The sequence below is a fragment of the Ambystoma mexicanum genome, chromosome 8 (assembly GCF_040938575.1).
Source record: "Ambystoma mexicanum isolate Mex_15411 chromosome 8, UKY_AmexF1_1, whole genome shotgun sequence".
NCBI lineage: Eukaryota > Metazoa > Chordata > Amphibia > Caudata > Ambystomatidae > Ambystoma > Ambystoma mexicanum.
In genome coordinates, this window is record NC_090929.1 from 873,695,871 (window position 1) to 873,840,049 (window position 144,179).

The 144,179-nt window shown below is 46.1% G+C and overlaps 1 long non-coding RNA gene across 1 annotated transcript; it reads left to right on the forward strand.

The window, feature by feature from the left end:
- The first annotated feature begins 14,938 nt into the window (after window positions 1-14,938).
- Window positions 14,939-82,831, forward strand: LOC138472525 (uncharacterized). The gene is made up of 3 exons (XR_011268623.1): window positions 14,939-15,026; window positions 15,362-15,495; window positions 82,459-82,831. It is a non-coding gene; the product is annotated as an uncharacterized lncRNA (long non-coding RNA).
- The last annotated feature ends 61,348 nt before the right edge of the window (window positions 82,832-144,179 follow it).

Below are 144,179 nucleotides of genomic sequence, written 5' to 3' on the forward strand. Positions count from 1 at the left end.
TCACTCTATCTAGATGACTTTGCAGGGTGGCTACCTGCTCCGTGCATGCCCTGTTAAAGTCTAATTGTTGCTCCAGCTTTTTCTGGCTCTGCAGTAAGGAGTCCAAACTGTCTTGGTGCTCCTTCTGCAGGGCCAGAAATCTGGTATCCTGGTCAGCCTTTTCCTGTTGCAGTATATCCATATCCTCCTTTATTTTAGTGATGTACCGTCTGCTGTCATTTTCTGACTCCTGGCTCCTCTGCAGCCTCTGCTCAGAAGAGTCCAGATCAGATTGGGCCTTCTGTAATGCCATCTGTTGCCTATTTGCCAGATTTTGGCTTTCAGCACATCTATCCTGCATGTCTCCCATGTATAGGTACAGGTATGCTGCTATCCTGGCAATCTTATTGTGTTCCTCTTTGGCTTTAGGAGCCATATATAGTTCACTCAGGGCCACATGTAAGGGACCCTGATCTCTATATATATCTGACCCTGTTTCAGTGACCTGTTGTGTGATGGCCTGCAACCACGCATCCTGGGCCTGTTCGGTCCATTCACCTCTCACAAATAGCTTATGCAAGAGGTGCTCTCTGGCTATTTTCATGTCTACTAAGGTCGTCATTCTAGAGATTGGTCTCTGTCCTGACTTACAGAAGTTTGTATTTTATTTTTTTGCAGAACAGAACTTTTCTTGGAGCGTTCCTTTGAGAAGTGCTTTACAGCGTAACACAGCGTGTGCTCCGACCGGATATGTGTATCTCGTCAGCTGGCACACTGTATTAATCTGCACAAGTGATAGATCTAACCCAAACGTCCCGGACGAGCCCCCAATTTGTAAGAGTATTCAATTCAGCACTACAGCTAAGTTAACGCCTAGTCTAGAATACTGAATGAAAACCCTTATTGATATATCTTTATGTCCAGTTCATGCGTTCTGGATGACTACCCCTATATAACACCCCTCTCTTGGAATCCCCCTGACCCCACTGAGCCAAGAAGTAGTTCTGTTTTGCAAGTTTAAAAGGTTTATTTGATAATTTAAAATATATATATCACACTTTATAATAAATTAATAATTGAATAGCACACTTAATCTGATATCATAAAGATCAACAACGGAGAATCTGGCACTAGCACACTTCTTATAATCACTAATGAGTTGACATGAAATGGATAAGGTAGCACACAGGTGAATAGGAACAAAAGAAGAAGGTGGTACAAAATGCTTTATAGAGTTCAAATGGATGCAAGGTTGAATGAATGAAATGCAGTATAGAAATACTCAATATGATTTCAACAAAACAATGTAATCACTTTTCTCTGGCAATCCCCTCCCCCCCTTGATGCAAGGCAAGGAAATGGAAGGAAAACACACAGTTCTCAGAAATGCAATCAAATGTGATTCAGTTCACCCCAGCAAGCTTAGACTACAGAAGTTTGAAAACACAGGCCCAAATTGCTTTGATATGTGCTGGCAATGAATTAAAAAATATGCTAAAAATGCTTTTCATTCCCTTTCAGAGGTTCAGGGTGAGTGATATCTAGTTAATATTAGCTCAGGCTCACTCTTGCAATGATTCAGGGATAGTTTTTATGAGGCAAACGATTTTCTGGCAAATGGAAGGCAAGCAGCAGCTGATTTTACATGTGGAGAAATTTGCAAATCGCGGCAAAATTTGCGGATGCGCTGAGCGCTATTACAGAGGAATCACAAGGACTATCTCTATCGTTTTGGGGTCCTAGGAAAGCCTAGGATCTCAGCTTCAAAATGAAAGTTACTGCAAGTATCTAGCACAAACGGTTGCGGAGATATGAGCGATTTTGTGAAGGTCGTTTTTCAGATTTTAAATTTTAAAAGCTCAAAAAGACAAGTGCAGCTTGCAACTAGAAAATGACAAGTGACAGCTTTACAAATGACAGGTGACAGTTAGGAGACAGTTCTACTTAGATTAAAATAGGATTGAATTATATTATTTTAACTAGGAGATTGGTTCTGCACAGTTTTCTAGGTACTCACACTATATTCTTGAGTGAAATGGGCCTCATCACGGATCTGGTCAGGGTTTTAGACTCGCCTCTGGTCTCTGCACTTCACAGTGATCTGGGTCAGCTCTCTCTGGTTCTCTGGTCTGGGTCTCTAGTTCTGGATAGATTGAAGTCTCTAGTTTGGCTCTCTGGAGGTTTGATGGAGGTAAAGTAGGGATTTTTCCGGCAGAGCTTCCAGCGGCAGATGGATTTGAAAGTCTTCTATCTGTCCTGTCTCTCTGCTTTTATGTGTTTAGAATGTGGGTGTGTGTGTCAGCGTGATGTCATTTTATGGCTTGCAGATAGGACACTCCTCTGTCATCTTGCACACATTCTATATTGATAATAAAAGACATATTTCACAGTTACACAGTTGCTTGAAATTACATATACATGGTGTGGCTGAATTTAGCCATGTCTCTGTCCAAATCTGCTGTTTCTAAGAGCTTGCATTCAGAAATGGCACATAATTGACTTTTTAACTGATTTTTCAATTTCTGACATTGACCCAACTTTACATACATGTGCGCAGGGAGTATGGACATTAACTGATGAAGTTTCAGATTTTTAACATGCATACATTTAGAGTAATATCCTCTTTTCCGCTAAAACGCCCCTGAACACGCCACCGGGTCGAAAAACCTCTTAAAATGTGGGCAGAAAAATCACAAGAATTATGGTATCATTTATAAAATTTTCACATGTCCGCTCTATGAATGATCCATCTTTTTAAAGTTATGTTCTGGCTCCAAAGGGGTGTGGTTTCCTCTCAGCACAAGGTAGAAATACTGGTTTATCCAGTTCTGCCAAGCCAGCTTGCTCTCACAGGCAGTGCCCCTCCCCTTTCCTCAGGAGGAAGCCACTTTTTACGACCATTTACGACTCCTGCCAATAAAACCTTTGCCTGAGCCAGGACAGGGCTTTGTTCAGAGCTCCTGTAGAGCACAGGTAATTCAATTATCAGATAGATGGCATATCCTTAGTGTGAGCAGCAAAAAGGCAGATGGGCCTGGGAACACAGTTGTGACTCAAGTTTCACTCCTGATGGGGGTAGTTGCCAGGCAGAATCAAGTTCCTTAAGCCAGACTTTCAGCTAACTGTCATGTTTTTTGTTGCTTTTTAAATTAACTTGCAATTTTACACATGCAGCTAGAATGCTGATTCTAAGTTTAAACTATGACATTTAAACAATTGCAAAGGCATGTGACACCAAACATAGGTCACTCATTTAATCTAAACATTTTCGATTTTAGTGTCTTTAAATCCAGTGCAACTTAAACTGCTGACTCCATAGCTCAGCCAGTTTTGTTATAAGCATTGTTCTGGGCTCTTCATTTCCCAGATTTTGTAGGCACACAACACTCCATTCTACCAAATGTCTGCTGGGGTCCAGTGAGTTTTTAGATGTGTTGCAATGTTTAAAATAGACAGTTTGAGCCTGCCTTCAGAGAAACACAGGGTGGTTTTAAACTGCCGGCTTTTGGATAGTGGTGAGTACTGGTACTGCACCCATTTTTGGGATTTAAGAAAATGAATTCCCAACAATTCTAGGTTGCATTTGGCAATCAGCATTGCCAATCCCAATGGTTTCAGACTACTGTGCGGGTAGTCCAATGGTGATTTTAAAGCGCTTTGAAGCTAACCGGCGCTACTGTTTTTCCTTTGGCAACCCATTTCCCTCATGGCAACCCGGCCTTTCATTCTCGCACTGGTGGGTGACAAGTGAGGCAACCATTTTGGTGTGCGCACAAACTGCGCAGCTTTCCTGGATTTCGGCGCACATGTGGGTTTTCTGCCATCTTGAATTTTCTAAGCCCACAGCACCAAATGTTGTAGCATGATAGCTTAAACATGGGTCAGGACACCCAACAGTTACATGTTCTGGGAGACAGTAGTCAGTCCCAGAAAATGGAGTCTGAGTTGGGAAGTCTAAAAGACAACCTGTGTCATTGCACTGAAGGTGCTGTGTAACACGCAGTAAAAAGATGATGCCTATGGGGTAGGTGAGGCTCCACAGTCTATGAACACAAGAATGTTAAAACACACACAGCAAAACACATGTAAGACTGGGAAAAAAGGCTCACACTCTTACCAGGTGAAAAAAATAAATCCTAGAAATCCAGCAAAGCTGCTGAGGGACTCAGTCGGTAAGGGGAATTAGCCATTTTGGAGGATTCTCCCTAACAAAGGGGCCCATAGGCACACAGGAAACATACAATGAGTTCACTGGCATTACGATTGCACTCAGAGACACACAAGACCTTATGAAACAGGTATGGCACAACAGGTGAAAATAATAAGCTGGAACATCCGTGGTCTGGGTTATTCTCTAATCAATCCAGGGGTGTCAGGGTGATTATCCGCAAATCCTTGAAATTTGTAATGAAACACACACATGTGGATCCAGAGGGGAGGTTTCTGGTTGTTCAAGGAGTCCTGGAAGGTCTGGAAATTGTTCTAGTAAACACTTACTGTCCCAATACTGACTCACCAGGTTTCTTTGGTCACCTGGGAGACATCCTCGCCGTCTACAACGGGATGCCTCTGATATGGGGAGGGGACATGAACCTCATTCTTGACTACACCCTCGACAGGTCCAACCTCACCCACCCAACCCCCAGACAAAGGCTGCTCATCAACTTCTGTCCCTTATGCAGGGGCTCAAACTCAGAGACGTGGTGCACCACACATACTCTATCCAGGGAGTACAATTTTTTCCCCTCCCCGCACGACATGTCTTCCCACATAGACCTCTGTCTCATCTCTAGTTCATTAATGGAGAAAGACATAGAGGCAGACATTGGACCCCAGACCCTGTCTGACCACTCCCTGGTCTCGCTAACCCTGAAATTTAGAACAATTACATCGACTGCTCCTGGACATTTTAATCTTCGGCATTATTAGACATGGTATTCAGGGCAGACATTCATTCCGACATTGATACCTACTTTGACACTAATAACCCAGGTGATACCTCTCACAGCATCAGGTGGCAATCCTTCAATGTGTATATTAGGGGGATGGCAATGTGGAGGGAATCTGGGGTCCTCAAATGCATCCGCAGAGACCTAGAAAACACAGAGACAGTGTTCAAAGATCTCGAACAAGAACGCTCTAGAACCTCCGATCCCACACTGCTCACTAAAATCTGCATTGAACTAAAGAAGTTCGAAAGTCTCGCCCTGAGAGAAACCCAATACTTCTCTCGCCCGATTGCAGCTAAGAAATATAGGGAAGGCGATAGACCGGGTAGAACACTGGCAAGGACGGTCCGCACTGAACACGGCAAAGACCATGTGGACTCTATTCTGGATACTAATGGGAATAGTAGATGGTCAGATGCGGTGGTGGTGCAGGTATTTTATACCTTTTACTACACATTATATACTGCCCCGAAACCCTTCGATGAACAAACTACCCGCACCTTCCTCCAATCTGTCCTGCTATCCTGTCTCAGCACTCAAACTAGGGATGAATTGGAACTCCCGATCACCCTCGGGGAAATCGTGGCCGTCATTTCCGCCCTTCCCAAATGCAAGGCTCCGGGTCCACATTGTTTAACAGCCAAATATTACCAGGAGTTTGGTGTGACTCTCGCTCCAATGCTCTTGCATGTCTGGGAAGAATTTCTCTGCCTCTGTACCCTCCCAGAATCTTTAAGGGAAGCACTAATCACAGTCATGCTTAAACCTGACAAACCCAGCAATGACTGTGGCTCATATAGACCCCATTCCCTCATAATCTGCAACACCAAAATACTAGAGAAGGTGCTAACTAATCGTCTACTCCCTCTAATGCCACACCTGGTCCACCCTGACCAGGCTGGCTTGATCCCAGGAAGGTCCACCACCCTCAATATTAGGTGGTTATTTAACTTAATGCCAAGAATAGACACAAGGACAAGCAGAGGCGATAACTATAGATGCCCAAAAGGCATTCGATATCGTCACCTGGGACTACCTTTTCATGACTCTTGAGAGGATGGAATTTGGCCCTAACATCCTGAGTTATAACAAACTCCTGTACACATGTCCACTTGCCTAGGTTCTCGTTAATGTATGCACATCCACCTCCTTCCAAATCGAGAAGGGAACCCGACAATGCTGCCCTTTTTTACCATCTTCTTTGCCTTGGCTATTGAACCGATGGTGGAATTTGTCAGGATACACTATGCACACCGTGGGATCCGCTTCATCAGCCCCCCGAGATCATCTCCCTATATGCGGATGATGGGATACTGTACATCAAGTCGAGAACTGTACTGGCTAAGCATAATTCGCTACGTTCTGGTAGCCCATGTCTTCGCCCCCACCATGCATGAAATTGGAGGCACTAGCAGCAACAGAATCAGACTTAATTTCACTTATACTAGATCAAAACTATAAGTACGACTGCCCCTTTGACTTGCTTACCTCCATGCTCCGAGCATGGCGCCTGCTATTTGCTCAGGCCAGCACTGATAGACCCTACTACAAATGGCTTCCCCTGTGGAAATTCCCAGAATTTACACCCACATGGGACAAATCAATTCAGATAAACTGGGAACGGCTGGGCTACAGGGCTTTAGAAGACATATTCCCCGAGGGTCGATTCATCATCCCCTCCACATGGAAGAGGGGCCATGGGAATAATGGGAGGATCATATCCAATTCTACAGGCTACGAGCAGCAGTGTCCGCCAGATGGCCCTCTTATCCAAATTAACCCCCTGAGTCCGCTCCCTGGCCTACACTGCAAATTTGGGAGACTGCAGACATATACTCTCCACATCATATAAAATCCTAATAGACACAGACCCTCCCTTGTCCGTGCGTGCCCACAAGGGATGGTCCCGGGAACTAGGCTCCAAACTCAGGGATGTCCAATGGGCCCGCATGTGCAGGCATACTCAGAGAGTGTCAATACATTTTAGATTTAAATTGATGCAGTCAAACTTCTGAACTGGCTTTATTTCACTCTGGCTACGCTGTCCAAGATGTCCCACTCGCAACCCCAGGGATGTCCGAGGTGCCAACACTCTCCCGCAGATCACCTGCATATGTTCTGGTCATGCCTGCACATAAGTAACTACTTTGATCAAATTACAAACGCTATTTCCAAGGTACTGGCCACTGCATTGGAGCGTAACCCCTTGGGAATACTCTTTGGCATCTGGCCAGACATACATAGCAAAGCTCACCATGCCTTTGTGTCCATAGCATGCATGATTGCTAAGAGAGCCATTCTATTAAGGTGGAAGGACAAAAATCCCCCAAACGCAAAAGGATGGCTGGTGACACTAACATGGGCTCAGGAATGCGACGATCTATATAGCTCCACATTACCCTTACACTCTAGGCCCCGGGAGGCCTGGTCAGCCTTTCGTTCCTACCTCTGTGACCCGGATGTGCCCAAGCCAACCTGAGGTGCGTTATGCCTATGCCAAGGTGTTGGATGATTATCTGCTTAGCTGTGTGTTGTTCATTGTTGCCTGTAATGCCTATGTTTATCCGTCTCATGTAAGCTGTATTCCTGATGTCCTGTATCCTCTTTGCCAGTAATAAATGAAGGTTTTTAAAAAAAAGTCATTACAACATGATTTCAGAGAACATTTTCAATTTGCAGATACAACCCATTGTTTAAGGTGTACCTGTTAGGATACTGGCCAGTCATGCACTAATTTCAACATGGATGTACATTAATTTGATGAATCCTCATTTATTGTGTCCACTAATCATGAATTACATGTTATTGTTTCCTCATCTTCAATTTATGTTACTCATAGTGATTATGGTTCCTTGTCTCAATTTCTTTGGGTAAATGTATGATTCTTGTTATGTGTTAATATATATTTTGGGGATTTCATTTTTGTTACATTTTAATTAATGTTTTTGCTTCTATATTTCTGAATATAAAATGTTTTGCTGGTCATATTTTAAAGTTCTAAACAGGGGTTTAGGGCAGATATAGATAGTAGCGAATGTTTATATCTGTGTAGACATTTGAGATAGTATGCATGCATTTTACAGTACCAGATCTTTTGCAAGAACTAGTGATTCCTGTTTTAGCACACAGTTAAATATAAATCAAAAACCCTCGTAGACAAATAGGATTTACAAGGGGATCCTATTGAATCTGAATGATTTTGCAGTCATAGAAGGGAATCAGAGTCAATAGGAATCAATTCCATTATTGTCAGACTGAAAAAGAGCTCCTACTAATAAAGTAACCAAATTTGCATGTGTAGATGGAAGAACTATAGCACGTATAAAGTGTGTTCTGTTCTGCAACTTCACCTGAACTGTTAAAACAAAGTCCAAAGTTTGGTTGAACTAGTAAGCTAATGTAAAGTGAATTTCGCTGCTGTTTTAACAATGTTTCAAGAAATATAATATTAGATTTTATATATGTATAGTGTGTATGTACAGTTTCTGCTATTTTTAGTCCATAAAAGGTGATCGTGAAAATTGCAAATGGTTTTATTTTGCTATAATTCTCGGATTGGGAAAAAAGGGAAAATGTGAGGAGGGCGTGCAAAAATAGGGAATAGCTTTAAGAGTAAGCAAAATAGAAACAATGCTGGGGCAGTCATGTTCGTGTTATTTGATAGAAGTGTCAGAATCACATGCATTCTTCTCCCCTTTGTAAATAAGGGAATTGCTGTAGCTGCATAGGAGATTGGTCCTTGACTGGAGGGATTGCTGACACTGGACCAATCTGCAAAAGTGGGATTTTTGGAAAGGGCATAGGTGGTGAAGGAGGAGTGGGTATAGGAAGTGGCTGGGTTCACAGTGTAGGGGAAGGCATTTCATAATGCCCCTTAATGACAGGTATGGATGTGGTGGGATAGTCAGTGCTATGCATTTTGGAGAACATTTGAGAGATATGTAGAAGTGAAGAGAAGAAGGAGGAGTTTCCCTTGGACGAGTGCAGTCTATGAACAGATATAGGGCCTCTTTACGATCCTGCTGGTCCGGTATCAACGGTGCCGGTAAACTTACTGGCATAGTTGTTACTGGACCGCAGAGTACAAGTTTGCGGGCCGGATGCCCTCCTGCTCCACCAGGTCTGACCTGGTGGGCGGAACGGCACACGCTCGCAGACTTTGACAGTAGCACCGGCACCATTATTAATGGTGCTGGTGCTACCATCTTCCCCATTCCCATTGAGTTGTATGGGACTAGAATGGGAATGAAGAATACAATTTGTCCTGCGCCTGACTGCCCGGAACGCCGGGGTTGTAATACCCTGGTAATTCCGGGAAGCCAGGCACCGGAAAAATCACGAGCCCGATGGCCAGCCTACCGATTTCACCAGCACGCTACTGCAGGATTGGCAATGAGGCCGATAGTTTCTATGGATTTCAGAAATTGGAGAAAAAACCCATAAAAGTTAAAAACCGAAACAAATAGTTTTGGAATGGATTTGACACCTATAGGGGAAGGACATAGCATGTATGAACTGGTAGTAAGGAAGTTGAAATGGTACAGTACTGTATTTGTTCAAAGAGCACTGTCAGTGGTGAGCTGCCATCTACAATCAGGTCATGATGTGCTTGTAGATACGCGCAACCATGATGTCTGTATCAAACTGGTTTGGAATCCTACAGCTCCCCATGGCTTTACCGTTTGTCTGAGAATATCTGAAGAGTGATATATGGTGCAGTAGACATTGGTACCAAGATTAACCGCCTCGGCATGAACATACCCATTGTGTGCTGATAAACATTTGCTACGTCACCCTAATTAAACCTATGAAATTCAGTGAAGCAACTTTGTTAGATCAACATTATGGTTAAGGTACCATAATAAGAATTCAGGTCAAGATCTTGGATGTGATCTTATGATTGTGTTGCCCTAATTAAAACATTAAGGTTGCTGCCCAAAATCTAAAACAGAAAGATGTGTGCCAATGCTTTTAAGCTATTGAACCATAACTCACAACCTCACCATGTGTGAATCATATTACATCACAGATGGCATCCGAAATGCCCATTAATGATATCACTGATAACATCACATATGACATCAACAAATATATCATGGATATATGGACACACTTTAAGAATACTACCCAAAGAGGTTATTTAAAACATGTTGCCCACACAATTTCTTTGCAACTAGCATCCTGTGGGTGCCCGGGACGGCAGATTAGACGCCCTGCAAGTGACCCAATGGGCATTTGAGGTCATAATAGACGATGTTAGGTGTCCTTTTCCAGCTTCACACCACACAGCTTGGGTTCGCTTTGACTCCAAGTCAAATATAGTGATCAAAACACTTAAAGAAGTACTCTGAAACTGAAAGTAAAATATAAAAGATGTTTGCATTTCTTTGTTGCAGGAAAGTCGAGAGAAGTAGATTAATGGTATGATGTACCCTCTGGCATATTCATACATCAGCACTCAGGCAGCATACATATCAATTAACTACTAGAACTCTTACACGAAATTCACTGTCAGCCTCCCAATGACATCTTTCAATCATCAATGTAGCAATGTCTAGGCAATGTATAATATAGAAATCACAAGAACAAGATTCCTTCGTGCAAGATCTACATTTGACTGAGCACATTATTTTACGGACTGATTTGGGTAATCAAAGTACATTCCAATATAAAAACGAAGAAATTAAACATCTGGTAAAAACAAGTTCCCCTTTTAAAGTTATGTTCCTTCGTTTATAAAATGACCTCTTCAGTAGTATAAGACTGTTATGATTAATCGATCATTTCTAAACTGAGAATTTAATTTTAACCAAAAACACCTATAGAGTGATGTCTTACTTTATTATTTTCTGAGTATGTTATCATCATGGTTGAGTAGGGTGAAAGATAGCTAGAAATCTCACGTTAGTATCTCTTCATTCTCATGCCACACAATGTGCATTCTGCAACTGAATATATGCTACTTAATATATGGAACATTAAATGGTAAATCTTCAAAGTCAGATTTATAAACAGTTTGATTTTTCCTCATCGTAGTTTCATTATGAGGTCATCAAAGCTAACACGCTTTAATTGCAAAGAGTTAACAAGTCGAAGGCTGACCACAGCGGCAGGTCAAAGGCAATGGAAAAATGTTAGCTAGCAGGCAGAGGTGAGGAGGCAGTCTTTTAGTTTAGTTTTGAACAATTGTGGGGACTGTTTCTCAGATGTCCGGGGGAAGAGAATTCAATTCAAGTGAAGCAAGAAGAGAGAAATAGTGAAAGCCAGAGGAAGCACAGGGAGGATTAGGAGCCATAAGGGTAGTCAAGGAGACAGAGCAGAGATTAAGGGAAGGTTTGAGATCGAGGAGGATAGATACAGTGGTGCATTACCGTAGCCAGATTTGTGAACCAGGAGAAGAAATGTAAATCTGGCCCTGTTTTGCATCATCAGCCATCCAGCATACTGATGGTATGAGGAAGTAGGTGTGAAGTGAGGGAGTTCAAAGAGAGTCCTGGTGGTGAAGTTAATGATCGTGTTGAGAGGAGAGCAAGCATAGTTCGGGAGACCAAAGAGGTTCAGCAAAATGACAAACAAATGACTAAACTTTGTTGAAGGAATACAGTAAAGTTGCTTAGCGAGAAAAGCAGCTTATATCAAATTGCTATTTATACGTGAAAAAGAACCTTTTTAGAAGAATTATAGATGAGCATCTATGAATACCTGCTTTAGGCTGTCATTCCATTTCAAAGTTTTTGGAAATACCATAAATTATTTGATTTCAGTGTGAGTGGTTTGTTATGGTCGGTTCAGCAAAATGACAAACAAATGACTAAACTTTGTTGAAGGAATACAGTAAAGTTGCTGAGCGAGAAAAGCAGCTTATATCAAATTGCTATTTATACGTGAAAAAGAACCTTTTTAGAAGAATTATAGATGAGCATCTATGAATACCTGCTTTAGGCTGTCATTCCATTTCAAAGTTTTTGGAAATACCATAAATTATTTGATTTCAGTTTGAGTGGTTTGTTATGTCACTAGTAGTCCAATATAACTTAGCAGTGTTGTTGGCAGAGTTGACCTCATTTAATTTTATATCATACTGTAAATGAGTTCCACATTTCTACCATATACACTGTCAGATATGCTGCCTGCCCTGCTCTTCACTCTTTCCTTGTCGTTCATTTATTTATATCTTCCTTCCACCTGGCGAATACCTGCAATTGCATTTGCCTTTTTAACGCATTAAATAATACAGTATAACCTCTACAAGTAACTGCCTCCTCCGTTCTCTTTTGCCATGGGTCTTGTATTTCTTTCACTTGTTCTGTGGCCTTCACCTCTTACACAGTCCTACTTTACAGAGACTTCATTATTGTCACAGCCAGCACTGAGCAGTGTAAAAGGAGTGTGATATATAAAGGAAATTTAATTTAAATCCAGCAGCGTAATTTTCAGCGAGAAGTCACACAACGCGTTGTGAACCAAAAAATGTTGTCAGCATTAAAAATGCTACAACCATATAAAAACACCAATACAATCCAAGATGTATTATACTATCAGTGAACATTGATTTTGTATGTATGTATTTATGTGTATATACAGGAGCAACAATGCATAAGAAATCAGATTTGACAGGAACCAGTGAGCTTCTTACAATGGGGTGAGTTTGAGGGACATTCTCACCAGGTTGTGGATGGAATTATATAGAACAGTCACCGTAGACAATACATAAGTGGCCATACATAGATTAAGGTCAACCAACATTGGACATGTATAAGTGCAGGTAGGCAGTACGGCCAGCTGTGTTCAGGACGTGACCATGATGAGTGAAGTGCTAGAGTGGAGGCAGAGAAAGTCAGGGACAGCGGCAGGTCAAAGGCAATGGAAAAATGTTAGCTAGCAGGCAGAGGTGAGGAGGCAGTCTTTTAGTTTAGTTTTGAACAATTGTGGGGACCGTTTCTCAGATGTCCGGGGGAAGAGAATTCAATTCAAGTGAAGCAAGAAGAGAGAAATAGTGAAAGCCAGAGGAAGCACAGGGAGGATTAGGAGCCATAAGGGTAGTCAAGGAGACAGAGCAGAGATTAAGGGAAGGTTTGAGATCGAGGAGGTTAGATACAGTGGTGCATTACCGTAGCTAGATTTGTGAACCAGGAGAAGAAATGTAAATCTGGCACTGTTTTGCATCATCAGCCATCCAGCGTACTGATGGTATGAGGAAGTAGGTGTGAAGTGAGGGAGTTCAAAGAGTGTCCTGGTGGTGAAGTTAATGATCGTGTTGAGAGGATAGCAAGCATAGTTCGGGAGACCAAAGAGGATGCTTGCACAGGCCAGTTTAAAGAAGACAAAAGTGGTTAAGTGTTGCTTGGCACTGTTGAAAGGAAGGAGGTACCTGACTTTCCTAATATTTAGTAGGTTGAGTCAAGCTGCTGTTCTAGTTTTGGAGATCAAAGTAGAGAAGGTGTGAGAAGGGTCATAGATGACGCCAAAGTTTCTAGCAAAAGAAGAATAGGGCAGAATGTCAGGTGGGAACTGGATCAGCAGAGGAAGAGATGAGATAGAATGTTTGGCAGGGAAGAAGAGCACCTCTGATTTGGTAGAGTTTAACATGACAGAGTGACAGCCATTCAATTTTTAATGGCAGAGAGACACTTGAACAGTTTGATAGGGAGATCAGAGGAGAGTTCAGAAAAAGAGAAGAAGATTTGGGTGTCGTCTATGAAGAGTTGGTACGAGAACATTTCTGGCCCAAGGGCAGAGGTGTAGAGTGGAAAGAGGAGCAGACCCAAGATGCAGCCTTGTGGAACACCAACAGGTAGCAGAGTGAGTTGAGAGGTGGTGTTGCTCCAGGAAACAAAGAATTGGCAGGGTGCAAGGTAAAATTCAATCCAGGCAAGGATTTGACAGAGAATCCCAAGAAGAAAGAGAGTATTAAGGGGGTCAGAGTGATCGGCAGTGTCAAAGAAGGAGATAGGTCAAGCAGAGTACGATAGAGTATAGGTGGGATATACACTTGCGGCACATGCAGCTGTTGTGCCAGCACTAAACGCACCAAAGAAGTTGACCTGAGCCTGAAGAAACCGTGGCTCCAACGTCAATTTCCAAACTGTAATTCGAAAATGATCATCTATGTCATCTGGTGCTCTTGCTGGAAAATCTATATTGGCATGACAGAAAGAAAAGTCAAGCAAAGAATTACAGAGCATAAAAGTTGTATACAGAATCGGAATTTAACCGTGCCAATGGTAGGCCATTTTTTAGCTGTGTACCATACACCAGAGTCACTCACGTGGAGTGTGCTCTTACAGCTGAACTCATTAAAAGACACGTCAGTCAATAAGAAGAAACTACTCAACCAAGAACAAAGACTAATTTATCTTTGTGACTTGGTAGAGACAGGTTTAAATGAATCATTAGACTGGAGATATTTGTAAGCTAGCATAAGCAATGTTTTTGTATTCCACAAGCCAATATTATAAACATCAATTGATACAGTGATATCGACCTTTAAGCAATGTTGAAAAATAAATCTCTCTCAACACACTGCTGTTTTTTTTAAAGATCCTCAATGGACAACAAAGTGACTCAGTGTGAGGCTATGCAACTTATATGAGCGCTCGAGTATGCACCTCCTGACAATCCAGTACAGGACCGAGAGAGAACCAGCATAAAAGCCGAATGAATTTGACACAACGCAGAAATGTTACACAATGTAAGCATGTAAAAACTAGCTCACTTTAGCAATATTGGATATAAATCAGCCGAATGAATTTGACACAACGCAGAAATGTTACACAATGTAAGCATGTAAAAACTAGCTCACTTTAGCAATATTGGATATAAATCGAAGTACTGAACACCCCCGTCTGAGATAGTTGTTCAATACTTCAAGATTTATTTTCATTTTTTTCATTCCTCTAATGGAGGCACGTAAGGCACAAATCACGCATTGTGAAGAGCATTCTAGTTCATTAGCCGAGCAGCTGGTAAGAGAGTTCTACTTCCAGCGTAGATCCTAACGTGTCTCGAAACAGGAAGGTAACAGAGCAGACTTGACTGCGAGTAAAGGAATACACAGTGGACGCCAGAAGTTCGAGTGGACTGCTTCTTGCTGTAAAGGTAAGAAATCGTTTTACATTAACACTCACACAGACTCGATCGGGGTACCCTCAACACAAACAACAGTGCGAGGAAATATAACTTTCCCCGATGTCAGTAAGCTGTAAGAGTGCTAAACTTGTCCGTGCACGCGTGTGTTGTGCTATTCCATCCACATTACATTGGAGCACACGTGTCGGCCGTATTGATTACTTATATGAATAAGCGTGTCATAATTATAGGGGTAAGACACTAACAACACAATTGTGTTAAAAGATCATATGAGTCGACATGGGAAGCCTTTATTAAAACAAAGAGATGGCTCAAACACGTGCTCTTTTGTTTTTATGAAACAGCTACTTTAAAGAAGCTCTACAAGCGTGACATCCCAGAAGAATAAAACAGAAGCTTAATCCCGCCGATCGCGGGACTGGTAGTAAGGCCATGCCAAGGCAGGGGCTTCAATAATCAACAACTGGGCATGATTACGGTAAGAACTTGGGTATGTGAGAAATTACATGTACTATTTTAACTTGCGCTAAAGATGTGCACTGGTTGTTAGTGCATCAAAAAACCAAAGTTAAAAGAGAATGGGCCTCATTACGACCCAGGCGCTAAGTGGTTAACGGCGCCGTAAAAGGCTGCAGTGCCGTTAACCACTTAGCGCCTTACTACGCGGTCCCTTTGCAGGACCCGACCTGAAAGGCTGGTCTGGACCAGCCGTTAAAGTAGGCACCCGCAAAGGGACCTCGCAGGCAATTACGGTACCGCAATTTGCGGTACCATAATTGCCGCCTTCCCCATTCCCATTGAGCCCTATGGGGCAAAAATGGGAATGGGGAAGGGCCATGGTGAAATGGGGAACTACTGCCCCGCCAACCTTGGAATGGGGCGGTATTCCTCCATTTCACCATGGTGGACTCTTTACAACACCGGCACCAACCATGGTGCTAATAGCGCCATGGTTTAGCGCCGCTGCTGTAATGAGGGCCAATGAAAACAGGGTGATAATTAGCTTTCACTCAGATGTCAGGTTCACAAATAACTATGTTAAATCCAATCTCATGTATCCCTTGATTTCCAAATAAAATGCCACCATTGACCTGGGTCTTTGGAACGCCAGGTCTCTACGCAACAAATCTACTGTGGTACTGGACATATTTCTAAGACTAAACTTTCATTTTTATGTATTACTGAAACTTTGATTTTGCCTCATAACACAACTGTTGTTGCCTCTCTGACTACATCCGTGACTTCTTTTGCCCACGTCCCTCGTGCCATCAGTCGTGGCAGGGGTTCTGGTATATTTTATCATCCTTATTGCTCTTCCATTCCTCTCTCTGTTGCTATTCCATCCTATTCTTCCTATGAATATATCTATAAAATCTTGACTATACCTCTGTCTATTTCATTCATCATTGGCTATCGTCCTCCTGGTCCTGTCGGCTCTTTTTCGAAGACATTGACCATCTCTTGTTTCACATCTTACCTAGCCCCAAACCTGTCGTACTGCTAGGCGACTTTAATCTTCACTTATCTTCTATTCATTCCACTACTCCTTTCTCTCTGTTCTTGACTACCCCTTCACACATATCTGGTTCCTCTGTTGATTTAATTTTCCTCTCAACTTTCACTGCATCCTCGGTACTAGCTTTACCTGTCTACCTCTCGGATCATTATCTACTCTCAGTGTCACTAATGTTTTCAATCTCTCAGAACCCCCCTGTTCTTTCTCTCCCAAAACATTTTTTCCAGTGTGCTCTACGAAGCTTTAATCCCACACTTTTTAATACCACCTATACATCTGCTCTCCCTCCTTCTTCACTCTTTTCCACCCTCAATGCTGATGAGGTGGCATCTGCTATTTCCTTATCTCTTTCCTTTTGTCTTGACAAACTCTATTGTTTGTTTGCTTTCCACCCCACCCGGAAACCATCTCAACCTTGGCTATCCCCTCACCTTCACTCCATGCAGCGTCTTCACCGACTTGAAAGGTGTTGGCTTAAATCTAAATCAACACCTGATCATTCTTCCTACTTTTCCTATCACTCTCTCTCTATGATGACTGTTTTCTTTCTGTAAAGCGGGCTTATTTCTCTGTTCTTCTCCATACTCAGTCCACCCATCCTAGGAGTCTTTTTCAAACTCTTGCACAACTTCTTTCTCCTCCCACCCTTCACTACTCTCTTAACTCCATTTTGTCTGCTTCTGACTTTGCTCATTTCTTTTCTTCAAAATTTCTCTCTCTTCATCAAGTTATTGAAGCCTCTCTTCCTCTAGGCACATCACCTCCTCCAGAACAAATATATAAGGGACGCCTGCTTTTAAGTCTGTGGTCTATCAGGCAAAACGATAAAGCTAATGAAAAATTAGACCATCCAGACCAGAGATGACTTTTTCAGTTTGTAATCCTGAACTATTTATTTTTGTGACAACCTATATGTCAAATTACACAATAACAAAATATATTTATATAAAATATGGCTCTTTGAACTTAGAAAACAAACACATCCCTCCAGGCAAACTTCATTCACAACTTCTTCATACATTCATCACATTCACAAACAATAGAAAAAAAAAAATGATATTTTGTTCATATCACAATAGAAAGCATTTTTTCGTTTCACACTCGATTGATTTACAATGTGTCCATCTGTCAACATTCAGAGGATAGAAAAACTGTTTGTCGACATGTTTCGGTTGAGTTCTTGAAGTGGGCAATAACTTCCCTTTGTGTATTATGTTCAACCTTCTTCAGGACAAGAGACGATCGCCAATTCCGCGTGGTCTCATAGACGAGTGGGGGTGTGTGTAAGGCAAAGAGGCCTAGGTCTCCTCTGATTTTTTCAGTGGCTGGCGTGTCGGTTCAATGGAGTAAATCCCGGCGTGAGAGATCTCTTTTAATGAGTTCCACGTCGTGCGTCTCAGTTGAGGGGCTCGCAAAATAGTCAATTCGTCCGAGCTGGGGGTTCGGTAAGATTCTAGGTTCTCTGGAGTGAATCCCTTGGGAGAGTGTGCACGTTGCTGGTCAATCGCAAGTCACGGAGTCACGAAATTGGCGCTATTCGGAACGTACGCCGGATCGCCGCGATCAGTTGCAAAGGAGCGTCAACAGATGCATACACCGACGGATAGAGCTGAGGTCACACCGATTTCGTGACTCCGTGACTTGCGATTGACCAGCAACGTGCACACTCTCCCAAGGGATTCACTCCAGAGAACCTAGAATCTTACCGAACCCCCAGCTCGGACGAATTGACTATTTTGCGAGCCCCTTAACTGAGACACACGACGTGGAACTCATTAAAAGAGATCTCTCACGCCGGGATTTACTCCATTGAACCGACACGCCAGCCACTGAAAAAATCAGAGGAGACCTAGGCCTCTTTGCCTTACACACACCCCCACTCGTCTATGAGACCACGCGGAATTGGCGATCGTCTCTTGTCCTGAAGAAGGTTGAACATAATACACAAAGGGAAGTTATTGCCCACTTCAAGAACTCAACCGAAACATGTCGACAAACAGTTTTTCTATCCTCTGAATGTTGACAGATGGACACATTGTAAATCAATCGAGTGTGAAACGAAGAAATGCTTTCTATTGTGATATGAACAAAATATCATTTTTTTTTTTCTATTGTTTGTGAATGTGATGAATGTATGAAGAAGTTGTGAATGAAGTTTGCCTGGAGGGATGTGTTTGTTTTCTAAGTTCAAAGAGCCATATTTTATATAAATATATTTTGTTATTGTGTAATTTGACATATAGGTTGTCACAAAAATAAATAGTTCAGGATTACAAAATGAAAAAGTCATCTCTGGTCTGGATGGTCTAATTTTTCATTAGCTACATCACCTCCTCCTACATCTACTCCTTCTGCTTTCCTTTCTCATGTTGTTCCTGTTTCCAATACTAATGTTCATCTTCTACTAGCCAAAGCACACCCTACTGCTTCTCCCACTGATCTGATTCCTTCAGCCCTCATTCCCAAGGCCTATCCTTTTCTTGTACCATATCTTGTCTCTTTAACATGTGTCTTTCTACATCTATTTTTCCTGCATCCTTGAATACTGCATCTATTATTCCTATCTTAAAAAAATCAACAGCTAATCCCTTGATTGTTTCTAATTTCCATTCTATTTCTCTTCTATTCTATCTTTCTAAACTTTTAAAACATCTTGTTTATTCCCAGATCTCCTCATGTATCACTGATTCTTTGCTTCTTCCTCGATTTCAGTCTGGTTTTCGTCACCTCTACTCTACAGAAACTGCCTTGATCTCTGTGCTAAATTCTCTTCTTTCAGCTCATTATTCTAAACACTCCTCCTTTCTTATTCTTCTTGATTTGTCTGCTGCATTCGACACTGTAGATCAGTCTCTGCTCCTGGCGTCGCTTTCTTCATTTGGTCTCAAGGGCTCGGTTCTTTCTTGGTTTCATTCTTATTTGGCTAACCAAACTTTCTCTGTCTCTTGAGCGAGCAAGACCTCTACGTCTTTCTCGCTTGGCCATGGGGTACCGTAAGGGTCAGTCCTAGGCCCCTTTCTCTTTTCTTTATACTCATTTCCTCATTTGGCTTATCACATAATTTCTACGCGGATGACACTCAACTATTTCGATCCTTTTCTTCTTTCTCCCCGGATATTCACCACACTCTCACAGCTTGTCTTGTTGCTATAAAATATTGTCATTTTCTCACACTTAATGCAGGGAAGACGGAGAAACTGTTCTTCCGTGCAAACTCTCTCCCTCCTCATCTTCCACCTGCATTCATATCTTTCCCACCCTCTACGCTCCCAATCTCAACCACAGCTCGTAATCTTGGTCTTCACTTTGACTCAAATCTTTCCTTTTCTCCTCATATCTCTCTTACCTCTTGCTCCTGTCATTTTCCTCTTCACAATATCTGCAAAGATCATCCCTTTCTCACCTTCCAAGCATCTAACATTTTAATGTCCTCATTAATATTTTCCTGACTCTTCTTCTCACAAATTGTTGAATAAACTGTTTCAAAGCCTTTGTCACCCGCCTCCTCCTCCTCCTCACCTGTAGTTCCGTCGTCGGATGATTCTTAAGTGGAAATGTCTCTTCTCTCTCTCCAAGCAGAGTCTGGCTTTTTATTGAGGCTTTTAGGATGAGCTCCTCTGGAGGCCACCTTACCTTATCGCTATTGCCCGGCAGTGGGACCTCCAGGGAGACCACCCCACAATCAGGAAAAAGCTTTGCCGAAAAACCCTGAGGATGTGTCTGTGGGGTGTTGGTGCTGAAGTCCTGGGCTCCAGATAAGAATGATGATAATCAGAAGAATTCGTAGTTATTGTACTGAAGAGTTGAGAACTACAATTCCCGACAGGCACTGGTGAGGTAGCAGATCAGCTACAGTATTCCGTGCAGAAAGTGCCTGCAAGGAGGATCCGTATTGGGGGTGGATGGTGACCAAGTTCTGTGCGTAAGGACACAGCCTGGCCTGCGATAGCCCAGTAATGTGGAAACCAAGATGCTCCCGGAGGAACGCGACTTCCGGGTCACTCTGAGGGCCGGAGCGAACATCCCCGCAGAAAATGCGGTAACCGCTAGGAACGCGGTACAGGACTCGGAATCCTGAGTACAGCTCAAAGTGTTCCGGAAGGAACAAGGCAAGCTAAAGCATTCCCGAAAAATGGAACGTACAAGACGAAAGAGGAACAGGGAGAGGTAAGCGAGGAGGAAACAGGTAAGGAAAACAGCAGGAGGATGAGAGGAACACTCGCACAGCGTGGATACCCAGTGGAAGGTAGGGTTGCAACGCATCAAGGAATCCTTCTGACGCGTCTATATACACGTCATGAACACAAAGTGAAAACACTAGAATGCTGCGCACGCTTCCCCTCAGAAGTGAAGCAGCTCAGCCTCTCCTCCATTGATTCCACAACTTCCAAGGTCGGCGAATCAGGACAGTATGACCCTTCTTCAAAGGTACCCCTCCCGGTTTCCCAGGATGACACCTATGGAATTGGCGCAGGAGTCTAGGTGCATTAAGGTTCCTTACTGGTTCCCATGTTCTCTCTGTCCATGGAAACCCCTTCCATAGTATGAGATATTGTACCACTCCATGTCTGTACCTAGAGTTGAGTATACAGGATTCTTCATACTCCTTAGTTGGTTTAGGCTGGGGTTTTTCTTCTTGATCCGTCTGTTGTGTGGATCTGGTTTGTATTCCTAAAGTAGGGAAGAATGGAACAATGGATGCATCTTTCTTAAAGAATGCGGTAAAGATATATTGAATGCCACTGGATTAACTTTCCGATCTGTAGAAAAAGGTGCAATGTATCATGGAGCAAACTTTCCAGAATGTACACACCTGGGTAGATATTTAGTTGATAGCCAAACCTTTTCTCGAGCTTGCCATCCAGGATTCTGCCTTCTTCCCTTGTCTGCCCATCTCTTGTAGTTTTGACAACTAGATAACAGGATCTCTTGGGCCTTTTTGTGATTGTCCTTTAGATTGTTCAATACCTGATTGATAGTTGCCAGTTTATTGGATAGTTTCGCAGAAAAGGGCAGGTGCCTGGGATCATATCCATAAGTACATTTGAAGGGACTCATAACAATCGCTGAGTGAGTGGTGTTATTGTAGGAAAACTCGGCTATTGGTAAGAGATGGTACCAATTGTCTTGCGCCTGATTGCAGAAACATCTGAGATATTGCTCTAGGGTCGCGTAAAGGCATTCTGTCTGCCCGTTGCTCTCTGGGTGAAAATCTGATGATATAGCTCTTTGGATCGGCCACAGTTTACATCGGGAGCCCAGAATTTGGATGTGAATTGCGTTCCTCTGTCTGATACAATGGTGAGAGGTAGACCGTGAAGACGCACTACATCCTTGAGGAATACCTCTGCAGTAACAGAAGCTGTAGGAGTACCTCTCAAAGAGGAAACATGGGCCAACTTGCTGAATGAGTCAACTACTACCATAATAGCAGTGTACCCTTGGGAGTTAGGAAGTTCAACTATAAAATCCATTGATAAATGCTGCCAAGGACCTGCAGGAGGTTGTTCTTGCTGGAGTAATCCCAGAGGATTTTGGCTGTGCTGTATTTATGTAGGGCAAGTGTAAACATACTCCTTGGAATCCTTAGCCATTGTTGGCCACCAAAGGTGGCGTCTTGTCAACTCCAGTGTGACTGTCTGACCTTTGTGTCCGGCTGTTGGAAGGTCATGGCACCATGATAGAGCTCTTGTTTGAAGTGCCTGTGTTGGTAAGTATAACCGGTCTCCCTTGAACCAATACCTCCCCTTCTTGATTATGGATGGATCTTGGAACAAAGCTGTCTTCTGGGCCTCAAATACTCTTTGTAAAAAGGTGGTAACCAATCCTATGAATCTTTTCCCAGTTAACAATAGCTCATGTCCCGTATATCTTCCTGATTCTTCACCATAGCTTCTAGAGAGGGCGTCTGCTAGTTGGTTTTTCTTTCCAGGCAAATAAGTGAGTTCAAAGTCAAACTGAGAAAAGAAATATGCCCACCTGGCGTGACAGGAATTCCGACATTCTATCTGTTGTAAAATACTGGGATTTCTATGGTCGGTGTGAGCCAGAAAGGATGCCTGAACCCCTGTAGTAGATGTCTCCATTCCTCACAGGCTTGTCTAATGGCTAGGAGCTCCTTTTCTAAAACTGAATTATACTTTTCACTTGAGGTGAGAGTCCGGGAGTAATAGGCAATTGGATGTTCCAGCTAATCTTCTTTCTTTTGTAAAAGTGCTGCTCCTATAGCCCCATAAGAGGCATCAGTTTCCACAATAAAGGGTAACGTTTGGTCTGGTTGTCTCAGGATCAGAGCTTTTACAAAAGCTTCTTTGAGCTGTATGAATGCTTTGTCGGCTTCTTGGTTCCTAACACATTTTATCCCCTTCTTAAGCAGAGCAGTAATGGGTAAGACTATGTCAGAAAAATGTGTGATAAATTTACGATAAATGTTTGCTATGCCTAGGAATCTCTGTATATCCTTGACCGAGCCTCGAGTGGGCCATTTAGTGATAGCGTCTGTCTTGTGTGAATCCATTTCCATTTCCAGAATGTTTTTGGAAAGTATAAAGCCCAAATAGGGAACAGTGGAGAAGTCAAATAAGCATTTTTCAGGTTTAGCTAAAAGATGGTGTTTGCGGAGTCTCTGTAGCCCTTCCTTTATGTTCTGACGATGTACTTCAAGCGTGCCTGAATAAATCAAAATATCGTCCAAGTAAACCACCACTGAAGAAAAAAGCAGATCAGCAAATACTTTGTCCATAAACCACTGGAAATCAGCATGAGCATTTACCAAACCAAAGGGCATCACTCGGTACTCATAATGACCCAAGTGAGTTCTGAACACAGTTTTCCATTCGTCCCCTTCTTGTATCCTTAGTAAATGGAACGCTCCTCGGAGGTCGAGTTTGGTAAACCATTGCACTCCCTGCACTGCCTCCATAATGTCCTTGTTAGGGGCATGCGGTATCTATCTCTGAGTGTCAAACTGCTGAGACCTCGGAAATCAATGCAGGGTCTGAGTTCTGTTGTCCCCTTTTTAGAGATGAAGAATAGTGAGGCTCCGGCTGGGGAGGTCGATTCCCGAATAAGGCAGTTTTGAAGATTGGTGGATAGATATTGCTGTAAGGCTTCTTTCTCAGGGAGAGACAACAGAAACATCCTTCCAAACGGAACCACTGCTCCTGGTAACAGCTCAATCTTGCAATCTTCTGGTTGGTGAGGTGGTAGAGGTCGGGCTGAGCATCAATAAACACGTCTTCAAATTCCTGGTCGGCTAGAGGTATAGTATTGACACTTCTTATCTGTACTGAATCATCTTGGTGGGTTTGTTCCCTTTCGAGACCAAGACAAGACTGAAAAGAATATTTAGAATGAAACTCCACCATGTTAGTCTCCCAGTCAATGTTTGGATTATGTTTCCCGAGCCAGGGAATTCCTAGGATAACCGGGAAATGGGCTGCTCGTATCAAATCGAAAACTAGACTTTCTTGGTGTGAATTCATTGTGACAGTAACCTCTTGGGTTTCCTGAGTTATAGGGCCGGAAGTTAAAGGCATACCATCTGTGCCTTCTACTGGTATCGCTTGGTGTTTTTCTCTTCTGGGTATGATTTGCTGTTTTGCCCATTGACCATCCATGAAGTTGCCAGCAGCACCGCAATCTAGCATAGCAAGACATTCGACCGCACAGTCTTTCTTCCATTCTAACACTACCCTAAACACCATCAAATGATGAGAGGTGTCCAGGTTCACCGGTGTAGCGGTCACACAGGGATTAATAGTGGAAACCCCTCCCTTGTTCCTATTCAGGGTCGGGGTTGATCATTTCCCGATCTCCTGGGAGGCACCTCAGGACAGTCGCGTAGAAGGTGCTTTTCTGACCCACAATACATACATAGGTTCAAGTCCTTGCCACGTTTTCTTTCTGGGGGAGTCAAGGGTCCTCTGGCTGTACCGATTCGCATAGGTTTGTCAGTCTGGGATACTGGTGAGCACTTCTCTGAGGTGAATGGGAGGCTAGGAGGTAACAGTGTGAAAGGCCTAGGTCTTCTTCTTTCAGCTTGCCTTTCCGATAGCCTGTATTCAATTTGTAAGGCTAAGGAAACCAAGTCCTGGAATGTAGTAGGTCTGTCAATCCTGGCCAGCTCGTCCTTTATTTCTTTGCGCAGACCTCTCCTGAATAGTGTCCGTTTGGCTGAAACAGACAATCCGGTTTCCAGTGTGATTCTTTAGAAATTGGATATGTAAGTCTGCACGTCTGAAGATCCTTGTATGGTGTCCAAAAGGTTCTCATATGAAGTGTATAACACTTTGGGTCTTTCAAACCAGGCACAAAACTGTTGTACGAAGAATCCATAGTCATTAAGGGCCGGATCTGAATTAGTTACCAATGGAGTAGCCCAAGCCAAAGCATTTCCTATGAGACTAGAAATTAGGAATCCTACTCTAGTCCTGTCTAACTCATAGGTCTTGGGGCGGAATGTGTAATAGACCATGCAGGCATCCAAAACTCCTTTATGCTCTTGGGGTTGCCATCAAACTTGCCACAAGGCAAATACAATGGGGGAAGGTCTCCTCGACACTCTTCTCTCTGGTGAACCTTTTGCCTTAGTGCTGTGTTGTCTGCTTTCAAGGCAGTGTTGTCTGCTTTCAAAGTTTGTACTTCTAAAATTGATTCCTTGTATGGCATTGTCAAGCTCTTGGTATTGTTCTAGGCTGGCCATCTTTGGGTTTTGCAAGCTCTCACAAACTGTTGAATAAACTGCTTCAAAGCCTTTGTCACCCGCCTCCTCGTCCTCCTCACCTGTAGTTCCGTCGTCGGATGATTCTTCCGTGGAAATGTCTCTTCTCTCTCTCCTAGCAGAGTCTGGCTTTTTATTGAGGCTTTTAGGGTGAGCTCCTCTGAAGGCCATCTTGCCTTATCGCTATTGCCCGGCAGTGGGACCTCCAGGGAGACCACCCCACAATCAGGGAAAAGCTTTGCCGAAAAACCATGAGGATGTGTCTGCAGTGTGTTGGTGTTGAAGCCCTCGGCTCCAGATAAGAATGATGATAAACAGAAAGAATTCATAGTTATGAGACTGAAGAGTTGAGAACTACAATTCCCGACAGGCACTGGTGAGGTAGCAAATCAGGTACAGTATTCCATGCACAAAGTGCCTGCAAGGAGGATCCGTATTGAGGCTGGATGGTGACCAAGCTCCGTATGTAAGGACACAGCCTGGCCTGTGATAGCCCAGTAATGTGGAAACCAAGGTGCTCTTGGAGGAACATGACTTCCGGGTCACTCCGAGGGCTGGAGCGAACAATCCCACAGCAAATGCGGTAACCGCTAGGAAAGCAGTACAGGACTCAGAAACCCGACTACAGCTCAAAGAGTTCCGGAAAGGAACAAGGCAAGGAAAAGCGTTCTGAAAAACAGAACGTACAAAAAGAAAGAGGAACAGGTGGAGGTAAGCGAGGAGGAAACAGGTAAGGAAAACAGCAGGAGGATGAGAGGAACACTCTCAGAGTGTGGATACCCAGTGGAACGTAGGGTGGCAACGCGTCGAGGAATCCTTTCGATGCGTCTATATACACGTCATGAACAAGAAGTGAAAACACTAGAATGCTGCGTACGCTTCCCCTCGGAAGTGAAGCGGCTCAGCCCCTCCTCCATTGATTCCACAACTTCCAAGGTTGGTGAATCATGACAGTATGACCCTTCTTCAAAGGTACCCCTCCCGGTTTCCCAGGATGACACCTATGGAATTGGAGCAGGAGTCTAGGTGCATTAAGGTTCCTTACTGGTTCCCATGTTCTGTCCGTCCATGGAAACCCCGTCCATAGTATGAGATATTGTACCACTCCATGTCTGTACCTAGAGTCGAGTATACAGGATACTTCATACTCCTAAGTGTGGTTTAGGCTGGGGTTTTTCTTCTTGATCCATCTGTTGTGTGGATCTGGTTTGTATTCCTTAAGTAGGGAAGAATGGAACACTGGATGTATCTTTCTTAAAGAATGTGGTAAAGATAACTTGAATGCAACTGGATCAACTTGCCGGTCTACAGAAAAAGGTGCAATGTATCGTGGAGCAAACTTTCCAGGATGTGCACACCTGGGTAGATATTTAGTTGATAGCCAAACCTTTTCTCCAGCTTGCCATCCAGGATTCTGCCTTCTTCCCTTGTCTGCCCATCTCTTGTAGTTTTGACGACTAGATAACAGGATCTCTTGGGCCTTTTTGTGATTGTCCTTTAGATTGTTTAATACCTGATCGATAGTTGGCAGCTTAGTGGTTTGTATCGCAGAAAAGGGCAGGTGCCTGGGATCAAATCCATAAGTACATTTGAAGGGACTCATTCCAATCGCTGAGTGAGTGGTGTTATTGTAGGAATACTCGGCTATTGTTAAGAGATGGTAACAATTGTCTTGTGCCTGATTGCAGAAACATCTGAGCCATTGGTCTAGGGTCATGTTAAGGCGTTCTGTCTGCCCGTTGCTCTCTTTGTGAAAACCTGATGACATAGCTCTTTGGATCTGCAACTGTTTACATAGGGAGGCCCGGAATTTTGGTGTGAATTGCGCTCCTCTGTCTGATACAATGGTGAGAAGTAGACCGTGAAGACGCACCACATCCTTGAGGAATACCTCTGCAGTAGCAGAAGCTGTAGGAGTACCTCTCAAAGAGGAAAAATGGGCCAACTTGCTGAATGAGGCAACTACTACCATAATAGCAGTGTACCTTTGGGAGTTAGGAAGTTCAACTATAAAATCCATTGATAAATGCTGCCAAGGACCTGCCGGAGTTGCTTCTTGCTGGAGTAATCCCAGAGGTTTAGCTGTGCTGTATTTACTCCGGGCACATGTAGGGCAAGTGGAAACATACTTCTTGGAATCATTAGCCATTGTTGGCCACCAAACGTGGTGTCTTGTCAACTCCAGTGTGGCTGTCTGAACTTTGTGTCCGGCTGTTGGAAGGTCATGGCACCATGTTAGAGCTCTTGTTTGAAGTGCCTGTGTTGGTAAGTATAACCGGTCTTCCTTGAACCAATACCTCCCCTTCTTGATTATGGATGGATCTTGAAATGAAGCTGTCTTCTGGGCCTCTAATACTCTTTGTAAAAAGGTGTTAACCACTCCTATGAATCTTTTCCCGGTTAACAATAGCGCATGTCCCGTATATCTTCCTGATTCTTCACCATAGCTTCTAGAGAGGGCGTCTGCTAGTTGGTTATCGTTATCAGTCAAATAAGTGAGTTCAAAGTCAAACTGAGAAAAGAAATATGTCCACCGGCGTGACGGGAATTCTGACATCCCATCTGTTGTAAAATACTGAGATTTCTATGGTCGGTGTGAACCAGGAAAGGATGCCTGGCCCCCTGTAGTAGATGTCTCCATTCCTCACAGGCTTGTCTGATGGCTAGGAGCTCCTTTTCTAAAACTGAGTAATTCTTTTCACTTGAGATGAGAGTCCGGGAGTAATAGGCAATTGGATGTTCCATCTGATCTTCTTTCTTTTGTAAAAGTGCTGCTCTAACTCATTGGTCTTGGGGCAGAATGTGCAATAGACCATGCAGGCATCTAAAAACTAATTTATTCTCTTGGGGTTGCCGTCAAACTTGCTACAAGGCAAAGACAATGGGGGAAGGTCTCCAAAACCCTCTTCTCTGGGGGAAGGTCTCCAAAACCCTCGTCTCTCTGGTGAACCTTTTGCCTTAGTGTTGTGTTGTCTGCTTAGGCAGTGTTGTCTGCTTTCAAAGTTTGTACTTCTACATTGATTTCTTGTATGGCATTGACAAGCTCTTGGTATTGTTCTAGGCTCGCCATCTTTGGGCATTGCAAGGTCTCACAAACAGTTGAATAAACTGTTTCAAAGCCTTCGTCACCCACCTCGTCCTCCTCCCCACCTGTAGTTCCGTCGTCGGATGATTCTTCTGTGGAAATGTCTCTTCTCTCTCTCCAAGCAGAGTCTGGCTTTTTATTGAGGCTTTTAGGATGAGGTCCTCTGGAGGCCACCTTGCCTTATCGCTATTGCCCGGCAGTGGGACCTCCAGGGAGACCACCCCACAATCAGGGAAAAGCTTTGGAAAAAACCCTGAGGATATGTCTGCAGGGTGTTGGTGTTGAAGTCCTGGGCTTCAGATAAGAAGGATGATAATCAGAAGAATTTGTAGTTATTGGACTGAAGAGTTGAGAATTACAATTCCCGACAGGCACTGGTGAGGTAGCAGATCAGGTACAGTATTCCGTGCAGAAAGTGCCTGCAAGGAGTATCCATATTGAGGGTGGATGTTGACCAAGCTCTGTGTGTAAGGACACAGCGTGGCCTGCGATAGCCCAGTAATGTGGAACTCAAGGCACTCCCGGAGGAACGCGACTACCGGGTCGCTCCGAGGGCCAGAGCGAACAATCCCGCAGCAAATGCGGTAACCACTTGGAACGCGGGACAGGACTCGAAACCCGAGTACAGCTCAAAGAGTTCCAGAAGGAACAAGGCAAGCCAAAGCATACCGAAAAACGGTACATACAAAAAGAAAGAGGAACAGGGGGAGGTAAGCGAGGAGGAAACAGGTAAGGAAAACAGCAGGAGGATGAGTGGAACACTCGCACAGCGTGGACACCCAGTGGAACGTAGGGTTGCAACGCATTGAGGAATCCTTCCGACGCGTCTATATACACGTCATAAACAAAAAGTGAAAACACTAGAATGCTGCGCACGCTTCCCCTCGGAAGTGAAGCAGCTCAGCCTCTCCTCTATTGATTCCACAACTTCCATGGTCGGCGAATCATAACACTTCTTTTGTTCTACTACTCTGTTTGGACTTCCAAGTTCCCATCCTGCCCCTTTAAGATCAGTCTTTAACTCTTCCATCTGTCTATTTTGCCTTCTTCCCTATCGGGATTCTATTTCCTCTTCTCTTGCTAAACTCGGCTTCCTGCCTTTCCACTCTCAAATCAAATTTCACTTTCTTTGTCTCGTTTTCAAATCCCTCTATGGTCTTGCCCCCTACTTTGCTTTACTCTTATCTTTCTATATTCCTTCTCTTCCCACTTTAGGCTTGTGGTTCCTCATTCCCATGTGGTCAGTCTCGTTTCTGATCTTTTGAGCTTCTTGCTCCTCTCAACTTGCACGCTCTCCCACTTTCTCTTCATTCCATTAGTGTCTATTCTCTTTTCCGTGCTTCTCTAAAAACGTACCAACTTCAACATCCCTGATTGATTGTTATCTGATCTGACTGCCTATTCAATTTTATTGCACCGTGTTTCATTTTAAATGTATAGCGCTTTGACTTAAGGCGCTCTACAAAATAGAAATAAATTACAAATACGAATACAATCCTCTACAGAACCCATAAAACTTGGGTCTAGTTGAAGAAGACCTGTGACACCATAGGAAATGATACACCAGAGCAGAGAGAATATGCACATTTACTGTGGTAAAAAGAATATTATATTGGGAACTGTATGGCCAATCTCCAGAGAAACAACAAAGCCCATCCATGAATGGATAAACCAGAACATACACTCTTTGTACATTGAGTCCCCTGAAGGCCAGCCTAAACTATACCTGTGAATATTGTTTAGTGGTACCGGGTGAACCTAGACTGAATACAGTAGCCATGTTTGACTTGGGAGTAGCAAGTAGATTTAAGGATAATACCTATGCTGTGCTATTGAGGATTGGTATTCTGAATAAAGAATACCCAGAGGAAGTTCACACAGTTGATAGTTCCTGAGTCACATCAGGTACTAACCTCTATCAGATCATTCTTCTGGAAAGTAAACAACATCAAGACAAAGGGCCTCATTACTCGGACGGCGGTGGACCAAGGTGCTACAAGCACCTTGGTCCATGCTGGTAAAATACCGGCACCGCCTTGGTGGAAAGGGGAATTACCGCCCTATTCCAAGGTTGGTGGGGCGGTAATTCCCCCTTCCCCCATTGCCCTTCCCCATTGCCATTTTTGCCCCATAGGGCATAATGGGAATGGGGAAGGTGCTAATTACGGCACAGCAAATTGCTGTACCGTAATTAGCTCCCTGGTCCCTTTGCGGGTTGGTTTTTAACGCTTGCAAAAAGCAGGCGTTAAATTCTCCAACCCGCAAAGGGACCTCGTAGTAAGGCAGTAAGGGTTTACCGGTACCAGTAAAATACCAGTACCGGTAAACCCTTACCGGCCAACCGTGTAATGAGGCCCAACATCTTATTGAATGTGATTACATAACCTCAGTTAAAGGTTATAATGGCCTCAAGTGGCTTGTACGCCATAATATGCAGACCAATCTGGGCCAAACTGATTATTCATTTTTCCTTCATATCGTGAGCATGGCACTTTCGTCCTGACCCGGTTTCTTTATCTACGACACATTTTGCAGTTGTGGCCCGGCCTCCCACAACTGCTATAGTGGAATTACCTGCTGAATACCAGGATGTTCTGGTGGTGTATAGCAAAAAAAGAGTCTGAGACTCTACCACTACATAAGGATTATGATTGTTCCATAGGCTTGCACCTCAGACTTGCACTGATCCCTGGGAAGATATGCACACTTTCTAGTAAGGAAAACGAAACACTGTTGGAATATATCAAGGACAGCTTTCACAAGGGGTTCATCTGGCTATTGCCCTCATCTGTAGGAGCTCAATTGTTCTTTATCAACAGGAAGGGTGAAGACAAAGGCCCTCTGTAAATTACAGAGATCTGAACACCAACATTATCCACAATCCTTACACTATACAATTGCACTTCCTTGCAAGACCAAGTCAAGGAAGAACATGTCTATAGTAAACTTGAACTAATCAGAGCATATAAAATGTTGCGGGTCAAAGTGAGAGACAAGTGGAAGATGTCCTTCAACACTCAATTGGGTGATTTTGAATCACTGGCGATACCTTTCAGTCCCTTCGGTGCACCGGCCACATTTCAGAAGTTTTTCAATGACATCTTTCATGACTACTCTGACTTATTTGTGATCATATACATGGATGACAACCTTACTTAATCCAGTCTCCTAACCAATCTTCTCCAGCATGGGGTCTGGCATGGATTCACATGCTCATGAATATTCTCCGTCGTCAAGCTGGGAATCCTTGGTAAAAGAAAAAATCAATTTCAGTTTCATTTCTGAACTGTCTTTCTCCTAACAACCAATCACTGAGCACTGGGTCATACTGCCCCTAGCCAATGACTGCCCTTAACCTAAGCCCCTCCTCTGGCAGCCATGTTCAGATTTTTACCGCACCTTCAAGTGTTGGGAGTCCTCGTGCTTAGCTCTCGAGCTTCTACTGCATTGTTTTGCTTTTTAGAAAGAGTTTACTCTATTTTTCGGTCAATCGAGCCTTGTGCTCCATCGATCAACCTTCCAATTCCAGCCATTTTTTCGATTCTTCAGCGCCCCTCAACGGCAGATTTCATCAAGTTTCTTCATGTAGGCTTCCAGAAGATTCTTCAGGCCTACACCGCGTGCACAATGTCGGAGGAGAAGAAGGATTCCACCCCCCTGTTCAAGCTTTGCTCTGAAAGTGGCTTACAGAATGTTTTCTCGGATGTCAAACATTCACAGTGGCTTTACTGCCTGTACGCTACGCACAACGAGGAAGATTGTGCGTTTTTCCACGTTGAATTATCGGCGTAAGAAGCTGAACGAGTGGCTACAGGCTAAGGCCTCTGCACCGGGTGGTTCCCAGCGGTATGACTCTCCCGGATCCAGGAAAGCTGAGCGGGCTTCTAAGTCCTTTGATGGTGCCCCTCCCGTGGGGTCCCAACATAAGGCTAAGCACTGTGAGTCCACTGCTAACAGGAGCGCCATTGCGGTGGTCTCCCCAGTGGCCAGGACACATCGAATGTCTCCAGCGACTTCAGTCTCCAGTCAGCACTCAGGATCATCGTCCAAGAGAAAGTCGGAGCATCCGTGCAAACTCAAGGAGGCCCCGGAGACAGCCAAGGAGAAGTCCAAGAACGAAATGCCGGAGAAGGCCAAGGGGGGTTCAGGGCTCTGAACCTCCCCCTAAGGAGAAGGCCAAGCAGGACAAGGAACCGGTCCTGACCGTGAAGGCCCAGGTACACCTGACGAAGGCCCTGCCTTCCATCGAGGTGGTGGTGGCATCCCTCTCGAAGGCCATGGAGGCAAATCCGCAGGGCGCACCCCCGAAGGCAAGAGTGTCCCTCCATGCTAGGAGGGAGTCTTAATTCCAGCCCACAGAGAAGAGCCTGGAGAAGAAGATGCCAGTCATCTCCCCATGACCGTACCCAGTGGATGCAAAGATGGGGGGGTGCAGAGATCCTCCACGGTATGGATATCACCTCGGAGGAGGAGCTTGTCTACCTTCAGACCATCCAGGAGGAGCAGGCCCTATGACAAGGGTGCTGACGGAGGCGATGATGAAGACGACGAGGATACCATTGAGGAAGGCGACGGAGAGCCACATGTCATCAAGGGCCTGGGCTGTCTACCTATGCCCCAGCTTCCTATTCCACCATTGCTGCAGCTGCCTCCTCCGCTTGAGCTGCCACCTAGAGACGTCTCTGTGGACATTCTATCTACGCTACATACTCTGGTATTCGAGATACAGATGAGAATGCCTATTGCGGTGCTGGTGATGGCCGACCTCCTGGCAACAGGGGAACCCCCGGCCAAAAAGAGGAAGAGGCACCCACTGCCTCCTTGCCACCCCTCACCGCCCTCTCCCACCCCGGGGGGTGAGACAGACCCTGACACGGCGACAACAACAATGAGCACGGACGACAGCGATGGGCTGGGGGACCTCCTGTCACTACCTCCCAGATCCTCCCCACCGGATAAGATAGCCTTGTTTCAAGTGATGATCTCCAGAGCTTTGGAGCTCTTCCAGCTCGCTCCAGAGGAGAAGAAGAAGGAGGGCTTCTTGTACCAGTGCCATGAGGCGAAGTGAAAGACCATTGTTTCGGTCTCACTCCTGGATGACATTTGGGACAAAGGCTTATCTCTCATGAAGAACCCTTCTACAGTCCCGGTGAAGAGGGATCGCCTTTAGAAGAAGTACAGAGTGCCGGACTCTGCGCCCAAGTACTTGCGGGCCAACCATCGCCGGACTCGGTGGTCTCGGCAGCGGTCAAGAAGAAGTCGTGGGGCGCTTCTTCCTCAGCAGTGTCCACCCCTCCAGACAGCGAGGGGAAGAAGTTAGATGCCATGGGACAATGTGTGATCTACTCTGCGGCGACGACCATCGAGGCCGCCAAAGCCCTCGCTATCGTAGCGCGATACGACCAGGAGCTGTGGTTCAGGATCGCTCCCATCCTGGACTTAGTCCCCGACGACAAGAGGTTGGAGGCGTTGGAAATTCTGCAAGAAGGTGAGTTGGCTTTGGACCACGCCTTCACGGTGGCCATGGACATCGCTGATGCAGGGTTCTGGCAGATGGGCAACAGGGTTTGCCTTCGTCATCGTGGCTGGCTCAAGGTCACCAACTTTCGACAGGATGTACAGACAAGGGTTTTGGACATGCCCTTTGACAGACAAAATCTCTTCGGGAAGACTGTAGATGAGTCCCTACAGGCTATCAAGACAGACACAGAGATGGCACATGCCCTGGGCATGCTACAGCAGTGACGGCCGTCCTTTCGATCCCCAGGAGGCAAGTCTTCTCGTTCTTCCAAGGGTTATGGCGGGAGTTCCTCTTCGTACCACCAGCCCTCCCGCTCCTCACCACAGGAGACCAACAGGGGCCGTTCCAATGCTTTCGGAGGAGGACTTTGTCGTCGCCAGGGTCCCCAAGGAGGCCCTTCGAGGTACAAGCAAGAATTAACTGGCTGTGATGTCAGGCCCCCACCCGTGCACCCCTGCACCCCTGTGGGAGACCGGCTGTCAAACTTCATTAGCTTGTTGAAGACCATCTCCACCGACCGTCGGGTGCTGGACACTCTCGCCCACAGACACACCCTGGAGTTTCAATAGAAGTTTCCCCGAATACCACCTGTGGCAAGTCAGGAAAACTACGTCCCTCAGCTGCTGCTGGAGGTTAGGGCCATGCTAAAAAAAGGGGCCATAGAGCTTGTACCAAAGCGGCTCCTGGGCTCCGGAGTGTACTCAAGGTACTTCCTGTGAGAAAGAAGACAGGGGGCTGGAGGCCCATTCTCGACATCCGACGACTGAACAATTACATCAAGTCCCAGAAGTTTTGAATGGTCACTCTTCAGCATGTGCTCGGACAGCTGGAAGAGGGAGACTTTCTGTCGTTGTTGGAACTGAAGGATGAGTACTTCCACATCCCAATTCACAAGGGACACTGCAAGTTTCTGCCCTTCGTCATCCAGGGGAAGCATTACCAATTCAAGGCCCTTCCCTTCGGATTGAAGTCGGCACCAACGGTCTTTCCCAAGTACCTGGTGCTGGTGGCGGCACATCTGCGACTGCAAGGGATCCATGTCTACCCTTACTTGGATAACTGGCTCATCAGTGCTAGCTCAAGAAGCAACATTGTTGACCACACAGCGAGGACCGTCCATCTACTGATGGATCTGGGGTTCTCAGTGAATTATGCAAAGCACTGCTTCACTCCATCGCAGGACGCGCTGTTCCTGAGATCCCGGCTCAACACAGTGTCATGCCTGGCGTGACCGTCAGAGGAGAGAGTGGCGGCCCTCATGGGCAAGGTGCAACGGCTGCTCGCTCTGAAGATCGCCATGGTGAGGGCCATCAAGTCTCTGCTCGGCATGATGTCGTCATGCATTTAACTCATCCGACTCTGCAGGCTATGGATGCGGCCACTGCAGGAGTTCATTAACGCCCATTGGATCCAAGTGTCTGGAAGCTTCTAGAACAAGATGGCGCGCAACGTGGGGTTCCGTCAGGTGATATGATGGTGGGGTGTGCGCTCTAATCTGACCAGCAGTGTGGATTTCCAGGCCCCAGCACATCAGGAGACTATGATGACAGACGCCTCCCTGGAGGGATGGGGAGGCCACACCGGAAGTCTTCACGCCAGAGGCCTGTGACTCCCAGAGGAAAAGGCACTGCACATCAACGTGCTGTAGCTACGAGCTGTGTTTTGGGGACTCAAATCTTTCCTGCCGTCCCTCACGGGCAAGGCGGTGCGGGTCTTCACCAGCAATACCACCATGATGTTTTCCATCGGAAAGCAGGGGGGCACCAGGTCCCCAGTGCTCTCCAAAGAAGTGCAGGATTTATGGCACTGGGTCGTCACTCAGGGGATGTTCCTCATTCCGTTTCATCTGGCAGGAGTCAAGAACACGGTCGCTGACTATCTGAGCAGGGAACTTCGCTCGTGCCACGAGTGGGAGTTTTGATAGGACCTAGTGGAGAATCTGTTCCGCAAATGGGGCAGATCGACTTGCTTGCGATGGCGATGAACAACAAGTGCCAGAGGTTTGCCAGCAGGTTTCCCCAGCAGGGGATCATGTGGGACTCATTCTCATTCCCTTGAGAAGGCCTCTTTCTGTATGGGTTCCCTACATTGCCGTTGTTACTATGAGTCATCAATCTACTCAAACAGTGTCGGTGCTGGATGATCCTCATTGCACCGGTATGGCCGAGGCAGATCTGGTACTCGTACCTTCTCAGCATGTCAGCAGCACCACCAGTCAAGCTGCCAGTGGCCACAGATCTTCTCACCCGGGAAGGAGGCACCATTCTTCACCATGATCCAGGGTCTCTGAACCTGAAGGCCTGGCTCCTGCAGAGCTAGAATTCGGTGACTACGATATCCCAGTGGACTGCAAGGAAGTTCTCACCAAGGCTAGAGCATCGTCTCTGTTGAAATACTACGGACTCAAGTGGAAGAGATTTGCCATTTGGTCTCGTTTCCAGAAGATCGACCCAATGAGCGTCAAGGCTTCTCAGGTGCTTCCATATTTGCTGCTGTTGGCCATATCGTGACTGGCCCACGCCTCCATCAAGGTTCATCAGGTGGTTATCTCCTTCTAGATCAGATTCCCAGGACGACCATCCTTGTGGTCGCAACGATTGATCATAGTGTTCATCAAGGGACTATTCTGCTTGTTCCTGCCGGTGAAGGCTCTGGTCCCGGCGTGGGAGCTCAATGTGGTGCTTACTAGGCTCATGGGTCCTCCATTTGAGCCTATGCATTCTGCGCACCTCAAGTTTTTGTTGTGGAAAACAATTTTTTTTGTGCCCATCACCTCTGCACGATAAGTGGGGGAGATTCAGACCCTCTCCTGTAAACCACCGTACTTGACTCTTTCCATGAGACAAGGGTGGTGCTGAGGATGCACCCCTTCTTCATGCCCGAGGTGCCGTCGGAATTTAATCCAAACAAGCCCTGCCCAAGGCTTCTATTTCCAGGTGGATTTCTGACTGTATCACCCACTGTCGGGCAAACCGACTGCTGCCTGGCCGTCCGAGAACCCACTCTACCAGAGCGATCGCTGCTTAAATGACGTGTCATCTGGTGTGTGTCATGATGCATACCCCCGGGCATCTAGACCACGTCCATCAGCCCCGGAGCAGCCATCATGTTGCCTTGAGAAAACCCAGCAACCCCTGTTAGGGGCTGTCTGGGTTCAGTCCTGGCGCCTATGGCGCCAGGCTCATATGGGACATCAGACCTGGCGCCATAGGCGCCAGGCTCATAGGTACACACTTACCTGATGCAGACCATGCTGCAAGAAGATCCAAACCCATGTGAGGCCTAGAAGGGACTACTTTACCTTAGGGACTATTTTGTTACTCAGGTGTGGTCAGGGAGGAATACCTACCTGGGACTACTTTGGAGGCTATTTAAACCACGCCCGAAGAGCAGCACACGCTTCGCGTTATTCTGCATCCAGCAGCGTAACATTCATCGTGCCAGCAGCAGCATCCAGCCTTCTGCCACGCCCGCCTCGAACCTGGAGCACCTAGAAAGAAGGAAAGAAGCAAAGGTTAGAAAAGAGTATTACCTGATTTCTTACCTGATTCCGGATTCATCGCATCTTCAAAACCAGAGGAAAGACTTTGTTTTAAACGCATCGCATCGCAGCAGCAGCGCCGCACCATACTCACCGTTCGACGCAGCATTTCTTCGATCCGGCGCTGTCTCCATCTTTACATCGCCGAATCCCGGCACCTAAGGGGAACAAGAAACAAAAAGGTGAGCAGTGAGAACAGACAGAGACAGTGGGCCTCATTACAACCCTGGCGTTAAGGGGTTAACGGCGCCGTAAAAGGCTGCAGCGCCGTTAAACCCTTAAGACCAGATTCCCACTTTAACGCCTGCTTTTTGCAGGCGTTAAAGTCCAAGGAGCTAAGCGACCTTGGTGCTAATTACGGAACCTTAATTTACGGTGCCGTAATTAGCGCCTTCCCCATTCCCATTGTGCCCTATGGGCCAAAAATAGGAATGGGGAAGGGGCCATGGTGAATGGGGAATTACCGTCCCGCCAACCTTGTAATGGGGCGGTAATTCCACCATCCACCATGACGGAATCCGGCATGGACCATGGTGCTAATAGCACCATGGTCCTACGCCAGGGTTGTAATGAGGCTGTATCTCTTTAGCCGCCATATGCTTACCTGATTTTACCGCCGGAGGTATTATTCATCAGCACGCCACATCTTCTTATGCCGCACCTGTAAGAAAAGGAGAAAGCAGCAAGTTTAACCCTTGCCATTATTTACCGGACAGTGTTGGGTAACACAGACTTTTACCGGAGCGCTTTCAGCAGTCAATCTTCTTATTGGGTCAAAGTTGCAAGATAAAAGAGGAATTGGGAAGGAGTAAATTCCAAACATTTCGAACTCTTTCGAAATATATACTTACGGATCTTCCCCAGGACCTTTTGGAGTCAGGATTCATCTACAACTCTTCCAATATCTTCAGGCCAGTGAAGTAGTGAAGTAACTGGTCATCAACGCGTCCCTGCGTGCTTCGCAGGATGGAGGGCTCATCCTTCAAGAATATAAGATGAGATTGCTGAGAGGGCACAGAGGTGATTAGTGGGGAGGACAGTGGGGGAGCTATCACTTGAATATACAAGTGGCTAAATCCAACTCTCCACTTAAAGGAGAATATTTCTACGGGTCAAGCAGACAAGATTAGGAGGGCAGATCCAGTCAGTCATCGCTGCACTACGCATCACGTGGGTGGAGGCCGCAGCAGTCCGGGTCTGACCGACGCCCCTGTGGGAGCCAGGTGAGCATAACAGAACGTGAAGCCTACCAAAAAAAAAACACCCGGGCGTTATGGAAACCTCTGAAACCGATCAACTAGCCCGACTGTTAGGGGAACTTAGGGCAGAGGTGCACTCTGCACGCCAAGAGACTAATGCCCTCAGGAGAGAACTTATTTTGTCAAAGGAACGCACTGATTATCTTGCTAGACAACTGCTGCAAAGCCAAGCCGGCCAAACACCACTACCTGGACTCGGAGGGAATCCAATCCTGTCTCTTCGAGCAATCCTGTGCAAGTGGTTCTACCAGGGAGCATTCCTTTAGCTCCACCCGAACGTTTTGCTGGGGACCCGAAAAGGTTTGCCGTGTTCATGAACCAGTGCCGCTTGCACTTTCTATGCAGACCAGGAGCTTTCCCAAACGACCAAGCCAAAGTAGCCTTTGTACTATCGTACCTTAGTGAAAGCGCAGCAGATTGGTCAATCCCACTGGTCAACCACGATGACCCTCTTCTGCGGGATTTTCAAGGTTTTCAATTGAGCATGGAAAAACTATTTGCCAGACATTCACAGGGTCAGGCCCTGGATAACGAACTTTTTATCCGTACGACAAGGCACTCAGGATCTGCTAACCTATGTCGCAACCTTCAACAGGTTAGTGGTGGAAACCGGCTAGCCAGAGGAGAAAATAATTACTTTATTTCATCGTGGGCTTCGTGGGTGAACTCAAAGATGTTTTGGCCCAAGTGGTGAACCCACCCCAGGATTGCACAGAATATATAGACTTAGTAGTCCAGTTAGACCACCGACTCCAGAATTGAAAGGCTGATCGAGCTAAATTCGAGAATCGCGTACTGGTCAAACCACATGTTACCTCCAAAGGAACTGACACATCAGAACACATGCAGATCGGGGGGGTTAAGGGATCCTTAACGCAAAAACAGAGAGAAAGAAGACGACAAATGCAATTGTGCCTTTATTGTGGGGCTTCAGGACATTTTCTAAGGGATTGCCTTATTAAACCATCCAAGAAAGTAGCCGGAGTAGCTGTTAGAAATCAAACAGAGCCTGCATCGGGAAACGACCACGCCCGACAAGCGTAGAGTTCCGCTTGCCGAGCTTGAAGAAGGACACTCAGACCTTACATCTAATCATACCAATGGTCCTCATTGATCCAAGACTCCCATCGCGTATGCACACAGCAAGGGCATATATCGATAGCGGGGCCGTAGGAAACTATATGGACCATAAATTGGCTTCTAGGATGAATCTATCTCTCTGCAAAAAGACTGCTCCGGATGTCGTCACCACAGTCGATGGAAATGAAATTGCCTCAGGGCCTGTAACTCATTCCACTACAGAGATGACATTGCTGGGTCAGGACGGGCATCGAGAGACTATAGTGTTTGACTTAATCAAAGCCCCACAGTTCCAAATAATACTGGGGATACCTTGGTTAGAAACACATAATCCTTGTATTGATTGGTGAGAGAAGAGAATAACCTTCCCGGATTGTGCACACACCTGCTACCCGGAAAAACCCTTGAACAAAGGCCTGGCCACAGTCACTACTCCAGTCGTGCAGTTACCTCAGGAATACCAAGAATTCCAGGACGTTTTCCAAAAAGAACAGGCAAATACCTTACCGCCACACAGATCATACGATTGTCAAATCAACCTCATCCCCGGTGCACAACACCCATGTAGCAGAATCTATGCCCTCACGGAACCCGAAAACCTGCACCTACGACAATATTTAGACCAATACCTTGCTAATGGTTTCATTCGTCCATCCAAGTCCACCGTTTCCTCAGCTTTGTTCTTCGTGCCAAAAAAGGAAGGTGACCTTAGAACGTGCATAGACTACCGCGCACTAAATCAGATTACGGTAAAAAACCGGTACCCATTGCCTCTGATCCCCGAATTACTAGACCAAGTAAAGGATGCTTGTATCTACGCTAAGTTAAATCTCCGAGGGGCATATCATCTGGTACGTGTAAAGAAAGGCGACAAATGGAAGACGGCCTTTCGCACTAAGCATGGATTATTCGAGTATCAGGTGATGCCTTTCGGGTTGTGCAATGCACCAGCAGCCTTCCAGTATTTTATGAACAATGTCTTTCGTGAACTCATTGACGTCTGTGTTGTCGTATACATAGACGATATCCTTGTGTACTCCTCCTCAGAATCAGACCATGTTAAGCACGTACGTGCAGTTCTTGAGAAACTACGCCAGCACAAGTTATATGCAAAATTGAAAAAATGTGTTTTTCATGTTACAGAAGTTGAATTCCTTGGATTTATCTTGACTCCAAAAGGAGTCCGAATGGACTCACGAAAAGTGGACGCAATTCTCAAGTGGCCATCACCTAGTTCAGTTGAAGGGGTACAAAGCATGCTCGGATTTGCCAATTTCTACCGCAGATTCATTCCGGAATTCTCACATGTTGTACATCTCATCACAGCACTTTTGTGAAGAACAAACGTTTCTTGTGGACCGAAGAGGCTGAAAAGGCCTTCCAAGAGCTGAAAGTGAAATTCACATCTGCGCCTGTCTTAAAGCATGCACGCCCAGAGCTTCCATACATAGTGGAAACTGATGCATCCAGTTTAGCCATGGGAGCTGTCCTGTCCCAGAAGGATCCTGAAACTGGTCAACTTCACCCTGTGGCATTTTGGTCCAGAAAGTTCTCGGCACTCGAGTTAAACTATGCGGTTACCGATAAAGAGTTATTAGCCATCAAATCTGCCTTTAAAGCTTGGCTACACTATCTTCTCGGTGCCAGGCATACCATTACGGTAATCACTGATCACCGGAACTTGCAGTATCTAAAAACAGCAAAGCCCAGTCATCGCAGCAACTTCGATGGGCATTGTTCTTTGCCGAATTCGATTTTGTGATTACTTATCGACCAGGCTGTAAAAATGGCAAGGCAGATGCCTTATCCTGAATAGGAATGGAAGAAGCATATGCGAACCCGGAGCCGGTGCCTATAATTTCTGAAAAAAGAATTCTTGGCATAACTACTTCACAGACACTAGAAGAAATTCATTTAAAAATCCAACATCTCTTCGATCCAGCAGCCCTGCAGGACTGGGTAAAGAAAGGCCCGGATTACTCAGTCATCAATGATCTGACGACTATTTTTACCACACAAGGAATTACAGGAACTTGTCATCTCCAATTATCATGATACCCTGATGGAAGTTCACCCAGGTATAGCAAAAACCAAAGCTAACATTAAAAGACAATTCTGGTGGCCCACCTGGCGAAATGATATAAAGTCATTTGTGATGTCTTGCGGCATTTGCGCCCAAAACAAAAGTCAGAAGAAAAAAACAGCTGGCCTTTTACAACCTTTGGATATTCCACCTACACCATGGCACACCTTATCTTTAGACTTTATTACTGATCTGCCTGCATGTAATGGATTTAACACCATTCTAGTTATCGTGGATCTTTTTTCCAAGATGGCCCACTTTATTCCTTTGAAGGGATTACCTTCTGCTACAATTCTGGCAAAGGAGTTCCTCGAAAACATCGTTCGAATACACGGGTTTCCTTCCGTATTGGTCTCTGACCGAGGTAGTCAATTCATTTCACATTTTGGGAAGAAATGTTGCCAATTGGCGCAAATCGACGTAAGGTTATCAACCAGTCACCACCCCCAGACCGATGGTCAGACGGAAAGGACCAACCAGACCCTTGAACAGTACCTACGTTGCATGCTTCACCAGACCGAAAGTAATTGGAAAGATATTTTATGGATATCCGAATATGCATACAATAACTATGTACATTCAGGAACCGGACAAAGCCCCTTTTACACCATATATGGATACCACCCTCGAACCTCAGAACTCGATTCGCCTCAGCACTTAGAAATGCCTGCAGTTAGTCATTTACATTCTACTATTACACAAGCCTTCAAGAAAGCAACAGAACATTTAAAGCATGCAAAAGAGAAATACAAGAAAAATGCTGATCTACATAGAAATGAAACTCCACAGTACCAAATTGGAGATCAGGTTTGGCTAGCTACAAAACACATACCTCTGAAAGAAACTCAGACTTTTAATCCTAGATATTTGGGACCTTACACCATTAAGGCCATTATCAACCCGGTGGCCGTCAAACTGGATTTACCCTCCAATATGCAAATTCATCCTGTCTTTCATGTTTCACTTTTAAAACCAGTTCAACCAGGAACAAGATTAACCAAACCACCAGATCCTATCTTGATAGATGGAGAACCTGAATTTGAGGTGAAAAACATCCTGGACTCCAAGGTGGTTAAATCAAAACCTTTTTACTTAATCGATTGGAAAGGTTACGGGCCACAGGAAAGGTCATGGGAGCCTAGTGACCACGTTCATGCACCACGATTAGTCAAGAGATTCCACCAGGACTTCCCAGACAAACCAGGACCAAGTGAGGAACGACTTTAGGAGGGGCCTTGAGGGGGAGTGCTGTTATGATGCATACCCCCGGGCATCCAGACCACGTCCATCAGCCCCGGGAGCAGGCATCATGTTGCCTTGAGAAAACCCAGCAACCCCTGTTAGGGGCTGTCTGGGTTCAATCCTGGCGCCTATGGCGCCAGGCTCATATGGGACATCAGTCCTGGCGCCATAGGCGCCAGGCTCATAGGTGCACACTTACCTGATGCAGACCATGCTGCAAGAAGATCCAAACCCATGTAAGGCCTAGAAGGGACAACTTTACCTTAGGGACTATTTTGTTACTCGGGTGTGGTCGTGGAGGAATACCTACCTGGGACTACTTTGGAGGCTATTTAAACCACGCCCGAAGAACAGCACACGCTTTGCGTTATTCTGCATCCAGCAGCGTAACGTTCACCGTGCCAGCAGCAGCATCCAGCCTTCTGCCACGTCCGCCTCGAACCTGGAGCACCTAGAAAGAAGGAAAGAAGCAAAGGTTAGAACAAGAGTATTACCTGATTTCTTACCTGATTCCGGATTCATCGCATCTTCAAAACCAAAGGAAAGACTTTGTTTTAAACGCGTCGCATCGCAGCAGCAGCAGCACCGCGCCATACTCACCGTTCCACGCAGCATTTCTTCGATCCGGCGCTGTCTCTATCTTTACATCGCCGAATCCCGGCACCTAAGGGGGACAAGAAACAACAAGGTGAACAGAGAGAACAGAGACAATCTCTTTAGCCGCCATATGCTTATCTGATTTTACCGGCGGAGGTATTATTCATCAGCACGCCACATCTTCTTATGCCGCACCTGTAAGAAAAGGAGAAAGCAGCAACGTTTAACCCTTGGCATTATTTACCGGACAGTGTTGGGTAACACAGACTTTTACCGGAGCGCTTTCAGCAGTCAATCTTCTTATTGGGTCAAAGTTGCAAGATAGAAGAGGAATTGGGAAGGAGTGAATTCCAGACATTTTGAACTCTTACGAACTTTATACTTACGGATCTTCCCCAGGACCTTTTGGAGTCAGGATTCATCTACAACTCTTCCAATATCTTCAGGCCAGTGAAGTAACTGGTCATCAACGCTCCCCTGCGTGCTTCGCAGGATGGAGGGCTTATCCTTCAAGAATATAAGGTGAGATTGCTGAGAGGGCACAGAGGTGATTAGTGGGGAGGACAGTGGGGGAGCTATCACTTGAATCCACAAGTGGCTAAATCCATCTCTCCACTTGTAGGAGAATATTTCTACGGGTCAAGCAGACAAGATTAGGAGGGCAGATCCAGTCAGTCATCGCTGCACTACGCCGCAGCAGTCTGGGTCCGACCGATGCCCCTGTGGGAGCCAAGTGAGCATAACAGAGTGCCCCTGCTGGGCATCTGCAGGGCTGCGACATGGAGGTTGCTGCACACCTTGACAAAGTTCTACTGCATCGACAGGGATTCCAGGGAGGAGTCCAGAGTCAGCCACGCAATGCTGCGCAACCTGTTCGCTTGAAGGTGAGCCTGTTGAGGAGGTTAGAGATGCTTATGTTGACCCTTGCCACCTCCCGTGGTTGTGCATCTGTGTACTGCTATGTATTCTTTATTCATGAGCATATGAATCCATGCCAGACCCCATGCTGGAGAAGGAACAAGTTACTTACCTGTAATTCTTGCTCTCCAGCATGGGTCTGGCATGGATTTACATGTGCACCCTCCCGCCCGCCCCTATGCGGCTCTTCAATTGGTCCTACTGCCACTTTACCTGCTACCAAATCTGAGGATGGCTGCCAGAAGAGGCGCTTAGGTAGAGGGCAGTCATTGGCTAGGGGCAGAGCTCAGTGATAGGTTGTTAGGAGAAAGACAGTTCAGAAATGAAACTGAAACTTATCTTTTTCTTTTACTGAGGATTCCCAGCCTGACGACGGGGAATATTCATGAGCATGTGAATCCATCCCAGACACATGCTGCAGAAAACAGTTACTGGTAAATAATTAGTTCCTTCTTTTTGTTTGCTAAAGCATGGGAAGTTAACTTGCTGTTATAAACTTTTAAATGGGATGCTTTGCCTGCTTTGCCTGGGAAAATGCAAGACTTAGTGGGCCTGATTCACAAAGCATTTTCCTATGGGATAGCGCCATTGTAAAACACTTCTGTGAATCAGGCACAGTGTATCACCAAGCACGCTAAATAGTGCCACCGACATTTCAGATACATCAGACTCCACACTCTATATATCACAAAATCAACAGACCACACAATAACAGACCACAAATGGATTTCACAATAACGCTCTCTGGCATTGTATCTTCATCTAGCAAAATAGATTAAAATAAATATAGAGAAAGCATCAGCATTGCATCTCATTACATGTGCCAGAAATACAAAGAAATTTATAAATGCAGCTTAGAAAAATGCAGTTTTCATAATCTGTCAGCACGTTTATATTTGTAATGCATTAACCTCCCCAACCAAGACAATTAATCCTCTTTTGCGCCCAGCAAAACTGGCTTCTCTTTTAGCAAACCTGGCAGAGCACAAACATTTTAAATATACTTTAGCAGGACTGCAAACTCCCACTTTCCAAAAGTGACTAACTGCTCACTGGAATAAAACACATCTTTTCTCTGGTGCATGAAGAAATATGGGTTTTCCCTCTTCAGGCATATTTTGACACTTCACTAAAGATGGTAATGTTATCTCTAATTAGATATTTCTCTTTTATTTTGTCACTTATGCCTACCAAGATTTCTGTGACACTTTGTCTGCATGGCTGGCAGAGATATGTCTTCTATGAAACAGGCATCTCTCTCCCGCTCTCATCTCCCTGCCAGAGCTCAGCAAAGATCCCCCGGCTCCTTCCTTCTGCAGCCTAGCCAAGCACAGTTAGGGTGTCCCTCTCACTGCACAGCACAGCCAGACCCAAACTTGTTAAATTGCCTTTCCCTTCTCTCTTCCTCCTTCTTTCACGCAATCTTTCTCTGCCCCACCCCTTTCTTTCTTCCTTGTCTGGCTTATAACCTTTTCTCCTTCCATCTTCCCCTGCCTATACATAAAGAAAGCATATGGTTTCACCACCCACTTTCATACATTCTGTCATGAGGTCATCAATCACTCATCATCTCCCCTTCTAAATTATCACCTCCCCTTCTAGTCGCACCCCAATAATTTTCCAAAACCCTTTCTGCTTCCATACATTAACCTGTATGCAACACTCTTTCTCCACCCCGTATGAAAGTGCAACATTGCATATCCTGACATCTTGAACAAACAAATGAGTTGTTCTTGCAAAATGCATTCTGCTGTCTCATTGCCCTGAACTCCATGTTCATCACACTCCACAAAACATTTTAATTTGTGCATTTATTAGCTAACATCACAGTGTGAATGCACCTGAATCCCCAGTTTACAGCTGGGATATGGTCTAATCAAGCCACAGTCTAATTACTAATAGTCACTAGTATTAGTTGTGTTAAGGTTAGTCATTAGATTAGTAATGTTAATTGGTAGTAGCCTACACTACATGGCACTGAGCTAACTCCGAAATCATGCCTCACATCTGCACTAAGTCATACACCTAGCATGACACTAGCACCATTTTTGTATAGTGCACCTTACCTCAACTGAAGTCTGTGGCACTATTAAAATTAGTACATGGTTGAAATGCGTGCCATAATTATCCGTACATTGCCCCCCCACCCTTGTTTCTTTAAGGACTTGAATAAACAAAGGCCTCTATCAAAACATGAATCCTAGCTATACCACATTACCCATGTGATCCCCATGTGCAATGTGCGAACTTAAACGTTTCACACTTTGCAAATTAATAATCAGAAGTAACTGACAAATAGACCTGACCATTCACAATGTTCATGTCAATAAACCTGTAAGTACATGTTTTGCACATGTGTTTTGTGAATATGTTTGGGGTTTTCTTTTTTATCAAGCTTAATAATCCAAGAATAAACCATTAATTCATAAATAAGATTATGTGGTATCTTGTGCTTGTTTTTTAAAAACAAATACAAATAATGAAAGTGGGCAATGTTTGGCCATGCAGTCAGAGATAAATGACATTACATGTTTAAACCTAGGGATAGGTGTCAGTAAATGTCTATACCTAGGAATATATTGTTCATATCTCAACCATTGTTCATGAGTCAAGAATAGACAGAGTTTAAAGAAATTGGTAGAAATACAATGAAAGAATGGAAACTGCAAACTCATTCAGACCGGTGGTTGCATTTCCATCACAGGGCCTAATGCTGGTCCAGACAGTTTTGCAAATTGCGCCTGTTTGCCGTATAGACTTGTGTCCATGCCACGTATTTCAGCATAACATGGGTGCAGGTTTACACTTCCTACATCTGGGGTCCCTCCTTTACGCTTGCCAGTTTCTCTATTTCTTGTCCTCTTTTCAATCTAAGGGCCTTCGGTCCAGGGCACTCATGTCCAGGGGCCGCCTCCGTTGATACTCGGTTCCAGGGGTGCTGGTGAGGGAAATGAGTTAGCAATCTAAACCATAAGAGAAATGGGCAGGTTAAGTATCAAGCAAAATAATCCTTTTTTTTATTTATCTCCCTTTGTAATTACATGGTAATAAATTGTGCATTAAAAAAACATATACATATAAAATGTTCACCTATATCTCCAATTGCAACCACCTGGAAAGAAGTATGAGTATTATACAAAATCTCACTACAACATTTACTTATTATTTTTTACAAAATATTTTAATTTTTATTTCATTTTTCTATTCAAATTACATTCATACTTTCATGCACAACTACTTACTTGCTCTTGTGAATCCTATCAACCCTTGCATGAACTACTTACCGTATTGCTTTACTCATCTTGATTTTGTTGGAACAGCTTCACTTTTCACTCCCTACTGATTTCTCCAGCCTGTTCCAGCATTTTGACCTCGTGTTTAGGATGGAACAACTTTATCTGATTCATGTGGATAAATTGTTCCACAGCCAGATCTCCTTCCTTCATCATAATCATGTAGACAACAGCAACATTTTTATTTTTGCCTTTTGCAAAATGTAATTTAAACACCTGGTTGCCTACCTCATATTTTCTGACAGATGTTTTCCTATCATAGTATGACTCAGCACTCTCAGCTGCCCTTTCCAGATTTCGGTGGGCAAACGCATGCTGCAAAAGATTTCTCAAAGCTTTCACATATTCATGAATTGTTGATAGATTTACTAGGACTTGCTCATGAGTCCTGTACAATAAGTGTTGAGGCAAAACCATTTTCCTGCCTGTCATAATTGAATGTGGGCAGAGGCTTGTGGATTTTGATGGTGTTGACCTAATGGCCATTAGTACCAAAGGGATTCACAAATCCCAACTGGACCCTGCTTCGGCCACACTCTTTTCCAGAATGTCAATGATTGTTCTATCGCAACGCTTCACACCACCAGAAGGAGATGGCTGATAGGAAATATGCAATTTCCCTTTCACTCTCAAAATCTGCCACATCTTGGTCATCACTGCACTAGTAAAATTACTTCCAGGGTTTGATTCTATTCTTTGCGGTAAACCAAACATAGAGACAATACGATTCACCAGCAACGTGGCTGCGATTTGTGCACAGCAGTCAGGTGCTGGAATACACTCTAACCATTTGGACATTAAACAACAGGTCACAGTCAGCATGTATCTATTTCCCCGTGCTGATCTTTGGACTGGACCAATGACATCTACTTGCAAATCTGACCAGGGTAGTGTCAGACCTCTCTTCATTAGTGGTGCCCTATCTATTGGGGAGGCAGTCTGAAACTGTGCACACATTCAACATCCCCGAGTATACAACTCTACATCTTGGGATATGTGTGGTCAATAAGCATATTCTTTTATTATTGCCACATTTTTTCTGTGTCCCACTGTTATTGCATCATGAGCATGATGTAGAATTACCCCCGAAAATGACAAAAGGACCACAGGATTTGACCTGACACGGATTACCGAACCATCAATCCATGTTCTGATCTTAATCTCTTTTTGTTCTTTAACAACACTCTCAAATCTTCTCTCTTTTTGCAGTCTTCCTCTGTCAGAGGAATTTGCTGTGCATCTAGCAAATGGCTGTAGAACAGACATAAAGTTGGGTATTCGTTGTGTGCCAAGTCCTGGTCAGGGGTATCAAGACTCCATTGCACCACAGGCTGATCACTTGCCCCCTGAGACTTGGACTGTTTTACTGCATCCACCGTGATCTCACCAAGCAGATGCTAAATGGGAAATAGCTCCAGCATCACTGCCCCGATGTTGGCCAAATGATCTGCTTTGCCATTCCCTTCTTTGTCTTCCCCTGGTATTTTCAAATGGCCTGGTATCTTTCTCCATTGAATGATCATATAACTCTCTGAAACCAGATTATCAATATCCTGAATCAGTTTTCCATGTCTGAGTGGCATTGTGGTACTTGTGACCATTCCTCTCAATATCCACACCAGTAATTATTCCACAAAACGGTTTCGGGCAAAATCATAATCGGTAACTAGAACTATTTATTTACATTTATTTTCTACTGCTGTTGATATTGCCTTATAAATGGCAGCCAATTATACAACTTGACTGCTTTTGGAACCCAGCCTCATGCTTATTCTTGGGATTCTATTACATTTGATCCATACTTGCCCTATTCCTGATACAAATCCATTTCAGAATCACAGCCCATGTGATATTCACATCCATCCATCCACATACACGGTTGGGAGATTCCTGTACACTTCTTCATCGAAGGCCTTGTGTGAGGGTTGTTTAAATTCAGCCAAATTTGTGGCACCCACAGCTGCACAGTCATGCAAGTCTGCCAACCCTTGAGCAATTGGGCTCATTTAATTATAATAATCATTATAATTGTTCATTTATAATGTGCTTAATACCAACGAGTGGTTTCTAAGCGCGGGATCAGGATTCAAACCTGTGATGTGCTCATTTGTCTTGCATCAAAGATAAATGTGTTGCCCTGAGCGATCCATCTGCCCATTTTTCAACACTGCAGCCCTGGAACCAGTACTGTGCCTCACACCAGCGACACAATGCTCTGGATGAGTCACCTTTCTACCGGCAACAAAGGTAAGCCCTTAAGGGCTTTTTGGGGCATTGTACCACCTCATAATGAATTGGAGCATCGAGCACTCTCTAAAAAATCGTACATTTAATTTGAAATTCCTGCCTTGCAGTAATCTGCTCTGTACAGTGCCCCAATGGTGTTCAGAGTATATCTGTGTGCTTTTTACCAGCAAAGTACTGCTGTGCTAATTAACAAAAGTGATCAGGGCCATCTTTCCATCATAGCCAATGCCAAAGGCACAGGCACTGCAGTGCCTGATTTACACTCTCATCCTCTGCTGTGATTGGACCCAGCCTACTTCTTGAGGCCCAATCAGGGGAGTCGGCAGGGGAAAACGGGCCCCCAACTAAGGCTCATGTCTTGTCCTGTCCGGGTCTGTGAGGGCAGCATGCGGCCGCAGTCATGCCCCTTGATTACTCCCAACTACCATGTGACTACCTTCTCACACCACTAGTAAGCCCTGAACATCCTGGGCACTGCACATCTCATGTTTCTCTTTCCCCTGCCTAAGGTCTGCCATAATCTGCTTTTGTTTTCACTTACTCACTCTGGCCCAGCCCTGATGTCATTACACTTTCCCCACCAGTTCATGCTTACTAACTCTGTTGACTCTATGCTGGTCGTGTGATCTCACACACTGCACTACTTGACTTTAATCCGTGGATCACCACTAGAACATTTCTCACAAAAGCCTGGACTCCCCTACACAGCAATGATGAACGTTATCTCTTGGCCCTTTTCCTGCTCCCACCTGCAAGGCTAAAATCCTGCAGGCCATCTTTGACTCCACACTCTCTTTCTCCCATCACATCTCTGACATCTCTAAGAAGTCACACTACCAGCTGCATCTCCTCAGAGGTATTCTTCTTTTCCTCTCCTTCCCTCAGAAGCTCACTGTCTCCATAGCTCTGGTTCTCTCCAGCCTGGACTACTGCAACAGCCTCTTTCTAAATCTGCCTGCTTCTTCTCTACGCCCTCTACAACTCATCCAGAACAGGACTGCAAGACTTGTCCTTGGCCTCAAGCCCAGGGATCGCATCTCTCCAGGACTGAAATCTCTGCACTGGCTCCCTGTGATTACGAGGATTAAGTTCAAAACCCTCTGCATCGTCCACAAGGCCTACTGGGTCCTGGGGCCTCAATACCTTCAACTCTCTCTTCCTAAATATCTTTCCTCTCAAGCTCTTCGCTCATCCACCTCCAACTCCCTCAGCGTCAGTCGCTTCTCCAAGCAATGAGTCTGTGGTGGATCTCTTTCTTTGGCTGGGGCCTCCCTTTGGAACAGCCTCCCCGTCGCCCTGAAACTTGAGGCGAAACATATTCGGTTCCGGAAGCACCTAAAAACCTTCTTCTTTGCTTCTGCTTTCTCTCCCCCTCCCTTGCTGAAGTACTGGCTGATAATGAGACTGCACAGGTTACCTGGCCACCCATCTGAACTTGGGCCCTAGCCCTGCCAGTTGCACGCTTGCACTGCCTCCCTGGAAACCCTGCACCGGGGGACTGTTTTCTGTATCCCTACAGTCCCCAAACCAGCACTTATGTCTGCACTCACCCTGCACTTGCCACCAGCTGGCCGTTCGTTATTTATTTTATGTGATTATTTATTATCCCATGTACTGTACTTTCCTCCCCCCCGCACTTTTCTTTCCCCCTTCCCTTGCACTTGTGCGATCTGAATGACACCTGGCCTAGTAAGATCGTTGCCTGTCTTCCCTCTAATCCCCCTCCCTTGCCTTGTTGCGCCTTGAAACACTTGTGCATAGGCGCGTTATAAATGTCATATCATATCATATATCATGCCTCAATCTGTTTTAACACTACATCCACACCGTGTCTTCCTCTGTCGCACTACTCTCTCAAACCCCCTTTTCTCTCCCATTTTACTGCCAAATCATGTTGCCTGTTGTCCTGACTGTCTGCTCTGATTCGTGAATACTCTCTACTTCTGCTGTTCCGTCATCCTGTATCTTGCTGCATCTTAACTTGCACATTTACTTTTTTTCTGCTGCATTTGAGTGCCTCATTTGCAATTTGAATCAAGCTGTGCCATTTAAACCTGCCTATTGACATGTTTTTCTGCTGCATTTTAGTGCCTCGTTTGAAATTTAAATCTAGCTGTGCCATTTAAACCTGCAGATTGTCTTGATTTTCTGCTGCATTTTAGTGCCCCATTTGAAATTCGAATGTAGCTGTGCCGTTTAAACCTGCACATTGACTTGTTTTTCTGCTGCATTCTAGTGAGTGTATGAAATTCGAATATATCTGTGCCATTTAAACTTGCAAACTGACTTGATTTTCTGCTACTTTTTGAATGCTTCACTAGAAAGTACTCCTGACATTTGCTGTGCTAAATGTTCTTCATTTTTAATTTTGGCCTTTCTGCTGTGCTAACTACGATGCTCTGCCAGCACCATGTATGTATGATCCTCATTTCCTGTACCTCTGCTCTGCTGCCCTCACTGTGAGCCTGTTACCAGTGCTGTGTTTTACTCTGCCTGGCCGATAGGCCACCAGGTGTGTTCTATTGTGCACTATGCAATCCTGTATCTCTTCCTCTCTGTCCATTGCTCACACCTCCTCATTTCCCTCCCTCCAACCTGCGTCCCAATAGTACTCTCTATCTCTCCTGTCTACTCCAACTGCTTTTCCATCACTGATCCTCCCTCTCGCCCGAAGTCTGGAAGAAAGAAATGTAGGAAGGCAGTCCTGGTCGCCAACCCAGGTTTGACTATAGCAAACACCTATGACAAAGCTAGCTCCAGACAGACTATCACTGACATTCTCTTTGTTGTTCCTTCTCCTGACCAATGGACTCCCCCTACGGTCTCTCCCTGTTCGCTTCCTCTCCCATTAATGGTGGTACTAGATGGGAAGTACTCTTGGCTTACTTTGCATCATCCAGGTGCATCATCAATGTCTACCATAATGGCACTATCATGGCCCAGGGCACTCAGTCCAACCTACTCCTTGACAGGTGTCTACCATTTTGTTCCAAATTCTCCACTTATCCTCCTACCTCACCACTTCCTTCTTTCGCCCACCTTCCCCATCCAGTGGTGGTACCCTGCCCCTCTAGACCCCATCAGAAAATAATCAAAGGGGGCAACCAGATACACCTAGCTACCCTCAACTCTTGCTCTGCTGTCAAACACTCCTTTGACATCTGTCTACTCCTTGAAGACCTTCACCTTGAGGTTCTTTGTCTCGCTGAGACAAGGTTCAAGGATAGCTCTGTCACTGCTTTTCGATGGCTACAAGGTGTTATCCGATCCCAGGGCAACTCTATCTGGGGGAGGAGTGGCACTGAATTTTCCTGAGTGGGTTCCAGCCCCCATCATTCCCACTCAATCCTACTCCTCCTTTGGATGCCTCATCTGCAGGCTGTCTGTCTCTCCTACCCTCTTCCTCATGCTCATCACAATCTACATATCGCCTGGACCTACCCCCTATTCCTCTCCTCCCCTAAACTTCTCTTCCTAGGGGATTTTAACATCCATCTTGATTCTCCGGATGTGGCCACTGTGCTATTTTGTGACCTCTGTGACTCTCTCTCCCTCACAATTCTTCCCTCTGGTCCCACCCACTCTGCCAGATACACTCTGGATGCTCTCTTCTCTTCTGATATCCCTCTTTCCAATGCTCTAACTACCCCTCTCTCTTGGTCCAATCACTCACTCCTCTCCTCCCTTCTTTAGCTCCCTGACTCCAATATTCAGCCTATTCCTGCACTTCCAGTTTCCTTCTCTGTCTTTCAACTAGTGAAGCATGCATCAGCGCTGCATTTGCTGACACCTTCACCCCCCACCCACCTCTAACTCTCCTTCCAACTCTGTTTTGGCTAACCTTCAGCTCTCTATTTCAGATACCTTGGACATTTTCCCCTGTATTGAGGATCCACATGAAGCCTGCCTCCAAATGCAACTCTTGGTATGACTCTGACTTGGCAGCTTTGAAACACAAGTGCAAAGCTGCTGAGCAGATGTGGCTGGCATCTAGTTCAGCCTCTGACAAACTGGCCTACTGCCTGCTCCAAAGTCAATATTGACTTGCCATCTGCTCCAAGAAGAGGGTGCATGTCCAAGTCCATATATCTGGGGCCACAAATAACACAGCTGTACTTTTTAAAATATGCAAGGAACTTGCCCATCCGTCTGAAGTCTCCTCCTCCCTCCGAGACCCTCTGCACTGCACTGGCCTTCCACTTCTCCTCCAAAACCCTGGACATCCTATCCTCACTGTCATCTACTCCCCACGCCATGCCCCCTCTTCTCTTGACTACCGTGGTTCCCCCATACTCTCCTTCTTCACCCTCCATTACACTGGACAAGGTCTCTAGAGTAGTCTGCTCTATGAAAGTCTCATATACAAAGGTGCTCCCTTGTTCTTCAGAACCATCAAGGAAAACCTCTGCCTTAGCTGACCTATGCAATCTTTCCTGTGCCCCTGGCTCCTTCCCACAAGCCCTCATGCACTCTCTTGTCCATCCTCTCCGAAAAAAGCCAGCTGCTGACCCTTCTTGCCTGTCTATCACCCTATCTCTATCATCCCATGTTTGGGCAAATTCATTGAGAAGCTAGTCATCCATCAATTGGCCCTCCACACCGAACTGGCTGGCTGTCTCCATGATCAACAGTCTGATTTCAGAGCATCCAGAGGCACGGAAACTGCTCTCCTGAACACATGTGAAGACCTGCTCTCGAACCGTGACTCTAACTCCCCCTCTGTTCTGATCCTCCTCGATCATTCTTCTGCCTTGGACACAGTCAACCACTGCATCCTCATAAATAATCTCTATGATACCCTTGGCATCATGGACCAGGTACTGGCATGGTTGACTCAATTAATTTTAGATCGACCCTCCTAAGTGAAAATGGGCCCTTTCCTCTCCTTCATCTCTCTCTCCACCTGTGTTATCCCTCAGGGCTCTATTCTATCGCCATGGTTCTTCAACATCTATCTAGCGCCTCTGGCCCTCTTAATTTACACCTTCTCCCTTCATTTCGAGTGTTATGCCTATGACACACAGCTCTCCTTTAAGCTTCTGTACCCTACCTCCTCTCCTTCCTCTCTCCTAGCTTACTGTCTGACTGCTATTCAGGTGAGGTGCTCTGCCAATGATCTCAGCCCTAATGCCAGTAAGACCCCTTCTAATGCTTTTGCAAAGCTGTCTGTCCCAGCTCATTACATCCAGAACCCTCATCATCACCGGAACACATGTGAGGGCTACTGCCACAGCAGCTGATTGTCCCCTGCCTCAAGGTGCAAGGATACACCATCTTTCCATGATGGATGTCATCATTTTATGCCTTGTAGCCTCATCTGTATGGCTGTGGATTCTCTTTGAGCCAGTCCCCCACCAAAAGGCCTCCCAGTTGGCTAGAAAGTGAATCTATTACAACTACTGAGCTCTGGGCATCTTTAAAGTCTCCTTCTAAGGCCTTTCTGAAGCTGTCTGGCCCTGTCCAGCCTTGGCAGTCATGGTGTTTTTATGCCTCATACGCAATATTCTTCTGCTGGTCCATCCATCTAGACCCCCTCCCCACTCCCCCAGCGCTTCAAGGTAATCCTTACTTCACTATGTCATCCTGTAATGTCACCCATATTCTCGATGACTTCTCCTCCTATCTTGGTCCCTACCTTCCACTCTTGCTGGCAACATATCTGACACTGACTTTGAGCAGCAACTTACCAGAACATGACATTTAAACCTGCCACCATAGCCATATCTACCCTGTCCCTCAGCCTTGTGCTACTAGTGCATTCTGCACACTGCCGTCCTAGCTATATCTCTTAGCCTTGTGCCATAAGTGACCCCAATACCCCTGGTGCAGCCTTACCGGCACCTGATAACTTCCCTGACTGTTCTGACTCCCAGGCAAGTCTGCATGGTTGAGTAGCCACTTGCACCATGAGGTGAGGTTGCGCCAGTATGTATACCAACCCTACTGTGACTTTTTGCTCATCTTCATGCATGAAGCATCCCCCCACACCATGAGGAGAGGTTGCGCCAGAATGTATGCCAACTCCTATTGTGACATTTTGCCTATCTGCATGCAGGAAGCAGCCCCCCACACCATGAGGTGAGGCTGTGCTATTATGTATGCCAACACCTATTGTGACATTTTGTCCATCTGCATGATGAAGCAGCACCCTGCACCATGAGGTGAGGCTGCACCAGTATGTACACCTACTCCTATTATGGCATTTTACCCATCGGCATGCATGAAGCAGCCCTTTGCACCCTGAGTTGAGGATGCACCAGTATTATACCTATTCCTATTGTGATATTTTGCCCCCGCACCATGAGGTGAGGCTGCGCCAGTATGCATACTTACTCCTATTTGGACTTTTTGCCCATATGCATACATGAAGCAGCCCCCCCTGCCCGCACCATGTGGTGAGGCTGCACCAGTATGTATACATAAATAAATATCAACTTATATGTACTCTTGCACTTTGAACTGCACCCGGTACTTTACACTTTCTGTAACTAGCGACTAGATGCCTATGGGCTTTGTGCTCTGAAATAAATGCAAAAAAAATAGACAGAGATCCTACTCATTGGGATGCCTGCTCTATGTTTCCCCCACACTCTCTGCCCCCCCCTGCATGGGCCCCATCCCCTCACCCGCTTGTATGGAAAAAAACTTGGGGGTCGTCTTCGACTCCTCTCTCTCTTTCTCTCCAGACATCACGGACCATGCCAAGAAGTTCAACTTTCAACTCCACCTCCTCAAAGGCATTCTCCCTTCCCTAACCTTCCCCCAGAAGCTCAACGTCTCAAGGTCTTTGGTTCTCTGTAGGCTGGACTAGTGCAACAGCCGCTTCCTCAATCTGCCTCTTTCCTCTATTCGCTCCTTCAACTAATCCAGAATGGACTGTAAAACTTATCCTTGGCCTCAAGCCCAGGGACTGCATCTCTCCAGCACTAAAGTCTCCCCACTGGCCCCCGGAGACCACAATGATCAAATTCAAGACACTTTGCATCACCCACAAGGCTATCTGGGGCTTGGGACCACTCTACATCCAGCATTCTCTCTCTAAATACCTACCTGCTAGAGTGCTTTGGTTGCCTAGCTCAAACTCTCTGCATGTCAGGCGTTTCTCCAAGCAGAGAGTGGGGGGTAGATCCCTTTCCTTGTTTTGTTCCCCCCCCTCTGGAACAGAATACCTTCCCCACTCAGACTTGAGCCAGATCTTCTTAAGTTCCGGAAACTTCTCAAGACTTTCCTTTTCTCCTCTTCCTTCCCTCTCCACCCCGTACTACCACCCTTGTGTCTTCTAAGTCATACAGGGGCCAGACTACCCAACCAGTCTCCCCAACATCCATATCCAGCACTTGCCCTTGGGCACCCGTCCCCAGACTAGCCTTAATCTGGTCAACCCTGCCCTTCACGCTTAACAGCCCTTCCCCCGTTTCCCATTGCACTTGCCTGCATTGGCCCCCCTCAGCACTTGCTCATCCCATAGCCCCTCTTCCTGCTCCCCCGTGCATTTTTCACCATGCCCCAAAACCCCCTGCACTTATTACCTTTGTCTTTGCACTTGCACTTTAGGATTGCTACAAGACCAGTATAACTGTCATTGTTGTTCTCTTTTTCCTATGTCCCCCTCCCCATTTTGGCATTGTGGCACCTGGAAACACTTGTATATGGGCGCCATACAAACATGTAAAAATAAATAAATGAAATCTCCCTTCCACTAGGAGTCCCTGCAGTGCCAATGACCATGATGTGATTCTTGACTGAGCTAAGATCCCTGATCTGACACTTATACTCTACAAGAATTGCAGAGGCTGATGATTAGTTTGAACAATCACCTGCTGCCCCTGAATAATGGGACAGAAATGTTGCAGTGCCCAGACTGTGGTCAACAGTGCCTTTTCACATTCATACATTTTGTTTCTACCTGTGACAATGCTTTGCTGATATATGCAATGGTTTTGTTATATGAATCATGTTTTTGATACAAGATTGATGACACAAACTGGTCTGTGAACCCTATCTCTATAGAGAAATGTTGGTTCTTCTTTGTATAAACTAAACATGAAGCTTTTATCAGATAGTTTTTCAACATGACTACTGCCTCACATTGTTCCTTTCCCTGAAGCAGGGCACTCCCTCCTTCAGTGATGTAGCCAATGGTTATGTTATTGTCATACCTCAGGGGAGGTGGCGCGTATTGAATAGATGGAGACTTAGCCTCCATTGAATTTTCCACTACGTTTTCCTTACGCTTCGGTTAGCCCTCGGCAGTTGGCGCGTTGCAACATTCATGTTTCTCTCCTTTGTTGTATGCGCTCCAGGTATCATTTCCCTTAGCGGTACAAACCCAAGCAGATAGGAACTACCAGATCTCCTCTTACACCAGAAGAAAGAAAGAGAAGAAGAGATGGAAGTCTTTGTATGTACTGTGGCTCAGCCACGCATTTATTGAGAGATTGTCCTGAAGTGCTTCCTTGAAGGTCGGGAAACAATCGCCCTCGGTAGTTAGTAGGACGGACTATCAAGGGGCTTCAAGTCCCTATGTCACTCTCACGGCATCCTCTTCCAAGACTGCTGATGATTCCCGTCTCATGGTGATAGCAGTTAAGATACAGTTTGGTGAAAATGAACTAGGAACACAGGCTTTATTGGATTGTGGGGCTGCCGGCAATTTTGTTGATACCTTCTGGGCAGATAAGGTAGGACTGCTGAGAATTGCCAAAAAGGAAGACCAAAAGGTTGAAGGTGTTGACGGGGAACCTTTGAGCTCAGGTCTCATCACTCATACCACAGAAGAATTGACGGTGACCATTCAGCAACATACCGAAAGATTGACTTTTGACATAATCCGTGCAGCCCATTTCCCTGTTATTTTGGGGATAGGCTGGCTCCGGAAGCACAATCCTACCATCAATTGGACTGAGAACCTGCTGAGTTTTCACTCAACCTTTTTGCAAGATGAAATGTCGTCCTGAACCTCGATTCGAATCTGTCAAGACGGTCTGTAGTGCAGAGACCAATGTCATACATTGTATACCTAGCTATCTAGCTGAGTTTTCAGGGATGGAGTTGCTGCCGCACCAGCCCAAAGATTGTTGTATTGATCTGATCCCAGGGGCCTTAGTCCCTTTTGGCAGAATGTACCCATTATTGGTAGGTGAAAGGAAGGTCCTCAGAGGCTATCTTGATGATAATCTAGCCAATGGTCTCATAAGGCATTCACGATCGCCTGCGGGAGAATCTCTATTTTTTATTCCCAAGAAAGACTAAGGAATTGACACCCTGCATTGATTATCGAGGGCTGAACAAACTAACCATACGGGACCGATATCCCATGCCTCTCATCTCGGTTCAGGGATCCACCATATTCACCAAATTAGATCTTAGAAACGCCTACCATCTGCTTCGTGTTAGAGCTGGCGATGAGTGGAAGACTGCATTTCGCACTCCATTCAGGCTTTTTGAATATCAAGTGATGCCTTTTGGACTGGTCAATGCTCCTTCTGTATTCCAGAGATTCATGGATCGACTATTTTCAGATCTTCTTTGTCAATCCACCATAGTGTATCTAGATGACATTCTAATCTTTTCTCGCAATCAGGTGGACCATGAAGAACATGTCAAGGAGGTCCTACGCAGATTACAGACTCATCGTCTTTTGGTCAAACCAGAAAAATGCTCATTTTCGAAGTCTTCTATTTCCTACTTGGGCTTTGTATTTTCTGACCAAGGCATAACCATGGATCCTCGTAAGGTCGTTGCCATTGTGGAATGGCCATCTCACTCTACGGTAAAAGAAGTCCAAAGATTCCTTGGGCTGGCTAATTTCTATAGGAAGTTTATACCCAAATTCTCCCAGCTGGTGTTACCAATCACATCTTTGCTCAAGAAGACGTCTTCTCCTTTCCGATGGTCGCAAGCTGCAGAAGAAAGTTTCTTACAACTTAAACAGTGTTTTTGCTCCGCACCCATTTTACGACAACCCAACCAATCTCAACCCTTTATCTTGGAGACAGATGCGTCATCTGTCGCTGTAGGGGCGGTCCTTCTTCAATGCCATGAGGGTAAGGAGTATCCCATTGCGTATTTCTCTAAAACCTTAAATCCCAGTCAGAGAAACTATTCTGTGATTGAAAGGGAATTATTGGCCATGAAATTAGCCTGCCTAGAAGGGCGATATTTACTCCAGGGAGGCAACCATCCTTTCCTGATACGTAACGATCAAAAGAACCTACAAGTACTCCAACAACTAGAGTGTTACAATACCCGCCAGGCAAGGTGGGCTCATTTTTTTTCCCCAACTCCACTTCAGCATCACATACATTCCAGGATCTCAGACTCCCTTGGCTGATGGCTTATCTCGCTGTGGTGAGCGCTACTCTAATGACCACCCAGGAAAAGAACTCATGTTTCCTCATACAAAGATCATCACTCTGGTCTCCTCTTTCCTGCAACAAGTTAGGGAGGCTTCGATATGAGTAGATGAATCTACAGTGTTTCGCAAGAAGGATCCTTGCGAAAAGAGAGAAGGTCTCTACTTCGTGCAAGGGAAGCTGTATATACCCACTAGGAAATTAAGACGTTCTGCTCTCGCTTGGTGTCATGACTCCAAGACAGCAGGTCACCGAGGTCAAAGAGGGACAATCGACCTCCTTCGGCGCTCTTTTTACTGGCCTTTTATGGCAAAGGACACCACTGAATACCTCCAGACATGCCAGGTCTGTCTTCCAAGCAAGCATTTGACGCAGAAACCGTTGGGCCTTCTAGAACAAAGTCATGTACCATCAGGCCCTTGGAGGCACATGTCTATAGACTTTATAGTCGACTTACCTGTTTCCCAAGGTTGTTCCTGCGTGATAATAACTGTGGATTATTTTTCTAAGTTAGCCCATTTTTCCCTGCTTGCAGGTTTGCCTACTGCCTCTGTGATGGCAGATGTCTTCCTTAAGGACATTTTTCATCTCCATGTACTCCCCAAGAAGATAGTTTCTGATCGGGGGAGCCAGTACACCTCGCAATTTTGGAAGGCTCTTTGTGAAAGACTGGTTATAGAAAGGGCATTGTCTTCAGGTTTTCATCCCCAGACTAATGGGCAAACCGAAAGTCTCAATGGAACCCTTGAACAATACCTTTGTTGCTATATAAACCATCAACAAGATAACTGGGTTTCTTTGTTGCCCACTGCCGAGTTTGCCTACAACAACTCTATACACTCTGCTCTGGGGATGAGTCCTTTTTTTGTACATATCGTGTACACCCCCAATCCATCCTTCCCTCTCTCCCTATGGGTTCCAATATACCATCCATTTAAGCTTCCCTTCACCAAATTCAAGAAGCCCATAGAATGGCCAAGATAAGCTTACAAGAAGCTTGTGACCGTTGCAAGTCCCAAGCTGATAAACATGGGAGACAGGTACCTGAGTGAGAGGTTGGTTCTAAGGTGATGCTCTCCACCAAATATCTGCCTCGCTAGGTCATCCTTCAAAATTGTCTCCCTGTTTTAAAGGACCATACGAGATAACATATAAGATACATCCTGTGACCTTCCGCATTAAACTCCCAAGCAGTTTACGACGCATACATCCTGTATTTCACTCTTCTCTGTTACCATCTTACCAACCAGACACTTGGGCATGCACCACTCACCGTTTAAACCTTCCTACCCATTCTTCCCTCAACGAGTATGAGGCGTCACAGATTTGTGATTCCAGGTACCGTAGAGGGCGTTTGGAGTATTTGGTACATTGGAAATGTTACCCCTGTTCAGAAGATTCCTGGGAACCCAGTTTGAACGTTCATGCTCCTCTCTTGGTGAGGAAGTTCCATAGATATCACCTAGGCAAGCCATGAGGGATGGGTCTCCGGAGGGGGCATAATACCTCAGGGGAGGTGGCCTGTGGGGAATAGATGGAGACTTCGTCTCCATTGAATTTTCCACTATGTTTTCCTTACGCTTCAGTTAGCAGTCGAGTGGTTTTGCAACATGGCTGCTGCCGAGTGCTTTTGTTTCAGTAGCCCTCGGTGGGCGGCGCGTTGCAATGTTCCTTTTTCTCTCCTTTGTTGTATGTGCACCAGGTATCATTTCCTTAGCGGTAATCTGCCACTTTCGTTCCCTGTGCTTTCACCTTTTTCGGTTTCCCTCTGCAGCTTTTCTTCAGGGGCTCTGTCTGCCTCGTCTTTCCTTCTGCCCCGTGTTGGCCTTTTTTCTTTTCGCTGCTCTCAACCCTTTCACAGCTCTCTCCTCATTCGGAGCCGGGTTCCGCTTCGCTCCCTTCATTTTTCCCTCCCCCACTGCCCTTGCATTGCTTCTCGCTTACTTTCCTTCTGGGTTCCTGTTTTGTATATTTTTCGGTGCCAACTCCATTACGCTGTGTTATCCTTCAACTTCGACATTACCTGTGTTTTGGTCCCAGAACATCCCTCCACACACTCAGATTCTTGCAGCACAAGCAGCACTTTGCAGCTGATTCCTGAATTACTTTGATTTTTTATGCCTTGTGGCTTTTTTCCCCACGTTATTTGGCTGCTCCAAAAGAGAGGTCACTTGACCGCCACGAACTTGGGGTCACAATGGCTTCCTCTCGAGGCAGACTATACCTTCATAAAAAAAAGGAGTTACCTGTTAGAAGAAGGAAGAAAAGAGATGATCCTTCATCTGTGTCCTCAGGTGAGAAGGAAGGGATGGAAAGGGAGCCTTTATTCTCTGAGGTAGATGAGGACATTTCTTGTAATTGCTGCATAATCTTCAATACATTTCCTGTTATAACTTGTCTTCCCTAGAAAACTCTCCTGGCCCTTCAGATTTGTGAGATCTTTTCATTTTTGGATAGCATTTTTCAATTGTGGGTTTAACCCTTGTTCTGTCACTTCATGTCCCACTGCTGCACTTTCTGCAATGAAACAATTGTCCCAGCCTATTGCAACTGGCTGAGCACATGTCTAATTTCATTTAAGTGGCTTTATATGTCTTCATTTTTTATCATGACATCATCCACATAAAACAGCGGCGGGGCAAGGGCGCGGTGTTTGGCGCCGCAGGTGCCTGGAGGGACCCCTTCATTTCCGGCCTGGAGGCCACGCCCCCTGGACTTTAAGCGCTGCCACAAGCCCCGCAGCGGTGAAGCCCGCGGCGGGGCAAGGGCGCGGTGTTTGGCGCCGCAGGTGCCTGGAGCGACCCCTTCATTTCCGGCCTGGAGGCCACGCCCCCTGGACTTTAAGCGCTGCCACAAGCCCCGCAGCGGGGCAAGGGCGCGGTGTTTGGCGCCGCAGGTGCCTGGAGGGACCCCTTCATTTCCGGCCTGGAGGCCACGCCCCCTGGACTTTAAGCGCTGCCACAAGCCCCGCAGCGGTGAAGCCCGCGGCGGGGCAAGGGCGCAGTGTTTGGCGCCGCAGGTGCCTGGAGGGACCCCTTCATTTCCGGCCTGGAGGCCACGCCCCCTGGACTTTAAGCGCTGCCACAAGCCCCGCAGCGGTGAAGCCCGCGGCGGGGCAAGGGCGCGGTGTTTGGCGCCGCAGGTGCCTGGAGGGACCCCTTCATTTCCGGCCTGGAGGCCACGCCCCCTGGACTTTAAGCGCTGCCACAAGCCCCGCAGCGGTGAAGCCCGCGGCGGGGCAAGGGCGCGGTGTTTGGCGCCGCAGGTGCCTGGAGGGACCCCTTCATTTCCGGCCTGGAGGCCACGCCCCCTGGACTTTAAGCGCTGCCACAAGCCCCGCAGCGGTGAAGCCCGCGGCGGGGCAAGGGCGCGGTGTTTGGCGCCGCAGGTGCCTGGAGGGACCCCTTCATTTCCGGCCTGGAGGCCACGCCCCCTGGACTTTAAGCGCTGCCACAAGCCCTGCAGCGGTGAAGCCCGCGGCGGGGCAAGGGCGCGGTGTTTTGCGCCGCAGGTGTTCGGCGCGGGAGGCCTGTCCAGGGTTCGCCAGCGAGAGAGGAGGAGAAGCAGGAAAAGGGAAGTAAGTGCAGGCGAGTGTACGTCGGAGGGACTGTTTGCCCAGGCCTGTTTGCTCGCGCAGGCTCTGCTGAGTCTGCTAAGCTTGCTGATCCTAAAATGTCCTTACTGAAGAGCCTGAGAACTATGAAAACCCACGGCCCATCAAGGAAAACCCCCCTGACACTTCCAGTTCACTCACCCTTCCATCTGCCTCCACCATGTCCCAAGGTGTGCGTCGAGCATGCCCTCCAAGAGAGTGGGCATAATCCCAAGCACAAGGTACGGGTTATAAAGAGGTCACGTCCCGTTGTTAAAAAGGGTGTGTCGGCTGAAAACCTCGTCACGACCGCCCAGAACACTGTTTTAGTATCTGGGGGTGAGTGCTCTACTTGCTCCCCCCGCGCCCCCAAGCGTGGACAGAAGGGGGCTGTGGGGCTCTACTGTTACGGGGGAGCAGCATGGTCATCGAGTATGGGTCCAGGAAAGGATCACTACCCTTCAATCAGGGTAATTTGCATAAGGATCAACACAATGGGGAGGACCGAACTGCAAAGTCTCAGGTGGCCCAGGCCTTTATAGCGCATAACGGAGGAAGGCACTGCCCACCCTCTGCTGAAGAACCTTGTCCTCTCGCCCTGACCCCGAGCCTTAGCCCCCCTAAGGGGCTCCCCATCCAAAGAATCCTCTGCCCTGGGACGGAGATGCAGGTGCATCATGAGGGGGGCTTTGTAGGTCTGGGTGAATCTGTTAGCAGCCCGCCCCCAGCGAGCTCTACCCCGGAAAATCACATCACAGTTCTCACCTCGCCATCCACCCCTATAAATGGTGTCGGGCCGGGAAAGTCCCCATCTAGCTCGGCTATGGTCTGCTCAAGTACCGAGGGCAGTCCATTTGTTGATGTCCCCGAATGCAATCTTTCCTTGTGCAATAGAAGCCTCGGAAATATGCAGATCCCTACAGCGAGTCCATTGGTCAGCCCTCCCCTTTCCTCGTCTACATCAAGGGTGTCCAAGCACCAAATAACCCATTTGGACGCAGGGTTGGCTTTTAACCCCCCTTTAGAGGCTGATTTGTCACTTGGGGGGTGTAAGTGCAAGCAAGTTCTGGCTGAGCTGGTTGTCATCAGAAACATGCTCGCAGCCCTTATAGCTACTCAGGCAAAGGAACAGAGGGAACTGAGAGAGGAGGAGTCCATCCATGCCCAGGCTGCGTGTAAGGTTCTAATTGACATACCTTTGGTACTCCCTAAGAACCAAGCCCCATTGAGTCCGGAGCCTATAGCCCCAATTTTGTCTAGTCCCAGGCTGATGTCGGGGAATGCACAAGTGGCCCCTGGAAAAGGTCCCAGTGTAGAGGGAAAAAAGAAAAGCCAACACATCGGGGGGGTGGATCATGGGCACAGCCGAGCTGGTCCCTATCACCCTAAAATCGTGGGAAAGATCCACGGTGGCTCATGGCTTAGAGGCGGCCCACCTCAACCCCCTTACCAAAGTCGGAATGGACAAGCATGTGTGTATCTCCATGGGGTACCAAAAATGGAAAGGAACTTGCAGGAGTCCAGGGAAGCTCTTGCCAACAAAAGCATACACTGGCTAAGGTCTGTGAGAGGTTGTTCTTCTGTGACCAGGGAATCCTTGGCGGGATGTCGCAGATTGGCCAGTTCGGTCCAGAATTCAGGGGACATTGTGGAATTGACCTTTTGGGACTGGAGAGTGGCGAATGGGGTCTTGGGCCTAAGGGGAGGGGCGGGAGGGACCCCGAGGAGTGTAATTTGTATCAGCCCACTACTACATTTACGCCCTGAGCACCCCCTGAGGCAGACCCAGGGGACTTACCCTCTGTCTGGGGCTAACCTCACTCCCCTGGGTCGCAATCGGTCAGACACTTTTGGGGCTGGGCCCAGTCAAGGGGTGTTTTATTGAGGGTGCCGGGATCCTTGGGTTCACACCTCTCCTCTCCCTTAAATGACTCTTTGATGCACTACTTTTTGACAAGGTTTATTAATTGTATTTGCTTTTGTATGTTGTGCTGCTATGTGTTTGATGGATTTATTTTTAATCCGAATAAACTTGCTGACTGACTGACTGATAAATCACAGTTTTTCTCTTGGCTGCATCTGGGAATGCTTTCTTCAGGAAGAACCCAAAGCCACTTCCACTATTGATATACCGGAAAGTAGCATGACTCCATGCATACTGTAGTCGGTTAAGTGAAAAGGCAGATAGATTTTGTATATCTTCAGCTAGGTGCACACACCAATGCACTGCTGTAAGATCCAAAGCAGTAAATATTTGTGACCCTGGAATCTGTGCAAGGTCTTTATCAATAAATGGAACTGGACTCTTTCAAACAGGTACCCTCAGGTCTGCACAAAAACACCTTTGACCATTGGACTTTAACACACCTAATATAGGTGTGCTTGAGGTACTGTGTATAAGTCTAATGATTGCTCTGGACTCTACATTTTGAAGTATTTCAGCCAGGGTCTCCAAACAGGCCACGGTTAGCCTTTATTGTCACACAAATGTAGGCTCCTTTCCATAGCTTTCAGGCAGTGTCCCATCATGTAAATCAGTAGCCAATCATAGGTGTCTTTGGCAAATACCTCTTTGAATTCCACTAATATTTTTCTCAACTGATCATTCTCCTCTTTATTGGTGTGAGCATCTGCAGCTTGAATTTGCTCCTCTACCATCTTAGAGACTTTTGGGGAATCCTAGAATTGAGGAACTTCACTACTCTCTTCTAACTGTGTGCAGTATCCCTTTTTAGAGATGCCGCCCTCAAGTATGTTGGTATTTCAGCCTCTACTTCAATTTGCTGTTTCCCCCCTCATGTTCATTCACCTAAAATAGGAAGCAATCATCCTGATGACAACAAACCACATCCTTTGATTCATAAGGGTATACAGACTGAACACTGAAAATATCCCTAGGTTTAAAAATTAAGGACTCAGGCAGTTCATCATGTGAAGTGACATAGCTTTCAGGGATGTTTCCAATAATTGGGTTGTTTAAATCAGCAGTGTAGTGTGATTGTTTCACTGTCATCCCTAATGGTGTACCTTCTTCCAAGTGAATGTCTTCTCAACTATTGTTATTCACCAGTATTCAAATGGGACCATCCCCAATTTCTACTAGTGTTGTAGATTCACATTCTAGCTCCTGTTGTCTCATGGATTCATTGAGACACACAACTGCATTAGGCCCTTTCATCCTGTAGGAGAAGAGAGATACTGGAGATGTATGGATACTGTATATGAGGGGCAGCAAGTGGCCCATGACATTATATTCAGAAGAGGCAGTAAACAGAGTACAAACATCAATTGGCTGGCATACATTAAAGATGGAAATGCACATTCTGGTGGTGAGTGCTTCAGGGTGAATAGGTCATCTGTCCAGTTTGCTCTATGCATATATTAATCCAAAAACTAACCAACTAACACCTCTTCCCATTGATCTTCAATGAAGCAGTGCAAAATGCTTCAGATGACATGTCAAAAGTAAGGTGCTTTATGCAGTGGAGTAAAACATGCAGGCAGTTTGCTGGCTGTGATGTCATTGCATAAACTGAAGGAAAATATGCAATGTGGAGAAGGCGCTATTGTGCTTTGCACGAAGCAATAGATACAAAAATCTCTGGGAGGTTGTTCTCTGAGGGAAGAAATGCCAAACAGCTCAGGTGATGGATATATGTCAGGAAAAAGGCAGGGTTTAGTGAGAGTGACAGGGCTAGTATATACATTCAGGAGACAGAAGGGGTGGGGTCAGATGTTGTTCAGAGAAGAATGGGAGGTGAACTGACAGAAATGTAGAGAAAAGGCAGCTGGCAGGCAAGCGAGTGACTGGCCAGAGTTGTACAGTGCAAGATTTTCCAGGAAATTGAGGCCTTGAGCTGCGTCTTTCGTTGGTGGCTGAGCTTCGCAGATACTCCTGCATGCTGATAATCAAGTACAGAGGGTTTTCCCATGATAACAGTGCAGAAGTCTCACAAACTGGAAGTGAGTATTGTAAAAGTGAGGTGCATGTATGGATAATTGAATTTATCTTTACAGTAGTCAGGATCAAATGGTCATTTTATGAACAGTGGGCCTAATTACGAGGCTTGTGGTAGCCGTGCCTGTAATACAGGCACAGCTGCCGCCGCAATTTTTTTTTCCGGCGCCCAGGAATGGGCAATTGCCGGGTCATACAGCCTTGCCGGACCCAGTAATTGTCCATTCCTGTGCGCTGGAAAATATTCTAGCCCAATAGGGCTCAATGGGAATGGGGAAGCCGGATGCACCGGCACCGTTATCAAAGTTGCCGATGCATCCGACATGCTCTGCTGGCAGGTGGCGGTACGGTCACTAGGTCAAAACTGGCAGCCGCAATGGCAGCCGCGGGCAGAACTCGTTGTTTGCCGGTCCTGTAACTATGGTACCGCCATGCTTACTGGTACCGTAGTGCCCGGACCGGCAAACTTGTAAAGAGGCCCAGTGTCTTTTTAGCATTTGAAAATGATAAATGCTGAAGTGAGATGCTAAAGGGAGAAATGCTAAAGGGAGAAAAGGAAAGCTGGCCTGCTGTTGTGTGTTTTTGTTTTGTTTCTTCTCTTAGACTGTCTTCTTCCCATTGTGTCGGGACCTAAGGTCTGGGGTAAGATAAGAAATGTGGATTTTTTGTCATTAATACAGACTGGTCACGCAATTAATGTAGAGCCGCTATTTTGTATTAATGTTCATACCGCATAACCTGTTTCAAATAATAGTGCATATGAAAAAAGGCATTTTTAAAACTGAATCAGTGGGGTTGTCTTTTCTGTGTCTAAGTGTATTCAATGTCAAAGAGGGTGTGAAGCGGGTGTAGCGGGTAATCTGCAGTCCTTTGGCATTTGTGGCTGCTTGTACCCTAGGAATTAGTAGGGAGGTGAAGAAGACTAATGCTGTCTTGAAAAGTCCTAAGTGCTGTGGGATCCCATCAAGACTCTATGATGATTTGGCTGGGATGTAATTGCTGCTCCTTTCCTTTCTTGGCAATTGCCTTTCTTCACATTTCACCTTCTTCGGCTCATTTTCTTTTTCCCCCTGACGGTATGTAGGAAGTTTGTTGAAATGTTAGCAGGTCCAACCGGAGCATGACCAATGCAGGGTTGTGGAGTGTTACAAGTGTACATACCCCGTCCTAGTTTGGCGGCAGCTGAGCATAAGCTCTAGACCCACATGCCCACATGTAATGCATCATTGCTGCCATGCCTTTCTGCAATGCCGGTATGCTCATCGTCTTCCTGCCGCCAGTGTTCATACCCAGTACGATGGTCCCTGTTGCCCGAAACACAAGGAATGCTGTGTGAGTGGAAGGTGTTTTTTGTCTATCCATGTCAAATAATGTATTCCCCTGCATTCATCGTTTATTTTCGTTACCACCCCTTCTTCATATCTCACCAGCCTCTCTGCGCTGCACTGCATCACCGCCCTTTGCCACTTCCCGCCGTGAAAAACTGAACCACCATCCACATCAGGGAACTGGTGTGGCACCATGGAATATCATGCCCTGTTGTGTTCTTGCAATATATTCTCCTGTGGGTAGTGGCCAATTTCCTCCTTTGTATCACGTGTGTACTATATTCTAATATGACATGCTTTGTTGCCTCTTACCTGGCCATGCTTTTGAGCTGTATATAATTGTCTGAATATACCTGTTCCCTTTTGTCTATCCACTGTATGTCCCTGGAACAGGCCCCAGGTTCTGCATAATGACAGGTGCATCAAGCATTTCCCTTTTCTTTGGCTATCGCTTGTGTCAAAAATCGTTTTGGTATCATAACAATTGCCATTACCTCGTTATACCATACATTTCCAGATGCCATATCTCCTCCCTCCCCTATCGAGTCATAGAACTTCTCAGTGCTAAATATACTTTTCTTAGTAGGTGCCTTCTTTCCATTGTCGGTGGCCATACCACTACTTTCTTTATACAATAGAAACCAGATGAAGAAGAAAAGCGAAACAAGAAAGAAACAAAACAACCCTATCCCTGCAGTTTTCACATCGTCTTTGTACTTTCTTCCATTCCTCCCACTTGTGCCCTGCCCTCCTCCTTCTCAACTTGTGGGCTTTCTGTAAAGATGCATAGCTGTAAAAAATGTCAATTAAAATTGGGTAATACTTCCCATCAAGTCGACCCCTCTATTCTTCTTCTGTGGGGATGCTGCTGTTGTCTTTGTAGATGTCAGAAACCTATATCCATGCCCTCTTTTCTTAAATCTTCACTGCTGTGGGTGTTGTATACAGTAATTTATAGGGACTGATGAATCTTGCTTCTCGACACCTAAGTATGCAGTTACGGACAAATATCCTGTCCGCTGGGTAGAAAAGTTGTGTTTGTGGGAATTCTTCCCTGCTGTGTGCACTTGTCTGTTCTTCTGCGTTGGTCGTCCGACTTGTTAAACGTTGAACCTGGCAGGAGACATCTTTGAGGGCATTTGTCATTTCACTTAAATATGTTTGCAGTTCTTCTAACCAAAACCTCTGCTGTATTATTTGCATCTGATATGAAATGTGCAGGAGGAACAGATGCTTGCATCCTCCTACCAGTTACAATTTTGTGCAGAGTCAAATGATAAAACGCACCGGTAGAGTTGCAAAGGGGAAAACGTGCTAATGGGAGGCAATGTAGCCTATTTTCACACAATGTTGTGGTTAGCTTTGCAAAGCGTTCTTTAAGCAAGTAGTTTAATCTTTCAACAATCCCATCTGCTTGCAGCCAGTGCACTGTGCATAGCCTGTGTTTTATTCCCAGGAGGTGTGTTATTTCGCTGAAAATGTAATTGGCGAAATATTGCCCATTTTCAGACCATGTTCCTCATTACAAGGAGGGTGGTAAGGGGTTAATGGCGCCGGTAAAGGTGACGAAGCCGTTAACCCCTTATCGCCTTATTACGAGTTCCGCTCGTGGGACCCGCTCAGGACGCCTGGTTTTACCAGACGTCCTTATCGGGTCCCGCAAGCGGCCCAACATGATAACAATGGGCCCATCATTAACGGGCCCGTTGTAAGCATGCTCCCCATTCCCATTGAGCCCTATGGGGGATCAAATGGGAATGGGAATGGTCCGGGTTGCCTGAATGGGGAAATACCAGGCCCTCCAAGGTCGGAATGGCCTGGTATTTCCCCATTCAGGGAACCCGGACCCGGGTTTGGGGGTAGCCATGCCCTTGTTAAGGGCATGGTTACCTCGAAACTTGTAATGAGGTCCCATATCTCATTTCCTAACCTACCCCCCCACCTCGAAAACACCTCCCAGACTCGGAAGTTCATGGGCAACTTCGCATCGTTTTTAGCACAGTGCCCGCCTCAAAAAACGTGAAAATGGACAGAACACCATGTACCTATAAGAGGTACATCTGTCTTGCATATCAAAATAGTCCATATGATATGATAGTCTATTTATATAGCGTCTATACACGATGGCCCTCATTCTGAGGTTGGAGGTAGCCATGGTGCACCATGGCTACCACCTTATAGCATACCGGGTCCGAATTCCCTGAATGGGGATTTACCGGGTCATTCCAACCTTGGAGGACCCGGTATTTCCCCATTCAGGGAACCCATCCCCATTCCCATTCGAGCCCCCATAGGGGCCCGTTGTTAGCTCCCCAGTCTTTTAGCGGCTCCCGCTAAGGGCGGCTGGTTTTACCAGGCAGCCTTAGCGGGACCCGCTAGAGGACCTCGTAATGCGGCGGTAAGTGGTTAACTGCACCAGCATCCTTCCCAGCGCCGTTAACCCCTCACCGCCAACCTCGGAATGAGGCACAATGTGTTTCAAAGCGCTTCAAGGCAAGGAAGGGAACAAGGCAAAATACAATGACATTCTTACAGGCCATGACCGCTAACAATGTGAAATTAACTATCGTACTCAGCCTGACAACATTTCAGATAATGCAAGAGCTATGACATAGATAAGGAAGGGAGGGGGAGAATGGGAAGGAAATGGAAACAGACCGAAGACTACCGTACTAGGCCTGATGACATTTCAGATAGTGCTGGAGGGGATCGGGGAGGAAAAAAACAAGTAAGGGTAGGGGGAGGAGACAGATAAGGTTGCTATCATACTAGGTCCAGGGACAATTGTGATAGAGTAAGTGCATAGAAGAAAGTATGGGGAGAAGAGGGGGGAGATACAAAAAGTGAGAGTAGGAGAGAACAGAAAGTAAGGCGTCAAAAAGAGCAGAGAAGCAAGAGGGGAGAGTGAATACAATTGCAGAAGTCAGTAGTAACACATAATGTTGCAAGCCAGGATACAAGATGAAGATGGCACAGCATGGTTCAGGGCCACCATGAGTACAAGGTGCAAAGGAAGTCCACCAGGAGAGTTGAGAAAGGGTGACACATGTGAATCAATGAAGTTCATAAAAGTAAAATCCAGAATTGGCCACAAGACGATGATGGTGAAACCAGAATGTATCAGGACAGACTCCTGCAGAAGTAGGCTAGATGGGGGGAGGGGCAGGGTAGAAGAATCAAGCAAAACAAGCAACACCTGTGTGCGAGAAGGGAGGTGGGCACAAGGGAACACCACAGGGGCCCGAGAGGGTGGAGATAGAGGGAGACAACACATGTTGGAGCATGCTTAGCTGCTGTCTGAGCAGGGGGTCGGACGTGAGTCCTCCTTGTCTGAACAGGACCAAACAGGAATTGTCCTTTTCTTCCTCTGCCCTTCACTTTGGACGCCCAGGCGAGAGACGCCCTTGAACTAACAGTTAAGAGCAGGAAGGAAGAGGCAAGGCTAAGAAGGTGGGTGGTGCTTAGGCCAGGTGACCTAGATCCACTTGCACCTGTCCCCATCTGCCTGGAAGGGCCCTTCCGGTCACAGCAATGTCACTCTCACAGTTTTTAAAGTATGGCCAGACAAAAACTTCTGCCACACTGCACAAATCCCCTTAAACTCTGCCACTTACTTGTTTAGATTTGGAACGTAGCATCCTTCATTTATTTCTGCTGCAGTGTGCCCTTTGGATACATGGGTGGGATATTGCAATTGCTCGAATGCTACACTTAACAAGTTGTGTGGCATTACTTGTTGGCCTGTGCTGTTTTGCCTCCATATTAAATCGGTAGGTGAGAGACAGCAAACTCTTTGTATCCACATAACTTTTTCCACCTGCGGGGCCTGTCCTTGCAGCTCTATTATTTATACGATTGTACAATTGGTATTGTGCTACAACCTTTCCCCCCCTCTTGTTCTTGACCCTTTCTCCTCTCTGCTGCCATTATTTGCATTCTTTCTTTTGCACCTTGGTACAGTCTCACGGTCCCTTCATGTAAATAGGCCACTTTTTTGGCTGCTCTGTTGGCCATCTAATTTCTTAAATATATCAGATCCTGCTCACCTGTATGGGTGGCATATTTTATTATGGCCTCCTCAACTGGTAGCTTCAATGCTTCAATCAGTTGCCCGCATTTTGTACTGGGGACCCATCACTTCTCCTAAACCCCCTTCTCTCCCATCGTGCTAATCCTTAATGTAATGTGGATGTCACATAAGCTAAATCTGAAAATATGTTAGCTGCATGACCTTTGATTATGTTCCATGCACTTATCATGGCCACTAGTTCTGCTGCCAGTGCTGAATAATGTGATGGTTACCTCTGTTGTGATGCTATTGCATACTCCCCGTTCGTGTAGTTCATTATCAAAGCCCCAGTATGTCTCAGTACTTTATTGTGGTCTATAAGTGAAGACCCATCAATAAAGACCATGTTGGCCCCTTTTTTTTGTTCTTCTTTGACCCAGATGCTTCCTTCCATTCTGTCCATATGTACTGCGCAGTCATACAAGTAATCCCCTTCCTCTGCTGGTTCTGCTATGAATGTTGCCGGATTTACCACACAACATCTCACTACCTCAATTGCTGAGTGTGTCAGTATTATTTCATACCCTGACACCCTCCCTCTGTGTTGTCAGGGTACACTTTGACTTTTCCAAAATAGCCAAAAAATGAATGCTCCACGTACAGTAATACTGTGGAACTCATGGTAATTGTCGCTGCCTTTCCTATTGCAAATGCTGCCGCTGCTATTGTTTGTTTGCAGGGCAAATTTCCACGCATAACTGGGTCTAAACACCACTATAGTAAGCCAATGGTTTGTGCCCCTGTGTCTTCTTTTGGGTGAGGACTGCTGTCATCACTGAGGAATCGGAGCAGGAAAACAAGTCAAACTTCTCTTTGTAGTTAGGGGTGGCTAACACTGGTGCATGGCCCAATGCTTCATTTAGTTCTGTGAAGTTGTCATTCATTTTTGATGTCCACTTTATTTCCCTTTTCTCCTTCCGTGCCTCCTTGAGAGCCTGCAGAAAGGGTTTGGTAAAGGTAGCGTAATTGAAAACCTACGCCCTGCAGAAATTACATAATCCCCAGCATCTCTTCACCTGTGCATGGGCGTGCAGTCAGGTGAATTGCCTCTACGCTCTCCTGCGTTATCTTGCATCCTTCAATGGATATCATTTGCTCCAAGTACACAACCTACTCCTGGCAGGATTGATGTTTTTCCGTATCTACCTTATATTCAGTGTCTGCTAGTAGTTTCAAGAGATGCACCAAGTCGACCCTGCATTGTTCCTCAGTCTCTCTGTCACCAACAAATGTTCAACATATTGTATCACTGTGCTCGAAATTTGTAAGTTGCTTAGGTCCATTTGTATCAATCTGTTAAAAATGCTCTGTGATTTACAGTACCCTTGGATAAGCCTAGTGTGTTCAAATTGGGTTCCTCGATACGTAAAGGCTGTCAAATATCTTGAGTCTAGGTGTAGTGGGATGGAGAAGAATGCATTCTTTAGGTCGATAAAGGTAAAATACTTCGCCTCTGCTGGAATGTTGCACAATATTGTAACGAGATTCCGTACCATGGAAAATGTAGCTTCAACTACATCATTAAGGGGGCGTACATCTTGTATAAATGTCCACAACCAACCCTTTGATTTCATTATCAGTTATATAGCTTTACTGCATGGTGAGGCTGATTTCTGTATTATTCTCTGGTGCTACAGTGCATGTAGGGTTGATTATATCCCCCCCATTTGCTTCTCTGGATAATGAGAATTGTTTCGCTTGGGGCAGCAGCGCTTCTTGTTTCAACTTTATCTTTACCGACCCTACCCCATTTTAATACTCCTACATAATGGGGCTCTTTTATCCATAGTTGCAGAAATGGCTTAGGAGTTAGTTGCTCTGACAGGCGACTCCTTACAATCCCTTGAATATTCACAAGTGTAGTTATTGATAAGTGGCCATAAATGTTCCGACCATTCAACCAGTCCTATGAAAGTGGCAGTCACTGGATTTGGATGGTAGAAAAGCCTAACCGTCAACCAAAAACAGTACAACAAGATGAGACTCCCGGACTCATCGCCATCAAATATGTGTATGCTTGATTTTAATGATCAATCACACAATTCGGCAAGGACGCCCGTTACTTTATTCAATTCAGAACATGGACAACAGTCTTATGGATTGGTCATCCCACCCGCGGCCCAGATTTGAAAAAGGCTCAGGGGAGCCAAAACACATGTAATCGCCGTACAAGGGCTTAATGAATTGTGTGATTGATCATTAAAATCAAGCAAACACATATTTGATGGCGCTGAGTCCTGGAGTCTCTTCTTCTTGTACTCTTTTAGCCATAGTCTGTCTGGAACCCTTTTGAGAACCTTAACTATGTGTCTGCTCCTCCTCTTCACCAGTTGTGTGAGTATTGATATCAGCATTATCAAGATGTAACACTACCGTGGTGCCTTTTGTGATCTCCTTCTGGCACTGCGGTCGGCAAAAAATTCTGACACCAATCGGAAAACCTTCCCTCGTATCCCCGGGACCCACCTCAGCAATATCTCGACCCAATGCAAAAACATGCTAGGGTACATGGGTTGGCTTCGTAGTGTGCTCTGGGCATGTGCTGCTAGAAGGAGCACAGCCATTCATGTGTAATTGATGCCTGGCATTGAGCACACCATCCCCTTTTCCGTGAATGATATTGTGGTGTTGTTTGCTCAGCAAGTCTCTCCCTAGTATATTGATAGGTGTGTCTTTGGAATACAACAGGGGCGCTACAATGTGCTGTGTCCCTATTGATAGTGGTAAGTCTTTTGTTAATGGAACTGTCACCAGCTCCCCAGAGAAGCCCTGCGTGTCCCCCACTTTGTTTCATAGCGGAAATCCCTTTTCACTAATACAAGATTTGGTGGCTCCTGTATCGATGAGTAATGAGAACTCTCTTAATCCTATTTCCATTGCTACCTCAGGTTCCTCTTCAGGACCATCAGTTACTGCTAGGACTGGACACACTCTAAGTCTCTACAGGCCCCACTATTGTTGGGAGGTACTCTTTGAGAAAGTGAAAGGATTCCCACTGACAACACTGACCTCGGTGTAGTGGGGTACCACATTCTGTCCTAACACTACTGTACTTCCAGCAGGTGGTGCTCGTGTTTGCGTCATACTTAGCAGTGCCATTCCACAATCCCTCGGACCCCCTTGGGCCTGCTTTGGCCCCTACGGCAGGGGCAGCTTCCCCTGCTGCAGTTGGGCTGGGTGGGGCTGACTCTGCTGCCACTGCTGCTTTTCTCTGACAAACCCTTGCTGTTGGGCTATTTGGATCTCTTGTACCTGAACTTGTTGCCCAGAAGGACATGCGTCTGCGGGAAATGCCCCATGTTCCTGATTATAAAGCATGGCCCAAAAACACTGTATTCTGTTCCCTGGCATCTTCCTCCTCTTCCTTGTTGCAGGTACCCACTCCCCATTGGAAAGAACCCCCCCCCTGTATGTAATTCCCCTGCAGTGATGTTCCCCACTGTAGGATATACTGTGGCAGCACAAAACCACCCTGCTGTGGTGTGTTCTCCACAGGAAACCCTCCCTGTCGGGCAGGTGCCATGGCAGCAGTGGCAGGTATGACAATTGCCAGCTCTATTGTATATTGTGGCAATTTCTTTTCAACCAGTTTGTTTTATGCCTTTGCAGAATTCTCTGCCGCCTGTCTCCCAATCTCTTGCTTCCTTTTACAGTGGTGTACTATCGTCCCCTGTATCTCTGGCCATCCCTTGGATTCTATTCCTACTAACATGTGTAGCGATGTGTGGACGTCTGTCGGAAATCCTGTGACCAGCATGTGTAAGAATAAGGGTATGCACTCGTCCCAGCATCTTCGTGATTCCTGTGTCCAGATATCCTGCACCTGTTTTATATATTATGTGGGGTCCTTGTCAAGCTTGATCTTATGTGCCATTACTGTCCCTAAGTCATAACTATATGTGTACATGCTTCTCAGGACCTCCCATATGTGCACTGCACAGTTGTTAGATGGAACCCCATCATGGACCCCCTTGCACCACGCCTGCTCCCATATGTTGTCCGCTTGCTCCCCTATTATGTCACAAATAAACCTTTCATATCCCTACTGCCAGCAACACCTCTGCTGTTTCTTTCTCGAGTGATTGTAGCCATTTGCTGGCCCCTGCCATAAAGGAGTGCAAGCTGCATGTTAGGCTGTCACAGTCCATTGTCTGCCACGGTATATAATGTGCGTCCCCTCTCCCCTTATGTAACAGCAGCATTTACTTTGCCCTGGGCCCTGTTCCTCCTCTCCCTTTTATTGCCTTAGCCAGTGTTATTTTTACTTTATCCTTTTCGACTATGAAGGGAGGTTGACCAGTGCCTCCTGGGCTCCTCGCGTTCTTTTTGTCTCCTTTGCTCCCCTCCCCCTCTTCTCTCCTTGTCGGGGGTTCATTTGTCACCCTCTCCATCACTAACATCTTTCCCTACTTCTTCCTCATCTGAGGCTATGCTATCCTCATACCCTCCTTCGGACTCTTCCTCTCCCTGTTCTTGTTCCTCATCACCCATTTTGAATTGTTTCCTTCCCGACAACCATTCCTTTCCATCCCCCTTGTCCCTTTTCTCTGTATTCTTCCTCTGTAACTCCTGTTCGATTACCCTCTCTGCTACATTAAATAATGAATCCACCTGCTGTTGTCTGTTCTTCCCAATGTCTCCTAAGTATTTCCTCTCACCCCTTTTATGTGCCTCATCCCATCATGTGTCTCTATCCTTCTTTTTCCCTGTCATTCCTCCTTCCCCCTATGTGATTTCCTTCTGCGGTTTTGTATACCCTGCCGCTGGCTGTATTGCCGGATAGACACCATAGGGTGGGGGCGCAGAGCTTTGTCTGTTCCCCTTCTCAGTCAATGACTCCTCCTTCTCCTCAAACAGTCTCCAAAGACCCAATATATTCTGCCTACTCTTTAACTTTGAGCCTTTATACTTTGTTAATAAATATGAGAACATATTTTCTCTATTCTTACTATCGAACATATCCCTCCCCGGGACACGCATGGAAACAATGACCTGCAGTCACCTGGACCCAGTGAATATTATACTTTATTATTTGATTGTGATATTGGGGTCACTTCTCCACTAATGCTCGATGGACCATTATCTCCCATCTGCCCCTTTTCTGAACCCTAAATTACCTAGGCACCTTCTCCCAGTTCTACTTCCCTTCCCCTTTTGTACCCGTCTTCCTGCAACACCCACACTCACCCCCAGTCACCCGTTTCCCCCTTATTTCTCCCTTTTGCTCTGGCCTTCTCCACAGGCCCGCCCACCCACATACTCTTATCCAATATACCAACCTACTCTCCAGGCCTTTCCACTCAATTGAGGTTAGATTAGCAATGGCCCTCTCCACAGGCTCACCTTCACCTATGTTATTAGCTAGGCGCTGAGTCACCTCCATCTTCTCACTCACAGCCACTGCCAGGATGCCAAGCACACTATTAAATACAAGTTACCTGTCGATGATAACCTATCCACCTTGGTCAACACCACAAAAGCAATACGAACAACATTTACTACCACGCGCATGGAACTTCCTGCTCCTTCAAAACACTGTTTCAACAACTACACAATAAAATAACACCTGTCTCCCCTAAATGACAAAACTATACAGTTGCAAGTGCTATGCGCAACTTCTGCCTACTAGAGTCTCAACTCTCCTGCTCTAATGCAGGGGTGCCCACACCCACGTCCACTCCCTATGGGGTAGCGTGTACTAAAATCTACAACTACTGCAGCTGATCATCCACACACCTTGAGGATGTGTCCTAGACACCATAAAATATTATGACTACCTTCTGCGTGGGCATTCAACTACGAGACAGAACTTTCTTGCATGGTTACACTCGCGTGTCGTAGACATCCTCAAATCCTCTTGGCACCAAGCTGCCCTTGTGGGCTCACTCCTCCCCTGAGTGCGGGCAGTGCTCAGGACAAGGCAGACCTTTGTGAACTTGGTGTCTGCAGGGTCTCCTCAGTGTTGTGTGTAGAACAAGTCTACGGTCGCTGGACCAGCTGGCCCAAGCAAGGCGGCCGGAATACAGTAAGTTATCCGAGAGGACTGAGGATGTCGCTGGAGCCTCCATAATGTTTTAGGGGTCCTCTAGAGCTCACAAGTAATACGTTACCAGAAGTAGTCCAAGTATACCAGGCAAGAAGTAACACTTTTTCTTACAGCTGTGCAAGCACAAATCAAACAAAACAGTGGAACAGAAATGGCAAATGAGAGCTCACAAACTGGCTCACTAAAGACGGTATTTTTATACTGCTAATACAATGTGTGTACAGTTAGAAACAATTGTACTTCAAACTTCACGTCTTCTCAGTTCTCATGAAGCAGACTGGTTAGAATACATCATGCCCCTATTGCTAGACATACGTTTGTTGGACATGATTGGATCAAAACAGACCTGTCCTCTCCCGACTCATCGCCTCCCACTGTGGTGCCACATTGTGTCCCGTTCGACCCCACACACATTTTTAAATTAGTAATAGCGTAATTGTGCTGACCTCTGGATTTTTATTCGTCTACCATTGGCCAGCACCAGGAAGGAAGAAATACAAGACACAGGCCCTCATTACGACCCTGGCGGAGAGGGGTTTACGCCAGCGTAATGCATGGCGTACCTCTCCGCCAGATTACGACTTTCCGTAGCGCCATGGTGATTTTTACGCCCGGATTTTCCAGGCGGAAAAATCCATGGCGCTATGGGACCTCTTGTTAATTACGCCACCGTAATCTATGGTGGCGTAATTAACGCCTTCCCCACTCCCATTATACCCTATGGGGCAAAAATGGGAATGGGGAAGGGTAAATGGGGATTGGGGACTAACCGCCCCGCCAAGGTCGGAATGGGGCGGTGAGTCCGCCAACCCCCATGGCGGAGTTGGCAGCTCTGCGCCATGGACCATGGTGCAAATTGCACCATGGTCCTCCGCCAGGGTCGTAATGAGGCCCACTGTAAGCTAGTGGGAGGGGAGACATTCACACTGCACCTGCCTGATGATAACATTCACAAACACTATTGTGGACACTATGTGGGCTTTCCAGGGACACCAAAACGTACCGTCTGATTCGCTCTTCTTGGAGCACCCCTCCATCCCACATACCTGTTCCGCAACCTGCTGGCCGAAGAGTGATTTGAAACCACCCTTGGTGTCATGCAGATGCCTCCCTGGATTAGGTCTATTTCCCCAGCTCCCGGGACTGGCTTGCTGACCTTGATAATATTGCCCAGTCACTGCGACCTGCTGGAGATGAGCATCCTGAAAACAGCTACCCCCCTAGCTCATCCGCTGCATACAGGCAATCTGTTCAAAGCTGACCTACTGTCTGAGGCTCATCTGTGTCACTCACATGGAGTGCACTTACCTGCGTTTTCACCTCCCTCACATTTACTCAGCAACTTCCCTTGTGTCCATATTATTTTATATATAGTGTCACCCCTTTTCCCCTCCATGCTGGGTCCCTGTGTCTGGCTATAGCTTTCAGCGACCCATTCCTTCCCATCTTGGGGGTGTCCCAACTCATCCCCCTTATTCCCGCAATTGTTAGACGCGCCCCTCTGCCGGGCGCTGAATCAGCACCTTTTTTGCATTTGCTTGGCTATTATCTCATCTATTTCCGTAATTTGAATTTTAAAATGAACAACTGTTTCCAGCTTTCACTTATTTGGAGCCATCAATCTAAATACTTCCTACTCAAGTGCCTGTAATTCCCTAGAGGACTGACTGCCACATTTGTGGAATGCCTGCATTTCTGATAAGGCAAGGCATCTATCCTTTCGAACGACCTCTGCTTCACTCTCAGCCAGCGGTCGGTCTCTCTCTGTGCCAACTGCGCGTGTGCACATCATACTTGGCCTGTAACTCCACACAAAGCTCACCCTGTTTTGAATTCCGATTGCAGGACTTTCTCGTGCATATCAGCTAACTCATGTGACCATTTTTTCTCTAGGCCCCTTTCATCTGTATGCAGGAATGTGGAACAGTTTGTCTGATTTTCATTTGCTAAAGCATGGGAAATTAGCCTGCTGTTATACACTTCTATATGGGATGCTTTGGCTGGGACGATGCCAGACTTAGTGTTGCACCAATCACACTAAATATTGCCACTGATGGTACAGAAACACCAGGCTCCACACTCCATCTATCACAAAATAAACAGATCAGACAAGAACAGACTACACATGGCTTTAACAATAACGTTCTCTGGCATTTTATCTTCATTTAGATAAATTGAATAACATGAACACAGAGAAAAAATCAACGTTGAATCTCATAACAAGTGCCAGAAATAGGAAGAAAAGTCTAAATGCATCTTAGAAAAATGCAGTTTTTATAATCTGCCAGAACGTTTATATTTAATGCATTGGCAAAGATTTTCTTAACTTCCCCCACCTAGACAATTTGGACCTGATTACGAGTTCTGTAGTAACCTGCTGGTGCTACAAGCAAGTGTCCGCCAAACTCGTAACACTGTTTCCGCCACCTGATATCCCGGTGCCACTGGGAATTGACAAGACCCGGCGGCCCAGGATATCAGGCGGGGGAAAGTGTAAGTCCCCATTCCTGGAGACATGGAAGTACCAACACAGTTGCTAATGGTGCTGATGCTTCAGTGACAAGTCTGCCTACCGGGACCGGTGCTCAACGGCCCCTGCAGGCGGACTTGTAGTGTGGCAGTATGAAAAGGGTGCCAGTATGTTGCTACCGGCACCATTATTTCCAGACCCCCACAATTGTAATGAGGCCCCATGAATCCTCTTTTATGCCCATTGAAACTGGCTTCTCTTTTACCAAACCTGGCAGTGCAAACACAATGTATATGTAACTTTGAAATTTAACTGGTACTATAGCAGGGCTGCAAACTCCCAATTTCCAAAAGTGACTAATTGTGCACGGGAACAAAACAACATCTGTTCTCTGGTGCATGAAGAAGAAATGGGTTTTCCACCTCTGTGCCTAGTTTAACACTACACTAATGATGATAATGTTATCTCCAATTTGATATGTCTCTTTTATTTTGTCACTTATGCTTACCAAAATTTTAGTTTGCAGGGCCAGCAGAGATATGTCATTTACGAAGCAGGCATCTATCTCATTCTCTCAGCTCCCTGCCGGAGCTCAGCGAAGATACCCGGCTCCATCCTTCTGCAGCCTGGTCCAACAGAGCTACGTCTGTCCTCTCACCACACAGCGCAGCCAGCCCTGAACTTGTCAAATTCGATTTGTCTTCTCTCTTACTTCTTCCTCCTTCCTCCACCCAATCTTTCTCACAGAGAAAACATCAACATTGCATCTCATAAAATGGGCCAGAAATTGGAAGAAAAGTCTAAATGCAGCTTTGAAAAATGCAGTTTTCATAATCTGTCAGAACGTTTATATGTGTAATGCATTGGCAAAGACTTTAACTTCCCCCACAAAGACAGTTTTGGCCTCATTACTAGTTCTGCAGTAACCTGCCGCTGCTACCGGTGGGTTGCCGCCAAACTCATAGCACAGTTTCCGCTACCTTATATTCCGGTGCCACCGGGAAAGTACAACTCCCGGCGGTCCAGGATATCAGGTGGGGGAAAGTGTAAGTCCCCATACCGGGGACATGGAAGTACCAACACTGTTGCTAACGGTGGCGATGCGTCAGTGACAAGTCTGCTTACTGGGACGGGTGCGCCTGGCAGGTCAGATCTGCCGGTGCTCAACGGCCCCTGCAGGCAGACTTGTAGTGTGGTGGTCTGGAAAGGGTGCCAGTATGTTGCTACTGGCACCCTTATTTCCAGACCGCCACACTTGTAATGAGGCCTTTTGTGCCCAGTGAAACTGGCTTCTATCTTACCAAACCTGGCAGAGCACGCACAATGTATATGCAACCTTAAAACAGAACTGGCACTTTACTGCAAACTCCTACTTTCCAAAAGTGACTAATAGACACAGCAACAAAAGAACATCTGTTCTCTGGTGCATGAAGAAGAAATGGGTTTTACACTACACTAATGATGATAATGTTATCTCTAATTAGATAATTCTCTTTTATTTTGTCACTTATGCTTACCAAGATTTTAGTGACCCTTTGAGGGCCAGCAGAGCTATGTATTGTAAGAAGCAGGCATCTCTCTCCCACTCTCAACTCCCTGCCTGCTGGAGCTCAGCAATGATCCCCCGGCTCCCTCCTTCTGAAGCCTGGCCCAGCACAGCTATATCTGTCCTCTCACCACACAGCGCAGCAAGCCTACAACTTGTTAAATTTGATTTGCCGTCTCTCTTCCTTCTTCCACCTTCTTCCACCAAATCTTTCTCCAGCGCTCCCCTTTCTTTCTTCCTTCTCTGACTTATAACCTATTCTCCATCCACCTCCCATTGCCTATTAATACATAAAAAAGCATATGGTTTCACCACCCACTTTCATACATTCTGTCGTGAGGTCATCACTCAATCATCACCTCCCCTTCTAAATTTTCCAAAAACTTTTCTGCTACCCACATTAAAATTAAACTTTATACAGAACTCGTTCTCCATCCCGGATGAAAGTGCAACAATTTGTATCCTGACATCCTGTACAAACAAATCAGTTGTTTTTACAACAATATATTCTGCTGTCTCATTGCCCAGAGCTCCACATACATCACACTGCAGAACATTTCATATGTGCATTTATTTTCTAAGCCAAAATCACAGTGTCAATGTACTTGCACCCCCATCTTACAGCTGGTTTAATCAAAACCCAGTCTATTTAGTAATAGCCACTAGAATTAGTTTTGTTAAGGTTTTTCATGTGTCAGATTAGTATTTAGAAATAATAATTGTTAGTTGCCTAAACCATGCTGCACTGAGCTAACTCCAAAATCATGCCTCATATCTGCACTAAGTCACACACCTAGCACGACATTAGCACCACTTCTGCATTTTTTTTTTTATAACACGCTTAATACCTGAGTTCGGTTACTAAGCGCAGATCCAGGGTTGCATTCAAGACCATCACATTGCCCCTGTGCTATCTTCCATTTTCAAGTGCACCTTACCACAATTGAAGTCAGTGGCACTGCTCGAATTAGTGCATGGTTGAATAGTGTGCACTAATTATCCATACATGCCCTTCGAGAGAACAGTGTATGTTTTTGTAATGCCAGATACAAGCAAGCTATTGCCCCAAAATGCCACACAAAAATGCTGAATGTGATGATACTGTGCATTTGGCATGATGTGAAATCCCAAATCCCATTATACTGAACAGTAAGTCAGGCTAAAGAATACTAGCTAAGTGAAGCTCAGCAGAACAGGCATGTGGTCAGCAGACGTAGTTGTGATGGTCACTATGCTTTTGCAGCAAAGGTCTTTGGCCATCTGGTCTCGGTGCAGGCTGCACTCATCAAAAAATATGGCTTAGATAAAATCACCATGTTGACTATATTCACTGGTTTTTGTTATTCTTAGAAATACGTGGAAAGCAGTTTATAGAATAAGAAATAAGGTTCAGATACTGGTGCCCCACAGTTTGGGATTTACTGGTGAGATGGGGATTAGATGAGAATGACCTAACACTGAAAACCAAACTCCATGATGAGCAGAGACAGATAGCTTCCTGGGGATTCCATAAGGTAGCAGAGCTGTAAGGCATAGATGAACCACAGAGCTGGCTAGGACTAGCATGTAGAAGACACTGGCCCTCATTACGACCCTGGCGGAAAGTGACTGACCTGACCGCCACAGCGTAAATAGCGTTTCCGCCATTGCACGACGGAGCAAAGTGCGGCTAATTCCGACCCATCGGGCACGAGCACTACTCCATGGCGGAAGTGCAATGTCCGTGATGGCGGAAATGTCCCCAAAACGCCCCCCACCGCCGTCGTACGGCGCCCTAGGTGCAATTCCGCCAACCATCTTAGCGGACACCGTAATGAGCGGCAATCGGAAAGTACGGTGACCGTAAATATACGGAAACGGAAGTAAAAACATGGTCCCGGAACGGGAAACAGCACGCCGTACACCTATAAAATCAGAATTCCCACACAACCATTAAAAATACTACCCTGAGACACATCACAACCCGTCATCCACCCTAGTGAAAACAACAACAATGGGAAAAGTAGCGAAAAAAGCGTGCGACCGCAAGCGGCAGGTCCACTTCTCCCGTGAGGAACTCACCGTGCTCACAGAGACCCTCCAGGAGAATGCTGCCGTCGTCTTCTCGACGCAAATGACCAGGATGGCACTTGCGAACAAGAAGGCCATATGGGCCCTGGTGGCACAGCGGGTAAGTGCGGTGGGGACCACACCCCGCAACCCACAGCAATGCAGAAAGCGATGGGACGACCTGCGGATACGCGTCCGGAGCATACTTTCTGCCAACCGAAACATTGCCACAGCTACCGGGGGAGGATCGGAATCACCCATCAAGTTGACCCCCTGGGAAGAAATCTGTGCCTCCACCATTGGAATGGAGAGTATAGAGGGAGTCGGAGGGATGGAGAAAGGAGTGCAGACATCCGAAGAATCAGGTAGGTGGGCCAAATAAAACAATGCTAAATCCACAATGTCCAATCATGTGAAGTACCATGTGTCCACATAGTGCAACAGTAACACATGTCCAGGAGAACGTCCACATACATTGGCCTGATAGCGCACTTTAAAACTCACAATAAATACATAAATAATTAAAAACCCTAAAAACACCCTCTACACGTGCAGCATGCACACCCTAACTGCAGGCTGCAAAACAACTGCATCCTCAATCCACACAAAAATGAAACCACCTCCAAGGCCCCGACCCAAATCACCCTCAGGTACCACCCCAATGCATGTGATACATTGCCATTCCAATTTCAACAGACCCATTAATAACGCTCGCCCTCCTTTACTCCACCACAGGGTCCGATTCAAACGACGAGCTCCAGGACACCCCTACCAGCACACCTGCAAAGAGGGCCAAGACCAATGGCCAAAGACCCTCCACCTCAGCTGCACGCATCAAGACACGGCAGCAGCACAAATCAAGTGACAGCACACAGGAGGGAACTTCAACAGGCACCCCAGCAGCCAGCATGCCCACAACAGCACCACCACAGGTCCCCCCAATGGATGCCACAGAAGGCACTGCTTCTGGTGGCAGCAGCACCATAGGTGACACTGCATTAATGGCAGCATGCTCCGACACAGAAAACGGGGATGTCGAAGTAAGATCCATCCATGACCTGTCTCAATCCCCCTGTTTGTTCCATCCCGTACACCATGAGGATACCACGCAGGGGCACCCACAAGACGACGACTGGCCATCCCCCACAAGCCCTGTGGCAAGGCAACATGAGGTGACCAGCCCCTCTGTGACACCACCGCAAATGGCCATGGCCCAGCAGAGGCAACAGTCCCTCGACCAGGTGATCGTGCAACAGCAGCAACTGGCCACGCTCCTCAAGGACCATGCTGATGAATGTGGGGGTACTAAGTCAGCCATAGAAACATCTACTGAGACACTTAGGGCAGAAATGGAGAGAAGTACAGAGACACTAAGGGCACAAATGGAGAGAAGCACCGAGAGCCTGAGAGTACAAATGGAGAGAAGCACCGAGAGCCTGAGGGGGGAACTGCATGCGACGTCCAAAGACGTATGTGCTGAACTTGCCGCTGTGCGCCGTGTGCTCACTGAGCTCTCACAAACCCTTAGGGACATGCATGGAGGTGAGCAGGCAGAGACATCATCCATTGCAAGTTCCGTCCAGGGCAGCCCCCAACGTAGATCTGGGAGGAACCTGCGCTCCACAGGCAGGGGTGCCCCTGATACCCGCAGAGGGGGCTTGCAATAGCGTCTGCCCACTGACAATGAGCATCTTTGGACACTGGTGTTCGGGGGGGAGGTAGGAGGGTGGAGGGGGTGTGTTGGGCTCACTTGGGTGGCGGGTCGATGGGGTGTGTAACATAATTTCACATATGCGATAAACATTTCACTATCATCCAATGAGATGTGTGGACATTGATCTTTGTGTACGAGGCCATTATAGGCGTACAGTCCATATTGTGCATGTTCCAGACACACACATTGCCACAAGTCCCATGTCCATGTATCAGCCACCAGGCGTGAGTGCTAGAAGCATGCATCTATGAGAATCTGACGAATGTCTCGGCCCTCCTGTGCCTCGCGGACTCCTTGAGGTGCTGCCACATCCCCACCCTCATCATGACCATCTTCAGGTGCTTGCAGTTCTGCGTCAGGGGGCATGGGCACATTTCTACGTACGCACATGTTGTGTAGCATGACACATGCCATGACCATCTTTGCCACCTTCACATGGCAGTACAGGAGTGCCCCGCCAGACCTGCTGAGGCAGCGGAAACGAGTCTTCAGTAGGCCGAATGCCTGTTCTATGACTACACGGGTACGTGAGTGGGCATGGTTGTAGTCCTCCTCATGCTGGTTCTGTGGGTTCCGGAGTGGTGTAAGGAGCCATCTCTTCAGTGGATACCCGGCATCACCTGTATGTGGACAATAAAGGATGTTTGTGGAATGACATTGCTACGTACGGCCCCCCCCCTTCCTGCCAGGTCATTGCCGCATCACATACCCCACATTATCATGCATGAAATGAGACTCACGGAGTAGCCAGGATCTGTTCCCTGCGTGTCGCTCCATGTAGCGTGGTATTGTAGAGTTCCTCAAAACCATAGAATCATGGGTTGATCCAGGAAATCGGGCACAACAATGTGTAATGATCCTGTTGGAGTCACACACCATTTGTACATTCAGAGAATGAAATTGTTTTCGGTTGCGGTACTGGGCCTCCATGGCATGCGGGACGACCAATTCCACATGGGTGCAGTCGATGGCACCAATGCAACCCGGTATGCCGCCAAGTGCATGGAATCCCACTTTTGTGTTCGTAATTTCCTGCTCCGAGCGTGGTAGAGAGATGTAGTCATCTGCGTGCTTCAGGAGGGCATCGAGCACTTGCAATAGTGTCCGTGAGAACACTGGCTGTGAAATTCCATGCAACTGTCCGACTGTATGCTGGTAGGTGCCTGTGGCCAGGAAGTGGAGTACAGACACCACCTTCAGTAGGGGTGGAATGGCGGTTGGGCTATCTATCATGCTGACAAGGTCAGCCTGTGTCATCTCCACAATGGCGGTTATGGTGTCCCGGTCCAAACGGTAGAAGGTGTGGATCTGCTCATCCGTGAGGTCGAACGGATGTGCTCGGAGGCGTGGGATTGCGGGCTGCCTGCGTGGTGGTAGTGGCTGTGCTGGCGGGCCTTGCTGGCCCTGCCTTGCCCTCCTCCTCCTCCTGCGTCTCCTCTGTGCGGCCGGTTGTTGTAGTAGTTGCTGTTCCTCTTCTTCTTGAAGTTGGAGTACTTGCAGTGCAATCAGGTCCCCCAGGGCCAACATCGCTAGTCCTGCCAGTAGCATTTTGGTGTGGGTGTGGGAGGGGGTTGGGTGTGCAATTTATGTGTTTTCAAGCTGTATTGCCTCCACCTGTGGTGATTCATTCCACCTGTGCAAGCTGCAATCCCCTTTGGGCGAGCACGTCCCGCACACAACGCTGCAATTCGACGCATGGCCTCTTGCTATTACAATCATGTATATGATCCCGATGGCAGTGAAATATTGGTTCATATGTTCATTCTGCTATGGTCCCATTGTTTCACATACTATCTTTGCAGTCGAGAACAAACTTGTGAAGGGTCAGTGGAATGTAGTACTCGATTAACGGTGGACCCTCATGCAGCACTGTACCGAGGTTCACCGACGGGCGGGGCGTCCCATTTGTGAGTGAAGCCAGTTGCCATTTTCACACACTGCCGCACTACATGGATGAATTTGTGATTTCAAGCGGTCACAGATGCCTTTGCGACGTGATGTTGCAAATGAGGTATTCGAAGGACGGCGCTTTCGGTCTTCAGCTAGCGGCGAGGAGACGCCCACAGGTCTGACTGCAAATATAACGTTCTATTGTTTAGTGTCCTTGGGACAGGGACCATGGCGAGAATGCAATGATTGATATGAATAGTATGGGATGCGCAATAGCGTAGTGGACGATGAGGCAGGACGTTCCCAAATACATCTTACTTCACAACGCTGAAATCCCGGCCTGGACCACAGTGGATTTTGCAGACTGCATTACGCACAGACTCAATGGAAATTTCACATGTGATGTGAGTAAATAATCATGCGTTTTCATACCGGGATGAGGAAATGATGTATGGATGCATGGACAGATGATTTAATGGAGAGTTTGCCATGTACAGGGCTTTTTGGAATCTATCCACCTCCCCTGCGCTATGTGATGCAGAGCTGCCATAGTGGGACCATCGTCTATCTGCCCTTGTTGTACCCTCCGTGTCTCGACGCGCCTTCAAACACTTGTGTCTATGCACGTTACTAATCCCATCGAATGGATTCTGTTTTGACGGACGCATGCACACAAGCACTCGTGTGTAATAGTGTTCCCAGCTCGATTTTTATAGTTATGATTCGCAAGTGCTTTTTGGGTGGGAATAATCCTTTGGAGTGGGCTAGCATGCATATGGCTGTAGATTTAGTGTGATCATTGAAGTGAGTAATACAAATCAAGTTCTGATGGCCTACTATTCTTTTTCATTTAATTTGGGTGACAGGTATCTCCTCCCCTTTTGCCGCTGCCATCTGTATGCCACTCCTGCAGATGGCTTTTACTCCCGGCACCTGCTGCTTCGAGTTAATCAGTGGAGCACCATTACGATCTTATGGGACGATCGCCAATGGGCCACATGCCTTTACGCAGTATTAGTGGCTAGGAGCAACATTTTGAGCTTTCAGCTGGACTAGTGCCTACCTAATGGGACGGCCCTGCGGTTGTAGGCGCTTCCATGTTGCCTTTTTGAACGTGAATGTAGCCCCTGTGTACCATGAAGGAACAGGGCGTCACACAAGAAGAAGCTGGTCATTTATTGCGGATGCAGCCCACAATGATGAAATGTATTTTGGGGTTCATGACCTAATGGCTGTATGGGCTTGGTGATTTTGTGGTGCATTAAATGTCTATTCTGATTTTAACCGTGTAGCGTTCTTCTTTGCAAGTAATGTAGCATATTCCTATTTGTGGTGCGATGTTTTGTGAGAAGATCTGCATTGGGTTCCGGCTTCTGAGTATAGTTGCGTGGTACTGTACTGGCCGCGTTTGCCTACGAAGCCCAGTGTGGTCAGGGATAGGGGCTACCATTGTGACTGTTTTAATGATGTCCTGCTCATGGGCGGGGGATTTGCTTTTGTGTAACAGATGCCGGTCAGCCAGGTGGATTGGTGGAATGATGTGATTATCAGAATATGGCTGGTCACAGGTGCCTGTGTTTGCGTGCGTTTCTTGGAGGGAGACTGAGGTCATGTCCATTGGAATGGCTTCTGTATTCGTGCCATCTGTGCCCTGCAGCTCCCATTGGCCACTCTTGAGATGTGCCTGGCTGCTCAGTCACTCTGCCAACTTGTGTGGTCCATACTTATGCTGATGGTTGGTTGGTTTACTGGCAGGAGTACAGGGCTGGTGCAGTCTCCCTCAGGATACTGCTTTGTATGTTGCCTTACACTGGTGTCAGTCGATGGGGGGGCCTGTTTTTGTTTGTCTCATTTTTCTGCTCATGCTGCTGTACTTGAACCTTCACATGCCTGTGCTGCATCAGTGCGGCAATGGTGCCATGGCATAAATGGATGGCCACTCACAAGGCACTTGGAGCACCTAGATTCATTTGTTCGTTGGCATGCATGGGTGGCTTGTACATTTCACTGGTTGCATTTGTGTCTTCATTGCACCTACGAGGAGTTGTGCAATGTGGCCAGGGAGTGGTGTACAGGCACTCAGTAGGGCCGTTTACGGTTGATTCGCGAAGCCGTACTTCTCACCATGGCGGAATGGTACTTTCCGCCATGCTTGATGGCGTTAGGTACATGTCCGCTTGGATCGGAATTCGCGTACCATTACACCATGGTGGTAATTACGGTTTGGCAGGGCGCGCGTGCGCGTACTTGGTGCAGTTAGCGTTGGCGTTCACTACGGTGTCGCTAATGGCATCGTACTTTACGGTGACGGCTCATAATCGCACCGAGCGCTATTCGATGGCGGTATTGCATTTCCGCCATCGTTTTTCGATTTCCGCCAGGGTCGTAATGAGGGCCACTGATTTTTGCAAATCCCAAACAATGTCACAGGTAATTCCATCTCAAGAAGTGAAATCTGCTAATCAGATTGCCCTTTTATAAAATGCATGCCAAAACCATAGTGTACACCTGAGTCCTACTGCATCGTTAGCCTGATCTGTAGCGTGTGCCTTCCAAAGGCACAGAGCAGGTTCAGAGGTCAAAGATGTCTATTTGACTGCTTTGGTGACAGCCAAGTCTCTGAAGCACAGGGACTGCATTTATGATATGCACGCCTGTTCCAAAAACTACAAACGTGAGGGAATGCTTTTCTGGTGGCATGTTAAACTGTAATTCTAAGGCAGACCTTAGATTGAGGTATGGTGGCTAGCATTTCTCACAATTATATAAGCCACATACACACACAGTACACACACGTCAACCCTGTCATCCCAGCTCAGATTTGGAAGTGTTATGTGTGTTGCCCCAACCAGGAATTCTGGACAGGAATAAAAGGGCACACCCATTTAAAAGAGGAGTAGCCTCACACCAGGGTACTGATAACCAAAAAGGCCTTTGATTCTGTTGAGAAGGGGTGGGGTTAGTGTAGACTAAGGGAGTTCCTTACAGATGGAGGAGGCTTCCACCATATTTTTTCTTTCTGCCTCTATCTTTCCTTCTTGCTCCTCCACTTCCTGTAGCAGAAAGCAATTTGGGGTTGATGTCAGACGGTAAAGTCCATGGGTTCTTAGGACAGGGATAGGACCCTTAAAACAGGCTTTCTTTTAAACAATGACCTATAGATCTTTGCCTTTAAATAAGTGGTTGCGGAGTGTGTGCCGAGTGTTAGCAGCTGTCTGCAATCTGGTCTGTCTCTGCTGTGTAATGCTTAGTTTGAGGAGGAGCCTACATATGCTTGGGGCACCCGTGGAGCGGAGTGGAGTGCGAGCAGAGTGAGAGCTGTTGTCGGAAGTTAGCTGCAGGATATAAGCCGAAGACCCTGCTGTGGGAGCAACTGAAAACAAACTGGCCAATCAGGTTCTTCTGAGTGAGTGGAGTTTCAGTGTTATGGAGTGCTCTAGTTGGGAGACCTCATCTGGGAGCGACTTGTGTCAACAGAGAAACAAGATTACTACCACTGCAGAGGTTAGTGACTTTACATGTGTGTTGGAAACAACATTGCACCCACATGGGGACCCTGAAATTTCTAGAGGTGATGGGATGGGCTCGGCACGAAACAACACTGACTGCCCTTTCCCTGCCCCTTTCATGGTTGACATACTGGTGGCAGCGTGGACAGAGCTTTGTTTAAAAGAGCATTGAATGGTTGTACATTTGTCTGTTCCTCCTGTTGCGTAGCAATCATAGTCATGTACGCATGCGCGAGCAGCATCGAGGCTTGCGCATGCGCTAAGGATATTAAAGGCGGTGCGCCGGCAGTTCGCGCCGGCGACTGGAGCAGACACACGTCTCCGGCACCTTCTCTATGGATGTCTGCCTGCATGCGTGAGTGTTTGTGCGTGGGAGGCCCCGACACGCCCTGAGGCCCATAACACTGGCGACGAGGGCGGACACGGAGCCGTCCTCCGCTCCGAAGGCATCGGAGTGAAGGAACGTTACTTCGTGTGCATCGATCGTATGCATACGGACCCGCACGCACGGCCGGCGGCCATTTTCTTAATCTACCTCTACACGCAGATTGCAGTGGTTGCGGCCCGAGAGGGTGCTCGTGCGCCATCTGCCTCCTGCACTGCTCCAGAGCAATTTTTGGAACCACCACAGCCCAGACACCACAGGGTTGTGGTAAGGACAAGAAAGAGAGTGTGAAAGCACTCTGAAGTTGACCAGTTACCTCGGCACCTACCAGACAAGGATCACTGTGAGTACACAATGGGGGAAGAAGGAGAGGAAGAAGAAAATGCTGTCGCCCCAATACCTCGCAGAATGCACAGTACTCTAGCCCCCATGCCTGAATTTGATACCACAGGCCCCCCATCTAAGCTAGGACCGAAGTGGATCACATGGGTCAAAAAGCTGGAAATGTTTTTTAGAGCCTCGGGAGAAACGGAAGATGAGGCGAAGATTGCCATTATGGTCTATTCTGCAGGGACTGAGGTTCAACGCATATATGACACTCTCAACATTCCAGCAGCGAATTATGATGCGGTCAAGCAAGCTTTCGTGACCACTTCCTTCCTATGACGAACGTTGACTTTGACAGGTTTGTCATGGGCGCTGAGAAACAATTGGAAGAGGAATCATTAGACCAGTTTTGCGCTCGTCTGAGACACCTAGCGAGCTCCTGTAGATGGGTTAACGAGGAAGAAATGGTTCGCAACCAGCTGCTGCAGGGTTGCTGTTCAGGGAAACTGAGGAGACAAGTGCTAAGAGAACCTGGACTGACTCTGCAGCAAATTCTGGACATTGGGAGAGCGTACGAACTGGCGGAGGCAAGAGGGGCGAAAATGGACGCTGCTACACGCTCCAGGAAAGAGGAAGAAGCATTTGCAATAGGACGTTCGGCCATGGGGAAGGCAAGATGGACACCAAGGAGAAGCGAAGGGCCCACAACGCAAGGGAATGTCTCATCGTGTTCATACTGTGGATACAGATGTCAGATGACATCCTAGTTTTCGCGAAGTCAGAAGCTGAACACTTGAAGCGCCTAGAGAGCACCCTTGAGAGACTGTGCAGTGTCGGTTTAACCCTACACAAAGAAAAATGCAAATTTTTGAAGGACAGGCTTGAATTTTTTGGATTTATATTTCATGCTTGAGGAATTTCCCGGATCCGGAGAAGGTAAAAGACATCCGAGATGCATCCCCACCAGCGTCCCCAGCCGAAGTAAGAAGCTTCCTAGGGATGGTCAATTATTGTGGCCGCTTTATCCGAGATCTAGCCTCTCTATCAGAACCACTGAGGGCGCTCACCAGAAATGATGTGGCGTGGACATGGACAGGGAAGGAACAAAGAGCGTTTACCGCCATCAAATACGCCCTATCGGAGCAAGAAACAATGGCCTACTTCCACCCTGGCCGCGATTCGGAGATCGTAGTTGATGCTAGCCCAGTGGGGTTGGGAGCAGTCCTCATGCAAGCAGGCCAGCAAGGGACCATGAGGCCCATCGCCTATGCCAGCAATGCCCTGACCGACACGGAGAGGCGTTACTCACAAATAGAGCGGGAAGCCTTGGCCATACTATGGGGGTGTAAACATTTCAGAATCTATATTCTAGGGAAGCCAGTCGTTGTGGTGACTGACCACAAACCCCTCATCCCGATATTGTCTGGAACGTCGTCCAAACCGCCTCCGTGCATAGAAAGGTGGATGTTGGCCCTCATGGAATATGGGGTCAAATTACTATATCAACCAGGGACACACAACACGGCGGACTACCTATCGCGCCATCCGGGCATCGGGAGGCTCAGGGACTCACTAGAGGTGGCAGACTGCGTGGAAGCCGTACATCTAGTAGTTGAGGCAGCACTGCCTGTTGCCCTGACGCGTCAGGAAATCGCGGATGAATCCAATAGCGATGAAGCATTCCGAAAGATAAAAGGTGCGGTGGACACAGGAGAATGGCGGGAGGTCCTCCTAGACAACTCCCGAAGGACTGCGGAAGCACAAAGAGATCTACAGGCACTCTGGAAGGCACGCCATGAATTGTCGGTGGTGGACGTTGGAATACTGCTAAGAGGGCACCAGATCGTGATACATGGGGCGTTAGTTGAGAAAGTCCTACAGCTAGCCCACAAGGGACATCAAGGAATGGCCAAGATGAAAGCTCAGGTTGAAAGTTTGGTTTCCGGATCTGGAAGGCAGGGTGGAGAAATTTGTGAAGGCCTGCATCCCATGTCAAGCCGCAAGCCCTGTGGAGAGGGCGCCACCCATTCTGGCCATGGAGAGGAGTGACCGCCCATGGGGGACAGTGCACACGGATTTCGGATCCACGGGCCGAGGTTTATACTTTCTGGTGGTGACCGACCAGTGGTCACGATACCCAGAGGTGGAGTTGGTCGAATCCACATCCAGTGACCACACCATTCTGGCCATGGGCAAAATATTCGCCACACATGGATTCCCTCTGGAAATTTGCTCGGACAATGGGTCACCGTTTCAAGGCCAGCGTTTTGCTCAATACTTTGAGGACAGCGGAATAAAGCATCGCAAAATAACCCCACTATGGCCGAGAGCAAATGGCGAGGTGGAGCGGTTTATGCGAACGCTCAACAAAGTGTTCCGCATATCGGTGAATGGGGGAGAAGATCTCCGGCGAAATCTGGTCGATTTTCTCAGAGAGTATCGCACGACCCCACATCAGTCCACCGGAGTCGCCCCCGCAGAAGCCCTTTTCAAAAGAATACCAAGAGGTCTACTACCCAAAGTAGAAGGAAGACCACCAGGAGAGATCGACAACCGCAATGTGCGCACTGAGAGGGCCACTCTGAATGAGAAGGAGACTACACGGGGAAGACTACCTGAGAGGGCGATCACAATAGGTGACACCGTGCTGGTGCGCAACAGGAAGCCAGAGGGGAGGTTAGCACTGCCGTATGAACCACAACCACTGGGCGTGACCCACGTCAAAGGGTCGATGGTCACGGCTGCCAACGCAAGAGGGACTGTTACCAGAAATATTTCGTTCTTCAAGCGCATAGAAACTGCGAACCCTGAGGCAGCAGTCAGAGATTACCCCGATCTGAATACTGGAGTGCCGGTGGAAAACGATGGGCCGTCAGAAGCTCAGGTGGCACCCGAGGACCCCGACGCAGGAGCACGCAGGTACCCGAGCCGGGCGGGGCGCAAGCCCCCGCTGAGGTTCAAAGACTTCATTATGGACCCTACCTCGTAACTAAGGGCACACTTATCGTGAAAGTTATGAGGGACCCTGTTGGTTCCTATGTTTGATAATGTTATTTTGTTTTGGGGGAAAAGGAGGGATGTTGCGTAGCAATCATAGTCATGTACGCATGCGCGAGCAGCATCAAGGCTCGCGCATGCGCTAAGGATATTAAAGGCGGTGCGCCGGCAGTTCGCGCCGGCGACCGGAGCAGACACACGTCTCCGGTGTCTTCTCTATGGATGTCTACCTGCATGCGCAAGTGTATGTGTGTGGGAGGCCCCGACACGCCCTGAGGCCCATAACACCTCCCATCTGGCCAGTTAAGCCCCTGAAACAGGCAAGCTTGAAGGATGACTTCACCCATGGGGATTTTGAACATGGGGTAAAGATGGCTGTGATAGAGCAGGAAATGGGGGTGTAACCCAAACAATCAGTGTCACAGATGAAGCAAGGTTTTCTTTTGTCTACTGCAGAACGGAATGACCTACAGCAAGAGCAATATAATAATAATAATAATAATAATAATAATTAGGCTTTTATATAGCGCTACAAACCCTCAGGTATCTGAGCGCTGCTTATTATTACCCACGGTGTGTGGTGCTCATTAATCGACCTCGGAAGGATGAAAGGCTGAGTTTGGCCCCGCCGGGATTCGAACCTGCATTAACAGGCTCTGCACGGGTGTCAAAGCGGGCGCTCTACTCGCTGTGCCACTTGACCGGCTATACCACGCTGCCTTGTTCTCAGGAACTAACAAACAAGTTAGATGGGTCAATCATTGTTACCCCCGCCCATCGATCTACGTACATCTGGCACAGTCTGCCAGTAGCTTTACTGGTGAGGTTTTACTGACAAGTCTAACAGCTTAAAAAAAAGCTTTCTGTGACCCTAATACAGGACACCAATCCTTAGCACCTAACACACCATTCAGTAATGGAGGGGAGTGGGTCCCCCAGCAACCACTTACAACAACAATATCTTCTAAAACTAATTATTGGAAGCCACCTGGTTTGGGAATTAAAAAACAGGTCCTGCAAAGTAAAGATTTCATCACAGAAACCCTATGTTAAAGGAGAAAAGCGTATGTGTAACACCATCTTTTACAAAAGAAAAATATGCAGGTGAAGTTGATGTTGCACTTTTGGAAAGATGGACTTTGCTAGAACAACTACATAGGTAAAATGGTGTGCAACATTGCCCAACCCCATCGGAGACGGCAATGAGTACATAAGCAAAAATCAGCTATCCTTCAGTAGCGGAGTTGAACGATGGTCAGGCCACAAGCCAATCTGGTAACTTTGATGGCCCAATGAGGTGGGTGTGCGTTTCCTCACAAGGCAACCATGTTAATACCCGGAAGGATCCCCTTAATCAACCAGTGAGTACTCTGAAGCCTGGGGGAGCGTATAAATAGCCTGTGCAATCATTCCAAGTGGAGGGTCCAGGATAAACTGTGCTAATCCAGAAGGCTTTGGAAAATAGAAAAAGGCAAAGAATAGACTATTTTTGAGTCGGCTCTCTTCTCTCTTTTATCACCTTGATGAACTTGACAAACATGCCCGAGTGCATGGCTAAAATAAACGCCCACAGGAATCAGTCAAACAATGACTCAGCCGGGACTGGGATCAACGCAATCAGAAAGGGATTTGTTAAGGATTTCAATCAGGTGATACACTCTGCTCCCGGCATAGTGTACAGCACAATGGAAAGACTTATTTAATATATGGATTCAATTATTTGAAAGATGTACCACTCATATCACACCCCTTACTTTAAGAATACCCCGGGTCACGCTGGACCAGAAATCAGGCTGGTTTGTAAAAGACATTTATTTACTTAGTAAAGATCAAAAACACAAAATATATTTTAATGGATAAACAACAATAACCAATGGGGTGACAGAACACTGAATAATATCTTTAGTACACTCGGAATAGGTAAGAAGCAAAACAAATGCAGCACAGAAAATAATACCTTTGTGTTGGTTTCAGATTAGATGGCACAATGGTTAGCAGTTCCCCCTGCAACACCTCTCAACCCCCCGATATGCAATGTAAAGAGATAGGAGGAGAGAGCAGGTATTCAGGAATGTACAGGTCAAACAGTGTCTCACTTCCCCCTTCCCCCTTTACACAGAAAGCGAAAAACGAAGTGGGCCTTTCAACTGTCAGAATGACTTTTAAAATCTTTAGTGTGATAATTTCTCAAAATGAAAATTCGCGGCAAACATTTCAGTGCACGATTTTCGTTATAATGGGAGAATCGCACTGAGTTGGATAGGTACAGGTGTTAGCCACAAGTAGGAGTTGAAATTTTGTTTCTCTCACAAAAACTGAGGGAGTTACAGAGGTTTTAGTGAAGGATGTTTTGGTAAAATAGGCACAAGAATTAGAAACAGAAATGCACTTTTTTTTTTTACTTGAATCTTTAATTAAAAAGACATTTTTAATTTTTACAAGGGTTTTCCCAACTTAGAGAATCCCGAAGCGAAAAACGAGTGCTTCTGAGTCCGGAATCCTTTCCTGAAAGTCTCTTTTCTTGTTTGGTTTATAAGCGATGCAGATGCCTCCCTTTTTGCCTTTGAGCTTTAGTCTCCTGATTTCAGTGACTCTCTCGCTGAACCTAGCTGGTTTATCAATCTAAAGGCTGCTTCTATTAGTTTCACCAATGTCAAGGACCAACGTGTTGTCTCTCCTGAGATTAGCCTGTTCCACAAAACCTCTTCCTCTACTGTTGTTACCCCTTGGAGTCGCGGTTGAAGGTATGTGGCTCTGCTTTGTTTGGTCATCGGGCATTGGAGCGTCAGATGTTTCAAGGTTTCCACTTTGTTCATGTTCTTGCATAAGCGGCAGCTGTTGTCCATTGCCGGACTGCGGATGGCTAAGATTTTGTGTGTCATTAGTAGATTGAGTCTAGCCTTCAAGATCATACATCGCATGCCTTTGTTTGGGAAACAGGTTTTAAAAATGGCAAATGGGTTTGCTTACACTATATTGAAGACTACCAAAAAGTTGCACGCCAGACAGGAAGTTCGTTTACGGCCGATTATAACAGTTGAGGTGCGGTACTCTGCTTTCTGTTCGGTTTGGGAATTACTTTCTTAATCAATCAATGGGAAGTTAGGGCTTAGGAACATATGTGAGAGAAGAGTCTGTGCAAAGATAGTTCTACAATACTGGTTCTAAAGGAAAGATAGGATGAGTATAGGTAGGGACAAGACTATGCAAAGTACATATGCTATATAACACAGTTCTTCCTATTTATACTCACTGGATACATTTTTAAATGGGACCGTCAGGATTCTGGAGCTATTAGGGACTGACTGCTGGGCACATCGGACTGGACAGGATCAGCAAGGTCCTCTGGTCACAGCACGGCACAGGACTGGACAGGGTCAGCAAGGCACTCTGGTCATAGCACGGCCCAGGACTGGACGGGATATGCACTTCTTGGTTCTGAGGATTTTTTTTGTAATTCAGCAGGCAAGCAGTAACAGCACAGCCCGGCTGTATTATGATGCTTCCCCTAGGCTTTTGGGGTTCTGTTCTAGAATTTGAAGCCTAGCTGAGAATGGTTCAGCTATGCAGTTGGCCCTTGCTTTGCCTAGTTTCAAGAGTCTGGAACAAGGAAGATGTAGACTTCAGCAACAGGGTGCTCTGCCAGCATCGGGAGGATGAATGGATATGTCTGTCCCTATGTCTGGTGAGGTGTCTCTATTTATGCTATGAAATGACATCATACAGGGGGTGTGTGGGCCAGCTTATCTAAGCCTGCCCCTTTGTGCTGGGATAGGGTCAATACTTCATCTCCGCCTTGCAATTTGAGTCATTGGCTCAAGGCTGGGTGATGTCAGGTTTATGATTTTCTTTTACAATCCTCAGAGACCTCCCTTTAGCCACTGGTCTCAAAATTGGATTTTACCTTAAACGTACAATTCTTAATTAGTTACTTTTATAGAAATTACACACACAGATGCCATATTTTATAGAGCAGCTATTCGTCAAAACCCCATAGCTGTGGGATTGTGTCTCCCCTTTGTACCAGATTTTGCCCTTTTCGCTATGAACACACGTTCTGATTTTTTGGCAACTTTCCAAAAATATGCATGCTTAACATGGGGACATGCGTGTAAATGTTCACAATTGTAACAGTCATGCATTTTGCATAAAATCACATTTCTTGCTATTCCTTTCCAGAACATGTCACACAGTTTTGCCACCTCTTAAAACGTGCAGCCAGAAATGAAATAAACGACTGTTATTTTTATATTTTTCACAATTTTGACTAGCAAGTTATAAGTCTTTTTAAAAAGTGTTCTTTGTTAATGTTCAGCCACAGATGGTTATTTGGGTCCGACTCTTTTTGTCTCCCTGCAGTCCAGAAACAGTCTCCTCCTTGTTTGTTCCTTGTAGAGGCCATATACAACCCTCTTCACACTTTGAATTTCCTGAGCTGCAGCTTGTCATTGTTCCTTTTGCCTCTGTAGACCAGATTCTGTCCCAACCTATGATTAACACTTCCCCGTGAGTTCCTGCTGAGGGAAGGCCTTCCTTCTGTGAGAAAAACCTGTTATTGCAGTTTTGCAGCTCAGCCAGGTTTTATTTCATTGTTAAATTCTTTTGCTTTTCCTTAGCACAAAACCCACTTGTTGTATCAAATGACAAATAGAATTCTCATTCAAGATTTTAAACCTGTGGGATCAAAACACAACTATGACATAGGTTACTATCAGTAACCAGCCTCTTATATTGCAACATTTGACTTTCAGTTTACATCATGTTAATGTTCAATCAGGAAGGCCCCCAAGAGCTGTCATCACAGATAGCCCTCTGCTGCACAGAGATTTTTTTTTACAGATCCACAGACAGGCCACTTTTGCTGTGACAATCTCTTTATGCTCTCAGCCTTTCAGGACCTTGTAAGTTCACAGTGATTCTTTAAACTAAGTGAATTGTAGCCCCCAGCGAGAATTTTGAATATTTGAAGGTGTTCTGTACTGGCATTCTGAAGTTTCAGCAACAAAGAAAAGGTGAGTTAAAGCAATATTGGAGTTTCCTTTAGCAAACCACTGCTTTTTCCTTCTGCACTACACTTTCAATTGTTGTTGAGCCCAGTGACATTTCAGTAATGAGAGCTCTGTTACACCACTGACAAGAGCATGGCAGATTGGGCAGCCATCTTTTTGTGTGTTGAAAATCGTGATTTTCAGGGGTTTTGGCGTGAACAAGGGTTTTGCGGCCATTTTGCTGTTTCTGGCACCGCCATAACAGAGTGATGCAGCATAGCAGAGCAAAAGTGGGTCAATGCATCCCACAAAACATTATCAATCACCATGGCCCCTTTCACAAAACTGTATGAGTTAATTAACAATCAATTGAAGGATCAAATGATGCTCATTGCAATGACACATTCTAAAACGTTTTTCTTGCAAGGTTTTATTACAGCGATTCAGGGGACATTGGACAACAACAGAGAAGAAATCACCAACAAACCTCACTGTATTCTGGACCCTCTAATTGAAGAAAGAAAGACAACAAGACAATCAAGAGACAGACGTTACATTGATGGTTAAGGTCACATGGGAGTTCGTCCCTTGTTGAAGTCTACAGACGCTATTGGTATGACTGCTCAGAAACAATCCTATTTGATTGCTAAATCTGCTTGTTGGATAAAACCTTCTGATCCCTCAAACAAAGCGACTCAGATGGATCCCTTACCATTGATGGTGAAAACTGTACAGGGAAAGATAAATCAGCTGGCAATGGATGCCTCTTGTATTCTCCCGGATTTCGAAGCAATTCAGTTGGAGACAAATCCATCTGGAGGGGAGTGGGAATCATCTACCAACCAACTTGATGATGCAAACTTTTCCCAACAACGAGGGAAGCACCTAGGGGGAAGTTAAAAGAACGGTTGTAAGGACTGTCCAACCACAAACGTCTCCCAAGTCTGCTCCAATCAGATCAAATTACAACACGTGGAAATAATGGCAGAACAGGGGATGGGGACATCGAGCAGCCAGACTCCCATTGAGATTGGGAAAGGCTCCAGCCCTAAACAACAGGGGAAGGTCCACAGAAGGGGGGAAAAAGAAAGCGCAAAAAGACAAATAACGCAAGAAGACTTAAATGCACCAGCAGTGCACCAGAATATAAGTAATTCAGCAAGGAACTTTATAAACAGACTATCACATATCGAGGAAACCACAGACATAACTCAGGGTAACACTGGGAATGGACAGCACAGCATGAGGAAAACAAAGAAGACAAATGAGTCCTGTCAAGGGTTAACCCTGGAATTGAACACACAATCAGTGGTTACAACTTGGATACCAGTCAAAAAAACCTAACAGACAAAGATCACAACTTTTATGACTCCTCATATTGCTGTGCAGCAGACAAAGTCTCTGGACCCCGGGAGGAAGAAGTTGCGACTTATCACTCTGAGGAACGTATGGTCTTAGGTTCATCCCAGGGGGGGGGCAATGAAGGAGGGTCTATGGTATAGCCTCAACAAATGTGTGTGTGGACGGTCCAATAGAGTCGACGGACGAGCACCAGCTGTCCCCTACGTTGTTAACACCTGTTTCTATTTCACCTTCTGTTGTGGTTCCCAAAGCTTTGGGTTCCTCAATTAGTTCTTAGGGGATGGGTGACCACCCCAAATGTCTGTGGAGAAATGTCATCAAACATGAGAGAATCCCTTTGACATATTCTCTATTATTGTATTACAGTCCTTTGTTTGATACATACAGACGACATTGATCTTGTGGCCTTTCCGGAGGTGGGAGCTGACTGGTTAGTTAGCCATCTACATTCAAATATAGTGGCACGCCTGATCTAGGAGGAGAGAGAGGCCTTGCGTTCCCTGGGCTATGATCACATAGAAACCGAAAAGCCTGATGGAGACCGAAGTGTCCTAAAAGGTCTGTAGGCCAAAAGGCCCGGTGGCAATATGAACTCTTTAATCAAATACTTGGATGAGATACTTAATTCGACCTTGGTTGCTGCAACTGCCCAGGAACAGGACTGGTCATGGCTCGAGGTGGCATTCAACATGTTCAACAAGACAATTCTCTAAGTGTATTTAATTCAACGTCAAAGCTGACCATCACATTGTGGAACATGTGTGGCCTTAAAACATACTGAAGGCAACCTGCAGTGATATTCTTGCTCATGAAAGGCACTTTCTTATGCTTCCAGAAACTAGGGCCACTAAACACGTTAACATTGAGGAATTTGTAACATTTAATAAGACTGCAAGGCAGGGGCCGATAGGCAGTCCCAGTGGTGGTTTACTTATCTTGGTGGATTTGAGCTTAAAAATCACAGTGCACTGAGATAGTGACCATCCCTGATAACCTGCTAGCTATCCAAGTGACTTTTGCATCGATGGGGAGGTCTTTTCTGCTTATCAACAGTTACTGGAACCCTGCGTCCACCACCAATACTGGAAATATTGAGGAAGTGGGTGCTATTACTGCCGAGTGGCTGGTGGCAGCGTTACTGCATAACATTATAGTTGAAGGGGACTTTAACTAGGATTGCTATTTGGGGGCGAGTCTGGAAAATTGTTCTGTACTGGAGGAACTAAATGGCTTGTCCTTGAGCACACCGGTTTTAAAGTGGCACACTACACTGACCCAAACGGGTCTGAGCATTTATCTTCCTTAGGGACCATTTGATGATGTGGCAACCTATAGCTGGCATAGGGGAGGAGCTTGGTCATGGATAGATAATATATATGTTTCCCAGGAGCTGGACGTCTATTGCTCGTCTTTGAAATTGATTGATTTGGGTATTAGCGACCACTGACCTTGAATCTCACCTGTAATCTTCTAGCAGGTCTCCACACACTTTATCTCTCCTTGGCCATTCTGGACATTGGGCGAGGAAGTCTGGCAGTAGGATGCACTGTTTCTAACTGTTCCGCTTATGTTGGGGCCCTTCAAAGGGTCGTTGAGATGAAGGGGATTACTGAGCAGGCATTGTCGATGGAAAAATGTAACGAGTTGATCCTGTGGTGCTTAAGGGTTGTCTCTACCAGGAAAAAGCTTTTTCTATCTGGAACACAGCTTCATGTCCCGGATCTCAGTATCGCTTTGGCCAAACGAGAAAAAAGAAAACAGCTTAATGATCTTAGGAAGGGTATCCATACTGCTGTTTGTTATCACAAAGCAAAGAAAGCAATTCAATCCAGTTACCAGCGATATCTTAAATCTGTCAGGTTGAGCAGGCTTAAATCATGCAAGACTGTTAACTTTTGGGTCAATATTAATTAAAAGACTGGCACTCGTGTGTCCGTGCTGGTCAGTGTGATTCCAGAGGAAACTTGGGTCAAGTATTTCTCTGAGAAATATTCAGCACCGGCTATGAACACCAATTGGGAGATAGGAACTCTGGGTAATGAGACCAGGATTCCTTATCCCTGGACGGAGGAGGTCGTAATCTGGGCTATCCACAGGCAAAGATCTCTCTGGTGCCAGTCCCTGATGGCCAAGCCCCCGTGGTACTTAAAACGGATCCCCAACTATGAGTTAGAATACTGTGTCTCATGTTTAAGGTCATACCGGAGCGGAGTGCATGAAACGGACTGGAATTGCGCGACTTACATGGAAAGGTTTCGAGTGCATGGAACGTTTGAAAGAGCATGGAAAAGAACAGTTTTGAGTGATTGAAATGGTCATAATGCATGGAACAATCGGACTACATGGAACGGATGAGTACATGGAACTATTGGAGTGGTCCCGATCTCAAACACCTAAGGTAAACCACCAATACACTTCTCCATGATTACTCTCTTCTCTACACCACCACTCAACTAGAACACAGCGATACTATGACACCATTCAGAATAGCTGTTCTCATATCATCATCTGCCTCATACTCCCATCACTCTAACTAAACACTGCTGGTTATGCACCCTCCAGCATAGGCGTTCTCCTGAGGCCAAACGCAGCCAGAATCGGTCTAGATAAAACCTGCCAGAATGAACACATACTCTTGATCTCTCAACCACCACACCTACCGCTAAGAAGCAGCTATCACACAAATACCACACTAGATGCACACATCTGGTGCTCGCAATCAACTTTGACTCTCTCTATTCTCTCTACTGACTTGAACTTCGGTTCCCGAGGGCGTTTAACCTACCAGCACCTTGAGACCATACCAATGGTACATAAGGCGCTATATAAATACAAAGTAACATAACATACCATATGGGAGTCTTGCCATATGCATTCATCTTGGCTGGAGTTGCTTATAATTCCGATCTACAAGAAAGGAGATGTTGGGGATCTTAACAACTATAGACCCATAGAGTTGATTGATGCCTCAAGTAAAATCTTTGCGACTCTTATTGAGAGAAGTCAACAGGTTTTCATGAGGCTAGGAGTGCTTTCTCAAGAACAAGTAGGCTTCAGAGCTAGAATGGTTACAACTTTAAATGCAACAATTTTGGTCCATCGTAGGGCTTTGATCAAGAAGGGTGAATTGGGTCCAGCCTAGATGGCCTCCTTGGATATGAGCTCTGCCTTCGAGAAAGTCAACTGCACGGTTTTGTGGATGAAAATGTTGAATTGGCAAGTTCCTCTAAATTTGGTACTACTGTTGGAAAGTCTCCACAAGAACACATCTATGGGAGTGAGGCACACAAAGGAAGGGATCTTCATGGGGTCTGTTCGGTCTCATGTTGGAGTTAAGCAGGGGTGTGTATTGCCCCTGCTACTCTCTTAACATCTACATCTCTGACATTGAAAGGCTGTGGGCTGAATACATCACATTTCCAGTTAGAATGAGTCACATGAAGCACGACTGGATGGCTTTCACTGATGACCTGTAGGTCTGCAGAGAAAGCTTCACTTGTTCTGTAGTTATGCAGCTAGAAAACAACTTGCTAGTAAACAAATCGAAGTTAGTGGTGTTCTCAAATAAGTTAAAGCCAAAAAATATGTGTTGGGTAGTTGGAGAACAAAGGCTTGAAAGAGTGTTGATAACACGTTACCTAGTTTGTAACTTAACAAACAGCTGTTCCTTGGGGGAAACTGGGGCTTGACTGAAGTTGAAAGTAAAATCGTTGATCTTGCAATTAAAAAGGATCCACTCAACACTCTGCAGATTCTCCCTTCTGCCTTTAATTACATTTTACCCTGCTAAGGTGGAGAAAATAGTCCTTTATGGTTTAGATCTGTCACTGCTGCATATGGAAGACACTGTTGATTCCATAAAGGGTGTTGTTTGGAAGAAGACTCTGAACTTACCCAAGGTTCTACCAAATGCAATTATAAGGCACAAAATAGGACTGATTTCATTGAGGTCCAAATATTTGTGGAGACAACTGAGCTCCTTTGCTAAAATTGTTGAACCTGAGCTGCAATCATTGTACACAGATTTGGGGATTATGTGCCAGCACAAATGGGTGCTTTCGCTGGTCTCTTTAAAAAAAAATGATGATCTGCCTTCTTTGGGAAATTAACTCGACAACAGAGGAATTGGTGAACAGGCCATCTAAGGCTAAGCAAACATTTTTCACGTATGATTGGTGCCAAACAATCAATAAGATGGCCACCTATCTGTCCTATAGCGACTATTCAATCTTCACTAGGAAAAAAGTTGACCTGTCCAAATACCCATGAATGTTTCTATCTCCCAGGGCTAGAAGTATATATCAACGCTTCAAATTAAACATACTCTCAACATAGGACCACACCAGCAAATGGAATGCCGACCCTGCAGGGTCTTCACACTGTTGTCTCTGCAAGCAGGCATCTTGCATTGAAACATTGAAACACCTCAATCTTTTCTGTCCTTGTTTGACAGAGCACAGAACACTAAACTTTGAGGGGTATGTGTGAGGGGTACCTATCCTATGGCAGATCTGCTTTGGGCTTGGATTGTGTGGGGGGATAACACCTCTCTTGCTTTAGTACTTTACAATTGTTTAAAATACATTTTAGATATGCTTACTAGAAGTTCTTAAATGTATACATTATTTTGGATTGTGTCTCTAATTGTTGATGAAATCTGTAATATTATGATGTATGGTGTTATTTTTCAGTGACACGCTTTAAAGCAATAAAAAAGAATGGGTGTCCCATTCCTTCTTTGAGTCTTCTTTTACAAACATTCAAGGGCGAAAATTTGGGAGAGTTGATCTTTCCAAAGTCTTCCGCCAGTGCTGCCAGTGGAGACTGAGTGCCCAAGCTCTCCTCATAACTTCTTTAGCAAGACCTGCCTCTCTGCCATCCACAAAATCTACCAGTACCTGACTGTGCAGAAGGACCCCTGTAGTTGTGTGTAAGCCCCCACTGTTCGGGAGACAGAGAACAAGGACATATCTTGATCATGAGTCATTGGAGTGGCAGTCACAGCATCCTGAGAGCCAAGAAATCCAGGATATCTGTTTTCAATGCCTGAAATAGGTTGCACTGCTTTTGAACCAGGTCCACTGCATTTCAAACCACAGGAAACTGCCAATGCTGACTGTGGCACTCAGTTTATCCCTTTGAACTAGCGTGATTGCATCTCGAACCAGCTCTATGCTGCATCTTATTTTGTAGAAACCACATGCTTGACTCAAATCAATGGCTCATTCCCTCTTCCTAACTCAAACTGCTGGAGTATGATTCGCCGACTTGAACTATCAAACAAATCGACTCAGATCAACCTCAAATGGCCACTTTGTTGAAACACACACTGAAGCATCAGGATCACCACTTTGAACCATCAGCGATCTTCAACTAGAATCACTGGAGAATCACTTGCAGGTGCCACAGATCTCAAACCAGCTAAGCACTAGGATCATCACAACTTTGCCAACACCACTCGCACAACAGCTCTAAGCCTGGTTTAACACCGTCTTACCGCCAAGAACTGCAACAATAAATTATTGACTGCTAACTGTCCCTGTCATCATTATTGGTTTCTATATACTAGTTAGGTCACTTTGATCCCTTTTGCACCCAAGAACATATAATTTCCAAGAACATTGGTGCTTTTACTTGCCTCTCACTCCTGAGGCCTTACCCAGAGTGCTGCATCTGTCTATCTGTGCACATTTTCTGTTCTTTCCTCAGGGGTGGCTTTTGTGTAGTGTTTTCTATTTATCTATTATTGCATATGGTGTGTTTAATCGAAGTATATACTTTTTAGAGAACCTTTATTGGACATTCCTTTAATCTGAACTTGTAGACTTCGCTGTTTTGGTTGCTACTGGTTCACATTCAAACCCCTCTTTAGATTACACCCTCCCCTCGGCCAACGTTACCACAAAAGTCAAATTTGGTTTATCTCTTAACTCTGCCTGTTTTACCTTTATGATTGAGTTTCCTTGTACTGCAATTTGTCAGACCTCTGACGGACAGTAAGCAAAGCCGATTAAATCTGCTCCATGGGACTAAAATATGGCACTGTGTGCAGCATGTCTGGGCAAAGTGTATTTAAAAAGCCTTTCTCCTCATGGTTCCCCAGGCCAGGGTAAGCAAACAGTGGTGTGTTGAGAGAGCTCCCAATCCATATTTATGAGGGGGCAGGCAGAAAGGGACTGGGTTGGTCCTGCCACTACCTAATCTGCCCCCCCAGAATGTGGATAGAATGGGATCCCACAGGCTTGCCCATCCAGCCAAGACACAGTATATTACATCACCAGGGATGAGTACATCCCTATCTCATGAATGGGAGAATCATTTGAAGACCCTGTTAAACCTTACCCAGACAGCACAGATAACCAAAAAAGGGAATGGCAAGAAGTGTTAGGTTTTATCTGCAAACTGGTGGAGTTTTCAGATTCTCATAATCCCAGTTCATAAAAACACACACTGACAGAATCTGAGACACAATGCAACCATGCGCCATGTGGTCTGACCAAGGGGCAACATCAGTCTGCCTGCCCTCAAGAGAAGACACAGAATGTCATGCTGCCACTAGAGTTAACTTCAGGGGGTGCCATCATCATAGAGTGCCTACATATAGAACCACTTGGAAAGTCAAATCCTATATTTACCAGTGCAGCAACAGCACCTCCAAATTCAAAGATGCATTCAGAGATTTCAAACAAAATGCCCTATCTGAAGCTATGAACGAAGACCCCAGCGACTCTAGCCAATCACACTCAACAGGACATATCTCCAACCATGTAAATCCCTGTAAATGAGAATGGATAGATCAGCAGAGGGAGAAAAGGAGTTACAGTTAAGTTTGAACAAAAGGCAGCAGCTGTACCAGTCACACACCTGATACAATGGTTGGAAGTTTGTCAGCACCCAACAACAGGAGCTGAAGCAAATGGTATTTGCTGCTTCATGGATGATAGTTTCTGCCTGTCTCCTGAAAATAAATGTGTGAGTCTTGCCTATGTTCTGGGAGAGTGGCTCATGGTCCTGGCTTTGGTCTTTGCCATGGCTGAGTCTTGATGCTTGCTATGGTATGGGTCATGGTCCAGGTCTCCATTCTGGGCAGAAAATAAGGTGATGGCCTCACAACTATCTGGTGAAGAGTTGTACATGACCCCTCCCTCACCCGGGGTTTCAATGAAAAAGTCTGGCATGTATTATCCCCCTAGTGATTGCTCACTGGTCTGATGATTGCCCCTTCCCGGATTTTCAAGCATTAGCAAAGGTTCTTTATTTGTTCTGGTGATATTACTACTCCTAACATGGTCTAACCACTACAAGGATGTATTTGTTTTGGTTCATAGCCTTACTACTCCCACATAGGTCCGGACTGTAGCTCCCATCTAGTGTTGCTCTAAGTAATTAAGGGATCTTGGGGTGTGGCCTCACCGTGGTCTCTGGGCCCAAAGTCAGCAGGCCTCTCCACATAGCCTGTCCTCTCGACCTGGTTTCTCCGATGCTTTGCATCTTTTCATAGCCCACTTTGTGCATACTCTGGCTTTCATGTTGTTCAATTTGTTTAGGTGTTTGCATCACTGATATTGAAATCTTTTTAAATATTGCATAACTTTTTTCTGCACAAGCCAATACCCCCATTGAACATTATGTTCATATCTTTCCTTGTGCGATCGGCCAACGTAATAGAATAAGGCACTTGGAGTTGTTGCTTCTATCCCATATAATGAGTATCATCGGCCACCAGGGGGCGCACGGATGGGATTACTTTCCGTGTAGGCTCCGCGCAAGGGTCCCGAAAAGTGGATTGAGCCCCCACCACGAGACCCCCCCGCTACAATTTCAACGGAAATAAGCGTCAGAAGTGTTCAGGACATACTGGGAGAAAACCCGGACTGAAACAGAGCTTTTTCGTAGAGAAACCCCCTCTGCAAGATTGGGCGCGCAAAGGCAGGGCAGGCCTACGAGATCCTGCCGCGTCCTCCAGCGATCGCAGAGCCGTGATACGCGCAGAACCAGGGGGAATTCAGCGACGCACACCGCTGCCAGGGCCCACCAACAAGTACAAGCACACAGGTACGCACTCCCCCACCTCTGTGAGCCGGGGATACGGAGGGGGCCCGATTGGGCACTGGGTGCACCCGTGGGAGGACTGCTGTGGAGCGGGCCCAGTTTACGCGGTCTCTGCTGTCACATCATGTACGATTGTGCGCCCCGGTCACTCTAGAAGGAGACAACCGGCTCTATCCGCTCGAGCTGTCCCGCCTCTTCACGTGTGGACTCTCCTCCTGCATCACGAACAGGGAAGGCGGCGGGCCCTCTCCCGAGTCGCAACTTGGCTGGGGGCTGCGCAGAGCACCTGGACCCCAGAGAGAATGAGCAAGCCGATGTGCTCCGGGTCCTATTAAGGGCGCTAGAAGATCTTAAACAGGCCACAAAAGAGGGTTGGGCCCCTGTCGGTCAGGGTGTGTGCCCTCCTCGGAACCCACGCATACTCCTGTACTTACCAGATCCAGGAACAGTACCCCGGCACCCCGCCTGGGGTGGGCTGCGCAGGCCTCAAATTGATATCTCTCTTCCTTGGGAACTGTCCCGGAGCCTTGTGCTGTCCTACACCACGGGAAGCTCCCCAGTTGGATAAAGCAGGAAGAACCGAAGGGCAATTACTTACATAAGAGGGGCTATCTGTTATCAGAGCTTTTAATAACATCCCCCCATCAATCTTCGCCACTGGAGGACAAAGCCAGAATACACAAGCGTATACTTCTCAATAGACCATTCTGGTGGGGCTATCTGTGTATAGCTGTGACCCACACACCTCGCCACTGAGGTCCCGCCACCCATGGACCTTAAGGACAAATTGCCGAAATATAGGTTTACACCAACCCACAAATCCCTGAGGCCACCCGCCGAGCCCAAGATGTCGACTGCAGGATTTGACGCCGCTGACACCAAGGCGGATGTTGCTGACCTGCTTACCGAGATGAGAAGCATGAGAGCAGATATAGGCAGCAAAATCGATAAAATCACACAAACAATGGACAAAATGGACGACAGGCTGGAACAAGTCGAGCACAACCAAACCTCTCTGAACACTTTGGAGGCACAAATGGACCACCGCATTGCAGAAATAGAATGCAGGGAAGAGGAAATACGCCTAAAGGTTGACAATCTCGAAAACAGGGAGCGCCGTAACAACATTCGTGTGTTTGGTGTGCCCGAAAAGGAAGGCGAAACCGACCTTGACCTAAAACAGACCCTACACACCATTCTCAAGCTCTTATTTAGGGATGAATTAGTGGATGAACCCAAAATTGACCGCATCCATAGGGCTGGAGGCAGACTAGGAGGCCCGAGATCAGTACTGGCTCGTTTTCACAATTACGCAGACAGTGCTAGGATCCTAGAAAAGGACAGACACGCACAACAACTTTCACTGGGCGAAGCGAACATCGCAATCTACCAAGACTTATCATCGCTCACGTTGGCAATGAGGAAGAAATGCTCCCCAATTACACGGATGCTGAAGGACAAAGGTATCAGGTACCGGTGGGGTTATCCGTTCTCACTCACCTTTGATTGGGAGGCCTCGACAACGAAACTTGTTTCGGAAAAGGACATTGCGGACTGTATAGCGGACCTGTTGGGTACCAAGGGAGAAGGATCCTCCCTCGCTGAATCGAAAGGAGGTGAGGGTGAGTGGCGCACTAAGGGCCCGCGGCGCAGGAGTATTCAGGGATCCAGAAAATTCCAGAGAATGAACAATTCACAAGATATGGAACATTAACCCGGATTCCAAGCTGTCACATTAAGCGCACGTGGCAAAGGTACAATGGGGTGATTGGTATGGATGAAACTGACCGCTCGGGCACCACCCGCGAAAAAGTGGAGGGTTTTCGGTATGACGGAGTGGGGAGCTCACGCTCAGCATACGCCAACGGTGCACCCGACCCCAGGGTCAGACTTTAGAACTAATTGTTTAATTTTTGTTACACATTCGACAAACTGGGGCCTGCATGTTTAGGGTGCCTTGGTGGAAATGTGGGGTAAAACGGTACACTGGAACAATGCTTAAGAAGGGGGTCAGAATTACTACTTGTAAGTTGCTTTTGCTGTGTTAAGAATATACGGTTGGGGGCTCACTGTTAAATATGTTTAGATTAGGATAGGACCACTTGTTTCGCGGTTTCCATTGATGGTCTGAGGCCGACTGGGTGATGTCAACCTGAACGGGTCGGACGCTGAATGTTGGGGGGGTAGGAGAGGGAGGAAAGGGTGGGCTGGGAAAAAGACATATGATCCATGAGAAGACGGACCTGGGGGGCGGAAGAACACAAAATGGGACCATGAAGGGTCAAAGCGCGAATTGGAAGGGTCACTCCTTGGCCTCTTCAGAACTCGCGGAGACCAGACTCACGAGAAATGAACCATACATTGCATTATCGAACACGACACGGACCATGATGCAGATGACATGGTCGCTTAAGCACTCACATGACGCTCAAGATGGCGCCTATATTCTCTAACGACACACTACGAATATGCACACTTAATGTGAAGGGATTAAACTCCCCCACGAAACGATCCATGGTGGCCAGAGAATTCAAGAGGTCAAACGTCGATGTTCTTTTTCTGCAGGAGACACGATACCGAAGGGGGGAGGAGAGGATGATTCCATCACTTGAGGTAGGCCCTTCCTACTGGAGCTCTGGTATCTCAAAAAAAGCGGGAGTGGGGATTTTAATTCGCAGAGGCCTTCGGATGTCGACTCTTGAGACTTGGTCAGACAAGGAAGGAAGGGCTCTCGTGGTTGTGGGAAACATCGAGGCACAATTGTCACCCTTGCCACGATCTACGCACCTAACCATGGGCAGAATAGGTTCCTCCACAAAATCACTGAGAAGGTTTTTAGCATGGCCAAGGGACACATAGCTTTAGGTGGAGATTTTAATACATCGATGGACAGCTCTGTGGATAGACAGACTAGGTCCGATGCACACGATCCACCCACCTCCCGAGATGAAGCTGAAATCAAATTAACCCTGGACCTATTTGGCCTCACTGACAGTTGGCGCCATTTGCACCCAGCGGATAGGGGCTTCACCTTTCACTCCCTCCCTCATGACACGCTCACACACATTGACTACATTTTCCTCTCTGATGGCCTCCTGCAAATACTTCGCGCCACGAATATACACCCCACGGCATGGTCCGATCACGACATGGTTACGGTGGATATATGCTGGAACGACCTAGCCCCTCGGAATACTAAATGGAGATGTAATGACTCCTTATGGACAGACTCGGTTTTCAAAGAAACTCTTGAAACTGAGATCGATCAATTCTTTGCCACAAATGACACAGGAGAGATTGGGAAGACGTCCGTATGGGAAGCAGCCAAAGCCACTTGGAGGGGGGTGCTCATTAGGGACAGGGCCCGAAAAAAAAGAGAATGTGCCCTGATCAAAAAGAATATTAGGGAGAAGCTCTCTACAGCCCAAAAGGTGGCACAGTCCTCCCCATGTGAGAGACCCAAGTATCTTGCCGAAGCTAAACAGATCAGAGAGGAGCTGAAAATACTTATCGTGGGCAAAACAGCTCAAACCCTACAATACCTCAAACAAAAATATTATGAAAAAGGCGACAAGGCAGACGCCCTTCTGGCGGCTCGTCTCCGTACACAGAAGGCAGAGAGATGGGTCGAGCTCATCGAGAGCACTGACGGCACCCTCACAGACACGATAGTAACATCCCCGAAGGCATACAAGAAACATTTGCCTTCTTTTATGAAGACTTATATACATGTGACCCCCCCTCCTCCGAGAGTATTGACACATACCTCAAAGAAGTGCAGATCCCCACGCTCGCATCCATGGAGGCCGAATCCTTAGACACACCAGTCACAGAAGAGGAAGTCACGGAAGCCATAAAACGCCTGAAGACGGGAAAGGCCCCTGGGGATGATGGTTTCACGCCTGGTTTTTATAAGACATTCTCCGCATTCATTGCCCCCTTCTTCAATCACATCTTTGACACAGGCCAAGCCCCCCCATCCTTCTCTCAGGCCCTGCTCGCTGTCATTCCAAAGGAGGGTAGAGACCCCAAATATTGTAGCTCCTATCGCCCCATCTCTCTTCTCAACATTGATGCTAAGGTATATGCTAGAGTCATTGCGGCCCGGCTTGAATTACACTTACCTCGGCTAATACACTCCGATCAAGTTGGTTTCATTATTGGGAGACAGGGTGCGGATACCATTTGGAAAACACTTCACTTAATTCATGAAGCACAGGGAATGGGAGGGTATCCGTCTCTTCTGTCATTGGATGCCGAGAAGGCCTTTGGTAGGGTGTCATGGGACTTCTTAGAAAGGGTTTTGGTCTGGAACGGGCTCGGGCCGAAGCTCTGCCGCGCCATCAAAGCACTGTACACATCCCCCACAACGTCAGTGGCAGTGAACGGAGGCTATTCACTCTGGTTTCCCTTGGAAAGGGGAACAAGGCAAGGCTGCCCACTGTCGGCAATACTATTTGCAGTCAGAACCGCAATGGATAGCCTTGGACAATTACCATCTCCGCCCCTTCATTCTGGGTGAATGGCTATGGGTTCCGGGTCTTGGGAAGAGACCCAAGCTCCCTAGCAAAACTGAGTGGTTGGGGGTTGCACTGAACATATACAGAATGGACAATCTGACTGCGGCCCTACATGGGGATCACACCACAGTTGAGAATGCATGGTCTGAATTTCGTGCTAAATATGTCAGATAAACAAAATGTGTGCAGAGCGTTACTACACTCAGAGACAATCTATGCGATGGTTCATGTTGTCTGCTATGTCGAATTCACAGGTCATTTTGTGCTCATATGTCCTATGTTATGTATACGAAAATGGTTCTAATGTAACATCTGGTTTCTTCTAGCCCGTCAGATATGGGAATAGGGGGGAGTGGGGTGGGGTGTAGGCAATTGGTTTGGACGTTGCTATTGGAAATGTATGTGTTCCGCAAAGACTTTATATGTTCTATACATGGTTGCTCTTTTTGTAATAATCTTTACCTGTCTTGTTGGCGGAAAATGCTTGTAAATGATTACCAAACTTCTACCTTTTGAAAACTAATAAAACTGAAATTTGAAAAAAAGAAAATAATGAGTATCAGAAACATAGATTCAAATGCCAACCTGAACTATGACCAACTTAAATAATGTGCATAAATTAGGGAGGAATTGGCGCAGAGCAGCCGCTGATATTTTTTATTTTTTATTAGTCATGGTTTTGCCAATCAAAACCTTACACTATTTACCGTTAAAAGTTTCACAATGGCAATTCATTTTCAATAAAAATACAAAGAAAAGAAGTACTGAACCAAGTTCGAACTCACTATAATGTTTAACTATTAGTGACAAAAATCATTTGTCAAAAGTGTGGAGACTTTTTCAGAAACTTCCATCAACATTTTTCAAATGAAATAATGTTTCCTTCAGATATGTTAGTAAGGCTAATGTGATAGAGACCCGTTCTCCTCCCAGCAGAAGGGACCCCCAGTCCTCTACACATAGCGTTTTAAATTGAGTTAGGAATCCTCCAAGCCATTGGCATCTTTGTTCCCTCAAACATGGGCATATAAGTGTCAAGTGGTGTAAGGTCTCTCTTTGTTCCTAACAAAGTCTGCAATCAAACTTCCGTCGTATTTCGTTCCTGCGTTTTACTTCCATTATTTCCCTTGTGGGAAGTAAATTCATTCAAAATCTCATAAATTGCTGTTAAAGATGATGATTGGGATATGTTTCTAGATATTTTGGAAGTGGTCCTCTTGCTCTGCTTTCCAAAATCGAATTTCCATACAGCTTCATTGAAGTCATCTTATCACAGGTTTTTATCCAATCTAGGTCGAATAGCTTGGCTTTCACCTTTCCTGGGAACAAGTTCAACACATTTTCAGAGTTGTGAAGTATAGCCACACAAATCTGGTTCCAGGCCAGTAGCGTTATTTCCGTCGTTGAGTGAAGTGCGTCATTCGGGAATTTGAAGCTCCCTTCTGATTCTCTCAGTACATATTCTATTGAAAGCTAGCGATTTCCAGGCCGTGATGGCATATAAATGATAGAAGTCCACTATAGGCTTTAAAGAAAACGTACAGTATTTCCTTACCAGAACGCTCGCCTGAGCAGCCAGGTTGCGCGTCTTACATCTTAATGCAACCTCCCTTTGTGCGTAACATGCGCTGTTATTTATCGTCAGCCCCAAATATAATATGTATGATAATTCTTTCTTTTCGTCCCCTCAGATAGTAGTAGTGGGGTCCTTTTTAATGCATTTGCCTCCAAGGGTCAAAATCTGGGATTTTGGACGTTGATGTTTAGTCCATTTTGATCTAAGTATGTTTCAAGGGCGTTTAATTGTCTCTGTAGGCTGATTTTGGTTTGATCCATCAGTACGATGTCATCAGCATAGAGCACAACGACTGATTGAAATTCCTGATATTCTTGGTGGAAAACTCCTCACCTCATGCAAAGATGTTCCTATATCGGAAATAAAAAGATTGAATATTATAGGTGCCAATGAGCAGCCCTGCTTCAGTCCATTTAAAGTATTTATGGCCGTAGATAGTAGTCCCTTTTTGTCTAGTCTGACCTGCAGGGTTCTATTAGTATGTAGGGCAATCAGAGCTTCCCTTAGGTCTTCCGGGCAGTCTCATTTTTTTAGCTTCTTCCAAAGATGTTGGCGTTCGATGGTGTCAAATGCCTGGGCGAGGTCTATTGATGCCAGGTAGATCCGACCCGTCCATTTTTGCTTAATTTTTATGTTCAGCAAGTTAATCAAGAATGGGTTAAGGGCGGTTCCCATGCCCTCCACAAAACCAGCTTGCCACTTGTTGTAATGGCCAGAAATTCTACTCCATGATTTTACGGATTTGCATAGCAAGGCCCCAAATATTTTTCCTGAAATATCCAGGAAGGCGATAGGTCTATAATTCGTAGGTATAGTGATCTTCAAATGTTAGTTCGCCTCTGTTAAAGAGGTGAGCAAAACCTCTTGTTTTCCAGGAGACAAGGGCGAAATCAGTGAGTAGATCTTTCTCCTCCTTCCTTGGTTCGCCGAGTCACGGCTATGCTGCATAATTCTGTTTGGCCAGTGCCCCCGCCAGCCATGCCCAAGATTGAACTTGTTTGCCGTGACTTGGGTAGGTGCTAATAAGATGTTTAGCATTAGTTAACTGTGTATTGTCAAATGTTATTTGTAGGCTCCCTTTTAGTTCCTGGTTTCTGTATGTCTGTAAATGTACATACATCTTGCTTCTTTTTCTGCTCTGAAGGTTCAATAGGGACCATGTGTTACTGTTGCTCTGAAATTGTGGTAAACTAGGGTTTTTTCTCCCCTCGCAGGACTCTCAAATTTAGGTGGCCTCTACACTGGGTACCCGATTCATTATTACTGTGTTACTGTTGCTCTGAAATTGTGGTAACTAGGGCTTGCCGCTTCATTCCTTTCCACTTGATCTCGTCTGTCTTGCCCCCACTCCCTCCTAATTCCATGGTGCTCTCTATCTCTCCTATCTTCTCTAACTGCTTCTCCACTGACTATCCTGCTCTCCTCACTAAATCTGGTAGGAAAAAGAATAAAAAGAATATCCTGGTCTCCAACCCAGGCCTCCCTATTGCTGACATCTACACTAGCGCCTCCTCCAAGGAAACTCTTACTGACATCCTCTTTTTCGTGCCTTCCCCTGACCAATGGACCCTTCATATGGTCTCTGTGCTCTCTCCCTTCTCCTCTACTCCCATTAATGGTGGCACCCGTTGGGATGTCCTCTTGGCCCCTTTCCGCTCCTCTAAGGCCATCATTAATGTCTACGCTAATGGGACCATCTTGGTCCAAGGCCCTCAGGCCAACCTCCACCTCTTTGATAGACACTTACCGTGCCTCATCAACATCCTTTCCTCTCCTGCTGTCCCCTCTTCTCTGTCCTTGGCTACCTTGCCTCCACCCTCTCACCCTGCCCTGTCACTGGCTCCTTCTTCTTCACCTCCAAAGGGCATACCTCTGATCTGCACCCCTCCACGGAAGTCCTTCAAGGATGGCAACCTACTCCACAATGCCACTCTCTACTCTCGCACTGCCGTCAAACATTCCTCTGACATCTGTCGCCTTCTTGAGGAACTGGACCTTGACATCCTCGGTCTCACTGAGACATCGTTCACGGCCAGCTCAGTTACCAGCTTTGACACACTCCTACCTGACGGTTACAATATCCTCTCCTTGCCCAGGCCCAACCCTGCTGGGGGGGTGTAGCCCTTATCTTCCCTGAGTGGATTCCTGCCACTGTCACTCCTACGCAGACCTACTCCTCCTTTGAATGCCTTGTCTGCCGACTCTCTCTCTCTCCTAGCCATTCCGTTACCGTGGCTACTATCTATCGGCCACCTGGTCAAATTTCCTCTTTCCTCTCTGAGTGGGCTGACCTCTCCTCCTCTCTCCTGTCCTTAACCACTCAACTCCTCTTTCTTGGAGACTTCAATATCCACCTTGATGCCTCCTCTCCTCCCTCTAGACTCTTTCGCGACCTCTGCGTCTCTCTCTCACTCTCTGTTCTCCCGTCTGGGCCGACCCATTCTGCAGGGCACACTCTTGATGCTCTGATCTCTTCTGACCTTCCCCTCTCTGTCCGTCTCTCCACTCCTCTCTCCTGGAGTGATCACTTTCTCCTATCCTCCCACCTCACCCTCCCTACCCCACAGGCAAAGCCACCCTCATCACTGCCACCCACCTTTGCGGTCATCCGACCCATGAAGTGCGTGTCAGTTGAGTCTTTCGCTACCACCTTCTCGCCCCCCCTCCCCCTTCGGCTGAATCCCACCCTGACACAGCCCTCTTCACTCTTCATTCTGCTATATCTGATACCCTTGATATCCTTGCCCATGTCATAAGAATCCGCCTGAAGCCCAAAGCCAAATGTAACTCCTGGTATGACTCAGATCTCGTCACCCTTAAACGCAAGTGCAGGGTGGCAGAGAGGAAATGGCGTGCTTCATGTTCATCCTCTGACAAACTGGCCTGCCACCTGCTCCAAAGGCAATACCGGCTCTCCGCTCTCACTAAGAAGAGAGCCCTTATCCAAGCCTGCATCTCTGTGGCATCTAACAATTTGGACGAACTCTTTAAAATCTGCAAGGAGCTGGCCAACCCTGCTGCAGTCTCCACCTCTCCTGTCCCCTCCCAGGCCCTCTGCACGGCACTGGCCTCCCACTTCATTTCAAAAACTCAAGACATCCTGTCCTCACTCTCCTCCTATCACCACCCCTCCCCTATTCCCTGTTCTCCCTCTGGCCTTTCGGAAGCCACCCCTCCTCCCTCCTTCTCTGCCTTTCCCCTTTTTTCTGCTGACGAGGTTTCGAGACAAGTCCGATCTATGAAAGTCTCGTCAAAACAGGTCCACCCCTGCTCCTCCAAAACTATCAAGGACCACATCGACTCCCTGGTGCCTGCCTTGGCTGACTTCTGCAATCACTGCTTCGCCTCTGGAGTCTTCCCATACCCCCTCAAGCACTCCCTTGTGCACCCCCTTCTTAAGAAACCCTCCTCTGACCCCTCCTGCCCAGCTAACTATAACCCAATCTCTATCACTCCCTTCCTGGGCAAGCTCCTGGAGAAACTGGCCATCTCCCAGCTTAATCTCCATGCTGAATCTGTTGGTAGTCTTCATGACCATTGGTCTGGCTTCAGAGCTTCCAGAAGCACGGAAACTGCTCTCCTGAACATCCGTGAGGACCTGCTCTCTAACCTTGACTCTAACACCCCTTGTGTTCTCATCTTGCTCGACCTCTCTTCTGCCTTTGACACTGTTAACCCCACCATCCTGCTCAACCGTCTCCATGATAACCTGGGTATCACTGGTCAAGCTCTGGCGTGGCTGTCCTCCTTCCTCTCCAATCGACCCTCCCAGGTCCAACTGGGTTCCTTCCTCTCTAACATCTTTTTCTCCATCTGTGGTGTCCCCAAGGGATCTAACCTCTCCCCCTGGCTTTTCAACCAGTACCTGGCACTTCTTGCTCACCGCATCGCGGCTCTCTGTCTCAACTTTCAGTGCTACGCGGATGATACCCAGCTCATTTTCAGGCTACCCTCGGCCTTCTCTTCCACTTCCCTCATCTCTGACTGTCTTTCTGCTATCGAGGAATGGTGTGCCGCCAACGACCTCTGCCTTAATGCCAGTAAGACTGAGATTCTACTTATCGGCACACCCACTCCCTCCTTCCCTGCAGCTCTCTGGCCGGCCTCCCTTGGCCCTCTTCCTACTCCTACCTGCATGGCAAAAAACCTCAGGGTCATCTTCGACTCCACACTCTCCTTCTCTTCTCACATCTCTGACATCTCTAAGAAGTCACACTACCAGCTACACCTCCTCAGAGGTATCCTTCCTTTTCTCTCCTTCCCCCAGAAGCTCACTGTTGCCAGAGCTCTGGTTCTCTCTAGGCTGGACTACTGTAACAGCCTCTATCTAAATCTTCCTGCCTCTACTCTCCGCCCTTTGCAACTCATCCAGAACAGGACTGCGAGACTTGTCCTTGGCCTCAATCCCAGGGACCGTATCTCTCCCGGACTGAAATCACTACACTGGCTCCCAGTGGCTGCAAGGATTAAGTTCAAAACCCTCTGCATTTTCCACAAGGCCTTCTGGGGCCTTGGGCCAAAATACCTGCAACTCTCCCTTCCCAAATACCTTCCTTCTCGAGCCCTTCGCTCATCCACCTCCAACTACCTCAGGGTCAGCCGCTTCTCCAAGCAACGAGCTGGGGTAGATCTCTCGCCGCAGCAGGAGCCTCCCTCTGGAACAGCCTTCCTGCCTCCCTGAAACTTGAGGAAAACCATCTCTGGTTCCAGAAGCACCTCAAAACCTTCCTCTTTGCCTCTGCTTTCTCTCCCTCTCTCCCCTGCTACAATCACTGAACCTGCACTGAATCTGCAACTGGGCCACTCACCGATCTCATGTCCTGGCCCAGCCACTCTTCCTTGCACTGCCTACATGCACTACGGGACTGTCTCTGTATCCTACAGCCCTTTCTCCCGGCACTTACCTTTGCACTTGCCACTAGCTGGCCCTATTATTTATCTTGTATTCTACTAACCATGTACTGCACTTCCCCTCTCCCCTTCCCCTGCACTTTTCCCAGTCCCCCTACCCTTGCACTTGCACAATCTGAATGACACCTGGCATAGTAGGATCGTTGTCTGTCTCCCTTTGTCCCCCCCCTGCCTCGTCGCGCCTTGAAACACTTGTCTATAGGCACGTTACAAATGCCATATCATATCATGTGATCTTTAAACTTCGCTTTCTTTCTTAGCTGTTGGTCAATATGTTTTTGGGGTCAGTAGGGTCCTCCTCCTCATCATAACTAGTCAGAGCAAAACCTAAAGGATATGATATGGTATTCATAACGCGCCTATACACAAGTGTTTCAAAGCGCGACGAGGCAAGGGAGGAGGAACAGACAGAAGACAGAGTCAACAATCTTACTAGGCCAAATGACATTGGCCCTCATTACGACCCTGGCGGAGTGGGTTACCGCCAGCGGTAATCGTGGCGGACCCGTCCGCCCTACTACGAGTTCCCGTAGCGCCATGGAGCCTTTCTCCGCCTGGTTTTACCGGGCGGAGAAATCCATGGCGCTAAGGGACTTCGTTGTTAATTACGCCACCGTACTTTACGGTGGCGTAATTAACGCCTTCCCCACTCCCATTATACCCTATGGGGCAAGAATGGGAATGGGGAAGGGCAAAATGGGGATTGGGGATTTACCGCTCCGCCAAGGTCGGCATGGGGTGGAAAATCCGCCAACCCCCATGGCGCTATCGGCAGCTTTCCGCCGTGCTCCGCGGTGCATTTAGCACCGCGAATTCCGCCAGGGTCATAATGAGGGCCATTGAGATCACGCAAGTGCAGTGGAGGGGGCAAGGGAAAGTGCGGGGGCACTGCAATACATAGGATCAACAGTAAAATAAATAAAAATAGTAGGTTAAGTGCGGCCAGCTAGTAGCAAGTGCATGAGTAAGTGCAGACATCAAGTGTCAAGAGCTGGCGGGGACTGTAGGGATATAGAAACAGCCCCCAAGTGCAGGAGTTGCCCAGGAGGCAGTGCAGGTGTGTAGCTGGTGGGGGAGTGGTCCTGGGCCCGAGATCAGAGGGTAGACAGGTGACCAGAGCAGGTTTGGTCAGGAGTTCAGCAGGGGAGAGGAGGAGAGAAAGCAGAAGCAAAGAGGAAGGTCCTGAGGTGCTTCTGGAACCGGAGGTGGTTCTCCTTGAGTTTCAGAGAGGCAGGGAGGCTGTTCCAGAGTGAGCCCCAGCCAAAGAAAGAGATCTACCACAAACTCTTTTCTTGGAGAAGCGACTGACCTAGAGGGAGTTGGAGGCGGATGAGCGAAGAGCTTGAGAGGAAAGATTTAGGAAGAGATAGTTGGAGATATTGAGGCCCCAGACCCCAGAAGGCCTTGTGGACAATGCAGAAGGTTTTGAACTTAATCCTTGTAGCCACTGGGAGCCAGTGCAGATATTTCTGTCCTGGAGAGATATGATCCCTTGGCTTGAGGCCAAGGGAAAGTCTTGCAGTCCTGTTCTGGATGAGTTGTAGAGGGCGGAGAGTGGAGGCAGGCAGATTAAGATAGAGGATGTTACAGTAGTCCAGCCGAGAGAGAACCAGAGCTCTGGAGACAATGCGCTTCTGGGGGAAGGAGAGGAAAGGAAGAATACCTCTCAGGAGGTGCAGCTGGTATTGTGAATTTTTAGAGATGTCAGAGATGCGAGGAGAAGAGGAGAGAGTGGAGCTGAAGATGACCATGAGGTTTTTAGCCTCGCAGATGGGATCCGGAAGAGGTCCAAGAGGCCGGCCAGAGAGCGACAGAAAAAGAGGGAGCAGGTGTGCCGATGAGGAGAATCTACGTCTTACTGGCATAAGGCACAGATTATTGGAAAGAGACCACTCCTGGATAGTGCGCAGTCAGAGCTGAAAGAAGGAGAAGGGGTGGAGGAAGGGAGCCTGAAAATTAGCTGAGTGTCGTCTGCATAGCACTGAAAGTTGAGGCAGAGAGCGGCAATGTGGTGGGCAAGAAGTGCCAAGTATAAGTTGAACAACCAGGGAGAGAGGTTAGAGCCCTGGGGAAAACTACAGGTAGAGATAGAGATGGAGGAGAGGAAGGACCCAAGTTGGACCTGGGAGGGTCGGACTGAGAGGAAAGAGGTCAGCCAAACAAGGGCCTGATCGATGATACAGAGGTTATCAAGGAGACGGTTGAGCAGGATGGCATGGTTGACAGTGTCGAAGGCAGAAGAAAGATCAAATAAGATGAGGACACTGGGGGTATTGGAGTCAAGGTTGGAGAGCAGGTCTTCACGGATGTTCAGAAGAGCAGTTTCCGTGCTTCTGGCCGCTCTGAAGCCAGACTGATTGTCATGGAGACAACCAACCAATTCAGTGTGAAGATTGAGCTGGGAGATGGCCAGCTTTTCCAGGAGTTTGACCAGGAAAGGAGTGATGGAGATGGGCGGTAGTTAGCAGGGCTGGAGGGGTCGGCTGAGGGATTCTTAAGAAGAGGGTGAACAAGGGAGTGCTTCAGGGTAGAAGGGAGAACTCCAGTGGCAAAGAAGTGGTTGCAAAACTCAGCCAAAACAAGAGCCAGGGTGTCAATGTGGTCCTTGATGGTTTTAGAGGAACGGTGGAGAACCTGTTTCGACGAGACCTTCATAGATCAGACTTGTCTAGAAACCTTGCCTGGGGAGAACAGGGGAAAGGCACAGAAGGAGGGTGGAGGGTGGCCACAGAAGGACCAGAGGAAGAGAAGGGAGTAGAGGTGGGAGGAGGAGAGGAAAAGAGAGAGGACAGGATGTCCTGAGTTTTAGAGATAAAATGATCAGCCAGGGCCATGCAGAAGGCCTGAGAGAGAACAGGCGAGGTAGAGGCTACAGCAGGATTGGCCAGCTTCTTGCAGACTTGAAAGAGTTCGGGTGAGTTGTTGGATGCCGCAGAGATGCGGCCTTGGATGAGGGCTCTTTTTCGGTGCAGACAGAGAGCCGATATTGCCTTTGGAGCATGCAGCAGGCCAGTTTGTCAGAGGATGTACAGGATGCACACCATTTCCTCTCAGCCACCCTGCACTTGCATTTAAGGGTGATGCGGTCTGAGTCGTACCAGGAATTGCACTTGGCTTTCGGCTTCAAGCTGATTCTCATAACTGGGGCAAGAACATCAAGAGTATCAGATTTAGCAGAGTGGAGCATAGAAAGAGCTGTGTCAGGGTGTAAGTCAGCCGAAGAGGGAGCGGGGGCTGAGAAAGTGGCGGCGAAAGCCTCAACTGACACACACTTCATGGGTCAGATAAGCGAGAATGTAGGTGGCAGTGCTGGAGTTGGCTTGGTCTGAGGGGTGGAGAGAGTGAGCTGGGAGGAGAGGAGAAAGTGATCACTCCAGGAGAGAGGAGTGGTGAGAGGGAAAGAAAGGGAATGTCTGTAGAGATCAGAACATCCAACATATGCCCAGCAGAGTGAGTCGGGCCAGAAGGAAGGATAGAGAGTCAGAGAGAGTTGCAGAGATCGCAAAAGAGTCTCTGAGAAGGAGGTGTTGAGTGGTCGAGACAAGGAGGGAAGAGGAGAGGTGCGCCCACTCAAAGAGGAAGCAGGAGATCTGACCAGGTGGCTGATAGATGGTAGCCAGAGTAAGGGAATGGCTAGGAGAGAGAGAGCACTGCAGAAGAGGCATTCAAAAGTAGAGTAGGCCTGGGTAGAAATGACAGAGGCAGGAATCCACTCAGGGAAGATCAGGGTTGCACCCCAACAGAACGATTGGAACTGGGCGTGGAGAGTGTTAGGCAGAATTATATGCAGTACCCTTTGGGAACACCACACACAATTAAGACTACAAGTGACAGTACAAATTCACCTTTGGTACAAGCTTGTACTACACAGTAAAAGTGGGAGCGATGGCTGAGCAGCCAGACTTATCTCAAGAGCAACTGAGCAGTATCAATAGTTACACAAAGGACAGCAATTACTATGATTCAAACAAACACTGACTCAAGGTTTCTGAGTAAAAGAATATACATTTATTTACTCATCAGTTGTATAACATTCACTAAAGTAAAGCAGTTCAAAAATCACACTCTTAATACACCACACCTCTCCCAATAGATTCCAGACAGGTTAAGCTTGAGCAGCAACAACAGGTAAGTAAGCAGGGCAATCGAGAAAGAGGAAGTACAGTGATGGAATCAAATCAAAAAAGCTTAGGGCCAAAGTCAATAGGACAAAAGTCTTTTGCTCTAGATCACACAGTTCAGGGTATTTCACGGTTAAGTCTTTGCCAAGAGTTTCGGATGAAGTTGGTTGACAGAAAAATTTGTTCAAAGAGTAGAGAAGGACAAGCCCTCGGATTGGAGAAAGATTTCACACACTTTCACCGTAGCTGGACGACACGAACAACCGGATTTGCACAGTACATTTAAATGGAGAAGCATCTGTAGCTGAGGCGGACGTTCCTGGCAGGTCCTGCAGGCTCGCGGTTCCTGAAGCGACTGTCGGACTGACACGAAGTAGGAAGACTGGAGGGTCCTGCACTGCCTAGGGAAGAAACCAGCAGCAGAGCAAAGCAACAAATAAAAGGTGCGCTCCTTAAAACCCAAGCAGGGTCCGACCTTCCTGGCTATCCGGTCCACTGTAGCTCTGTACAGCAAATTCGACCAAAGGAAGGAGTCCTGGCTTGCAGTTTGGGCAAACTGGTTCGTCCCACCAGCTCAAGGGAAGATGATTCCTGGTAGATCTCATCTGTTGTTGGAGTTTGAAGATTCAGACCTGCAGCAGGGCTTCACCTGGCAGTTCAGTCATTGTAGGGGTCCTCTTCTGTCAGCTACTCATCGGTTCTTTCCTTCCAGTGGCGACTAAGCCTTTCCAGACCTAGAGACCTGCTTTTTTTTTTTTTTTTTTTTTATTTGTATGTGTTCATTTAGAACTTTACAAAAGAAATGTAGAGAAGGCAAGAAAATGACTTTCACTGAAGTAGCCCAGAAAAAAGTCCAGTGGTTTCACGAGGGATGAGGCTGTTTGGACTCTATCCTCTGCATGGTGAGTTGCAGAATTTTGGTTGAAGCTAGTAACCAGCAGTTTCGGTCCCCACCTATCAGTCTGTTCCAACACGTTGCTTCGTCCCATCCGTATTCTTCTGGGCTAAAGTGCTTTATGTAGGCTGATCTTAAGTCTAGGGTTGCTGGGCATGAGATCAATAGGTGCCTGATAGATTCGGTTTCGACGTTGCACAAGCGGCATGTATTGGAGTCAGAAAGGCCTCGGATGTTCAGGATCTCATTTGTTTCCAGTAAATTTAGCCGGATTCTTAACATGTAATTTCTTGCTCTCCTGTTTGGAAATTTCCGGAGATATTTCATCGGCTCATTTAATTTGGAGAGCATGGTGGGAAGGTGGAAAAGGAGTTTATTTTTGTTGACTAGGTCTTGGGTCTGTATCCAGTCTAGTTCTTTCAGTTTCTTATAAACTCTCAGAGGGTTTGTAATAAGATCAGCTTCCGTGCACGTCACTGATTCTAAGGTGGACGTAATTTTGTTTTTCCATGTTTTTAGCATTGTAACTTTGCCGCTTTGTAGTTCTGTGTTCAGTAGACCAAATATTTGGTCGGTGTCGGCCGTAATGCATTTCCTGAATAACCTAAGTGAGTTTAGGATTACTGTTGCTCTTAGTGACAGTAGGCTGAGTTCCTGTCGAATTGCAGCAATGGATGTAGACTTTGGAAGGTTTAAGACTGATTTCCAGAACTTGCTCTCCAATTTTTGCCAAGTTCTTTCTGGGATTGTTGGCATGGCCTCTGTTCCATAGGTAATTGAGGGGACGACTTTTTTCTTGTAGAAGTCTATTACGGGAATGCACGAAAATTTACCAAATTTTGTGTCTATTGCTTTTGCTTGTGAGGCTAGTTTCCCCAACTTTATTTCCAAAGCGAGCTGCATAGATGTTTCGTTTTTTGAAGAGTCGATCTGGACACCTAGGTATTTATAGTCGGGTACCGGCTCGATCTCGTTACCCTCTAAGTACCATTTGAATTTTTCGGAGGATTTGTTGTTCTTCCGTCCTCCTCCCAGAATCATTATTTTTGTTTTTTCTCTGTTTATTTTTAGGTTATTTTCGGCTGTGTATCTCAAGAGGTTTGTTAATTGTCTCTGGAGGCCGATCTGGGTCTGATCTAGGAGGATTAGATCGTCAGCATACAAAAGGTAACTTATTTTTGAGGATGCAAGGGACGGCGGAAACGTGTGCTCCAGGTCTACAAAATCCCCGTAATCTCCGAGGTATGCAAGGAACAAGGCGGGTGCTAGCGGGCATCCCTGTTTTACCCCTCGCCCGGTCTGGATTTCGTCTGACAGGTCGCCTCTTTGGGAGAGTCGAACCCTAAGGGAGGTCTCCGTGTGGAGAGCTTTGATTTAATGACCTGCTTTTTATGCAGTTTTCCCCCATTCACTCAGTCTGGCTGTCAATCACACAGCAGAGTGGCTGTCCCGCCGGGACAGTCTCCACAGCCAATCGTTTCAGAGTGTGACATGTCTCTCCAAGGAGACCCTGTGCAGGGAGCCCTAAACCCCTCCCTCACATCCTGACCCCCCCCAGACATACAGGCACCTAAGGAGGGCTTCTGCGTAGAAGCCTGCGAAAAGACAGTGAACAAAGAAATTAAACCTGGTTTGGCACGCAGAGTAAAACATGAGAAAGACTTTTACAACAAGAAATGGCAACTAAACCCAATAGGGTAGTTACCACTGCCACCAGCCAAGTCTTGATGAAAAGGGAGCGAAACAATTCTCCAAGAGAAACAGACAAAAAGGGATCACTAGTAACCCTTTCCAGTACTATATGTAAGATAGCGTGTACTAGGTCTGTGGTTTTAAAGAGGCTAATAAAGTTAATGGCAATTTTATAGGTTTCTGGGAGACAAGTAGTCAGTCCGAGAAAATGGAGTTTGAGTTGGGAAGTCTAAAAGACAACCCTGTATCACTGCACTGAAGGTGCTGTATAACACAGTAAACAGATGATGCCTGTGGAGTAGGTGAGGCTCCACAGTCTATGAACACAAAAATGTTAAACACACACAGCAAAACACATGTAAGAGTGGGAAAAAAAAGGCTCACACTCTTACCATGTGACAAAAACAAATCCTAGAAATCCAACAAAGCTTCTGAGGGACTCAGTAGGCAGGGGAAATTAGCCATTCTGGAGAATTCTCCCTAACAGAGAGGATCTTGTAGCCATCTGGGAGGAGAGTTTCAAAGCTCGTGACAGAGATGGCCATGAACCTTGTCTCAGTGAGAGCGAGGACATCAAGGTCAAGTTCTTCGAGGAGGCGGTAGATGTCAGAGGAGTGTTTGACAGCTGAGCGAGAGTTGAGAGTGGCAATATGGAGAAGGTTGCCATCCTTGAAAGACTTTCGGGCAGGGGTACAGATCAGAGATATGCCCTGTGGATGTGTAGAAGAAGCCTGAGAGGGGGCAGAAGAGGAAGGAGGAGAGGGCAAGGTAGCCAAGGAGGAGACAGCAAGGGGAGGCAAGGAAGCCGTGGAGGGAAGAGAGGGGACAGCAGGAGAAGAGAGGAAATTGATGAGGTGCGGGAAGCATCTATCAAAGAGGAGAAGGTTGGCTTGAGGGCCTTGGAACAAGACAGTACCATTCTAGTAAACATTAATGATGACCTTCGAGGAGTGGAAGGAGGCCAGGGGGGCCTCCCACTGTGTGCCACCATTAATGGGAGAAGAAGGGAAAGGAGAGAGCACAGACACCATATGTGGGGTCCATAGGTCTTGTGAGGGAACGACAAAGAGGATATCGGTGAGGGTTTGCCTGGAGGAAGCAATGGTATAGGTTTCAGCGATAGGGAGACCTGGGTTGGAAACCAGGATATCCTTTTTAAACTTTTTCCTACCAGTTTTAGTGAAAAGAGCAGGATAGTCGATAGAGAAGCAGTTAGAAAAGATAGGAGAGACAGAGAGCACCATAGAGAAGGTGGGAGGGGAGAGTGGAGGAAAGGGTTGGGGGGAATGGGGCTTGGAGAACACTAGGGAAGGACACAGGGAGGGGCGCAAGCAGACAAGACAGAGAGACGAGGCAATAGTAGACAATTGGACAAGACGACAGGTGCTCAGACACTGGTAGAAAGTTTGCTAGATGAATACTCTGCTAAGAAGGCAAACCACAGAATGGCACACAATGTCATTTAGATACCGGAGAAAAAACACCTAAGTCTGATAATCCTATATAAGGGGAAAAGGCCTGGGTTTCACAATGCAATTCTAATAGGTTCACAATGCAATTTTAAATAGGTTCACAGTGCAATTTTAAATACCGGAGAAAAACACACCTATGTCTGAGAGTCTGCTATGTGGCCGGGTTGTCAGAGTCGAGTACAGACTCTAAACCTAGCCCGGGCCACTCCTACCTTGATTAGACGCTACTGGTTGATGGCTGGCCACTGGCTTCCCTTGCTGACACCTGCAGACACTGGCTGGAGCCGCCTCTGTGGGAGCTGCCCTTTGCCTTGGGGCCCTTAGCTGCAGGGGCTGCTGGGCACTGGCCTGCCCTGGGAAGGTAACCTAAGAGGGACTATCAAGCCAAACAGAGGAGGGGCGGGCTGAGAGGGACGAGGGAGGAGGGAGGCAGTGGAAGCAAGGATAACGGGGAGGGAGAGAGAGAGAGACACACGGCCAGAAGGCCCAGCAAAGAATTCAAATCTCCTGCAGATGAAGCGGGGAAGAAGATATTGAGGCACCAACAGCACCTACCTTTGTGGCTGCATATTCTCCTTCGGAAACTCTAAAAGAAATAGATCTGATGAGTTTATACTCCTCAGGGATGGAACACAGTGTAGAAGACGTAGTGTATTCGCCCTATTCAAAGTCAGTTTGTCCTTAAATTGCATTATTCTTCAGAGGAGCAAGCGGTGAAGCGAGTAGACCCTCAAGTATTCTGCTTGCGGTCTCCCTTGTCTTTTAGCAGTCTTGTAGTTATTATTTCTGTCCCCTTTATCACAAATTGGTTCCTCATCTTTCAATGTGTTCCTTTTTTGTTCCAGGGTTCGAAATGAGGTGTAAGAAGAAGTCTCAGTTGTCATATACTGTAAAGGAGTGAAAGCTGACAGAGGCTCATCTGTAACGCCTTGCTGTTCCTCCCTCCAGGGCCCACCTTTAGCACTGTGTGGTGGCCGTCGGGGTGCAATTCCCACTGTTTTCCACTTTAGAAAGCCCCTTCTCTTGGCAACCCTCTTATTCAGGGATTGGTCAGCTTCTTCCAGCAAGGTTGTCGATCCTTTTTCAGGTTCAAAAGAATGTTCTTCGTTTGAACTACTTTTATCTTTGCTATTCCAGATTTCCTCAAAACTACCCTCAGTGTCCACCACTGAATAAGTCGAGAGGTTTAGTAGTTCTTGCGTATCCGACTCTGTAATGTTTAGATCATGCAATGTAAGTTTGTTTACTGCCCATTTTACCCCAAGATTCAGGGCGAGTTTCAAACCTCGTTGTTCTAAACTGCCTATCCCATTAAAAGAATGAGTATCAGAAACATAGATTTAAATGCAAACCTGAACTATATCCAACTTACATCATGTGCATACATTAGGGAGGAACTGGTACAGAACAGCCACTGATATTAGATCAAAAGCTCAGGGGAGGAGGTTTGTACATAAACCATTGTCAACTCAGGTTAGTGTAAACAATGCATGAAAAATAGCTCAGAAAATTCCGAAAAGCCGGAACTTCAAACTCATTTGGGACACATTTTATTATGAATGACTCATATTAAAATAAATGACTCGGGCTGGAAATACATGAGCGACAGATGCAGGGCTCACACGTCTGACACTCTTCCACATGCACAGACGTATTGACATGACCTACTTGCAGCCTGTAATTACAGAGTCTCATTATCTGACTTGCATATTCTGTGTAAGTAAGGTGTTGTCGAAGCTGAAGGGATATTTTGAGATTTGTATTTTATAAATGTGTCTTTCATCCTGAACAGTGAAGCATTCAGAACAATGATTAGTAATGGATACATCGACAGAGCTGGTAAAGCCTATGATTGGTCTGCACTAAAAAGTCGTACGTATCGTAAGTCTAAACCGCTGTGAAGAGAGCCTATTCAGAAAATGACCATCCCTTATACAGCAAAATGAAGCATCAGGCACCACTTTGCCTCACTCAAAGCATGAAAATGTTGGCATGTGGCTTTGAAGCCAATGTATAGTAGTCATTCGATCCGCCTAAAGCTATGAAATGTGTCACATTATTAGAATAGGCAGAGATAAACAAACGGCAGATAAGAATCTACTGAAAGAGTCTAATGTTAAATACTGTTCTTTGGGTGAAAAATAAACCCTACCTAAGCAGTTAAGCTTTCTTGAAAAACAGTTTTGAATGGTTAGACATTAAATGCTACTTTTGAAATGCTGATGCACAGAAATTGCATATGAATTCATGTTTTAGGCCAATCCCAGTGTTATGTGCATTTCTTCCCCAGGTCATAACAGTAGGGGTATCCCTCCCATTAATACAATGTTAAAGGAGGTTCAGAGGGAAGTTCTGTGTGTAAAATGTAAATAACTAAATGTATTAAGAGATTTTCAAGAGAGGTACATCATTCAAAATATTTTGAAAACTGGATGACATGGCATGCTGGTGCACCATTATTTTGCACAGGGGATACTCTTCATTTCTCAGAAACTTCAATGGAATACAGTGAATCTGTCACACATCAATGGCAGCAATTGAGTGTTGGACTTTTCTGTCCTTTACAGTCTTGGTGCCTTAAATCTCAGATTTTCACGACCAGCTGAGATGACAATGGCAGCTGTGGACTGCACCCCCCAAACCAAAATGTGCACATCTGGAGAGGTAAAAGACTTGCTTAAAATCTCTGTGAGGCTTCAGAGCAGGGCTGCCTGAAGAGTTGGTGTCTCTTTCAACAGAATGCATAGATAAGCAATATCAAAAATGTATATCGTCCGACTGAAAATGACCTACTATCCATTTTGCAGAAACTCTCTAATTCCTACATTACAATTGTAAAAAATAAACATTGTACGCAAATACATATAGCCTGGTCATTAACCTCCTTCAAAAGAGTAGCTTCCTTAAAAAATTGGACGGTCATATTTGAAAAGAGACTCTCCCCCTTCCTTTAGTCTTCTAAACTCTTTACTCTGTCAGAAATCGATTATCACTTTGTTGGAGACAATAGTCAATTAGAAAAGGTTGAGCTTTAAAAAAAAAGATTTTAGCTCCCCTGGAAAACACAATTTTCGAAGATATGACCTATTGTCTCACTAAGGGATCTCTACCACCGTGTGAACCACGTCAACTATTTTATGACCAACCCCTCTTAGATTAAACTTAAACTGTATGAAAATATGGAGAATCACTGCAGAAAATAAAAGCAACTATACTCCATATAAGGAATACTAATAATTACACAGACCTAAGGGTTTGTTATGTAAATACATCACTTGCCTTCTGGCGGCTACTTCTAGAATCATTTATATGTGATTCAGATTCAGTTTATTTCCCATGCTCGAAGTCCTAGGACCTAGGCTGGGAATTGATAGAGCTGTGAAAATGTAAGTCTACTGGCAGTATGGAAGCAATAACACATTTAGGAACAATATGTCCAGTCTTGAGAACCCTGTATTTCTCCAAATATGTCTACCAGAGTACTTAATATTCTGCCAAGTCTCTGTGATCTATTGCGATTCTAAACAAACCAAATTGTTTGAAATCCTATCAACAACTCCTGTATCCTAGGGTTCAATTATGAAATAAGTGCACAATTTTATCTAGGTATGTTATTATCTGCAAGTTAGATATACTTGTAATGCTATTTAAAACAAATATTTATCATTGTGTTTGCTTAATAAACAATTAAACAATTGAAAACATGTACATAAGCAGAATTTTCCCTAGTACGGAAAAATAGCAATCCGTGGTATGTTGTTCCCCAGTTAAGGGCTTACAGGTTTATATTTAGTTTATTCATTTTTGCCCTGATGCTTGCAAGTATTTGGAGAAGTGGATTCCAGGCACCACACGACATGCAGAGATGTTTTACTGAAGGTACCTTTGACTTAAATGAACTTCTAAATTTATAATGAGCGCTGAGATTAAAAAAAGGAAAGTTACTCTGGAGCAGTCAAAAGATATTCCTTGATTACTAAGCAAATGGCTTTAAATGACTTCGAGACTAATATTAGCAGTCTAAAAAAGTAAAGAAAAATGAAAAATGTGTTTTAAAATTTAAAAATAAAGAGAAAGTAACAATTAGCCTCCTTTACACGACTATTACCTATCCCTTCCCTTTTCTTTCAGTTCCCTAAAAGGGGAAATCCAGAAGGGGAGGAGACAACAGAGCACAGTGTTGATTTCCTCGAAGCAATCACCCAAGCTCCACCTCAGCTGTTTCAGCTTCAGACGTCCCTCCCATGCCTATGCAAGCACATTGTATGGATCACCTGGCCCTCCCTTACAAGAATTATAGACAGTCAACAGCAGTTAACATGGATAGGGCAGGCCATTTGGTAGATGTACATGCCCCTTGAACCGTGGGGATCTTAGGAATTTGTCAAAAGACTTTGCACATAGTAAGGAACAACAAGAAAATTGTGCTGAAGAATTGCACACTTGTACAATGTTATATAATCCATCATGTCAGACAAGAATCATTTAATGCATGTGATAATGGTACAAAAGTCGTGTTGCAGCCAGTGCATAGACCTCTCAGAATATAGAGATGGGGCAGAAATGGCCGAGGCAATGGGCATTTGGTAATTAGTACACCTGCTATGTGCCCATCAAAAAAGATTGAACTAAAGTTAACAATTTTAAACAAAATAGGAATGATTCTCTGGCTGAATATTTGGATTGGTTGAAGATCATTTTCATTCAGCATTACCTGTAAGTGCAAACTCAATTTGGGAACTGGACATGCAAAGGGCTAGGGCAGGGTATGTGGTGGAGGAGATGGGTTTCACAGTATGCTATCTTTTTAGAACTTGTTGACACAAATCACTAGACCCTGCTATTACTTTAAAAAGGAAGGAACCTGGAAATATGATTTCCCAAATAGAACACAACTAAAATGTTCTCTTACTGCACCCCATTTCCTAAATATAGACTTGGAAGGAGTTCAAGCACAGGTAGTAGTGGCAAGAAAGGACATTTAGGGCAGCCTGTGTAATGGTAATGTTTTCATGCAAGCACTGATAGCTGTTCACCAAGAAGGTTATTTTGTCAATCTACGATTGAGGGAAACATATCACTTGTTTTAGTGGATACTTGAGCAAACCACTCAGCATCTTTATCAAAGTTTTTCCAACTATTCATCTCTCTACAACTTCTTTGAAAACTGTTGGCATTTATCACAATGCTGTTTTACACGATGTTGCTGCACCCTTCTCTTTAACAATAGGCTTGATATAGGACTAGCATGCTTAAATTCGACTTCTCCTTTGAATTTAGTAGGACAAGATGTATTGGGCAAATTTAATTGTACTAACCTCTGTACACCAGATGGTGCATTCCTATATCTACCCCATGAGAATTCAGTTATTATATGTTCTTGCCCATGTTACAAGAGGAGTCAACAGAACCATTCCCCAAAGACAGTACATTAATAATGTGTCTTGTTGAATTGGTTTCTGGATGCTTTAAATGCATATGGTCACAATGTATGAATTCAGAATGGTAGAGGCCAAGCAAGGTGAGCTGATTGGTAGATACATTCGAGAGCCTGCACATTTTCACTGTGTATACTGAAATCCAATATGCATAAACAGTAGTCCACAATTATGGCCACCACTGGAGGAAGAGAGTGTTTTTAGCAACATTTGGTTCCCCTATCAATAATGTTTTATTTTTTGTTTTAACACACTGTCAAATCTGCTAATAATAATGGGAATGATTTTGATGACGCTGAGCTGGGGAAGCTGTCCTTTCCTCTTATTCTCAGGCAATGAATATATTCCTCGGAATGAAGTACAGCCACCAATCTAGGCTAATTTTGATGAACTTGCTAGGATTGCGAATTATGCTTCCGACAATGAAAAATATGCTTGGAGTAAAGCAGGTTGCATGTTGCATATATACACATTGTGGCATGCAGATATTAAGATCACCTTCATTGTTGCTGTTGTACTCTGCCCTTCTGCACCATATGGGCAAGGGGTGTATTGTGAGCAGTTCAATGTGATTGGTTTGCACTTTTTCCCCATGGTGGCTGAACAGCATTGCAGACAGTGATTGATGTGCCACTGATACAACATTCTATGACAAGACAGGATGCTCGTGTTATGCTTATTCTTTCTTTAATACTGCCATCTCAGCACTTTAACACTTCAACTTAACTTCATTTTTTATATTTTTCTATGTTACATAAGTAAAAATAAACAGTAAGTTCAAGTTTAACATATCATAAAATCTCGTAGGAGTGTTCTGAACCACGACTCCCATGATCCTCCTGCTTTCAGTAGTCCTGACCCCTGTCTGTCCACCTATCAGCAGTGGGGTATAAGCAATGAGAACCCAATGTCCTTTCCTCTTTGTTTTGGCTGCCATTTCGAGATAAGTTCTGATTATGTGTTATTGAATAAATGTTTATTTAAGTATTGGCATGGTATTCATAAGGAAATATCTATTGGGTTTTAGCAGTGTTGCTCTGATAAATTATTATGGGTAATGATAAGTTTTAATTTACTGCGCAGCGTCTCAGAAGCGCCAAGGTATTTCATTAGAAAGCGCGCACGCGCATTTGATATTAGGCTTTCGTTTTCTCCCCGCGTTCATTAGTAATCTCAAAGTCTTTGAATGATTGTTTCTGTGCGAGGGAGAGGCGGGGAGGTACCGCAGGCAAAGCCGCTCGCAGTAGGCAGCCATCCCCGCTCTTCGTGCTCTCCTCATTACGCTGAGCGCTCGTTCCGGCGAACGCAACGGGTTTTAGGACCCGGGAGAACCAAAGCTCAGGAAAAACTTACCAGCATGCTCCGCTGCACACCAACACTCGTTCGTTTCGAATAATACGATAAGCAGAGTGGATTAGCAGCTGGCAGTGTCTCTGAGAGGAATTAAAAAAAAAAATAATAATTATATTTGAATTGTGAGAAGATGAAAACATTTTAGACATGTTTGATGCGGATGCCATTAGGCACACAAAATCATCGGAATGGGCACCTTCACCTAGAGTGGCAATATATATAGCCCAACATATTAGGAAGCCACTGGACAGGGAAGTCCGATGACGCATGAGGGCAGAATGCCCAAGGCCAGAGCTTCCAGGGAAGCTCGCCGAGACACCGGATTTGAATCCTAAAATGGTCACCTTTGTTACCAAGTCCGCACGAGACATCAGAAAGGGTATCGATCGCGCCTGGAAAGGCTGTCAGGATAAGGTCCGAGACGTGGCAGGACAGTTAGCTAAAATTATGGACTTGGTGGAAAAGTCTAAAGACACAGGGGTCCCAGTAGATACCCAAGCGTTGGGTAACTGGGCCCAGAGAGCAGTATGCCTCTTGGGTAATGCTAACTGTGCTCTCTCTTCAGAGAGAAGGAGAGGTGTCCTCCTAAAAATTGACAGCAAACTTAGCGACCTAGCCTCTTATGAGGCAGGAGAAGGAGCAAAAGGTCTTCTCTTGTGGGAAGCCTTCGCTAAAGAAATGTTACAGTTTGTAGGAACATATTCTGCGCGGTTGTAGGTCAAAGGATCGAATCAAAAGGTTCTAAATACAATAGGGTCGAATCAAAAGGACCAAAAACAAAATGGTCGAATTTTTTATTTTTTTATTTTATTTTTGGGGGGGGCAAACCCCTGTTTTTTTCTGTAAAAATCGCTTTTTTTTCCTATACGGAAACCCCAAAAAATATAAACATTAAAAAAAAAATGTGACCCTTTTGTTTTAGGTCATATTGACTCGACCCTATTGCATTCAATCCTTTTGCATTCAATCCTTTGACCGCTCACCATTCTGCACTAAAGAGAGCCCAGAGCTCCATAAGAAAGATTTTCCCGGGATGTTTTTTTGCCGGGACCGACGCTTCAGAGGTCGTTTGTCCGGTCGATTCAATTATCAACGCAGACCTCAGGACCCACATGTCCATTACTGGGAAGGACACCAGCAGGATAATTTATTTCCAGCCAGGGGAAGGAATACGAGAGGCTGCAGAGGAAGAGGCTCATATTGTCAGCCTAGTGCAGCAGGCGGTGAGTACACCAACTATACGGGTAGGAGGGAGAACTCTCCACTTTGTGACGCAATGGCAACCTTTATCGAATGATGCTTGGGTTTTGGAGGCAGTGACAGGCCTCAAACTGCAGTTCGTAGGTGACCCAATTCAGGTGACAGAGCCGCACCCCATCTGCATGCCGCGAGAGGAAAAAGCGCTTTTGCACAGCAAACTAGTAAAGTTAGTACAAAAAAATGCGATAGAGCGCGAATATCTAGGAGGACAAGGATTCCTCAGCAACATGTTCTTAGTTCACAGAGGGGACAAGATCCAACCCATCATAAACTTAAACAACTTGAACAGCTGGCTTGCGTACAACCATTTCAAGATGGAGGGCATTCCATCTTCTTCGAGACCTACTATGCACGGGAGATTGGTTAGCGAGACTAGATCTCAAAGATGCGTATCTCACGATTCCGATAGCGACATCATTTCGGAAGTATCTCCGCTTCCGATGGGAAGGGGAGATATGGCGTTTTACATGCCTACCATTCGGTCTGGCGTCAGCCCCTTGGGCTTTTACAAAGTTAATGAGACCAGTAGCAGCAGCTATCAGAGAGGGAGGGATTCGCATGATCATCTATCTAGACAATATTCTGGTGATAGGTGCCAGCAGGGAAATCCTAGCGAGGGACGTGCAATGGATCTTCAAACTCATATCATCCCTAGGATTCTTAGTAAACTTGGAGAAATCTCAGCTCATTCCAGTTCAGAGATTAGAATTTCTGGGCTTCACCGTAGATACAGTGAAAGCGATACTAGAACTCCCTGGTCACAAAGTGAGGGCGGTAAATAAGGAACTCAGAGCAGTGATAGCAAAAAGAGCTATTTCGCTTCGGAATCTAGCCAGAGTATTAGGTCTGCTATTTGCCTACATTCAAGCTATATTTCCAGGGCCGTTACATTACCGAGCGTTACGGAGGCTCAAAATCGGACATTTACGCGAGGGGTTGGCTTACCATCACATAGTGAGCTTAGATCTCAAAGCCACTACGGAACTTCAGTGCTGGCTAGAGAACATGGAAGCATGGAACGGCAGAGCCATATTCAGAGACATTCCAGATCTGGTCATAGAATCAGACGCAAGCAGGTCAGGTTGGGGAGCAAGGTGCGATCATATTCAGACAGAAAGGAAATGGTCAAACGAGGAATTAAACCTACACCTAAATTGCCTCAAGCTTCTTGCAGGCTCCTTCGCAGTCCAGACATTTACGAAAGACAAGATTAGATGCTGCCTGTTGCAGTTGCCAGACATTTGGTCAAAAAAAATTCGTCGACAGGACATTTGGTCGAAACCATTTGGTCGAAAACCAAATGGTCGAATTTTTTTATTTTTTATTTTCAAAAACCTTTTTTTCCCTAAACTACAACCTAAAAATATATATATATAAATAAAAAAAAATCGACCATTTGGTTTTCGACCAAATTGTCTCGACCAAATGTCTTTCGACGAAATGACTTTCGACGAAATGTCTGGACACCACCTGTTGCTCAAGATGGACAACATTTCAGCGGTCCGTTACATCAACAAATTAGGAGGGACACGGTCCAAGATGTTAGCGGAGCTTGCGAAAGACTTTTGGCCTTGTTGCCTGCAGAACAAGATTGCAGTCACGGCGGAATATCTTCCTGGGAGTCCTGGGAGTCAGAACAGTGTAGCAGACTGGAACTCTCGATATCTTGCAGACTCCAGTGATTGGAGGCTTCATCCTCAGGTAGTCCGACTCTTGCAAGCGTTATGGGGACCCCTAGACATAGATCTGTTTGCATCCAGACTGAATGCACAGACACAAAAGTACTGCAGTTGGAGGATAGATCTGGGGTCAGCAGGTACAGACGCATTCCTACATCCGTGGAATGGAGCAGTTCACTACGCCTTCCCGCCATTCGTGATTATCACGAGAGCCCTGACAAAAGTCAGCAGGTACCAAGCCGAGCTGGTGATGGTGCTGCCTTGTTGGAAAGCGCAGCCCTGGTTTCCAGTAGCAATGGAACTTTCTACGGATTTTCCGAGAGTAGTTCCGAGTCTGCCGGACCTCCTACTCGACCCGACTGGTCACGTCCATCCGATGGTAGAAGCGGGCACGTTGCAGTTGATAACATGCAGGGTTTCAGGAAAAGATGGCAATTGCCAGGAATTTCGGAGCTTGCTGCAGATTGCATCCGAGATTCCTAGGCGCCTTCCACTATTAGGAGCTATAGCACTGCTTGGAACGGTTGGACACTGTGGTGTGTGGAACACAGTTTGGATCCTGTTTCAGCTCCTCTAGTACAAGTCCTCAACTTTCTAGCTTTGAGGTTCCAAGCAGGCAGCGCCTACAGAACAATAGGAGTTTACAGATCAACGATCTCTGCAGGCCACGATATAGTGGAAGGGCCTGCGGTCGGAGAACATCCAGCAGTCTTATGATCAAATTGAGAAGACCCCCAGAGCCTAAGTAAGCAGTCCTGTGGGACGTCAGACTTTTTAAATGTGTTCTTGAGGTGGCCTGAGAATGAAGACTTATCACAATCCTAATTATCAGGGAAATTAGCTATGCTTCTATGCCTAGTGGCGTGCCGGAGAGTGTCTGATGTTAAAGCGCTAGAATGGACAGGAAAATATTCTATCCGGAAAGAGCAGCCTTTTCTATCGCCAAGAGAACAAAGACCGATTCTAGAGTGATTTCCTACCCTTACTTTACAGAGAATAAGAAACTGTGCGTAGCACAATGTATTAAAGATTACGAAGCAGCGACAGCGCAGATTAGGCCTCACGGAGTAACCCAACTGCTTATAGCGCGTAGGAAACCATACCATGCAGTGGCAACAGCGACTATAGCTAGATGGGTAAGAGGTGATGCAATGGGCTGGCATAGACTTATCCTTATTTGGCTCACATTCTGCTAGAGGGGCAATGGCTTCTAGAGCGTTTGCAGCTGGGGTGTCACTTCAAGACATTATGAAATCAGCAGATTGGTCCTCTGAGTCTACATTTAAGACATTTCATTTCAAGCCAGTGTCAGATATACCGAACAGGGTAGTAGCAAGCTTTGAACAAGGATAAAGCGAGCATCCTGTCTTGTCATAGAATAAAGATTGCCCACGCTAATAGCTCAGGAAATCTTCATTCTATTAATAGCAAGGAGGTGAGCATTATATCTCACCCTGAATGACACAGTAATGAATATTGTGATACATGGTATGCTAAGCTTTGTTCATTCGTACCCTCATGGTACCTTTTCTATTCTCGCAGGAGATGACCAGAAAGCGCCTTGAAGAAGAGATAGACGAGAGAAAGAAGAAGTTGGACCGAGTTGTCCCCGTTGGACCAAAGTAATAGCGCAGCAGAGGAGCATTTAAAGTTATCAAGGGCTCCAGAGTTTAAGGACCGTACATGTGCAGAAATAGAACTCTAATGGCAAAGAAAGAGGAAAGGACATTGGGTTCACAGTGCTTATACCCAACACTGGGTGCTGATAGGTGGACAGACAGGGGTGAGGACTACTGAAGGCAGGAGGATCATGGGAGTCGTGGTTCAGAACATTCCTAGGGGATTTTATGATATGTTGAACTTGAACTTACTGTTTATTTTTTCTTAAGTTAAGTTAAAGTGTTAAAGTGCTGAGATGGCAGTATTAAAGAAAGAATAAGCATAATGCTCGCCTCCTTGTCTTTAATTGTATGAAGACTTCCTGAGCTATTAACATGGGCAATATTTATTGGCAATAGTATGAAAGTGAGTCAGGAAGCAGATCCACCATTGTGGGGCAATTTTCTAATTATACAAACAGATTTTGTCTGAATTCCTCAGGTCATGATTACACCCCATTGATGGTAGATCAAGACCTCGCTACACGATTGTGTGTTGTAGTTTGGAGTGCCAGTGAGAATCAATAGCAATATGTGTAAAAACTTCACTGGGGAACATTGTTCAATAACTCTAGAAATGTTCTAGAGATTAACTAGAAGCTCCATATCACCAAAACCAACAGGGGCATTGGAGAGACAAAATTGGGACCTTAAGAATAGCATTTCAAAAGTCTGTTCTGAAGCTGGCATGAAGTGGAATAATGCATTGCCACTTGCTCTAATGAACATGCAGAACACTACAAATAAGAGAATCTCACTACCAGACACCGAATCACCACCTAACTCAGTGACAAGTGCTAATGTTCACCTGTTGCATGAAGCTGTGCAACAGTTTTGAAATATTTTTATATAAATTGCTAGTTTTAATTAACTTGTAGTTTTGTAAAGCCTTACTGAAAGAGTCTGAGGAACCCTTTCTTTGCCTGATGTTAGTGTGATGACGGATACAAAAAGAGCCATCAGTGTAAGAATTGCCTCCACGCTTGCTCCCCTTAGTTGCATGGGCACTTTCAAATACTGTTTATTGTGAACACTGCTGTAAAATACTGAAATGTGCCATCATGGACTCACAACAATAATTGTAAGAAACTAGGGTGATGCCAGGATGATATTGCTGTACTTGTTGTCAGAGGTTAGTGCTCTTATTTACTATTTTCCGGTGAGGTGAGTCTTTTACAGCAGACAGTGACTGTATATTCAAAATGTGACTTTGTATACAAAAAGACAATGCAGGGAACTGAAATGTATTACCGCCAAAGATCTGAAAATTGCCTTGTTGGTGGTGCAGAACAATTGTTATTTGGCAAGTGTGCACATCTGCAGCTTTTCTTGAAAATGTGTCACTAATTATTACTAGGGACTGTTCCAGGGTGAAGCTCCTCCCACCTATGACTAGGTATCCGCAAGCTGTCAACCTCTACCAGACTGTTTTACTAAAGAATGGGAGGTTTAGGTTATTCTCTAGTTAAAACCAAAAGCAACAGAAACATTAGAAACGTGAATCAAGAACCAGCTACTGCTCCTGCTGTTTGCTATAATCCCGAAAAGAGAATATTGGTGGCCTACACTGTCATCAATGTTTAACCTGTTCTTTTATTGTTCAAACAAAGAAGGGAATATCCAAGAACAATCCAGTGGGTAACAAATGCAATGTATGAACTGAAACAATAGGCAAATCCAGTGAGACTGCCACTGAGGGTGACCCATTTTACCATGTTTTGCTAGGTCAAGAAATAGAAACCCTGATTGAACTAGGAGTGTTTAAACCAGAGCAAGAAAAGCAAGGGCATGGATGCTATACAGTCGCCCACTTACTACACAATGAGACTACAGGGGAAAATATGTATATAGAAAATGCAAACGTTTCTTGCTTAGAACTGTTGCTAATCCCCCACATGGTTTGTACATTATTCCAACATGTACTACAGCACAATTCAAGAACTGATCAATTGGATACCCTAACAATTATTGAGAAATAGAAGCTCTGGTATTAATCATTATTTGAAGAAAAGGGTTTGCTGGACAGTTTGGCAGCTTTAAAAGGTATATTTATGCACTGGTCATTGTTTTCTTCCATTATCAACTTTTCAAATATCTGACTTCCCAAACTGTGCAGATGAAACTGTTTCTTTCAAAGAGGTGGTCAACCTGTGAATATCCAGATGTTTTGGGCTACGGCTCCCATGATGCCTCATCATTGCTGGTGCTTGCTATTGCTGATAGGAGGTGCAATAAATAATATCTGGAGATTTGAAGGTTGAAGAGCCCTAGTCTACCTCAATCAAAAGATGTGTTGAGTAACAACATGAAAAAAAAGACTTGGCTGGTCAGATATGGGATAATATTAGTTTTGTGGCCTCTGCCTGATGTATCTATCATAAGGGTCAAAAGCATAAAAATAGACTGTTACAGCTAAAACAAGCCACAGGACTGTTTACAGGAACCCATCTGTGAACCATGCATGAGTTGCTGGGAGAGTTACAAATAAATTGAGGAATGGAGCTCTGCCCCACTGGTTTCCAAGAGAGCTCATCTATAACATAATTTCTGTAGTTAAGTGTGACATCGAGTTAAAAATTGCTTAGCAATCAATGTGGATTTTAATGGTGATTTAGTATCAAAACAACAAAGTAGGTGAATGAAAATAAAATCACCACAGAAGAAATTTGAAATGGACTTTGTTAGAGGTGTAGGGCAATTATGATTTGGCAAGTGTGAATATATCCCTGCATGGGACTTCAGCACTACTTTATATTCAGGACATTTCATGGAGGCAGCTCCTTGTACCTATGGTCAGGTTGCCACAAGCTGTTAAGCTCTACCAAATTGTTTGGGTTACACCAAAA